At 41.6% G+C, this 144,179-nt stretch overlaps 2 protein-coding genes across 3 annotated transcripts; both read left to right on the forward strand.

The window, feature by feature from the left end:
• The first annotated feature begins 2,443 nt into the window (after nt 1-2,443).
• Slc25a30 (solute carrier family 25 member 30) lies at nt 2,444-28,616 on the forward strand. 2 transcript variants are annotated; one of them, XM_042685487.1, is made up of 10 exons: nt 2,444-3,250; nt 13,559-13,677; nt 15,010-15,157; nt 16,469-16,563; nt 18,012-18,097; nt 20,897-20,992; nt 22,069-22,193; nt 23,113-23,251; nt 26,429-26,509; nt 28,287-28,616. In XM_042685487.1, the coding sequence occupies exons 2-10, from the start codon at nt 13,614-13,616 to the stop codon at nt 28,326-28,328; spliced, it is 876 nt and encodes a 291-aa protein (XP_042541421.1). In that variant the 5' UTR covers nt 2,444-3,250; nt 13,559-13,613; the 3' UTR covers nt 28,329-28,616. The 2 variants fall into 2 exon arrangements, with proteins under 2 accessions (XP_042541421.1, XP_042541422.1); XM_042685488.1 differs by lacking the exon at nt 2,444-3,250 and adding an exon at nt 3,667-3,725.
• Nucleotides 28,617-41,659: 13,043 nt separating this feature from the next.
• Cog3 (component of oligomeric golgi complex 3) lies at nt 41,660-102,394 on the forward strand. The gene is made up of 23 exons (XM_042685412.1): nt 41,660-41,951; nt 51,250-51,396; nt 54,167-54,228; nt 55,633-55,798; nt 56,333-56,407; nt 57,691-57,783; nt 59,823-59,948; nt 61,799-61,879; nt 64,725-64,768; nt 66,981-67,107; nt 68,588-68,679; nt 69,852-69,991; nt 70,830-70,990; nt 72,047-72,152; nt 75,643-75,767; nt 80,404-80,493; nt 81,677-81,797; nt 85,387-85,475; nt 85,598-85,732; nt 91,636-91,711; nt 97,894-98,021; nt 98,930-99,028; nt 100,557-102,394. The coding sequence occupies exons 1-23, from the start codon at nt 41,760-41,762 to the stop codon at nt 100,584-100,586; spliced, it is 2,505 nt and encodes an 834-aa protein (XP_042541346.1). The 5' UTR covers nt 41,660-41,759; the 3' UTR covers nt 100,587-102,394.
• Nucleotides 102,395-144,179: the final 41,785 nt, after the last annotated feature.

Here is a 144,179-nt window from a genome sequence, read left to right on the forward strand (position 1 = left end):
CAGGCAACACAAAATGGCCTAAGGACTTAGATGGCCCCACTAGCTAATTTCTCTATCATAGGATCGGTTTGTTTGGAATCTTAATTACATATGCAAAATCCTTTCACAGCAGTAGCTAGATTACTGTTTGAATTTCCGGGAGAAGGTATGTGAATAATATGTGCCAAGAATCTTGGGTCCATCTTGGAATTCTGCCTGTCACCCCACAGGAAGATGACTGGATGATTTAGGTTCTGTCAGTCCCCTGAAGAACCATGCTGCAGTCATTAAGCAGCAAGGCAGCCTCTATGAACTCTGGGGTTTCACATTGCTAAGTGGAGAAAACAAGATGGGATAATGTGTGTTATTTTTCATGTAAAGAAAGGGGAAGTAAAAGCTGTTACTGGTGGCTCATGCCTACAATCCTAGTTATTCACAAAGCTGAGATCTGAGATCTCAGTTGTAGCCAGCCTTGGCAGGAACATCTGTGGAATTCTTATCTCCAATTAACTACCCCCAAAAAGCCAAAAGTAGAGCTGTTTCTCAACTGGCAGAGCACTAGCCTTGAGCACTAAAACTCAGCAACAGCACTCAGGCCCTGAGTTCAAGCCCAGGACTTGCATAAAGAAAAAAAAAGGAAATGTACTATGATATATCTACTATGGTATGCAGTCTCTAATGTGGCAACCAAGGATTCTTGCCTCTTGGTATTCATGCAGTCTTTTGCACTTGAATGTAGAGATGGGGAATCATTATGTAGCTCAGGCTGGCTTTGAACTTCTACCTCCTCCTGAATTATAAGGCATGTACTATCATACTTGATCTCAGTAACCATCACAAAACAAAAACATAGACACAGTAAAGAAGATGGCTACTGATTGATTACTGATGGTCTTTGATAGGAACCAGAGAAACAGTTTCAGGAATAAGAATAGAGTGAGACTTCTCCAAATATAACTCTAATAAGATCTGATTTTGTATTATGTAGACACTTTAGGGTAAGCAGGAGAAAATGAAGGATGAGGTAACAGTATTTAAAAACAAATGTACTCAGTACTTTACTTATGTAACTGCAATCACCATGCTCATCACCTTTTCAATAAAAATAAAAGAAAAAAAAACCCCAAAAACATTTTATATACTCTAAAAATAAAAACCATAAAAAGGTGAAAAATAACTAAGCGCTGGTGGCTCACATCTGTAATCCAAGCTACTTAGGAGGCTGAGACTTGAGGATCAGGATTTAAAGTCAACCTGGGAAGGAAAGTCAATGAGAATCTTATCTCCAATTAACCACCAAAAATGAAGAGGAGCTGTGGCTCAAAGTGGTAGAGCATGATCCTTGAGCATAAGAGCTTAGGGACAGTGCCCAGGGGCTGAGTTCAAACTCTACAACCAGGAAAAAAAGATGAACAATAACTCTAAAATTGTTGTGAACGAAAATAGCAACACTGTAACAAATTGATATCATTACCTTGAATTAATGTGCTTTTTAATTGATACTAAAAAGCAACTTTGGAACACAGCACACTAACTGCACACCATTTAAAAGGATATTATAAAGACATAAAGAAAGGTAAAGAAATCTTGAACATGTAAGTTTGTTTCTGGTGGCATTACTGGTGTGTTAGTTACACTGTTTTGTGTAAATTGCAGGACAGAAAAAAAAAAAGAGTAAATGTATATAGATGCTGGTCAGGACCAGGATTTTCACTACAGGAGATGGAGGATGCAGATGTGAAAAGGGAAGGTTTAAATGGCATTGGATTAAGTAAAAACTATTCATTTTTTGTGTAGATAAATATGAAAGGAAAAGAACAATGTAAAAAGACTTAAGGGATTTTTATAATATAAAATGATAAAGGTAAAATATGCAAGGAAGATGTGGGGAGAACAAGAAGGTTTTGTGCCAGAAAACTCAGATTGATAAGACATTTAAAAGGACACCAAAATCAGGTGAGAGAGTTTCCACTGGCCAATGTGGATAATCTGACCACAGAAGTAGGAATGGAATTTGATTGTGCTAATTGCAATTAAAGTGGATTCAGGAATCTACACCATGATGCAGAATCAAAGAGAGGAGGAAGAAGGGCAAGTGGAGGAGGGAAGGAGAATGAAAATGAGAAAAAAAATGGAACAGGTATTCTTTTTTTTTAGACAGGAAAGACAGTTAAAGAGGAAAAAATAATGAATTGCAAATTCATCGTACTATAATGTTATAGAAAGTTCATCAGTGTATGCTATTCCACTGACTGAAAGTACTGATCTCCATCGCAGAAGGCAGTTTTGCGGGACAGAAAGGAGCCAGAAGTACCCGGATCTGGTGGGGGTACTGACGTCACTGACGGTCTGGGCCCCCGGAAGTAAAGCGAAGTAACGGAAAAACACGGCTTTCCAAACTTTCCAAAGTTTAATTAAAACTTATTAACTTGAATCTAATTACGAGGGGACAATTCCAGAAAGCGATGCGATCTGCAAGACGTCTGGCCTGCACTTCAAACACGACGAAAGTGGAAGTCACTTTATAAAGCCATCATGCATCAGGCTAATCCTTCGTCGATCCGGCATCGAATATAGGTGTGAATGTACGTGACATTTTGCAATAGCAAAGGAAATACACATGTGAATATTGTATCAGACATGATTGAAAATATATTCAATTTCTGGCACGTGGCATGACAATCTACCAACCTAGCATTATACTGTATTATTCATCTGGTTCAGGGAGACAATACAGTGATAAAGGAAGGCAAACGTTGCGGAATGATTGCTTTCGGTGGCTGGATAAACCGGATGCTCTTCACAGTACGTTTCCTTCAGTTTTTCAGTTGATTAACACATTTTTAAACCAAATAACTGGGGTATAAAAAAATATGAACGAATTTACTTCCTTTGGGTGGTGGAGGCTCACGTGGACAGAGAACCACCCACTTCAGAAGGCTCCTTTCCCGAGGTCTCCCCACGTTTCCTCCAAGTGGTGGAATAGCAGGTGCCTCTCAGCCAAGAGTGGTTTCCGGGTTCCCCAGCCTGGCCCCACCCCTCCGCGGACCACTCGCTGCAGGCGTGTATGTGAGGCGGGGCTGATGCTGACGATGACCAATGGGAGCCGAGACGGGCGTGGTCTCTCGCGTGGGCGTGGCCGGGGCGGGGCTACGCGCAGGCTCCCAGGCCAGCTCCTCGGCTTCCCAACCTTTTTTCGTTTCCCGCATCAGTCCCCATTCCGGCCGTGGCTGATCCTGAGTGGAAAGCGGTGGAAGGCAGCCGTCGCGGGGTAAGTTCCTGGCTGGCGCTTCCTTCCGCTCGCTCCCTTTCACGACGGTGCCTGGCGGGGTGGGGTGTGATTGGGACCTGGATCTCCGGGGAAGCGTGTTCGGGGCTGCCGGTGCCCTCGGTTGGCTCCGTGCGGTGCAGCGCGAGGTTCCCGGGGCTGGGTTCTTCTCTCCCGGTTGCTGCTGCCTTGGGTCGGGCCGGTTCTGCGGGAGCTGCTGTTGATGGTTGCGGGGTAGCTCCTCTCATGCCGACGTGGAGCCGGTTCTGGCTGCGCGGTGTTTGCACCCCGGCTGCAGCCGTTAGTCCCTCCTCCGGGGATGTCCGCCCACTCGTGGGCTCGTGCACCGCGCAGTCCCCGCACCCGGGGCAGCCGCAGCACCGCGAGCGTCCTGCGCCGGGGAGGACGGGAATTGCTCGCGGAGCAAGCCAGGTTGGCTCCTCTTTGCCAGAATCGTCTGAATGAATTTGCTCGGCAGGTTAGTGTAGCCCTGGATGTTAAGGTCTTTGTGCGTAATGTCTTCCCAAATAAGCTGCCGCATTGCTTCTGCGCGAGAACGGCACAGCGGAGTCGGAACTGCCCTGCAGATGATGCACGCCTCCAGCCTGGGCAGGGCAGCGCGCTAGCCTTGTAAATGGCCTTGGCGTAGCTGTTGCTGCTGCCAACTCTTGGGCTCCCAGTTCGTTCACGTGAAGTGAGACAGAATTTTCTAAGATTTCTTTTCTTTTTAAATACCAGTAAGGGGCTTGAACTGAGGGAGGGCCTGTGCGCCCTCTCTTAGCTGTTTTGTTAAAGGCTGACACTCCATCCACTTGAACCACAGCTCTGCTTTCGGCTTTGTGCTGGCTAATTGGGAGATAAGAATCTCACAGGAGCCCTCTGCCGGTGGCTCACGCCTGTAATCCAAGCTACTCAGGAGGCTGAGATCTAAGGATCGCAGTTCAAAGCCAGCCCAGGCACGAAAGACCGGGAGACTTATCTCCAATAAACCACTGGAAGTGGCGCTGTGGCTCAAGTGGTAGAGCGCTCGCCTTGAGCTGAAGAGCTGAGGGACAGCGCCCAGGCCCAGAGTTCAAGCCTCACAACCGACCAAAAAAAAAAAAAATCTCACAGGGTTTTTTTTTTGTTGTTGTTGTTTTGTTTTGTTTTTCTGCTCAGGCTGGTTTTGAACCAGGATCTCAGTTTCTTATGTAGTTAGGATTACAGGAGTGAGCCACCAGCACCCAGCTAAAATTTCTTTCAAACCTTACGTTTTGTAAGACCGTGCTGATTTTTTCAACCTTTGTTTTGCACTTTAAAAAAAGAATAGGAAATAGGAAATGAAAGTGCAATAAGATGAATGAGAGCACAGGGAGACAGGTTAGCGTTTATAACTCCTGAAAAGAGAACACCAAGGAAAACTGAAAGAATTTCTGGAGAGTTATGTAAGAGAAACTTGGAAAGCTTTCAGAAGTTCCAGCAGCTAGTACTGTACTCAATTAATTACCTCTCCTTATAGCTGTACACCAAAGGCCAGATAATAATAATATTACATAACCATAGGAGACAATATGTCATAGAGACGATGAGTAACTGGACCATTTTTTTTTTTTTTTTGGTCACAGTCCTAAGGTTTGAACTCAGGGCCTAGGCATTGTCCCTGACCATTTGTGCTCCAGGCTAGCACTCTTCTTCTTGAGCCATAGCTGCAATTCTGGCTGTTTGTTGGTTAATTGTAGATAAGAATCTCAGGGACTTGCCTGCCGGAGCCTGGCTTGGAACTGGAACAGCTGTCCTCAGATCTCAGCATCTTAAGTAGCTAGGTTTACGGACTTGAGTATGTGTGTATGAGTATTGAGTATGGTACTCATGCTCTTGCTCAGCTTTTTCTTCTTAATGCTGGAGCTTGAGCCACATTTTAACTTTACTCTGGGCATGGGCGCTGTCCCTCAGCTCTTCAGCTCAAGGCTAAGTGCTCTACCACTTGAGCCATAGTGCCACTTCTGGCTTTTTTCTTTTTGCTTATGTGGTACTGAGGAATCGAACCCAGGGCCTCAGGCATGCAAGGCAAGTGCTCTACCCCTGATCCACCTTCCCAGCCCCATTAACTTTTTTTTTCCTGGATAATTGGGGATAACTGATTAACTGGAGATGCTGGTTAAATGACTGTCTTTGATCTTGGATCCTCAGATCTCTGTCTCCTGAGTAGCTAGGGTTATAGTTGTGAGCCACTAGCACCCAGCTTAACCATACATCTTGAGTGTGAGGAGAATCTTTGAAACTCTTAATTTGTATAGGTATTTCTGTTCATAAGGAACTTAAAGATAAGTTCTTTAAGTTCTGCATCACTCCAGAAAAATTCCACGTTTATCCTCCCATGTGTTTTTGTGGTGCTGGGAATTGAACCCGGGCTTCCTCTATACTAGACAATTGCCCTTCCTCTGAGCTATACTCCCAAACCTCAATATTTTTTTTGTGTGTGAATGCCATTATTAGGGCTTGAACTCAGGGACTGGGCTCTATTCCATTAGTTTTTTCATTCAGTGGTGAGCCACAGCTCTACTTTTGGCCTTTTTGGTGGTTAATTGGAGATAAGAGTCTTAGACTTTATACTCTGGGCTGACTTCGAACTGTGATCCTCAGATTTTTAACTCCTGAGTAGGTAGCTAGGCTATCCTCAGATTTTTTTTTTAGCCAGCCTTTGGAAGACAGTATTTGACTACAAAGTAGTGCATAGAGAAAATACTTGGATACACTTCAGAGAAGCATTGATTTGAATGCCCTGTAGCACTAAGGAAGGGCACTTTACTTCTTCTCAGAGACTTGTTGCTTCTGTTGGGAAGTGTGGATAGATAATGACATAGGGTTGTGAGGATTAAATCAAGTCCTTTGTGTGGAAAATGTATAACAATGTCTGACATCAAGTATTTAGTAATAATCACTGGTACTAGAATTGTGTTCTTGCTGATGGCTGGTGGCTCATACCTGTAATTCTAGCTACTCAGGAGGCTGAGACCTGGAAGAACACCATTTGAAGCCACTTACTTCTGGCAGAAAAGTCCAAGAGACTCCATTTCTAATTAACTGGCAAAAGGCTGAGCTGAAAATGTTTCTCAAGTGGTAGAGTGCCATCCATGAGTAAGAAGGCCAAGCATGTGCAAAGCCCTGAATTTAAGCTGTAGTACTACCAACACACACACACCACCACCAACTACAACAACATCAATAACAACAAACTACCTAAAATTGTGTTTAAAATAAAGCAAAGAGGGCTGGGAAGGTGGCTCAGCAGTAGAGCGCTTGCCTTGCATGCCTGAGGCTCTGGGCTCAATTCCTCAGCACCACATAAGCAAAAAGAAAAAAGCCGGAAGTGGCGCTGTGGCTCAAGTGGTAGAGCGCTAACCTTGAGCTGAAGAGCTGAGGGACAGCGCCCAGGCCCAGAGTTCAGACCCCATGACCAGACCCAAAAAAATAAAATAAAATAAAATAAAAATAAAGCAAAGAAAAGCAAATCAGATGTAGTCTGACTTAGAGTGTGATCAAAACAGGAAGCCAGTGGGAAGTAGATATCTTTTTCTGACCCTAGATTTCTGTTCACTTTTCTTTTTCTTTTTCTTTTTATTGTGAACATACTGTACAGAGGGGTTACAATTACATGGGCAAGATAATGAGTACATTTCTTATCAAGCATTGCAGCCTCCTCCTTTGTTTCCCCTTCACATCCCTTCCCAGCCTCCCCCCCCACCTAATCCTCCCCCCATCCCCCCCCCACCTAATCCCCCCCCTACCTAATCCCCCCCCCACCAAAGTTGTAAAGTTCGATTTCGACATGACAACTTGTACTTCTCATTGTTGCAAAGGGTCCACCTTAAACGACTTGTTTTTCCCCATCTCCTCCACAAATTATACCGACATCAAATATAGTGAAAGCAGGGGTTATACTGTGGGGGAGGGACATACAAAGCAACAATGACCCTAGATTTCTGTCAGTTGTAATCCCTTCCCTCATCTCGTGCTGAGATGCTGCCCAAACACTGTTGGTTGCAAAGAACATAGTCTCTGACTATTATTCTTAGTATTTCAGTAGAAAAATTTCCAAAACTTAGAAGTTAAGGAATGTGTGGGAGGAAATCTCTGAGAGTTGGCTTACTGACCAGAAATTGCAGCCCCAAAGGATAGAAGCTGTCCTTTGCCAGTATAGTTTAGCAAACACCAACTCACCTATTTTAGCCTTTGTTAGAACCTCTTTACCTTTGCAGTTTGTCCACCACCCTAGGCTTTCTGGTTCTTAGTGTAAGCCTTTTTTTTTCTTTTTCTCAACAAACATTAACTGAGGAAGACCCAGTAGTCTTAGTACTCAAGGATCTAATCTTAGCTTTTGGAAAGGAAAGAGATGAATCAGGAATAAGTTTTAAACCTCCTAGATTTTCTTTTTTTTGCAGTACTAGTATTTAAACTCACAGCCTGATGCTTGATAGGCTGGTGAAATTCCACTTGAGCCATGCCTCCAGCCAAACTTTTTTTTTGAGATGACATCTAGTGAACCTCATTCCTTCAGCCTCCCAAGTAGCTAATGTGAGCCACCAGCACCCAGCTACTAGCTAACTTTTTAAAGTTGTTATTATCTTCAAGTAGTTGTACAAAGAGATGTCAGCTCATTATGTCAGTTTATGAGTGAGTGTAATACATCTTGATTGATGCCACCTAGCTAACTTTTAAACACTGAATTGAGTAGAATAGATTTTATTTGGCGTGTGTGTGTGTGTGTGTGTGTGTGTGTGTGTGTGTGTGTGTGTGTGTGTGTGTTATTGTATGTGTGGTACTGAGGATTTAATTTAGGGTGAGGCAAATGAGCAGTTTACACAGATATACCAGTAGATACTCATTTGTAGATGTTTTATTCTTGCAGTATATCTGAAAGCTAATGAATAAAACCACGAGAAGGCAATTGAACAGTTGCTCCAGTTGAGTGTACGTATACTTACTCAAAATTTGATAACAAGACTTATGGTGGAAGAGGTAGCCTAAAAATAGTGACAGAAGATGGGCACTGGGAGTTCATGCCTGTAATCCTAGCTACTCAGGAGGCTGAGATCTGAGAATCATGGTTTGGAGCCAGCCAGGGCAGGAAAGTCCATGAAACTCTTATCTCCAGTAAACTACTCAGAGAAAGCCAGAACTGGTGCTGTGCTTAAGTAATACAGTGCTAGCTTTGGGCAAAAAGAAGCTCAGGGACAGCGCCCAGGCTCTGAGTTCAAGCCCTAGGACTGGCAAAAGAAAATAGTAGTGACAGAAAACTAAAAAAAAATTAATGAAATGGCATGAAGTTAAAAGTTAATGCCATGAGGATATAGTGCTAAACAGTTAACTTTTTAAAAATTTTTTAATATATTTTTATTGTGAAAATACTGTACAAAGGGGTTACAATTACATGGGTAAGATAATGAGCACATTTCTTATCAAGCATTGTAGCCTCCTGCTTTGTTTACCCTCTCGTGCCTTCATATCTTCCCCCTCACCCCCCTAGACCTCCCCCACAAAAGTTGTAAAGTTTGTTTTTCTTTTCTTTTTTTTTTTGGGGGGGGGGTCTGGTGGTGAGGCCTGAACTCTGGGCCTGGGCGCTGTCCCTAAGCTCTTCAGCTCAAGGCTAGCACTCTACCACTTGAGCCACAGTGCCACATCCAGCTTTTTTCTTTTTGCTTATGTGGTGCTAAGGAATCGAACCCAGGGCCTGATGCATGCAAGGCAAGCGCTCTACCACTGAGCCACCTTCCCAGCCCGTAAAGTTCGTACTTGTACATCTCATTGTTGCAATGGGTCCTCCTGTATCTCTGTTTTTACAATTTGTTTTTTCCCTTCCCCTCCACATATACCAACATCATATATAGTGAAAGCAGAGGTTGTACCATGGGGGAGGGACATACAAGGTAACAAAGACATAATCTTATAAATATGTTAGAAACAATCGCATGAAAGATCTCTCTCTCTCTCTCTCTCTTTTTTTTTTTTTTTGGTCAGCCGTGGGGCTTGAGCTCTAGGCCTGGGAGCTGTCCCTGAACAATTCAGCTCAAGGCTCATGCTCTACCACTTGAGCCATCGCGTCACTTCTAGTTTTCTGGTGCTTTTTTTTTTTTTTTTAGTTGTGATTAAGTGATTACATAATTTCCCAAATTTCACAGTATTATGGAATAATGATGCTCATTTAAAGTCACAAGTTCATTCTAACTTTCCTGGAGCAAATTGTCTATCATGGTCTATAACATATAACGGTGTACACATATACACCATACATGTGATCAGCAGCATGGGGATATTTGGTAGTGGTTTGACCAGATGAGTGAAAGTTCTTTGTTTCTTAAGTCCTGTTAATTTTGTCGTATCACCTAACATTTTGGATTTAACATCCACTTATCAGGGAGACCATGTACCATTTGTCTCTTTGCTCTTGGCTTACCTCACTCAACATGATTTCTTCTAGCTCCATCCATTTCCCTGCAAATGCCATTATTTTGTCATTTCTAATGGCTGCATAATATTCTATTGTGTATAGATACCACAGTTTTTGGGTCCATTCATCTGTGGTGAGGCATCTGGGTTGTTTCCATATCCTAGCTATTGTGAACAGTGCTAAAGAGTTAACTTTTAAATGGATCGGTTATCATTCCACAAACTTTTGCTGACATTTTACATGCTGCGTGTGCAGTGTGTGTTCCCACATGGTAATTGTGAAAAATAGGCACTTTTTTTTTTTTTTTTTTGGGTCCGGTCGTGGGGCCTGAACTCTGGGCCTGGGTGCTGTCCCTCAGCTCTTCAGCTCAAGGCTAGCAGTCTACCACTTGAGCCATAGCGCCAATTCCGGCATTTTTCTTTTTGCTTATGTGGTGCTGAGGAATCGAACCCAGGGCCTCAGGCATGCAAGGCAAGCGCTCTACCACTGAGCCACCTTCCCAGCCCCGGGACTTCTAAATAAGATGAATAACCAGGCATATTTGTACATGCCTGAATTCCAGCATGCAGGAAACTGAGGCAGAAGGACCACCAGTTCATTCACCATTAATCATAGGTTAAAATTACTTAAAACAGGAATTTTAAGTGATCACAGTATTCCCTGGTATAAATGGACCATCATTTAATTTACTTCAGTAATGCCAGGACCCCCTGGAATAAGAATAACATGGAAGGGAGCAGGCATGCTGGGAACAGCTGCTTCATAGTTTCCTTTGGGACTAATGAATGGTTTGGGCACTAGGCAAAATGGTGGTTGCATACTTTGTGACTATGCTGAGTGTCTCTTAGGTCACTTCTGTGTGCTTTGTTTCATGTTATGGAATTTCATCTGAAAAAGAGAAAAGGTATGGGAAACCAGGGGCCAGTGGCTCATGCCTGTAATCTTAGCTATTCAAGAATCTAAGACCTGAAGATCAAAGTTTGGGGCTAGTCTTGGCAGACAAATCTGAGAGACTGTTATCTCCAGTTACCCAGCAAAAAAAAAAAAAAGCTGAAAATGGAGGTGTGGGTCAAGTGGTAGAGCACCAGACTTTAGCAATAATGCTGAGCATACTTGTTCAAGCCCAGTTCCTGCACACATTAAAAAAAAAAAGAAAAGAAAAGCTTGAGAAAAAGTCATGAACACTAAATTTGTGTTCATTGCTGTACAGTATATCATTTGTTGGGAAAAAAATAAATGATTGTCCTTCTGAATATTTTAAGGTTTTTCCCTTAAATTAGGCTTTTTTGTTGTTGTTATTTATGAAATACATCCTGTCAACTATAACCTTTTCATTTCTCCTTAATTGAAATGAATGGAATATTTTTAATCACCACAACCTCCGTGTGGGTTCTTTATGTTTCCTATGTTTTCACTGGTTTGTGACAGTGTGTAGCCTGAGGCTGCAAGTATAAAGAACACAGTGCTTAGAGTCTGAACTTGAGGTAGTCAGTCTCACCCTGCTCGCACCAGCTGTGTCGCCCGAGGCTAGGCACCTGATGCGCCTGGATTTATGATCTGTTTGTGGGAAGAGTACAACTTGGCTACCTAGGCTGTGCTTGGTTTTTCGGGGTGGGGGTGGCAGGAGTGGAGGCGAGGGCTCTAAAAGCAGTTCTATGGGACAAGGTTGGCTACAGAACTTCCATGAGCTACTGTTATGTAATCTGTGTTTGGCTCTTCAGTTCAGAAGTCAGCAAAACAAAAATGAGTTGAGGAAGTTACTACTGGATAGTAAATGATTAGAACTTATTAATATCTATTCTTAGAGACATTATCATTATCTTATTAACATGATCATGTTCATTGTTATCTTACCTGTGAATTCAGTAAAGGCCAACACTGAGTTAAAGTACAGGCATTCAAGGTTTCCAGCGACATTAGGGAGATCAGAGGAGTTTTGAGACAGGTGCTGAAATACGTAAAGCATGCAATGACCTTCAGTTTTTATGTCTGGGAAGCCTTCTCCCCGACATGTTTGTAACTACTCTGAATTTGGTTAATCACCACAAATGAGGAATAATGTATTTGATTTCCAAAGGGTCCAATTTTGGACTCTCGTGTTTCCTCTTAGTTTGAAACAGTCTTGAGCTTGTTGGAGCTGACTAGGTAGGTACCAGCTGACTAGCTGGTAGGTTCTAGACAGGTAGACTTGGGAAATTACTAAACACATGCAAAATAAAAAACACTGGGGACGTAAGCCAGGCTTAGAGGGCTCATGCCTGTAGTCCTAGCTATTCAGGAAGCTGAGATCTGAGGATCATGATTCAGTCATCCTGGGCAGAAAAGTCTGTGAGACGTTTACTTCCGATTAACCATCAGAAAGCTGGAAGTGGAGTTGTAACTCAAATGATTCAAGACTTGAGTGAAAAAGCTCAGGGACAGTGCCCAGTTCAACAGCTTGCAGACCCTCTCATGATTGTACAGGAGCTGGGGCACAAGGGTGAATGTGTAGTACAGTGAACAAGGAAGGACAGCAAGTTAGAAGGCAGCATTTATTTAGTGTATTTAGCATATATGCTATCTAACTCCCACCAGAGGCATTCAAGCTAGGTATTCCACTTATCTAAGTGCCCTGCTGTTAACTGGTTGCATTGTTAACTGGAGTTGGTGATGCTGATTGTGTCCAGGAAGGAAACCCCTGGCCTTAGAGGCTAGCAGGAACTTTTATAGGAAGGAGTGTGTGGCTCTGACTGGACTCTGTCTCTTGACATGCCAAGCTGCCTCCCAGCTTGTAACGTAATATGGTTCAGAGTGAGCTGACATTTACAGAGTGTACACTACAAGTAGATTGTGGCCATTTTAAGTAATTGTCCTTTATCATATGACGCAGGTCCTTCTCCTGCTTCGGTGCACCCCAGAGGATGTGATGCCTTCCTTTAGGGACTCACTGAGACAGTGGTAAATGAATAGCAAGTATTGATTACATGAAAAATTATAGATCTCAGATAAAATAAACTATCCAGAAACAGCCTTGAATGCATATTTGAGAATCAGCATCAACCTGGCAGATTATATTTTGATTCCTGAATGAAAATTAAGGCCACTGATGAAGTAAGATTAAAATTTACTGATCTAGGGGCTGGGAAGGTGGCTCAGTGGTAGAGTGCTTGCCTTGCAAGCCGGAGGCCCTGGGTTCGATTCCTCAGCACCACATAAGCAAAAAGAAAAAAGCCGGAAGTGGTGCTGTGGCTTGAGTGGTAGAGTGCTAGCCTTGAGCTGAAGAGCTGAGGGACAGCACCCAGGCCCAGAGTTCAAGCCCCACGACCGGACCCCAAAAAAAAAAAAAAAATTACTGATCTAGGTCAGATGCTGGTGACTTACACCTATAATCCTAGCTACTCAGGAGGCTGAGAGCTAGGGATCAGGTTTGAAGACAGCCCGGGAAGAAAATCTTATGAGACTCTTACCTCTAAATATCCAACAAAAAGCCAGAGTAGAGCTATGGCTCAAGAGGTAGAGCATCAGCCTTGAGCAAAATAGCTAAAGAACAGTACCCAGGTCTTGAATTCAAGCCCTAGTACTGGCACAAGAAAGGGAGGTAGGAAGGAAGGAAGGAAAGAAGGAAGGAAGGGAGAGAGGGAGGGAGGGAGGAAGGAAGGAAGGAAAGAAGGAAGGAAGGAAGGAAGGAAGGAAGGAAAGGAAGGGAGGGGAAAGAAATTGCTGTTCTGGGGCTTAGGGGATGGGGGTACTTGGCTTATATTAAGGTGAGACTCACCTTGGGGACTGATGTGGGAGTCTCCAGTGATAGCCCCTGTTAGCACTCCCTAACTAATACCCAGGTAAAGACTAGAGAAGGCACCTATATGAGAAGTTACAACTTTGAATCATCTTCTTTTTGTGTCTAGGAACACTCTTTTGGAGGTGATGTTTGCATAATTGAAAGGTGAAGGGACAGCGAAAATGTCAGCCCTCAACTGGAAGCCCTTTGTTTATGGAGGGCTGGCCTCCATCACGGCCGAATGCGGTAAGGAGCCCGGGACCCTAAAGTTGCCTGTGTGACAGCGTTTGAAACCTAAGGTTGATAGTTTGGTGCTTTGTTTCATTTTGTCATGACAGGGTTTCTAAGTAGTCCAGGCTGATTGGGAACTCAGGATTGTTTTACTTCAGGCTCTCAAGTGCTAGGATTACGGGCATGAACAAATGCACAATATGAGCTTGTGCAAACATTAACCTCAAAATTCAGAAACACTTTCTGTGGTATGTTTTAAAGACCTGATAGTCATTTTGGCTACTTATTAGCAGCTTAGGGTTGAAAGTTCAGTGAGAGAAAAGTTGAGCCTGTTGGTCTGTTCTATGAATGCTGTTTGGATTACGTCTGACCCTGTTTTCCTTATCCCTCCCCCACTGTGCCAATATTAATCCATTTGACTGTCAAAAAGTTTGGGAAGCTCAGGGTTGCCCAGAGCCAGATTAGATGAACTGTACTTGTTCAGTCACTTTCTAACCTTGTGATTGTTTGTATTCTGCTGCTGACGTCTTCATCTGTGGAGTTTCATATCTGACCCTAGTTGTCCCTGTGTTTATGCTCTAAATCATTCATTCAACACATCCTGATTGGGCCAGGTACAATAGCTCATGCCTGTAATCCTAGCTACTCGGAAAGGCTGAGATCTGAGGATCGAGGTCTGAATCCAGCCTGGGCAGATCTACCTCTTGCCAATTAACCAGCAGATCTCTGATTGCCAATTAACCAGCAAAAAACACAAGTAGAGCTGTGGCGCAAATGGTAGAGTGCCAGTCTTCAGTGAAAAAGATAAGGAACAGTGCCCAGGCCCTGAGTTTAAGACCCAGTATGTATGTGCGTGTGTGTGTGTGTGTGCACAGCATATATAAGGTCCTGTGTTTGACCCCCAGTCCTGCAAGCAAGGAGAGAAGGAGGGAAGAAAGATAAAAAGATACATTTATGCTTTTTGTTTAGTTTTAGTCCTGGGGCTTGAACTAAGGGCCTGAGCACTGTCCCTTAGTTTCCTTTTTGCTGAAGCTTTTTGAGTGACAAAACTGTGGTACATTAGCTATAGCTCTACTTCCAGCTTTTTGCTGCCTAATTGGGGATAAGTCTTAAGGATTTTCCTGCCTGAGCTGGCTTTGAACCGCAATCCTTAGATCTCAGCCTCCTGAGTAGCTAGGATTACAGAGGTAAGCCACCAGCACTCCACTATTAATCTTTTTTTTAAAACAGAAAACAGACTGCACAGTGTGTGCCATTTCTTACTGTTTCTGCCTCCATTTTATAGTGAATAGCTCCTTAGTAATGCATCCTTATGGATACTTAGTGAAATTTCTTTAACATTTAAAGGCACATTTCCAATTGATTTAACCAAGACACGACTTCAGATTCAAGGCCAGACCAATGATGCCAACTTTCGAGAAATTAGGTACCGAGGGATGCTGCATGCATTGGTGCGGATTGGCCGGGAAGAAGGGTTGAAGGCCTTGTACTCAGGGTAAGTGAAGAGTATACGATTCTGTTTGTTGACCCTGTCCAGTGGAGATGACAGAGTTAGACTTCTTAAAGAAACAGCAGGGATTTGAGACATATTGGAAAGCAATAACTAAGCATGGTAGAGTCTAACATTTAAATTTCATCTCTATTTTTTGTATATGTTATAGAGCGATTGTTTGGGTAAAACAATCTGTTCATTATATTCATGTGCAGACAACCGTGCAAAAATGGCATTTGTTTTAAACAGCCTGCTAATCAGTTTTTTACTATTGGAAAGAAGAGCCCTTGCTTTTAGTTATTCTGAGTGATTGAGGTTTTGTCATAATGAAAATGACATAGTGTAGCACTGAATTGCTTTTCTTCATTCAGCCTTGAGTGGACACTGCTCTCTTGGCTTGTTTTTTTTCCTGATTTTTTTTTTTCTGGTACTAGGCTTGAATTCTCTTGTGGCTTTTTTTTATCTAAGGCTAGCTCTCTACCACTTGAGAAATAGCTCCATGTCTGGCTTTCTTTAGTTAATTGGAGATGGGAGTTTCATAGACTTTCCTGCTGAGGCTAGCTTTAAACCATCCTCAGATCTCAGAGTCCTGAGTGGCTAGGATTACAGGCGTGAGCCAAATAGCGTCCTGCTTCCTGACCCTGTCTTGAACTTATTTCAGTGCTGTGATATAAAAACTTTTAGGAAAAGGAAATACTAGACAGTGGTGCCTAAGGTATTTGAGATGAGCTCCAGAGCAACAGCGTAGGATTATTTGTGGTACTTGAGCTATACCTGGCTGAGGCCTGTTTTCCCAAGTGTTTTGTGCTGAGAAGGGATGTTCCTGAGAATCCATTTAAGGGTTCTTGAGTTGGGTGTGGTGGCTCACACCGGTCACCTCAGCTTCTCAGAAGCAGAGGTAGGGAGGATCGAGATTCAGGCTTGCCTGGGCAAAAAAAAAAAAAATGTGAGCCCTTGGACAGGTAGGAAAAACTGGGAGAGAACAGGAGAAGGGATGATATTGTCCAAAAAGAAATGGCTCTTTTTCCTGATTTTTGTAACTGTACATCACCCTCAGTATATCACCTTTATAATAACAATAAAATAGAAAAAAAAAGTGAGACCCTATCCAAGAAATTGCTAAAGCAAAAAGGACATGGGGAAAGGCTCAAGTGATAGATCACGTGTCTATCAAGTATGAGGCCCTAAGTTCAGAACTTGTATCACCACAAAAAAAAGCCCCTGCGAAACTAGTGTTGTTGGATCCTGTTGCTCTCCTTGAGGATTTGAGTGACTTTTGGATGTTCTTTGTCCCCCTGTGTGGTGGCTTGACAGGATTGCCCCTGCCATGCTCCGCCAGGCCTCCTATGGCACCATCAAGATTGGCACTTATCAGAGCTTGAAGAGATTGTTCGTGGAACGCCCAGAAGGTAAGTGGGAATCTGTCTTCTATCTGGGGACAGCTGGTGGACTGTTGATTTTTGTGGTTGTTGTTGTTGTTTGCACCAATCCTGGAGCTTGAACCTCAGGGTTTGAATGCTATCTCTGAGCTTTTGTGCTCAAGTCAAGCGTTCTACTACTTGAACTACAACTCTACTCCCATCTTTTTTGTGGTTGTTGTTAATTGGAGATACAGAATCTCGTGAGCTTTCCTGCTTGGCTGGCTTTGAAGCACAGTCCTCAGATTTCAGCCTGGTGGGTAGCTAGGATTACAGGCCTGAGCCACCGGGGCCTGGCTTGTTGATCTTTTCATTTCAGTATTTTTGAAGGGGATTTCTTCATCTTAACATTTTATCATGGCAAAGGAGAATGTCTGGGTGTAAAGTTTCAACAAATTGGGCTTATAGAAAATCAGGTATCAGCCAATAGTACTCAAGGAACCATCTCTACAAACATTTTAATTATTTGTCTTTATGTGCCTAGACTAGGGGATATGTTATTACCATGTAATCTAACATAATTTTTTTAATCCTGTGTATTGTCACCTGTTTTTTAGGAAAGCATTAAATACTTTCTTAGTGTTAAGAGCTCTGTATTCTTTCACTGGTGCCTGTACTGGGGCTTGAACTTAGGGCCTCTTGCTGTCACTCACTTTTTCCCTCTCATGGGTGGCGCTTTGCTACTTGAGCTATGCTTCCAGTTCCAAGAGCTCTGAGTTCTAATAGACTGTGGCTGGTTGGTTCTGGGGCTTTGTTTTAATTCATAAAACTGCTTTTCTCTGTCTCTCCCTGTCTCCTTCAAATGAGTGGGATTACCAGTCCCTGTTACACAGAGAGATGAACAAGAGCCTTGAAAGTACTTCGATGATGTCAAACTAAATACATATCATATGCTTTAGAAACTTCCTGTGCCTAATAAATCCTCATGTTATCTCCTGGGAATTTCTCTTACTCTCCTAAGAATTCTGCCTCATTTCACTAATGAAGCTCTGAAGCCACATAAAATTAAATCGGTACATAGTCCCTCACTTTTTTTGGTTGGTCGTGGGGCTTAAACTCTGGGCATGGGCGCTGTCCCGTAGCTCTTTAGCTCAAGGCTAGTGCTCTACCACTTAAGCTACAGCGCCACTTCCTGCTTTTTCTGTTTATGTGGTGCTGAAGAATCAAACACAGGACCTCATGCATGTGAGGCAAGCACTCTACCACTGAGCCAACTTCCCAGCTCCCATAGTCCCTCACTCTGCATGATGATTCCAATTGATTTTTAGATATTAAGAAATTTGACCAAGCAAAATCCCTTTAGTCAGCCGTACTCCTTTTTAAATTGCTTGATTCAAGAGCACACCTGTCTTCATTCTAAGGTGAATGAGGTGTTAATGAGGCACACGGAAAGAACTCCATGTGTATGAAAAAACCAAATACTTTGTCTTTGTTTACAGATGAAACTCTACTGATCAACGTCATATGTGGAATTCTTTCTGGAGTCATATCTTCAGCCATTGCCAATCCAACCGATGTACTAAAAGTAAGCTGTGCTAGCTATATCTTAGGGACATAGCTCACATTTTCTTTCCTTTTCCCTTTCTCTTTCTTTTCCTTTACTTTTTTTTCTTTTTACTTTTCTCTTTATTTTCTTCAAGACAGGGCCTCATTCACCCAGGCTGGCCTTGAACTTGCAGTCTTTTTGCTCTATCTCTCAAGTACTAGGATTATAGACTTGTGGGACCATGCTAGTCCCACATTCAACATTTTCTAATTGGGAGCAGCATTCAGATAATGAAATATAATGTAGGTGAATCTGTTCATAATTTATGTCATACAGTCTAAGTCTTAAATACTCACTAAGTGGATTTCCCATTGATACAGATAGGTCTAAAGTAGAATTCATTTTGGAGACAAGATTTTTAGTGATTGTACAAAAAAGAAAAATTTAGGGTGTGGATGTATTAGAGTTCCTTGTTCCCTTGCTTATTGCTTCATAAAGCCAGATGGGATAGCAACACCATGACAGGTATGCCTGGAGTCTCAGCTACCTGGGAAATGGAGTTGGGAGGACTGTGGTTCTACGCAAACCAAGGCAAAAATTACAAGACTGCATCTCAACAAACATGCCAGACATGGTGGTACACATCTGTGATCCCAGATGTGCAGGAGGCTTGGTTGGATGATCATAGTCCAGTGTAAAAATGCCAAGACCCTATCTGAACAATATGTAAAGTGAAAAGAGCTGTAGGTGTGGCTCAAGTGGTAGAACACCTGCCTGGCAAGCATGAAACCCTGAGTTCAAACCCCAGTATTGGCCCCTGCCACAACAGAACATGGGTTACCAGGGGTGGGGATACAGACCTGTAATCCCAGCTACAGGGGAGTCAGAGGCAGGAAGATTGTGAGTTGGAGTCCAACCCAGGCAAAGTTAGTAAGTCTCTGTCGCAGTAACAAAATATTAACAAAAGGGCTGGGGTATGATGAACATATTGAGAATACTAGCAATACAACCTCTTTTAATCCTTTTTGGAATAAGACTAGGGACTAACTACATGAAGTCTACATGAGCTATTTCCTGAACCCTTTTAGAGTACCCCTCCCCCCTCCACGATTTAACTAGTAAGCTATGCTTCTGCTTTGCTCTGCATGCTGGGCCTCCCACATGAGTGGGAGGAGGGCCTTGTCCTCAGAGGTCCTCCGGTCTCATCATCTAGCCTCAAAAGTAGATGAACATGTTGAGTTGTTCTCCATGTATGAGGCCACAGATTTATTTTACACTGGGGTAAAAGAAATAAAGGGGAAAAAAACCTGTACTTCTATTAATTTCTTAAATATATCTCAGGGCTTATAAGAAAGCAATTCCTGTATTTTAGTTTCTTTTCTGCTATTAGAGTGGCACCAAACAGTTTCCTTGTGGTGCTAGATATTTTTTTTTATCTTATTTTATTTATTTTATTTTATTTATTTATTTATATTTTTGGTCCGCGTGCTGTCCCTCAGCTCTTCAGCTCAAGGCTAGCGCTCTACCACTTGAGCCACAGAGCCACTTCTGGCTTTTTTCTTTTTGCTTATGTGGTGCTGGGGAATCAAACCCAGGGCCTCATGCATGCTAGGCAAGCGCTCTACCACTGAGCCACCTTCCCAGCCCTAGACTTTTTTTTTTAAAGTAGTGTGAAACCCTTTTCATTTTTAGGAAAGCAAGGCACTGAGACCTGTGGCTCATGACTATAATCCTACCTACACAGGAGGCTGAGGTCTGGGAATCACAGTTCCAAGTCAGCAGCGGCAGACACATCTGTGTGACTCTTATCTCCAAATAACCATCAAAAAGCTGGAAGTAGAGGTGTGGCAACTGGTAGAGCATCAGCTGTTGAGTGGAAAAAGCCAGGGGACAGTGTGAGGCCCTAAGTTAAAACCCCAGTATTGGGGGGGAAAAAAAAGGTAAAGAGCTACATCAACCATGTATCTGGTAGAATATTGGCCACATGGCCCTTGTGGCTGTTGTGAGGGTCATTAGTAAGTTCAAGTGCATCAGAGTGTAACAGCATCATGTGGCCATCCTTTGGCCAGCTCACTTGCATACCTTTTGGTCCAATGGGTTGGAAATACTTATGGCTAGGAGCAGGTTCAGAACCATGTTTGCTCATGCTTGATGCATAACTAATTAATCACATCAAGCCTTCAGAATTGTCATCACTTTTGATTCCTGTTTGGTAACCTAAAGTCAAATTATATTATTTTCTGTCTTACCCAAAAGTCTTTATTTTTCCCTTTTCCTTTTGTTAGTTTTGAGGCTTGAACTCAGTGCCCAGGCACTGACCCTAAGCTTTTTATGCTCAAGGCTAGCTCTTGACACTTGAGCCATAGTTCCACTTCTGGACTTTTGGTAGTTACATTGGAGATAAGAGTCTCAGAAACTTTTCTTCCCAGGCTGGCTTTGAACCTCGATTCTTAGGTCTTTGCCTCCTGAGTAGCTAGGATTACAGATATGAGCTACTAGTGCTTGCTCACGCTCCCTGATTTTTTTTTTTTAATTTAATAAAGGCGTATATAGGATTCTACTAGGTACTTTGTAGAAATTTTAGGGTTCCTAAGAACTAATCCTTATAGGCTTTTTAATCTCCTGAGGACATTTTATTCAGATACACTATTTTTTTTTTTTTGGTCGATCCTGGGGCTTGAACTCTGGGCCTGAGTGCTGTCCCTCAGCTCTTCAGCTCAAGGCTAGTGCTCTACCACTTGAGCCACAGCAGTAGCTAGAATGATTTTCAGAAGTGGTTGTTGTTGGTGGTGAATGTACTGGTTTCCTTCTCAATGTTGGTCTTTAAATAATCTCTAGATCCGAATGCAAGCACAAAGCAACAATCTCCAAGGAGGGATGATAGGTAACTTCATTCACATTTATCAGCAAGAGGGAACAAGAGGTCTGTGGAAGGTAAGCTACAAAACAGATCCAACTCATTCACTTCTTTTAACTTTCTTCTTGTTTAAAACTTTTCATATTTCTTTTCTTTTCTTTTTTTTTTTGTCGTCCATGGGACTTGAACTTGGAGCCTGGGTGCCATCCCTGAGTCCTTTGCTTGAGGTAGCACTCCACCACTTTCTTAGCATCATTTCTTGTTTTCTGGTGGTTACTTGGAGATAAGAATCTCATTTCCTGCCTGGGCTGGCTTTGAACCATGATCCTTAGATCGTAGTTTCTGAGTATCTAGGATTACAGGCATGAGCCATTGGTGCCTGGCTTAAAATTAGTCATATTTCTATTAATTTTAGCTACTGGTGTCTGGCTGTTGTTTAAATCTTTAAATGTTTTTGGGTTCCAGTTTCATTGATTGGTCAATATGGTTTTGGCACTATAAATGAAGTTAGTTTTTTGTTTGTTTGTTTTTGTCAGTCATGGGCTTGAACTCTGGGCCTGGGCGCTGTCCCTCAGCTTTTCAGCTCAAGGCTAGCATTTTACCACTTGAGCCACAACACCACTCCTGGCTTTTTCTGTTTATGTAGTGCTGAGGAATTGAACCTAGGGCCTCATGCATGCTAGGCAAGCACTCTCACTGAGCCACCTTCCCAGCCCGTGAAGTCAGCATTAGAACTTAGAGCTTTTGAGCTTTTTGAGTGTTCCCTTTTATTTTTTTTACTGTGTCACTCTACATTTCTACCTACTAACAGGAACATGTAAAACTTGGTTGTAGGTGGGCACTGATGGTTCACTCCTGTAATTGTAACTACTCAAGAGGCTGCAATCTGAGGATCATGTTTCAAAGCCAGCCCGGACAGAAAAGTCTGTGAGACTCTTAGCTCCAATTAACCATCAGAAAACTGGAAGTGGTGCTGTGGCTCAAGTGGTAGAGCACTCGCCTAGAGCTGACGAGCTCAGGAACCCAGGCCCAGAATTCAAGCCCCATGATGACAAACAAACAAAAATATTGGTTGTAATTTGTGGAGTGGAACCTTTGAACACTTGTGCTCTGTAGAGCAGTGTCTGAATCCTCTCATCCATGTTTTTACTAGGGTGTGTCCCTCACGGCGCAGAGGGCTGCTATCGTTGTTGGTGTGGAACTTCCAGTCTATGACTTCACCAAGAAGCATCTGATGCTCTCGGGTCTCATGGGAGACACAGTCTATACTCACTTCCTGTATGTTTATATGGTTTTAAAAAAAATTGTTGTGGGCTGGGAAGGTGGCTCAGTGGTAGAGCGCTTGCCTTGCATGCATGAGGCCCTGGGTTCGATTCCTCAGCACCACATAAGCAAAAACAAAAAAGCCAGAAGTGGCGCTGTGGCTCAAGTGGTAGAGTGCTAGCCTTGAGCTGAAGAGCTGAGGGACAGCGCCCAGGCCCAGAGTTCAGGCCCCACAACTGGACCAAAAAAATAAAAAATAAAAAATAAAATAAAATAAATTGTTGTTATTAAATAGTTGTACAAAGGCATTATATTTCTGTAAGCCAGAAATGAGTACGGTGGATAATGTCACCTTTTCCTTGCTTTCCCCCATTTTTCTCCTACCCTCCCTACCCACAGGTTGGCATGAGGTTAGGGTGGAAAGAGAGTATAACTTTATAAAAATATTATGGGAGTTTATTATAAAAGTATTTACATATTTGAAAATTTACATCAGCGATCAGACAAAATAATCAACACCTAGTGAGTTCTGTTGTAAAACAGAGAGTTTAGTAGAACCTGCCACGTGTGGAGACCAGAATCGTGGAGAGATCTTTGTGTTTGATCTGTAGGAACAATATTAACTTGATATGGGTAGCATTACTCTGACCCACTACCAACTCCTACTCAAGTAACGAAATGGAATAGATCACCTTTGGAGACTGCTCCTTCGTGTTTCACTGCCTTTTTTTTTTTTTTTTTACTTTCTATTTCAAAGGTGTTCTTAGCTGTAACTGGAGTTTATAAGCCAAATGGTCAGTGTTACATTTAAGAAGTTTGTATTCCATATTAATTTCACATGTTTTGGCAAGGAGGCTAACTTCTGCCTTTGACAGGAGTAGTTGGAGTTGAGCAGTGGTTGACTTTTTGCCTTTTTCCAATCCTGTCTTCATAGCTCGAGCTTCACCTGCGGTCTCGTGGGGGCCCTGGCCTCAAACCCCGTGGATGTTGTGAGAACACGAATGATGAATCAGAGAGTTCTTCGAGATGGCACTTGCTCTGGCTACACAGGTACCCTGGATTGCTTGTTACAGGTGAGGATGGGCATGTCTATGCAGAGTTGTAAATTGTATACATGTGTATATTGTGACTTCAGTGATTCAGTTATTACAGCTAAAACTAAGATGAAGCTGAGAGCCTCTGACTCATACCTGTTATTCTAACTACCCACGTGGCTGACATCTGAGAATCATGGTTCTAAGCCAGCCTGGGCAGACAAATCCAGAGTCTTATTTCCAATTAACTAGCAAAAAACCAGAAGTGACTAAATGGATTACAGAAACGAATCAAGTATTCTCTAAGAGAAAAAAGCCAGAACTGAAGGTCTGTAGCCTCAAGAAGTAGAGCCCCAGCTATGAGCAAAACAAGTTCAAAAGCCGGGCGCTGGTGGCTCACGCCAGTAATCCTAGCTACTCAGGAGGCTGAGATCTGAGGATCGCGGTTCAAAGCCAGCCCAGGCAGGAGAGACCGTGAGACTCCTATCTCCAATAAACCACCAGAAAACCAGAAGTGGTGCTGTAGCTCAAGTGGTAGAGCACTCGCCTTGAGCTGAAGAGCTGAGGGACAGTGCCCAGGCCCAGAGTTCAAGCCCCACGGCTGACAAAAAAAAAAAAACAACAAGTTCAAGCCCTAGTACAATCAACCAAACAAAACAACCGCTGAGTGATACTCTAAAGCTCTTACATAGACATGTGCCACCTTATTTTGGCTACATTGAGGTTAGCTTTGTTTGTTTGTTTGAACTATAGGCACAGGCCACCACCACTAGCTGAGGTTAACTTTGACAAAAGTTACAAAAATATAGTTGAATAGAGAGAAATAAAAGCTTATTTTCTGAATACCTTCTCTGTGCTCTGAAGGGCAATAAAATAGTATTGTTTTCTGTAAACACAGAACTGTATCTAAAACCCACTTTCTGCCTGTGGAGTGAGACTAGAAGAGTCCCTATCCAGACACTTCTCTCAAAGGAGTGCATCAGTCTTCTGTAACTCTCAGTTCTGAAACCTGGGCTTTGGGCTTCCTGTTTGTGGGTGGATGAATGTTGTCCACTGTCTTCCCATTGGATTGCCAGCAGCCAAGAACTAGGAACCACCTCTTCCAGTTCTCTGGCATGATGCTAGCACACCATATATCCAAGTAGTGCATTAATGAAGCAAAAAAAAAAGTGTTTTTTTTTTAACATGAGAAACAAGTTGACTTGAATGTCATGAAAGAAAAATGGTGACCAACTAAAGCCAAGAACATAGTGTTGCTGTTGCTCCTACCACATCACTTAGTTGAATGAAGGGAGGTTCATTTTGACATGAGACATGACCATACATGACCATATAATACAGACTCAACTCCTTCATTACTCTTCCTTATCTCTCTTCCCCTATCTTGTCTCCTTTATCTATCCAATAATTTAGAAAGTAGACATGTCTGAATGATATCTTTCAGGGGGCAGATACTAGGGTTTGAACTTAAAGCCTTGGACAGGCAAGTACTCTACCACTAAGCCACATTCCCTTTTCTCTGAATGAAATCTTTACTATCATTGAATCTTTATTTCTGACCTGTTAAGAAACCCCAGTAGCATGGAAGCCAATGAGCCTATTGAGATTAAATCTACTTTCCTGTTCATTCAGCTTCATGTGGGGTTCATTCTATCTTTTTATTTATTTGTGCTGGTACTGGGTGCTTAAACTCTGGGCCTCATACTCTTTCTTGGCTTGAATCACACTTGCACTTTTAACTTTTTGCTGGTTAATTGGAGATAAGAGTAGCTTGGATTTGCCCAGGCTGATTCTGAACTATGATCCTCAGATCTTAGCCTCCTGAGGAGCTAGGATTATAGATGTGAGTCACTGATGCTTGGTTTTGTTTTTTGTTTTTTTGTTTTTTTATAAAGTGTAGTTCCTACAAGGGAACTTCACCATGGTAATCTTACTTTCACATGAGTCAATCAGATTACTGGGCACTGGTAGCTTATGCCTATAATCCTAGCTAACTCAGGAGGCTGAGATCTGAGGATCACGGTTCAAAGCCAGCCTGGGCAAGAAAGTCTGTGAGACTCTTATCTCCAATTAACCACCAGAAGACTGGAAGTATCACTGTGGCTCAAGTGGTAGAATGCTAGCCTTGAGAGAAAAAGCTCAGGGACAGTGTCTAGGCCCTGAATTCAAGCCCCATGATTGAAAAAAAAAAAAGTTTAAAAAAAAGAATTAAAAAAAAGAATAATTTAATGAGCTTAACCTCATCAGTTGCTTTTTTTCTATGTTGTTCAGTAGCTTCCTTCCTTCCTTCCTTCCTTCCTTCCTTCCTTCCTTTCTTTTTCTTTCTTTCTTCCTTTCTTCCTTCCTTCCTTCCTTCCTTCCTTCCTTTCTTCCTTCCTTCCTTCCTTCCTTCCTTCCTCCCTTCCTTTCTTTCTTCCTTCCTTCCTTCCTTCCTTTCTTTCTTTCTTCCTTTCTTTCTTCCTTCCTTCCTTTCTTTCTTTCTTCCTTTCTTCCTTTCTTTCTTCCTTCCTTCCTTCCTTCCTTCCTTCCTTCCTTCCTTCCTTCCTCCCTTCCTTCCTTTCTTCCTTCCTTCCTTCCTTCCTTTCTTTCTTCCTTTCTTTCTTCCTTCCTTCCTTTCTTTCTTTCTTCCTTCCTTCCTTCCTTCCTTCTTTTGCCAGTCCTGGGGCAGTCCCTGATCCTCTCTGTACTCAAGGCTAGTGCTCTACCACTTGATCCACAGCACCATTTCCAGCTTTTTCTGTTCATGTGGTGCTGAGGAATTGAACCCAGGGCCTCATGCACGCTAGGCAGGCACTCTACCACTGAGCCATATTCCCAGCCCTGTTTAGTAACTTTTAGTGAGTTTCCTAATGTCATCTTCACACATAGACACCAAACATCAATATTATAGAGGGCGCTCTACCACTTGAGCCACAGTGCTCAAACTTCTGGTTTTCAGGTGGTTAATTGGAGATAAGAGTCTTATGGACTTTCTTGCTTGGGCTGGCTTTGAACTGCAGTCCTCAGATCTCAGCCTCTTAAGTAGCTAGGATTATAGGCGAGAGCCACCGGTGCCCAGAGAGGGCAAATATTGCTGAGTAGTCCTTCCACTCAATCACTGAGCCAAAACTCATGCCATGGTTCAATTTTTATGAAAATAGTCTGACAACTATTAAGCATTCAATATAATTGGGAAATTGGACACTCAATCTTTTTCTCTTGTTTGCTTTTTAACAGACATGGAAGAACGAAGGATTTTTTGCCCTGTATAAAGGGTTCTGGCCTAATTGGCTGAGGCTTGGTCCCTGGAATATCATTGTATCCTTTCCTGTTGTAGTGGATTTGAAAAACATAATGTAGCAAAGAATATTGCTTATACAAACTAGCAAATTATTAACTTAAAAGTAAATTCTTTCCTATTTGAGTTCTTTAAGACATAACTATTCTGTTTCTGTTTCAGGAAATATAAAGTCTGGGTACTAGACACTGATCTTAGTTTAACAATATAAATTATTAAAATGACTTATCTTTCAGCTGGGCATTGAGGGCTCACATTTGTAATCCTAGCTATTCAGGAAGTTGAGAAAGGCTTGGTTCAAGGCCAGCTTGGGCAGAATGTTTATGAGACCTTATCTTGAAAAGTAATGGCAAAGCCGGGCGCTGGTGGCTCACGCCTGTAATCCTAGCTACTCAGGAGGCTGAGATCTGAGGATCGCGGTTCAAAGCCAGCCCGGGCAGGAGAGACCGTGAGACTCCTATCTCCAATAAACCACCAGAAAACCGGAAGTGGTGCTGTAGCTCAAGTGGTAGAGCGCTCACATTGAGCTGAGGAGCTGATGGACAGCGCCCAGGCCCAGAGTTCAAGCCCCACGGCCGACAAAAAAAAAAAAAAAGTAATGGCAAAAAGCAAGGCTGGATATATGGCTCAAGTGGTAGAACACCACTATAGCAAGTGAGAGGTTCTGAGGTTAAACCTCAGTACTACCAGATACTACTACTACTAATAGTAATTAAATAGTTATTGAAATGTAATAAGGCAATAAATATCTCATTGGATCCTGCTGAAGAGCTAAAAGTATTCATAATTTCAGAGCAACAAGGATTGGTATTTCTAGCTGCTCTGGGGAAGGATGTGGTTAATAACAAGACCCAAGAATATTTCCTGTAGAGACTGCCTGAAGATAACCACACAGGAATTGGCTGTGGGGATGTTTGGCTGGCCTAAACTCTTCCTTGGAAAGCCAGAGGCAGCAAAGGCAGAATTAAGGAAGAGGAATGTTGGGGTGTGTGTGTGTGTGCGTGCGTGCGTGCGTGCGTGCGTGCGTGCGTGCGTGCGTGCGTGTGTGTGTGTGTGTGTGCTCTGTTACAGAGGCTTGAATTCAGGACCTGGGCACTGTCCCTGAGATCCTTTTGCTCAAGGCTAGCCACAGCTGTACTTCAAGCTTTTATGATAGTTAGTTGGAGCTAAGAGTCCTGATGGACTTTCCTGCTGGGCTGGCTTTGAACTGCAATCCTCAGATCTCAGCCTCCTGAGTAGCTAAGATTGCAGGTGTGAGCCACTAGCACCTCCAAAGCAAGGCTTACCAAGGAAGCTTTCTAAGACTTGTTGCAGTGGCACAGAAACCAGTCAGATCTCAGCTGTGGTCTTTCTGTTCCAAACTGACCTTGGACACATTTATGGGTTGTTAGCTTGAGGAGTTTTATTTATTTATTTATTTTGGGGGGGGTCCGGTCGTGGGGCCTGAACTCTGAGCCTGAGTGCTGTCCCTCAGCTCTTCAGCTCAAGGCTAGCACTCTACCACTTGAGCCACAGCACCACTTCCGGCTTTTTTCTTTTTGCTTATGTGGTGCTGAGGAATCGATCCCAGGGCCTCAGGCATGCAAGGCAAGCGCTCTACCACTGAGCCACCTTCCCAGCCCTTTTTTTTTTTTTTTTGTCGGTCGTGGGGCTTGAACTCTGGGCCTGGGCGCTGTCCCTCAGCTCTTCAGCTCAAGGCGAGCGCTCTACCACTTGAGCTACAGGGCCACTTGCTTGAGGAGTTTTAGGATGGGGCTTCTATGTTTGATAAGGTCCAGCCTTAACCCATAACTCCAGTTCTTTGTGACTTATGAGCAGCTGAAGAAACTGGACTTGTGACACAAGTTCAAGGCTGCCTGAGGCTACCTTCTCAAAGCGCAAACTTCTGCAATAGTTGAGCTTTCTGTATTCCACTCTGCTTCTCACTTGGCTCATCACAGCTCTGGGATGGGAGCCGCAGATGAAGACTGGGTTCTTTCGATTGCTATGTGTCAGCATCAAATGCTCTTCGCCAGTGCTAATGGCCTGAATTGTAACCTCCAGACACCAGTCCTTACCATTGAAGTGCCCTTTGATACCCACAATCATATACACAAGTACATATTTCTTGTTATAGAAAACTTGCAACAACAACAGCAAAAAAGAATACAGGCCCTGTATGTTTTTTCTTTTGGAAGAGGAGCTCCTGATGCTACTTTTCTCTGACTGTTCTGAAAAAGCACTGGAAACCATGTGATACAGCTTCTGAGAGGATGTTGCTGTTTCTGAACTGCAAGAAGCTCTTGCTGCTTGTCAACTGAAGATATTTCAGGCTGTGAAGACCTGGACTTTTTAACCCCAGGTATAGACAGTGCTAGAAGTAGATCCTCAGAGTATTGCACTGCTTTAAAATTTCCGACTTTGTCAGGATCTCTCACTTATAATAAGTGATTTTTAGCCTTTGAAGACTTTACCTTTGTGAGGAATTGTTAAAATATGTTAACACCTTAATCCAGGGTGGTGTGATGTGTTGGCTTTGAAAGTTACCAGTGTATGTTGTTTGGAGTGTGTTGGTGGAAGATGTTTGAAGCTGTTTGACTTCTGTCTCAGGTAATTTTAGGAATTGGCTGTGTGATTCTTTCAAAAAATTCTTTTTGTGCTAGCATGGACTTCAACTCATGGTCTTGAGCTTTTTGTTCAAGGCTGGTGCTCTACTACTTAAGCTACAGCTCTATTTCCAGCTTTTTGGTGATTAATTGGAGATAAGAGTCTCATGGATTTCCCTGCCTGGGCTGACTTTGAACCATGATCCACAGACCTCAGCCTCCTCATCAGCTAGTATTGCGGCTGTGAGCCACCAGTGCCACACCACCTTTTCTTTTCTTTAAAAGAAATGTATTAGCATATATTATTTGTACAGAAGGAGAGTTTCCTTGTGACATTTCTATATATGCTTCCAGTGGACTCCATCAACCTCACACCTTCTATGGCTTTTTAGCCACCTCCTTCTTAAAAACAATTTTAACTGGTTTCACTGTTTTGTTTTTCATATAGGCATATTCTACTGTATCCATCCTCAGTCACCCTCCCCCTATAGCTGGTACCCATCCCCAACATCTCTTTTATTTTCCTGTCATTCCTTTTAGTGTATATTAATTGTATCAAAGGGTTAAAAAACACAATTTCTTCTCCCTCCCTCCCTCCCTCCCTCCCTCCCTCCCTCCCTTCCTAGCTGTGGACTGAAATCAGGGCCTCAAATAAGGAAAGCTCTTCACCACTGAAGCTATAGCCCTAGTCCCAAATGATATCTTTTTATCTAGTTTCTGTTACATGTTTTTTTCCTTCTTGTAATGATACGGCAAATCATTTTTCTTGCTTGTCATTTTCCTTCTTTCTTGTTTTCCTCACATTTTTAAAATGAAAGATGACTTTTAGAGCCCCAAGAGCTTTCTACCTGTAGAAGGCTGGAAACGGATTCGATTTTCTTGGATGCCTTCCAGTCTGCTCTTTGATTATTGTGCTGGGATGGAACCCAGTGCTTTATGCACTGCAGGCAAGCACTGTTGACTTCATCCTAGCCCTGGGCTTGCCTTTGAGAACCACACACTAACTCCAGCTCTAGGGCAGGTTACTTCTACATTATGTGCTATGCAAATTTCCAGTTTGTCTAGTCCCTGGCTTCTTCCTTCTTGGGACAGAAAGGAATAGAAGATTTTCTTGGGGAATCATTCATTTTTTCTCCAAGTCGTTTTCACTTTGTCTTCTTTGCTAATGCTTCATTTGAAAAAGGACTTTATGAAGTAGAATTTTACTTCCACAAGTAAGACAGAGTCTTGAAAAGACTAAGACAAAAATTCAAAAGAGAGAAAGAAGGATCATTGATAGCTTATTGGTGGTGTGGACACTAGATGGCAGTAGAGGCCCTGCGCTCATTCAGGCCTTGCTTCTGGCATTGAACTACATGTTAAAAAGGATTTTTTTTTCTTATCAGAACATTCCATTAAGCAATAGACTTTCTGCTGAGAATCTTTCACTTTTGAGTTCTTTGAATTAAAAGGTTGTTTCATCTGAGCTACTTTTCTAAAATGTTGAAAATATTTTATTTTTTTCAAGTATGTAATTTCTGAAATAGAAACAAATACATCTCAAAGACTGTTATAAAGGGCAAATGTCAGACAAATTACCAGTTTATTATGGACAAAAAAGAAACTCAAAACTTTACTGGAAAACTTCAGCAATTTTAAGACAAAAATATGGTATAGATTTATTATGTGCCTTATAGAACAGGATCTTAATGTGCTTTTTCTGTTTCCTGGAATTAATGCAATGGTTGAAATTTTTAACCAGGAAATAACTTAAGGATTTGGGAAACTTGATCCTCTTTGTTCCTGGGTATCGTTACAGCCCTCTCTTCCTCTGGACAGTGCTCAAATATGACTAAAGGATTTCTAAATTTTGTTATTTTTGTTTTTATTTTGTTTTGTGTATATGTGCGTGCTGATACTGGGACTTGAACCCAGGGCCTGGACACTGTTCTCTTAAGCTTTATTGCTCAAAGCTAGTACTCTACCACTTGAGCCACTGCTTCACTTCCAGCATTTAGCTGGTTAATTGCAGATGAAGAGTCTTATGGACATTTTTTCCTGGTCTGGCTTTGAGCTATGATTTTCTGATCTCAGCCATCTGAGTAGCTAGGATTACAGGGCTGAGTCACCAATGTCCAGTAGTGTTTCGTGTTTTTTTTTTTTTTTTAACTTTTATGACTAAGTTGAAGGAAATGTTTTGCTTCTTGGTTTCTTTATGGATTTGTGAACTCATGATGCTAAGCATTGCTGATCTGTACTACTAAAGAGTGGCTCCTATTCATCTTTAACCATGTGCTAGAAGTAGTCTATGTTATGTAGAATATACCTTCTTTATAAACCTTTATACTTTATGCTCTTTATTTAAGCATTGTAGGAATATGTAGTGTAAACCTCATTTCATTTATTTAATAAAATGGAGTAATATATAAAAATGAAATGACTGTGGTTATTTCTTTTCTTTAGTTGAAGACTGAGATTTGAACTTGGTACCTGATACTTTTACTCATTGGCTAGTGCTCTACCAACTGAGCCACAACTCCAATCTAGACACTGTTCTCTTAAGGGTTATTTCCCCTCAACCCTCCCCCACCCCCTGCACATACTCCCCTTCCCACCCCCAGATAATAGGGTCATTTAGACAAAGGCAAACCCAGAGAGTCCAGAAGGCTGGGTGGATGCATAAAGAACTTGGTGGGATCATCTTCCTCACTGCCTGGTACTAGTGAGACACCCCCCCCCCCCAGCCCCATCCCCACCCTCAGCCCCCTCTCCCCCACCCTACTTTGTCATATACCCTGCCACTCAGTGGAGGCCTGTGAACTTGACTCTGAAGTACATTGGCAAGGTAGCACATTAACAACTCCAATGCAATGGTGGCAGTGCTGTAAATTGTCACGTCCTTTCAGTCCTCCTTCCAAATGGAGGCAATAGCTGGGATCCTTGGTCAGCCACGTAGGGACAGCTGTGAAGTAGCTGGGCATCCACAGGAGTAGTTCTGGAAATGATAGCAGGAATCTCTCTGATTACCCCACTGTCAAATGGATCCCTGGCTCCTTCTCCTTCCCTTTCTCTTTCTGACCTGGAACATTCCAGCTCACTCATTCCCAAGACATTTTCCTATTTCCAGGGAATTAATCTAAGATGCTGCTAGGTGAGGAGCCTAAAGAAGCAAAGGCATGACTGGAATGTGGAAGTTCGGGCATCTGGAGCAGATAGTAGAGAAGTTACCATTGGTGCCTTTACAGCAACAAAAGTAGGATACAGTGCACTGTTCTCAAATTAGAGCCTGTCAGAACGTTTGTAAATGTGTTGCATTTCAATCTATTGTTTCTGGTTTTTTACTTGAGTTGTGCCAGAAGGGTTTTGATTCAACAAGTCAGATTATGAATACAATGCATCTTGATCAATGTCAACTCTTTCATCCTTCTTCTTAGTCTTCTCTTAAAAACTACAGTTAATGCAGCTAGGCACCAGTGGCTTATGGCTTGTAATGCTAGCTACTCAGGAGGCTGAGAACTGAGGATCTCGGTTCAAAGCCAGCCTGGGCAGGAAAGTCTGTGAGACTCTCCAATTAACCAGCAAAAAGCTAGAAGTAAGACTGTGTCACAAGTGATAGAGAACTAGTCTTCAGTACAAAAAGGTCAGGGACAGTGCCAGGCTCTGAGTTCTAGCATGAGTACTGGCATGCTTGCACCCACACACGCGAGCACACACACACACACACACACACACATATACACATACTACATGAATGCATATTCTGAATCACTAATGTAACAATAGTTTAGGATTATCCTAGGATTTCAGCTTCTACCCTTTTTCTTTATGCATATAAGACTTTTAATCAAGCGACTGAAAAAGAATAGGTTATTCTAATATATAAATGTTCTGCAGATAAACTACTGGGATTAAATGCTTCCTGTATGATTCAAATGGTAGAGGACCAATATGTGGCTAGGATGACCTAACCCCATTGAACCCCAAAGAAGCTGTGTAGCTGTGGCCCTGATCATCTTTATATTGCCTGCAGTGATTTTTATATTTACCTCCAGCAAAACAAAACAATGTCTTCCATCTCATTAATGATATCTGTTTCAATGTTTCTGGTAATACATTGTTATATGTTATACTTCTGTTGGCATGTAACTTGCAAATCTACTTTTATATAATCATAAACTTATGCAAAATTTTATTCTTGTTCATACTTAGGCAATGCAATGTAATTATTCATGTCAATATTGAGCATCAGCATTTTTTTTTTTTGTCGGTCATGGGGCTTGAACTCTGGGCCTGGGGCTGTCCCTCAGCTCTTCAGCTCAAGGCGAGCGCTCTACCACTTGAGCTACAGCGCCACTTCCAGTTTTCTGATGGTTTATTGGAGATAGGAGTCTCACAGTCTCTCCTGCCCGGGCTGGCTTTGAACCGCGATCCTCAGATCTCAGCCTCCTGAGTAGCTAGGATTACAGGCGTGAGCCACCAGCGCCCGGCTTAGCATTTTTTTTAACCAGGGCTTGAACTCAGGATCTTATATTCTCCATCAGTTCTCTTGCTCATGGCTGATGCTCCACCTACCACGGAGCCACACCTCCAATCTAGATTTTTGCTGGTTAATTAGAAATTAAATTAGAATCTTGTAAACTTTTCTGCTGGCTTCTAACTACCATCCTTCCTGAGAGGTTTGGATTACTTGTATGAGGCACTGGCATCTGGCTGAGATCTGCAATTTTCTTTTTCCAGTCCTGGGGCTTGAACTCAGGGCCTAGCCTCTGTCCCTGAGCCTTTCTGTGCTCAAGGCTAGCACTCAACCACTTGAGCCACAGTACCACTTCTACCTTTTTCTGTTTATATCGTACTGAGGAATTGAACTCAGGGCTTCATGCATGCTAAGCAAGCACTCTACCATTAAGACACATTCCCAGCCCCTAGAGCTGCAATTTTTAAGAGAACTTTGTGTATCATCACTTAACTTGGAGATATGCTACAGTATAGAGAGCACTGGTTCCTGCCAGGATATCTAAGCTCTTACAATGAGAAACACAACATCTTTGGTTTGTAGGATAGGTTTGGCCTGGCCATTAAATTTTCTTTCAGCTCTAAATTCTGTTCTTAAAAGGTCAGAGCCCTCATGTAGGAACATGTCAAGCAGTGATTTGTGTTGTTGCTACTTTGAGATGACTTGTTAGATGACTTCTCAGATGACTGTCAATACTACTGAAGGAAGCTTCTAGATGCCCTGGTTCAGGGAGGAGCTGGATGAGGCCTTCCATAACTGTTACTGGCTCTGGCCCATAGTAATGTTTCTTTATGAGATATATGAGAAGGAAAACTTAGAATCACCCAAGGGATTCTCAGTCACTTGGCTCCTTATTTGGAGCCCTTTCCCTCCTACCCACCCGCCCCCCGCCCCCACCCCTGCCCCTCCACACCTCGAGAAATGCCTATGGCTGTGCAGACTGAATCCTTCTGGGTATATCATGGAAAAATGGTTGGGGAGCACTTGAGCATGCTGTCCTTGGAAATTCTCAATATGGTTCTGAAAGATCTTGTACAATGGAAATGAAGTCCTCCGAACTTTGGAAGACCAAAGAAAAGAGAAAAATCTAAAGGACTTGGAGTTTCTCCTTTTTCTTTTTTTCTCTCTTCCTCTCTATCTCCTTCTATCTCTACTTTTTCTCCCTCATTTTCCCATCTTCAGTCATTGAAATTTAGGTTTGTAAGCCCTCACATGCTTGATTTTACCTCATAGCCCCTGATGAAGCAAGTTCTGGGATTACTTTATTTGATGCACATTTCACACTCAGAGACAGAGTTTAAATTGCCCACAAGCATGTGTGGAAGGCACCAAGGTGCCCATTCTTGGGTGGTAGTGAGGCAGGACAGATTAAGGGAAATGAGGCCTGGTAAACAGCAGCCAAGAATTAAAAAACAAACACAAATAACAACAACTTGGCTTAGAGCAAATGCAGGAGACTGATCTTCACCCATCAACTTCCCTTAAAATTAAGGAACTAAAGTCATGTTACGGGGAAATGCATCTGGATAGTCTAGGGAAAATAAAGTGAATGGCAGCCAGGAATTTAGAAACAATATATTTAGAAACATGGCACTATCTCCTTTGTTGTAACCCTTGTACTCCTTCATAAGAGCAGTATCAACACAAGGTGGGAAAAGCAAGGACAGTTTTCTCCACCTGACCTTGCCTGCTGGCTCCAAACAGGGTGTTCTAAAATCTGAGAAAGGACATCACACACAAAAAAGCCATGTATCCTGGAGACGCAAATACTTGGAAAAATGGCTTCTCGGGATACAACATGCTCATCCCAAAGGATAAACATGTGTGGCAGATGCATTCTACCTCAAAGATAAATATATTACAGAATGCACTCTTTCCTAAAAGGGGTGCCTAAACACAATGGTCATATAGTTAAAGTACAGGTCCGTCTCAGAGATCCTGAGCCCAAGTGCTAACAGTGTAACACCAAGAGTGTTAGGAACAAAGATAAACACCTATTTTTGCATGACTTTAAGTCAGACCCTGCTGTCATCATATAATACCCTGATGTCAAAGCGCCCAGGGTGTCTCTCTCTCCCTTTGATAGCATACACACTATGTTTAGAGTGTGCCCCTGCCTTCCTGCTTGTCTGCTTGTCTGTTCGCTCACTTAATCAATTAAGCTTTTCCAAGTTTTCTTACCATTATGATATCCAGAAATTCTTATTCTGAGGGCAAAGTCAAGGGCCCTAAGTGAAGAGTCTCTACTTTTAAAGGGAAACTTCACAAGCCCTCACCAGCACTGGGTGAGGTGACAGTGGGCTGTGGGACAGGCAAATGTTGGGAACTGTCTGAGCCACTGGTCCTGCCTGAAAAATCCTGAAAAATCCAAACTGTACCCCTCAACTAGAATTAAAAAAGGAAAAGAGCCAGGTGCTGGTGGCTCACACCTGTAATCCTAGCTACTCAGGAGGCTGAGATCTGAGGATTGCCGTTCAAAACCAGCCCAGGCAGGAAAGTTTGTGAGACTCTTATCTACAATTAACCCCCAGAAAACCAGAAGTGGCTCAAGTGGTAGAGCACTCACTTTGAGCTGAAGAGCTCAGGGACAGTGCCCAGAGTTCAAGCTCCACTACTGACAAAAAAAAAAAAAAACCCAAAGAAAGGAAAATAGATCTTGGGTGGGAAGGGGCCTGGCATGCCCATTTGTGCTCTCTGGTGGCACCTGGACCAAGGCTGCCTGGACCCAACCTTCCATGGTAGCCACTGGCGAGGTTTAGCTACCCATGTGCTGTGAACCTGGTCCTGCACTCCTCACCATAACCAGGTGAGGATATGCTGGGCAGGGTGGCAGGTCTTGCATGGGAGAGCTCAGGGATCTGGGGCAGTCATGGAGTCAGTGGTTGGCCAAAAGGCCTCTGTACACCTAGAGACCACCAACACCTCCCTTCCTCTGTTCCTGCTGAGAGGGAGGGGGACCTTCTTTTTGTATGTGGGGTTAGGAGCATCCCGTTTTAGACATTAGGTTAGAATAGATTTAGCACTAGTTCATATGAATGACTTACACACATAGCCCTTTTGCACCCTGGCAGCATCAGTGAAATCACCAAATAGGGACTCTGGCCCTGAACTCCTCAGTGCAGTCAGCTCTTTTCTCTCTTCTTGTTGTCAGTATGACTGTATGTATCCCAGGCTGCGGAAACTGAAATGCAAATGGCACTGTTAAGAAACCTCTTTTTCTTGGGGCTGGGAAGGTGGTTCAGTGGTAGAGCGCTTGCCTTGCATGCATGAGGCCTTGGGTTCGATTCTCTAGCACCACATAAGCAAAAGAAAAAAAGCTGGAACTGGCACTCTGGCTCAAGTGGTAGAGTGCTAGCCTTGAGCTGAAGAGCTGAGGGACAGCGCCCAGGCCCAGAGTTCAGGCCCTACGACTGGACCCCCCCCCCCCAAAAAAAAAAAAAAGAAAAAGAAACCTCTTTCCCTCACCATTCTGAAAGACTCCTCAAAGCCACTGGAAAGCTGACTTTAATGGACTGACCCAGTTTGTTTGCTTAAGCCTTATTATCTTCCCTTACCTCCCCTCCCCAGCCCAACTTCTCACTACCCCACCTCTCCCCTTCCCTCCTCTTCCTGTCCTACTTCCTTCCTTTCTTTTCTGTGCTGGGGTTGAACTCAAGGCTGCCTCCCCCTTACTTATCAAGTGTTTTATCACTTTGGGCCATCCCCCCAGCACCCCTCAGTTCTTTTGCTTTATTTTTCAGATAAGGTCTTGTGCTAACTTTCCAATCTTGGCCTTGGATCCATCCGCTTACATCTAGCTGAGATTTCAGGCATGGAAATTGGTGTCTGGCTTCTCCTTTTATGCAAGTCTAGTCTAGCAATAGCACAAAAGCACATTTTGTAGATCTTTGTGGATTAAAATAATTTCCTAGGGCAGAAATCACATAGTATAAAGACCATACTCAGTGCTTTCTACTCCAGTAGAAAGCACACATTGCCCAGGCATGCTGGCCATGGAATAGACAAGTGACCACTCATGCCTAGTGCCCCTGAGCCAACCAGTTTGCCGCCTAGCCCTCTCCCCAAGGGCAACTCAGAGCACAGGAATTTACTGTGTGCATTTGGGTAGGTGTTAATAGGGTACTAAGTGTGGACATAAATATGTATGGTTGTAGGACATATTCAAGTTTTCAGCAGAATTGGAACTAAAATTTACTTTGATCTTCAACCTAATATTCATTTTTAAGCAATTCTTAAAAATTTTTTTTTCATTTAAATTTTTGAATTGTATTTGTAAAGGTGATGTGCAGAGGGATTACAGTTATATAAATCAGGTAATAAGTACATTCTTTTCTTTTTTTTTGTCGGTTGTGGGACTTGAATTCTGGACCTGGGCACTGTCTCTCAGCTCTTCAGCTGGAGGCTAGCACTCTACCACTTGAGCCCCAGTGCCACTTCCTGTTTTCAAGTGCTTTATTGATATAAGAGTCTTACGGTGGGGGAGGGAAGGGATAGTAAGAGAAAAACAAAGGAGGGGGTATCAATGCTTAATAGAGAATGTACTCATTACCTTACTAATGTAACTGTCACTCTTCTGAACAGCATCTTTACAAGAAAATAATTTAAAGAAAAAAAAAAAGAGTCTCAGGGCCTTTCCTGCCTGGGCTGGCTTTGCACTGTGATCCTCAGCTCTCAGCCTCCCGAGTTAGCTAGGATTACAGGCATGAGCCACTGGTGCCCAGCAAGTACTTTTTTTTTTTTGTCACTGTCATCCCTACTCCCCCCTCTCCAAGTTTTCCCCTTCCATTCCTCCCACAAGTTGTATAGTTCATTTTCAACAGACTGTCTAGTGTGTATCACTGCTGCATTTGTTTACCCTTTGTCCCACCATTTTTGTGCCTCCCCCTATACACCCCAACACAAATAAATGGACAAACAAGATGAAAAGAAAACAAAAACAGCAACACCCCCAAACCTCTTGTCTCTATTTCTTGGAGTTCATTTTGATAAATATTATTTTGTATGGTCAGATGCACATAGGTATCATGTTCCTCTCCTAAGGAATTCCTTTTAAAATACACATCCTAAAATGACTTTGTCCCACTGTTTTCTAATTTCTCTGCTAGAAGATAACTACTGAGGGGCTGGGAAGGTAGCTCAGCGGTAGAGTGCATGCCTTGCAAGCATGAGGCCCTGGGTTCGATTCCTCAGCACTACATAAACAGAAAAAGCCGGAAGTGGTGCTGTGGCTCCAGTGGTAGAGCGCTAGCCTTGAGCTGAAGAGCTGAGGGACAATGCCCAGACCCAGAGTTCAGGCCCCATGACCGGCAAAAAAAAAAAAAAAAAAAAAAGAAGATAACTACTGATAACCATGTGCTATGAATCTTTTGAGATCTTTCTTTGGGGTGGCTTTTTAAAATAAAAAAAATGTGATGACATTTACATTGTTCACCAACTTCCTTTTTAATATACAGTTGCATCTGCTTTATTTTACCTACTTTAATGTGCACACTTCAATTTAAATTTTGTATTTAATAGATGAGGGAGATGATGGGGTTTGAAGTCCTTGTTTCCTGCTCAAGACATGACAGAAGAGAGGAAAACCCACTAGACATCAGCAGAGGGAACCAGGTGGGACCAGGCTAGTCCAGGCTGCTACGGGAGTCATCAGGATACTATGCAAAGAGCACTGCTATGGGAGAAGTGTCCTCAAAGTTCTCAAGCACGGGGAGGGGAGGAGAAATCTCATCAGAAACAGTAGTGCTTGGTGCCCTGGCTGATACGTCATCCATGCCTAGGCCTGCTTGGTCATGGCTAGATATGGATGGAATGAATCGGAGTGTCTTCAAGGGAAACACTGAAGCAAGCAACATGCTTCACACAGCATGTAGTGAGCATATAATTCGAAATACACAATAAATTTTCTCTTATGTCAATACTTATACATTTTCTTCCTTCAATTGCTGAGGAATAATGCATTGTGCGTGCAAATGCATGCTACACATATATATGAGGTGCACTTTGATCAGTATTGGTATAGTGTATACATCAGGATAACATTTCTATCGCTTCTGAAAGTATCCTTTTGTGCCTATGTAATCCATACAGTAATATAAGCAGAACATACATTACTTCGTTGTTGGGCAATGGGCTCTTTTTTATTTTTCTTTGTACTGAGTTTGAATGCAGGACATTAAGCATGCTAGTCAGGGGCTCTACCACTTGAGCAATGCCTCTTGCCATTTCTTCTTTCTTTATCTTTAAAATTTATTATTATTATTATCATTACTATTATTATTCTTTTTTTGGGGGTCCAGTCGTGGAGCCTGAACTCTGAGCCTGGGCGCTGTCCCTAGTTCTTCAGCTCAAGACTAGTGCTCTACCACTTGAGCCACAGCACCACTTCTGGCTTTTTTCTTCTCTTGCTTATGTGGTGCTGAGGAATCAAACCCAGGGCCTCATGCATGCAAAGCAAGCACTCTACCACTGAGCCACCTTCCCAGTCCTACTATTATTATTCTGATGCCAGTCCTGGGGCTTGAGGGCCTAGGTGCTGTTCCTGGGATTTTTTTTTTTTTTTTTTTTTTTTTTTTTGCTTAAGCTAGTGCTCCACCATTTGATCCACAGTTCCACTTCTGGCTTTTTGGTGGTTAATTGGAGATAAGAGTCTCATGATCTTTCCTGTTCAGGCTGCCTTTGAATGTCAATCCTTGGATCTCAGCCTCCTCAATAGCTAGGATTACAAGCATGAGCCACCATGCATGGCTTCTTTAGCTTCTTTATGAAGTCATTTTTTCAATAGTTTTCTTTTGTTTTGTTTTTATGTCTGGGTGGTAATGAACTGCATCTTTTTATTTACATTACTGTATAGCTGGCACATCATTGTGCCCATTTAAAAAAAAATTGGTTGTGATGGGCCCTCACACACATTTTGTCTAGAAAGATATCAAACCATGATCCTTCTTATTTCTACCTCTGGTGTGGCTAGGATTTACAGTCATGAATCACCATGCTTAGCAAATTTCCTTTCCTTTGAATGATTGCATAGTATAGGATGTGTGACAGATTAATGCTGTGACTTTCTTTTTTTTGCTGCTGCTTCTTTCATGGAGAGGTGGATCAAAGTCCCTCCCTTGGATCTGGCTCCTAGTGACTTCATCGTCACTCGATTCATGCTAGAGGGAGCAGGAGGAACTAGAGGCTCAGAGACCCTGTGAAGATGTTGCATTCCCCAGCTGTCCAGAGGTCAGAGTCATTTCAGCCATGGCACCTCAGTGTGAGAGGAGACAGGCCTCGCCCCTTGGGGATTCCTGTCCCACAAAATGATGCAAAGTTATACTGAATGGTGGTTCCGACATAATTCTTGGGTTCACTGTGTTTGTGCGGTCACAGATATCAGGAACTACGAATCACTGCTCCAGTTCTTTTTTTTTTTTGGGTCCAGTCGTGGGGCCTGAACTCTGGGCCTGGGCGCTGTCCCTCAGCTCTTTAGCTCAAGGCTAACACTCTACCACTTGAGCCACAGCGCCACTTCCGGCTTTTTGCTTCTGTGGTGCTGAGGAATCGAACCCAGGGCCTCAAGCATGCAAGGCAAGCGCTCTACCACTGAGCCACCTTCCCAGCCCTTTGGTCCAGTTCTTCAACGTTGGAGTTTTAGATTGTTAACAGCTATTTGCTACTACTATCTGATATACGTCTGAAAAAAATTCTCTAGAGTGTTCCCACAAACTAGTTTTCTGGGAGGAAAGTTCTTGGATGTTGGAGATGTCATGCTCTTGGTTTTGACCTAAGCGGTGGACGGCCAACGTGACACTCACTCCTGCGAGCAGAAGCCACCGACCCGCAAAGCCCTCTGCGGGCCGAACGGACTTCCTGCAAGTTGTCAATCACCCGAGCAACACGTAACAATAAAGTTATTGTTGTTGTGGGAGAGACTTCCGGTAGGGGCATTTCTATTTCCGTCTGAGTCAGTCTCCTGGACCTTCTTCTTCGGTATCTCAACCGGAAATATTTGTACCCCGTTTAAAGCCACGTCTGTTCTGGTTTAGGTCCCACCCCCCACGCCGTAGGAGCGTTTCCGGGGTCAGGCCACTCCGGCCCGCCCCGCCCCGCAGCTGCCGCGGTGCTGGAAGCCTCGGGTCTCCCGGAAGTGGCCTGGGTCTCTCGGTCGGGGTCGCCTCCGCCGTGCTGCAGCTGCCGCGGGCCGCGAGGGCGATGGCCGGGGCGGGAGCGATGGCGGAGGCGGCGCTGCTCCCGCCGCCCGAGGCTGCGGCCGAGCGCGACACTCGGGAAAAGCTGGCCCTGTGGGACGGGAGACCCGACAGTACGGCGCCGCTGACCGACCGGCAGACGGACTCGGTGCTGGAGCTGAAGGCAGCGGCGGAAAACCCGCCGGTGCCGGCCCAGGTGAGGGCATGGGTGGAGCGGGCTGGGGACGAGCGGCCCCGCGCCAGGTCTCCGTCCACTCGCCGGCCACCGTGGCGGGTTCGCGGCGGGAAGGAGGTGGCGGGAGCTCGGGCCGCGGGCCTCGTGTCCCCCGCTGTCAGCCTCGCCCCGTGGGCCCCGCGACCCCACCTTCCCCGCGGAGCATGGCGCTGGCGTCCGGGGCCAGCGTCCGGACGCGCCCGGCTCTCCCGGCGGCGTGGGACGGCGTGGGGCGGTTGGCCCGCAGCCTGGCTTCAGGCATCCTGCTCCGGGTCTCCTTCCCGTCTGCTGCCCGCAGCGCCTCCCAGCAAGGGGCTCGGCAGCCGCGGAGCTGGGCGGCCGCACGCTCGGGTCGGGAGGACCTGGCGGGGTGGGTGGGGGCCAGATCTCGGTCCTGCGTGGCGCTTCCTCCCGTGGGATGTCGAGCGCTCGTGATAGTCACAGTGTGGGTTCTGGGAGGTCGTTGAGTTAACCCGTGGCAACGCGGTTAAAGTTAAGTTTTCTTTGCAAGTGGAACCAGGACATTATTAACTGGTTGTTTGATGTCCTCCTTTTCAGCCGCTGGGATGCGAGGCATGTTTCTTGCACATGTAATTCAGTTCAACTAGTGAAAAAGGCAAAAAGTATGTTTTACGAGTTGTTGGATGTTTAATAACCTTTCTAGCTTTGAGGGCCAGGTGCAGGAGCGTTATTTTATTGGGGGGGGGGGTCCGGTCGTGGGGCCTGAACTCTGGGTCTGGGCACTGTTCCTCAGCTCTTCAGCTCAAGGCTAGTGCTTTACCACTTGAGGCTTAGCACCACTTCCGGCTTTTTTTTTTTTTTTTGCTTATGTGGTGCTGAGGAATCGAACCCAGGGCCTCATGCATTCAAGGCAAGCGCTCTACCACTGAGCCACCTTCCCAGCCCACGAGCATTATTTTATAAGCAAGGGTAGTGTTGGGATTGGAAACCTTTTTTTTATACGATCTAGAATTTAGGTCCAAGTGCAGATTGGAATTTAGCCTTCACTTTTGTCTGCCCTCACCCTTCAGAGGTTTGGTTTGATTTGAAAGTTCTCGCCTTTACTGTTGTGTGTCTTCACCTTTACTGCTGTGTGCACTGTCATAAAAACAGGTATTCGTCCTTGCGTGTGACTGTTTATCTCTAGGATATTGAGCAGGAAGTAGACCTTAAGTAGATAAATAAGGAAGCAAGCGAACATTTCTAAATCTTCCTCTGTCATTTAAGGTCTTTTGTGTTCTGGAAATAGAAGTTTTTTGTCTTATTTGTGGTGTTGGGGATGGAACCCAGGACCCTGTGCATGTTAGGCAAGTACCTTAACGTTGAGCTACATTTCAGTCTGTTTATAATCGGTTTTGTTCATTGCTGTAGCAGGATGCCCTGGTATTTGTAGCACATGGGGAAAGGGACTTATTCTACAAGAACATTTGTGTTTATTACGTTGGGTTATTTAAGTTTTTATTCTGAGTGAAGTAAACTTATTAATCATATACATGCTCACTCTTAGCTAAGAATTTGAGATAGTAGAAAGATGAGCAACTAGCTTCATAGAGGGATATAATTATGAGGATTATGCAGATGTACTGAAAAGAACAAGAAGGCACATTTACAGATCCGTGAGATAAGAAAAAAATAAGAGAAGAGAAGGGAAGATCTACAAGAGGAGGAAACGCTTTAGTAAGGAAGTTTAGAGTGAAAATTGGTGAGGGCTGGAAACTTGGCTTAGCGGTAGAGTGCTTGCTAGCATGTATGAAGCCCTGGGTTTGATTCCTCAGTACCATATAAACAGGAAAAGCCAGAAGTGGTGCTGACTCAAGTGGAGAGTGTTATCCTTGAGCAAAAGAAGCTCAAGGACAGTACCCAGGGACTGAGTTCAAGCCCCAAGACTGGCAAAGAAGAAGAAGAACGAAAAAAGGAAACTGGTGATGGAGGGCAAGAAGCCAGCCTTGAAAGGATTAAAGAAGTAGCATTCTAGCTAGAGGAAAAAGATTTGCAAGGTCACGGATAGGAATGTGCTTCAACAAGTTCAAGTCTTCAGTGAGGGGCTTCTGGTTCATGCAGCTTTGGTATTGTATTCCTGTGAGAAGGAAATATCTTGTTATTTTCTGACTCTGGAGTCTGAGGGGAATGTTCCCATTGCTATTCAGCTCTTTGCAGTGCTCATTTCCTTCAGTAAAGTATTTGTGTCTGATGGGGAAGATTTTGGAATTATTTTTCTATCCCTTTTGCCACACTTTTGATGTGGAAAGAAGAATGCCTCAGTTTTCATTGTGCTCAAGCAGTATATTTCCAAAGACAACACTTTTCTGTAGTGTTTCACATAATATAACATAGTGTTTACATAACATAAATTACTTCCTGAACAGTTGGAACTGGGCAGGTTAGTAAAATAGCAAGTGGGCAGCTTCAGGCTCAGTAAATATCAACTTTAGAAAAGAGCTTTCTCAGCAGGCGCCAGTGGCTCATGCCTGTAATCCTAGCTACTCAAGAGGCTGAGATCTGAGGATTGCTGTTCAAAGCCAGCCTGGGAAGCAAAATCCGTGAGACTCTTATCTCCAATAAAGCCACTAGAAAACTGGAAATGGCACTGTGGTTCAAGTGGTAGAGTGCTATCCTTGAGCAGAAAAGTTCAGGGAAAGTGTCTAGAGTTTAAGCCCTACAACTGACAAAAAAAAAAAAAAGAAAAAAAAAGAAAATAACTTTCTCATTTATAAAGAACCAGTCCTTATCTTGTAAAGCTGTGCTTTTTTTCCTTAAGAAGTTAAACTTTTTTTTTTTAATATCAAAGACTTTCTAGCTTCTTGTATACAGGGATTTTTTTTTTCCCCTGCTGAGTTTAGTAATTCTTTCTTAAAGTTTCAATTATTTATTTTTTTTCCTCTTCAAATGGTTGTACAAGGGAGCAGTATATCTTTTTTTTTTTTTTTTTTTTTTTTGCTGATCGTGGGCCTGAACTCCTTTGCTGATCGTGGGCCAACAACTCCTTTCCTCACCAGTTACATCAAGTAACTGAGAAAGCTATTTTCTAAAGTTTATAGCATTATGATATTTAGTAATTCTTTTTTTTTTTTGGGTCCAGTTGTGAGGCTGAACTCTGGGACTGGGCACTGTCCCTCAGCTCTTCAACTCAAGGCTAGCACTCTACCACTTGAGCCACAGCGCCACTTCTGGCTTTTTTTTCTTTTTCTTTTTGCTTATGTGGTGCTGAGGAATCGAACCCAGGGCCTCATGCATTGCAAAGCAAGCACTCTACCACTGAGCCACCTTCCCAGCCCTATATTTAGTAATTCTTGATGAAATGCTAAAATAATGTGCCTTGAAATAATTTACTCATAGCTTTTTTTTTTTTTTTTGTAGGTGGTGTGACTGTAGATGCAATATTTAGCTTCTGGAAGTCTTTGTTGTCTCCTGTATAAAATGGGGACCTATTTGATGGGGAGTTGTGAGAATTAAATGTAATTGAGTATGTAAAATACACATGCCCAGTAATTTCCTATATTACACTGCTCATGTGTTTTCCTTCAGATGATGTAGGCCTTTAAGGCCTACGTGAGAGTGCCATGATCCTGATCCCAGACTGGTATAGGTGTCAGACCAAAGCGGAGGTGCCATGAAGAGGTTCTGAGACTCCTATCTATACCTCTTCAGTGACTTGCTTAGCTGAAGTAATACCAGGTTTCAATTAGGAAATGAATTGATCACATAGATTATAAAAGTGATTTTCTCCTGTTCAGAATTCTGCAAGAAGTAAAGCTTGGGAGAGGAAGATATGTTTGTCTTTGCTTGGACCTGCTGACCTGTGGAGCTTTGCCTGGATGGTTTCTTGTAATTACTATCTAGTGTGCGCATAAGCTCTACAATACTTCTCCAGCACTACTAAGCAAGGTCTGTGTTCTTGTCTGTCTATTAGTAACTGGTTATTCCACTGGAAGTCAGGAGAGTGGGAGTGAGCTAGAGGTATTGAGTCACCCATTCAGAACTGAATGAGCCATTAGAACAAGGCAAGTTTGTGATACCACCACACTTCCTCTTGAATTGTCACTTTATTCCAGGTCTTTTGAGAAAAGATAGTGGGGCAGATGTACCTAATAGTGAAACCAGGTTTTTAGACTGCTTAGCCCTGTATGCCAGATAGAGATCTGGTGAATATCACAAAAAGGTGATGTTACATGGCAGCCAAAGAAGATAGCACTCAGACCATCTTCAGACATCTTCACCTGTCTTGAGTGATACAGACATTTGTGTTAAATAGGGAGAATTTTTCATTACGGGCAGAGGGTATGCATTATTAAAGTAGACCCAAGCAAAGCCACAGGTATGTTTAGAGGCAGTCAGAAGTGGCTTTAGGTGGTCCCACAGTCCACTGTCTCACCATTGCCCAGGTGGGATTCAGAAGTTGAAGGAAGCAGAAACAAGTCATTCATTGCTACAGCAGGTGGTCTACCCTGAGCTTTTGACTGCTCTCTTTGGGGCAGCGTTACCATTTGCCACAGATGATAAGAAGATAGGCTTTGCTAGTCACAAATTGCTTCAATCTGTGGTAAATCCTGTTCTTCTTGGAGGTGATTGCAAAGAGATTGCAGAGAGAATGGCTCACATCAAAGGGCAGAAATGCAAAGTTGGGGACTGGGTACCCAGGTTTTATCCTGCTTTTAGTTAATTCATGGGCTTCCCCAAAGCAGCTTTTAAGTTGTTTCTTAAATGGGACCATTTTCTTCCTCATGTTCTCTCTCTCTCTCTCTCTCTCTCTCTCTCTCTCTCTCTCTCTCTCTCTCTCTCTCTCTCGACCAGTCCTGGGGCTTGATCTCAGGGCCTGAGCTCTGTCCCTGAGCTTCTTTTGCTCAAGGCTAGCTCCACCATTTGAGCCACAGCTCCACTTCTAGCTTCTTGGGTGTATGTGTATGTGGTACTGTGGAATAGAACCCAGGGCTTCATGCATGGTAGTCAAGCACTCTACCACTGAGCCATGTTCCCAGCCCCCATTTTCAAGCATCTTATTTTGTTACTTTAAAATATCATTTTTTTGAAATGTTTGCATGATAGCTTCTTTTTTGTGCTTGATTTGAGGGAAATGGTTTTGTATTTGGAAGAGTAAGGGATCAGGAAGCCTTCTCCTGTTTCTGGTATTTACATTTTTTATGATAGAAAGGTAATTAGTATTTGTACTTGAAGTAATCAAATCAAATATTTGATAAATTCAAATAACATAACATTACTTATAACATCTAGATTGCAGAATATGAAGATTGGATTATCTATAACAGCCTCTCAAGTATCCTGAGAGGGGAGGGGGAGGTGTGTGTGTGTGTGTGTGTGTGTGTGTGTGTGTGTGTGTGTGTGTGTGTGTGTGTGTGTGTGTGTGTGTGTGTGTGTGTGTGTGTGTGTGTGTGTGTGTGTGTGTGTGTGTGTGTGTGTGTGTGTGTGTGTGTGTTCTGGGGCTTGAACTCACGGCTGGCTATCCCTTAACATTTTTTGCTCAAGGTTAGTACTCTACCATTTGAGCCACAGCTCCACTTCTGGCTTTTTGCTGGTTAATTGGAAATAAGAGTTTCACAGACATTTCTACCTGGGCTTCCAACTGTGATCCTCAGATCTCAGATTCCTGACTATAGGTATGAACTATCAGTGCCTGCTAGAGATTGCATTTTCCCCTCTCCCCAAAGTGAATCTTCTGTGCTCTCAAGTTGGCTGCCTTCTTTTTTCAGTGGCCTATGCTTTCTGTTGGTGCCCTATTTTCCCCTCTTCCTAGACTGTACTGCATTACACCCTCACTCATGGGCATCCAGTGAAAGTCCATCTTCCTCAGATGCCATAGTTACTTTAAGCTGCATACTTATACTGAAACCTCAGTTCAGATGGACTTAAGAATATTTATGATGTTGTAGATTATTTAGCTTACTTTTTGTTAGGCTGCAACCAACACTCTTAGCTCACTTCATCCTTTAGGAATATTTGTCAAATGTGAGCCTGATATGTAATCCTTTTCCCGTCTAGATATTGCATAACAATGTTGATATAATTTTGTAATTTAATTTTGCTATGGCTTTTTTTTTTTTTTTGGCCAGTTATGGGGCCTGAACTCTGGGCATGAGTGCTGTTTCTCAGCTCTTCAGCTCAAAGCTAGTGCTCCACCACTTGAGCCATAGCGCCACTTCCAGCTCTTTCTGCTTATGTGGTTCTGAGGAATTGAACCTAGGGCTTTATGTATGCACTGCAAGCACTGTACCACTGAGCCACCTTCCCATCCCATGCTATGACTTCTTATAGAACTAAATTTTACCTTTTTTTTTTTTTTTTTTGAACTCAGGGCCTGGGTGCTGTCCCTGAGCTTCTTTTTACTCAAGTCTAGCACTTTACCACTTGGGCCATAGCACTACTTGTAGTTTTTGAGTGGGACTTTTCTGTCCAGGCTGGCTTTGAACCATGATCCTCAGATGTTAGCCTTCTGAGTAGCTATAGTAGGATCACAGGCGTGAGCCACCGGTGCCCGGCTAAAATTTACTAAAAATGCACTATTGTAAAGGTAATTTAGTGACTAGTCTACTCCCGATAAACAGTACACATTTAGATTTATAAATTTATTAATTAAATTGCTGAAAACAGGATTAATAAAAACATTACTGGTAGCAGTAGCTCAAATTTATTGATCTATTATTACTATGCAGCAGGTTTTAGGCTTAGTGCTTTACATACTGCATTGCCTGTGGTGGACAATATTCCTTCCTTACAAAGACAGTCCTTGTTGGTAATTGGGGTGGTTCCATAGGGCAAGAGTAGATCCTGTTTAACATCACACAGCTCCCTCTGTCCTCCAGAACCCTCAGTGACAGCACACAGTTGCTATGACACTTTATACTCAACATAGATTCTCACTGGGTTTGAGAAATTTAATTCTTGCTGGGGCACAATCCTTTTATACTCAGGGATTATATTACCATTTGGGAAGAGTTTGTACAAATAAGTGATGCCCTAATAAGACATATTTACCTACATCCTCCAGTGGAGAGAATGTCAAGGACCTCCCTGATTACATTCTGTCTACAGCTTTCTATCACTTCCAAGAAGCCAGTTTTCTCACAACTTTTTTTTTTCTGCCTTGCCCTTCACAGTAATTTCATGATACAGATACTGTATCTGTATCAGAGAAAGGGAAGACATTGAGGTTCTTAGAAGCATTAAGTAATTTTCCCATTTTGACACAGCTTGTAAGAGCAGTTTGCAAATCAGGCTGCCTCTAAGTGTACTTTACCATGCTTTAGGTATACCCTCATTAGAATCCATATTAAAGGGTCATGTTTCTATATTAGTAATGCATTTTGCATCTAGTTTTTTTAAGCTTTGAAGAGAAAATATTTCCTTCAGATGAAACATCTGTGTTTAGAAAAACAGATAGGAAGTAATTTCTTAAGGTCTTGGATTATGACAGAGCTGGAATTGAATCTAAAAAAGAAGCCAGTTCTCAGGTGGACCTGTTGCAACAATGAGAAGTACAAAATGTCATGTCAAAACCAGCTTTACAATGTCGGAGGGGGGGGAGGGGGGGTATGATTGGGTGGGGGGGGAGGGGGGAGGCTGGGAAGGGAGGTGAAGGGTAAACAAAGGAGGAGGCTGCAATGCTTGGTAAGAAATGTATGCATTATCCTGACCATGTAATTGTAACCCCTCTGTACAGTATGTTCTCAAATAAAATAAAATAAAATTTAAAAAAAAAAAAAAAAAAAAAAAAAGAAGCCAGTTCTACTTTCTTCAGCATTTCCCTCCCTCCCTCCCTCCCTCCCTCCCTCCCTCCCTCCCTCCCTCCCTCCCTCCCTCCCTCCCTTCCTTCCTTCCTTTCTTTTGTCAGTTGTGGGGCTTGAACTCTGGGCCTGGGCACTGTTTTTCAGCTCAAGGCTAGTGCTCTAGCCACAGTGCCACTTCTGTTTTTTTCTGGTGGTTTATTGGTGATAAGAGTCATGGACTTTCCTGCCTGGACTGGCTTTGAACCACAGTCCTCAGATCTCAGCCTCTTGAGTAGCTAGGATTACAGGCATGGGCCACTGGTGCCTGGCTGCTTTGTCCTTTCTATTAAGTCTAAAAGCAGCTTGTATATAGGACTTTATTCAGGTAAGTTAATACCTGAGCTATGTGGGCCAGCCTGATCATGATCCTCTTGAGCATTTGTTTGGCAGTTCTTGCAGAGAAGCACAGCTACTTGTATACCTCTGACTGAAAAGTAGTCCTTCTTTATGTCTGTCCTCTTCGACTTGAGTGCACAGTGGGAGCGGTGAGGGAGAGGGGAGACACCCTCCTAGCCATCCAGATCAGCTCAGTAACCCTCATGGTCAGTGGAGCGACAAATACCACAGTCAGATTGCCTTCAGATCTCACAATATTCTTATTTATGCTTTGTATAGCTGGAATGACACACATGCTTGAGATGGGGATGGGATGTGAGGGGGAAATACAAACTTCCCATTCTGGCCTTGAACTCTGGCCTTGATCAGATCTTTCTGATCTCCATCTCTTAGGTAGCTTAAGATTACAGGTATAAGCCACCATGTTCAGTTTCTAACTATGTTTAGTAGTGGAGAACTGGAAAGCACTAAGAGGTAATGTTGGAAAACTGAGGTCTTGTCCTTGGAGCTCTCCTGAAATTGATAGGAACCTATGAAATCCTTTCCATTCTGGTATAATTTCAAAATCTGTAGTGAGAGTGTAGGTGAGATGTATTGGTGGACAGAACTGATAGGAAAAAGTAGATTTTATTGGCTAACATTTGGGTGTGGTTGGTCAGGCTTTTGTGTTAAATCTTGGAAGAGCAAGCTACTTTTAACAGCTTTTTCTGTTCACAAAAGATTCAAGTGAGAAAATGTGTGGATGAGTACAGATTTACTAGCTAACTCAGAATCACACCTTACTAATCACACAATGGGATATTGGTGGTCCTTTCCCTGAGATTTTTATTTTGCTCTAGGCTGATGCTCTGTGAGCCACAGCTCTACTTCCAGCTTTTTGGTGGTTAATCAGAGGTAAGAGTCTCATTAACTTTCTTGCCCCAGGCTGGCTTTGAGCCTCTAACCTGAACCCAGATCTCAAATCTCAGCCCCTAGCTAGGTTTTTAGGCTTGAGCCACCAGTATCTGACTATGTTTACACTTTGAGAGTAGCATTTAACATGTGTTAGTATAAATGGCATTTATTAATCTCATATCCTTTTATCTTTAAAAGCAACTGAGATGCAAAACATCTTGAGTTAAATTCAGAGAACTTTGAAGTTGCTTAAATATCTTTCTTTTTTCAAGCTTCCAATGGATGACTTGTGCAGTTTAACATCCCAATTGCTGTCCACTGAGCCAGCTGCAGTAGTGCCTGAGTCTACAGAAGATATTCTCTTGAAAGGCTTCACTTCCTTAGAAATGGGAGATGAAAGAATTGAGACTGCACAGCAGGTAAATGAATGTACCTTTGTTTTTTTGGCCTGATCTGGGACTTGAACTCAGGGCCTGGGCATTGTCTTTGAGCCTCTTTGTTCTACGGGCTAGTGCTCTGCCACTTGAGCCACAGCACCATTTTGGACTTTTTCTGAGTAGTTTATTGGAGATAAGAGTCTCCCAGACTTTCCTGCCCTATCTGGCTTTGAACTGCAATCTTAGCTCCCTGACTAGCTAGGATTACAGGCACAAGCCACCATGTACCTGGCTAAAATTTATTTTTTAAATTGTTATTTATATAAAGGTGATGTACAGAGGGGTTACCAATTGCATAAATTGGGTAATGAGTGCATTTTTTTTTTTTTTTTAACCAGTCCTGGGGCTTGAACTCAGGGTCTGGGTACTGACCCTGAACTTCTTTTTCTTAAGATAAGCACTCTCTACCACTTGATCTACAGTACCACTTCTGGCCTTTTCTGTTTATGTGGTACTGAGTGCATGCTAGGCAAGCACTCTACCACTAAGCCACATTCCCAGCCTGAGTGCATTTCTTTTTAGACAATGTCAGGCCTTCCTTCGCCTCTCCCAAGTTTTTCCTTTCTATCCCTACTCACAAATTGTATAGTTCATTTTCAACACAATGAATGTCTAGTGACTACCACTGCTGCATTTATTCACCCTATGTCTTCTATTTCTATGCTCCTCTCTTGCCTTCCCAAAGATAGGTAGAGGAACAAACAGTACAAACAGAAGAGAAAACATCAAAGAAAAACTTCTTGTTTCCATTTCCTGGAGTTCTTTTTAATATGTATTAATTATTCTATATGATCAGGTGCACATGGTCATAGTGACTATTTGTTTTAAGTCAATCTGATGCACAGTCATATTGGCAGTAAAAGTTAAGATATTCTAATGTGTATATTGTAAGATTGGTTGATTGTGTGTGTGTGTGTGTGTGTGTGTGTGTGTGTGTGTGTGTGTGTGTGTGTTAGAGAGAGAGAGAGACTGAGGTTTTTAAACTCAGGACTTCAATCTTCCTAAGCAAATTCTCTGCCATTTGAGCAAACCCCCAAACCCCTGCCCCTTTTGCCTTCTTACTTATTATGTAGAATCTTGATCTGTGGATTCATCTAGAATAACTCATGTGCCTAATCTTATGTAACATAAGATCTTTATGAGAATTAAATGGGCTGATGCTTGTAGATGTGATGTGTGGCAGGCAACACACACTAAGTGCTCTCTAAATGATAGTCAAGCTACATGCAGACCTTCGTATCCTTGGCACTGACTTTTGTTTTTTTAAAATTATGCATTTATTTTTATTGTACAGAGGGGTTTCAGTTCAACTTGTCAGTTTATACTTGACATTGACTTCTACTTCACAATTGGACACGGAATCTTACCATGTCTGAAATGAAAATGAAATCTCCTATATTAAATTTGCATGACTCTCTAAAAGGTTAAAAAAGATGAATTGAGTTACCATTTTTTATGTGTCAGCTAGGTGAATTTTGACAAGTGTATACTGGTATAACTGCCACTATCAAGTAATAATACATTTTTATCATCACCTAAACCTCCTTTATGCTTGCCTAAGTTAAACCCCTCCCAAGTAATGGGATTACAAGTATGTCTCACCATGCTCAACTCTGCATATTTTAAATCATGGATATTTTCCATAACACTGGTGTGGTAGGGCTAGATTCAGACTAATGTTAAAGGCCATGTTCTTTGTTCTTTTTGTATAAGAAGGTATCATTGTGACATTTCCACACTAAACAATGGGCTGGGATCAACCTCACCTCCTCTCTTAATTTCCCTTAATCCTTTCCCCACCTTTAAAAACAATTTCAGCCATAGTCATTCTTATTCACAATCTTTTTAGCCCTTCCTCTTTTGTTGGTATCCAGCTTCCATCAGTGCTTGTTTTACTTTTCTGTCATTCTTTTTTTTAAAGTGTGTGTTCTACCAAAGGGTTTTTACTGTGTGTCAGATGTGGATATATTACATTGTGCGAATCTAGAATGCTGCTTTTTCCCTGTCCTCTCTGTTAATCAGTAGCTGTCATTGAGATTCCTTATACCATCCTCATACATAATTGCAGTGTATTTCAAAATCAATTCACCCTCCATCTTTCTTTTCTTTCCTCGAGTGCCCCTCAATTTCTTAACATTCCATGTTCTTAAATGTCTGTAATATTATTTTTGAGTTTATATTTTTATATTTCTTATTAGATAATAATGATATTTGTCTAAAGCTCTATTCTATTCATATTGGTGGCAAGCTAGTAAGTAGTATTAGCTTGTTACTTGGGGAAAACATTTTTTTTTTTTTTGGGTCTGGTCGTGGGGCCTGAACTCTGGGCCTGGGCACTGTCCCTCAGCTCTTCAGCTCAAGGCTAGCACTCTACCACTTGAGCCACAGCGCCACTTCCGGCTTTTTTCTTTTTGCTTATGGTGCTGAGGAATCGAACCCAGGGCCTCATGCATGCAAGGCAAGCGCTCTACCACTGAGCCACCTTCCCAGCCCCAAACATTTATTTTTTTATATATTGTTTCTTTAATGCTGTTCCTTACTTGTCTCTGGAAATGACCAATATTTTTAAAATTCTTTTCTTAGAATATAGTATTATGCATGTATTATATATGCTTAAACCCAATTCTTGGTGAGTGAACCTAAACAATACAATTTAGGTAGTATTTACCATTTGATTCATAGTTTAGCATGTAGTCACTTTCCATCTTACCTTTTTTAATTTGGTTGATAACAGTACTCTTTTTTTTTCCAGTTTTTCTCGTGGTTTGCAAAGCTACAAACTCAGATGGATCAGGATGAAGGAACTAAATATAGGTATGTGTGGCTCTTATATTTGTTAACTATTTAAATTTTAGTCATCTCAACATTTCTTACTCTGTATCTTTAAATAAAGTTGCAAAGAATTTTTTTTTTTTTTTTTTTGGGTCCAGTTGTGGGCCTGAACTCTGGGCCTGGGCGCTGTCCCTAAGCTCTTCAGCTCAAAGGCTAGCACTCTCCCACTTGAGCCACAGCGCCACTTCCGGCTTTTTTTTTTCCTGCTTATGTGGTGCTGAGGAATCTAACCCAGGGACTCATGCATGCAAGGCAAGCGCTCTACCACTGAGCCACTTTCCCAGCCCGCAAAGAAGCTTTTAACAGCTATATTTTTCTTTGAGTAGCCAGAGAAAGGATTTTGTTCGTTATAATTGCCATTAGAAGTTATGATATTGTTTTTTCTTTTTAAAGGACTGAGTTCAGGTAGGTGTTTTAAAGGCATCCTGACAAGTGTGTTGGCTTTCTTTTTTTTTGGGGGGGGGCAGGGGGTCCGGTCGTGGGGCCTGTACTTTGGGCCTGGGCGCTGTCCCTTAGCTCTTCAGCTCAAGGCCAGCGCCCTGCCACTTGAGCCACAGCTCCACTTCCTGCTTTTTTCTTTTTGCTTATGTGGTGCTGAGGAATCGAACCCAGGGCCTCAGGCATGCAAGGCAAGCGCTCTACCACTGAGCCACCTTCCCAGCCCTGTGTGTTGGCTTTCTAAAGAGAAGCATCTGCAAAAGACTAAGGATAGCATCCAGATTGAGAACTATGTATTCCATTGTGTGTCCTGATAACATGGGAAAAAGTGACCCTGTACAGTTTCTGGCTGATTTTGGGACTGTAGGTTCTACATTCATTCTCAACATTTATTGATACTTTTTATTGTGTAGACACTGTTAGGCTCTTTGATATGTGATCTCAAATGAGATATAGTATCTATGTGAGGAAAGGTATTAATAATTCCAGTTTTATAGATGTGCAAACTAAGGCCTGGAAATAGTAAGGGAACAGGTTCATTGTTTGGATTTAGACAGAGCTGGAATTTGAGCCGTCATTTTCTAACTCAAATCCGGAATTCTCTCTACAACATTTCAAAAATGGCAGTTATGTGTAGGGTTGACCTTACTTGCTGCCTTCGGATGTCTTTGTGTTCCTGTCTTTGAAAGTTGAGCCAGTGATTATTCCTTTGCATGGGAAAAATCAGGTTAAGGCTTTAAAATAACTTCTTTTTATTGCTTACAGTATTGAAACAATTTGTGAGGTAGGTTTGCTTTATTTCTGAATAGAATCAGCCTTTGTTAAGTAGATCACATTTTCCTCCTGGAATTCAAGCATTTTGGGAAAAACGAGACTTTGTTGTTTATTGACTGTGGTTTCACTAGGGGAAAAGATTATTGCCAATCCCCTTTTGGTTCTGTTTTCTAGACAGATGAGGGATTACTTGTCTGGGTTTCAGGAGCAGTGTGATGCCATACTGACTGAAGTGAACAGTGCCCTGCAGCACCTGGAGTCACTGCAGGAGCAGTATCTTTTTGTGTCCAATAAAACAGGAACTCTCCATGAGGCCTGTGAACAGCTCCTAAAAGAACAGGTAACTGGGAATAGGGGAGAGGGCCAGTGATTATATTGAACATTGTATTTTTGAGTAGATGAATATAATTTAATAATTTCCTTACTTTAGCCAAGTATATGCTGAACATTATTACTTAAGTGCATGAGATCTGTGCTAAGCATTCAGGTTGCTACGAGGTCAGCTTGCTTTCATTAATAATAAGCCTATGTGAACAGGCACAGACAAACTTTTCTGTTTTTAATGTTAGGTTTCAGTGTAGTTTTGGAGTGTAGTGGATGATGTACTGATTTGCTCTGCTCACTCTATCATTGACATTTTTCAGACACTCTGGGTGACTAGCAGATCAGCTGATCAGTGTTAAACCTAAACTCATGACTTGGAGTGAGAGCATTAAAGTTACTATATTTATCTCAGGATTGCTTCTATATCTACTTCTGTGTGCTTTTAAAAATCTAAATGTCTAACAAATCTATTAAAAGTAATTTTGGGATGAGAATGTTGATTCTTATATATTCTTATAATAATTCATTTTTCTTTTTTAAAAAACACAAGTCGGAACTTGTTGATCTGGCTGAAAACATCCAACAAAAACTTTCCTATTTTAATGAATTGGAAACTATTAACACAGTAAGTAATTTTTACTTTTTTACAAAATTAGTGATTTTTATTTTGTATTACCTCTTTTTAGTTCAGTCTTCTAACTTTTAAATTGGCTTGAGTGATAATTTTAACTTACTCAGAGATATTTGTAACCAAAGGACATATATTACCTGTTTCAAAATATTTCAATATTATTTAAAAATAGTTTTGCTTAAGTTGTGTTACTTTTTTTTTTGGGTCGGGTCGTGGGGCCTGAACTCTGGGCCTGGGCGCTGTCCCTCAGCTCTTCAGCTCAAGGCTAGTGCTCTACCACTTGAGCCACAGCACCACTTCGGGCTTTTTTCTTTTTGCTTATGTGGTGCTGAGGAATTGAACCCAGGGCCTCATGCTTGCAAGGCAAGCTCTCTACCACTGAGCCACCTTCCCAGCCCTAAGTTATGTTACTATTAAAATATCTTTGTTGGTTATCTTTTCCAGCAATCTTGTCTGTAAGCTGTGAACATTATGAGAAGAAATACTCAATTTTTAATCTTTCTGTGATTATGAGTTATGACATTAAAAAATTCTCATGTTTTAATTTGAAGAAATGTATCATGATAAAGTATCTAGAATTCTAACTAATAGCCAATATAGGCTGCTGTAAATTATATTTCTATATCTTTCTGACTCATAAATTACAGTAATTATAATTAAAGTATGTCATTAAAATGATGAGTACACAGTGTAATAAATGCAATAATAAAACTAGCATCCAGTTAGTGTTGAGTGCAGTGGAGATGTAGTCATTGGTATGCTACTTGTGAATCAAGATAAATAATTGACTAATAATAATTTGACTTCTTTTTGTGGTTCTGGGGATTGAACTCAGACCCTTGTTTTAGGCAGGGGCTTTATGGTGGAGCCACTTCCTTCCCACTCCTAGCCGCATACTTGACTTTCATATGTGAATGCTAAGCATAATATGAGCCCTACAAGTATTCAAAAGTAGAATCATCATAAACATTAAATTGTAAAAAGTAGGGATAAGTATTTGATGTATTGTTTCAACTTTCGTGCAGTTTGTAATAAAAATATTTGCTAGTTTATACAGGATTCTATTAAAGTTTAATAGGTATTAACTGAATTAAAGCCGTATTGTTTTTTATTTTTGTTTATTGTACATGGACTCTTGAAGATAATTTTAATGAGTTTTAAAATGTGTTGTTAAAAATACAAGTACACTATATTAGCTCTAAAAGGAAATATGTTAATTCTAATTCATAATTTTCAACTTTTACTTTTTTTGTCAATAACTTTTTTTCCACTTGAAGAAACTGAATTCTCCTACGTTGTCTGTGAATAGTGAAGGATTTATACCTATGCTGGCCAAATTAGATGATTGTATAATGTATATCTCATCTCATGTAAGTTTTATTTATTTTTTGGTGGTATTGGGGTTTGAACTCAGGGCTTTGTGCTCACTAGGCTTGTGCTATAACACTTGAGCCATACCTCCAGTACAATGTGATTTTAAGAAATCTTAGCATTCCTGTTACACAACTTCTACTATAAAAGAAAAATTTTTTTCTGTGGGAAAAATGGTTACTCCTTCTATCCATGGCTTCTGCATCTGTGGATTCAGCCACACAGGCTGAACTTTGAATGGAAGACTTAGGAAAAAAATGAACTAAATAGCATACGCTGTTTGTTACTGTTCCGTGAAAATACAGTGTGCCAACTGTTCATAACATTCACATGGTATTAGATGTTGTACATAATTTACAGATGTTTATCTAAAGTTTATGTAAAGTATATGAGTGGATACACATAGATTATTTGGAAATACTATACAATTTTATGTAAGAGACTTGAGAATTCACAGATTTTGATATCCCTGAGGGTCCTACAACCAACCCTCTATGCGGGTTGAGTGTATGTAATATTTGTCACATGCGGAACAATAGTAGCAATAAGGTCTTCGTTGTTTTCAGGAGTAGTATAAAAAGTGCCTTCAAAGAGACTCAGTAGAGAGCTCCAGTAGTATAATTCTTTAGAAAGACTAAGTCAAAGCCCAACAAAATAAGCACCAGGAAATGGGTACTTGCAAGAGGTGGGGGTGGGGCCAAGGGGAGAGGGGTGGATGAAGGGAAAAAGGGGAGGAGAATGCAGTCAAGAATTATTGTACATTCTACAAAATTAAGAAAAATAAGGGAAAGCATGGGATTGAAAGGGGGTAAATGTTGAAGGGGTTACACAGACCAAGATGCATTGGTATTCATGAATTGCTTTATTAAATGGCAAAAAATTCAACATGTATCCTACACCATTAAGAAAAGTGAGGGAAAGGATGGGTTGGGAGGAATGAGTTGGAATGTTGAAAGGGGTGACATTGAACAAGATGCACTGTATTCATAAACTGCTTTGTTGAGTGGTAACTCTTATACAGCTACTTAAAGATAATAAAAATATAAAAAAAATAAAAAAAGTACTTTCTGCTTCTGAGGTCTCCCCTACAGTAGAAAGGGTCCTTTCTGGTTGAGTCATTTTTGTCCTACCTGAAAGTGTAAACTGTTTTTAAACTGGGGATATCTGAATATGCAAGATAATTTCTTTACAAATAGAAATTGTTTCTTGGGAGGAGAAAAAGGGACATGATCTTTGATTTTAATAACGCTTTTTGTCTCCCAAGGACTTATTGGTCTACTTATGTCTCCTAACTCCTACCCTTATTTGGTAGGGCCTTATATATCAGTCTCAAAGTCTGTGGGTTACTGAAAATATATTTTGGTCACAACTGCAAATAACGATGTTGGAACAGAGGATTGGCTGAGACCAAGTTGTTATAGTTTTTCAGTCAGCTCATGATCTACATAAACTTTATTTATTTATTATTATTTATTTATTATTATTTATTTATCTACTTATTTTACATAGTTGTACACAGAGTTTCAGTTCTACAAGTCAGATCACTCTTTACCAATATCTCCTTTCCATTGTACTCCCCTGTCTTTTCCAGTTCCATTCATACCCTCAAGTTAGGTATTTCAGCTTTTGCATAATGTACATTGAATATAATGACTGTACTTGCTTACTCTTCCACCCTCCATTTCTGTGCTGCTTCCTCTCCAGTCTGCTTGTGCCCCACTCCCTCAGCATCCAACATGTTTCAGGATCCTGATACTCATTTTGTGTAAACCTTTATTTTGAACTTCATATATTGTTTTACGTAAAGGACAGCATGTTTTTATTTTAAGCTTGCTTTTTAAAATTTTAAAATTGTTATTATAAAGGTGATGGATAGAGGGGTTACAGTTATATAAGTCAGGTAAAGAGTATATTTCATTTTGGACAATGTCACCTCATCCCTTATTCTCCCAGTTTTACCTCCCCATCCCCATTTAAGCTTATTTTTTTTTTGGTTAAAGTTTATTTCTTCTTTGTAAATCTTTTTTTTTTTTTACAGCCTAATTTTAAAGATTACCCTGTATACTTACTGAAGTTTAAACAATGTCTTTCTAAAGCTTTGCACCTCATGAAGACATACACTGTGAATACACTACAGACCCTCACAAATCAGTTACTAAAAAGGGTGAGTTAATCTCAAGAGTAGCTGTTTTTCGATTCATTTATCATTTACAGTTTTCATTAGAAATTAGTACTTTGCAATTCCAAAATACCTTTTATTAAGATTATATGTTATATATATATTTTATTAAGATTATAATAGGAGAAAGGGTCATATTATATATGTCCATTATAGTCTTAGTTTCAAATATTATATAACAGTATAAAAAGTACCTAGTGATATTTGATTAAAAAAAAAATTGAGGAAGTAACCCTGTGGCTCAAAAGTGGTAGAGAGGTAGCCTTGAGCACAAAGGCACAGGGACAGCGCCCAGGCCCTGAGTTCAAGCCCCACAACTGACAAAAGAAAAAAAAAATCAGATTTTAGCCGGGTGCTGGTAGTTCACACATATAATCCTAGCTACTCAAGAGTCTCAAGATGGCAGTTCGAAGTCAGCTCAGGCAGAAAAGTCTGTGAGAGTCTTTTCTCCAATAAAACTGCTCAGGTAAAGCTGGAAGTGGTGCTGTGGCTCAAGTTGTAGTGCACTAGCCTTGAGTACAGAGGCTTAGGGACAGTCCTGATCTCTGTCCCCAAGTTCAAGCCCCAAGACCAGAACAAAAAAAATTGAGCTACAAGCTATTTGTCATTTCTTGTCTAAATTGCTTGTGAAAATATTGGGAGAAGATACTCCAGAATAATAAAAGTGGCTCAGTTTGAATGGTGAATAATTTATTTATAGTGCTGGGGACTGAACTGAAGTTGCTTTACCATTGAACTACATCCCCAGCCATTCCTTACTTTTTTAACCCTAATTTTTTTTTTTTTTTTTGTATTTTTTTCTTTTTTGGAACTAGAGATTGAACCCAGAGCATTGCACTTGCTAGGCAAGCGCTTAGCCACTGAGCTACATCTCAGGCTTTTTGCCTGTGATTATGTTTAGGAGCAGAAATAAGCAAAGAAGAAAACAAACTAGTTACAAGTTACAGTATATGCTAAGTAGAAAATTAACAACCTCTTATGTAGGTTAGAAAATAAGAGTAGCATTAGCTAGGATAGTCATTGAGTATAGTTCTTTTCTAAGAAAAACTATATAAAGGATATGTTTTATTTATTTTGTTGGTCATGGGGCTTGACCACAGGGCTTGGGGTCTGTCCTTCAGCTCTTCAGCTCAAGGGTAGCACTATTATTTGAGCCACAGTGCCACTGGTTTTCTGGTGGTTAATTGGAGATAAGAGTCTCATGGACTTTCTTGCTTGGGCTAGCTTTGAACTGTGATTCTCAGATCTCAACCTTCTGAGTAGCTAGGATTACAGCTGTGAGCTACTGGCACCGGGCTCTTTCATTTTTTAACATCACTTTATAATGAACCTGTAAAGTGTTTTTGATCCTATAATTCAAAGCCAGTAATTTTGGCTTGCATTTTTCTATACTTATTGTTCTTATCTGACATGACAGCTGATCTATATATCAGCAAGTTTAAGAAACTAATGTCCATTAAATAAGTATTTGCTCTGTTAGTGCTTTACTATTGAACTTCACTAAAGATTTGTGAGTGCATTATGCTAATAGATGGGTATACTGTATCTCAGAGATTAAGTAATTTGTCTAATCTTACATGCAATAAATAACAGTATGAATTCTAATTTAAGTCTGTTTACTGCCAAAATTCAAGTAATATACAATAAATCTTAAATATAAAGAGAGAGAGAGATGACAGTTCTTAACTATTTCTCATCTGTAGCAATAAAATTGTATAATCTCTGTGAGATTTTTTTTTCTCAGCTTTTAGTATAGAGGCCATATACTAGATAATACGTAATATTACATTTTCTGAGTATTTGTTTGCTAATTATCCTTTTTTATGTTTCTTTAGGATCCTTCATCTGTACATAATGCAGACAATGCTTTTACACTATTTTATGTGAAATTTCGAGCTGCTGCCCCCAAAGTCAGAGTAAGTCCATTGGCATAAATAGAATATTATCATGAAATATTCTCAGTCAGCCCTTTGGAGGTCCTTTGCTAATCTCAGAGATAAGAACAGGAATGAAAAGAAGGCATTATCCTTTCACATTTCAGCAGTGTATCATAGAGGTGTGTCCTGGGGAGCTGGAAGTTCACAGAGGAGGAAACACCTTGTTCTTCCTGTGATGCTTAGGAAGGTTTCTAGATGCAAGTGGCAATTGAACTTCCGAATCTTTGATTTATATAGGACTCAAGAGGGTTGATAAAGGTATTTTATACAGAAAACGTTACAGGGAAGTCTGCAGAGCCAGAAAAGAAATGTATTTGGGAAGAATCCATGTATTTATTTGTTGTGACAGGAATGCAGGATGTTAGTAGGTGTGATGAAAGGAAGGCAGGAAAGGTGACAGCAATTAGATCCAAGTCTGGGTCTGTAAAATATAAAAACAACTAGATTGTCTTAACTATCTTCTGTGTTTAAGATCCTAAGGGAGGTGTCTACCCATCCCATCTTTTTTTGGTACCAGTCCTAGGACTTGACCTCAGGGGCTAAGCACTATCTGCCTAGCTTTTTTACTCAAGGTTAGTGCCTTGCCACTTGATCCGCAGCTCTACTTCTGGCCTTTTAGTGGTTAATTGGAGTTGAGGCTCAGGAGCTTTCTTGCCTTGCCTGGCTTTGAACCACAATTCTCAGATCTCCGCCTCTTGAGTAGCTAGGATAACAGGCGGAAGCTACTAGTACCCAGCTTGGAAAAACATCTTAAGTGAAATATAGAAATAGTAAGCAGATATTCCCCCCCCTCAAAAAAAAAAAAAGGTAGAAAAACATTGTTGGAAAAAAATTACAGAGAAAAAGTTGAGGATTTAAAACTTAATTTTCTAAATTCTGAATAGTAAAAGCAAAGGCTAAAATGGAGATGTTTGTAAAATTAACATTTTTAATATGTTGTACTTATAAATCAGTACAAGAAGATGAATACCTAATATTAAGTGACCAAATTACAGAATATGTGAGAAATGCATTCAAGTTAAGGTTTAGCTTTTTTTCTTTCATCTATCAGAAATAGGCAAATGAAAGTGTGGTACAGTAGTGCTTTCAAAGATTTGATGAGAAGCAGTACTGCTGATGGTGATATGAATGAATTACTTCCTAAACTATATTTTAGCAGTATACGTGAAAGCCTGTAAAGTACATCTCTCCTTTGATCCAGTGTATTGGGATCTTCACTGGAGAGGTAAATGTTCTTATTATACCGGCCTTCTAATAGAAGGAAGTGTGATCTCGAGAGGTGAACTAGAGCTTGCCAGGGCTTAAATAGTAATGATGGAGCTTGAACTCCTTGGTTTCACTCCATGCACTTAACCAGTCATGAGGATTCTTTAGAAACACCTTAAAGTTCTAAACTGTAGAATTGTTGACTTATGGTCCATTACTCAATATGATAAGATGTAGCCATTGGGCTGGGACGGTGGCTCAGTGGTAGAGCACTTGCCTTGCATGCATGAGGCCCTGGGTTCGACTCCTCAGACCAGATAAGCAGAAAAAAAAAGCCAGAAGTGCTGTGGTAGAGTTCTAACCTTGAGCTGAAGAGCTGAGGGACAGTGCCCATGCCCAGAGTTCAGGCCCCATGACTGGATCCCCAAAAAACCCCAAAAACTAGATAATATGTAGCCATCTTCACATACTGATTTACATGTTATGTATAGTGATTGAGTTTTATTAGCAACCAAAAACTTGATTACAGCTTTCTATACATATTACTGTAATGTGGAAAATTATTTAACGATGGCAATATTACTTCTTAAAGGATAAGAATATAAAACTAAATATATAGTATAATTCTAGTTTTTAAAACTAAATTTAGAACTATAGGTATAAAATATTAAGTGTGATAACTTTAATATAGGTGATAACTTTAATAATAGGTTATTATTATGGCTTTAAATTTTTTTTGGGGTGGGAGGTAGGTTGTGGGGCTTGAACTCAGAGCTTGGGCTCTGTCTCTGAGCTCTTTGCTCAAGATGAGCATGTACCACTTTTTTTTTTTGGGTCTGGTCATGGGGCTTGAACTCTGGGCCTGAGCGCTGTCCCTCAGCTCTTCAGCTCAAGGCTAGCGCTCTACCACTTGAGCCACCACTTCCAGCTTTTATTTTTCTGCTTATGTGGTGCTGAGGAATTGAACTCAGGGCTCATGCATGCAAGACAAGCATTCTACCACTGAGCCACCTTCCCAGCCCCGAGCATGTACCACTTTGAGCCACAGCTCTGCTTCTGGTTTTTGAAGGATTATTTGGAGATAAAGAGTCTCAGAAGGACTTTTCTCCCTGGGCTGGCTTTGAACCATGATCTTCAGATTACAGGCATGAACCATTGGCGCCTGGAGTGTTTTTTTTTTTTTTTTTTTGCTTGTTTTGTTTTTTGTAAGTCTTGAGGCTTGAACTCTGGGCCTGGGTGCTGTCCCTGAGCTATTCAGCTCGAGGTGAGAACTATACCACTTGAGCCACAGCGCCATTTCCAGTTTTCTGGTAGTTAATTGGAGATAAGAGTCTCATAGACTTTCCTGCCTGGGCTGGCTTTGAACCACAATCCTTAGATCTCAGCTTCCTGAGTAGCTAGGATTACAGGCGTGAGCCACCAGCTCCTTGCCCTGGTATGGTTTTAAACTTTTTAATGTTTATATGAGTAGCTAAGATTACAGGTGTGAACCACCAGTACCTGGCCCTGATGTGGGTTTAAACTTTTTAATATTTATTTTTTAAAGTGAATGTGGTACAATTATAGTCAGAAAGTAATGAAAAGTACAATTGAAATAGGTTTGTATTTTTCTTTACAGACTCTTATTGAACAGATAGAACAACGATCTGAAAAAATACCTGAGTGAGTACCCAGAAGTTCTTTGGCTTCCACATTACGTTGTACTTTTGCAAATATGTTCCCAATATTTTCTGAGCAATTGCCTTCAAACTTGTTCTTGTGTCTTATAAACCGTTTTGGGGAGCAAGGTTTCAGACTTGACTTAGCAAGTTTAAATGGTGGCATTATTTCCCAAAGCAGAGTTTCCTTTCATTTGGACAGATATGAGGCCTTCTATTTTGTGTGTGTATGTTTGCATGTGTCAGTACTGGGCTTGAGCATAAGGCTGTGCACTAGTTTGGTGTTTTTTTGCTCAAGGCTGGTGCTCTGCCACTAGATCCACAACTTCACTTCTGTCCTTTTCTGGTTAGAGATGAGTCTCTTGGACTTTTCTTTTTGGGTCCAGTCGTGGGGCCTGAACTCTGGGCCTGGGCACTGTCCCTCAGCTTTTCAGCTCAAGGCTAGCACTCTACCACTTGAGCCACAGTGCCACTTCCGGCTTTTTTTCTTTTTGCTTATGTGGTGCTGACGAATCGAACCCAGGGCCTCATGCATGCAAGGCAAGCACTCTACCACTGAGCTACCTTCCCAGCCCCTTGGACTTTTTTTGTTGGTCGTGGGGCCTGAACTCTGGGTCTGGTTGCTGTCCCTCAGCTCTCCAGCTGAAGGCTGGCACTCTACCACTTGAGCCACAGTGCCACTTCTGGCTTTTTTTTCCTTTTTTCTTATGTGGTGCTGAGGAATCGAACCCAGGGCCTCATGCATGTGAGGCAAGCACTCTACCACTGAACCACTTTTCTAGCCCCAAAACTTTCAGGTTCTTTTTTTTTTTTTTTTTTCTTTTGGTCGGTTGTGGAGCTTGAACTCTGGTCCCGGACGCTGTCCCTCTGCTCTGTCAGTTCCAGGGAAGCGCTCTACCATTGAGCCACAGTGCCATTGCGGGCTTTTTCTGCTTATGTGGTGCTGTGGAATCGAACCCAGGGCCTCATGCATACAAGGCAAGCACTCTACCACTGAACCATCTTTCTAGCCCCTCTCTTGGACTTTTTTACCCAGGCTGGCTTCAAACCTTGATTCTTAGATCTTAGTCTTCTGAGTAGCTAGGACTACAGGCATGAGCCACTAGCACCTGGCAAGGTCTCTATTTGTGCAAAATAAAATAAAATAAATATATATATACATACACATATATACACATTTTATATATATATATATATATATATATATATATATACATATATATATATAGAAACTAAAGAAAAATAAGTAGAGCTAATTTTGCTCTTTTTAAATTACACTTCACTTGTTGGGCACTGGTGGCTCATACCTGTAATCCTATCTACACCAGGAGGCTGAGATCTGAGGATTGCAGTTCAAAGCCAGCCCAGGCAGGAAAGTCTCTGTAAAGTCTCAGAAAACCGGATATGGAGCTATGACTCAAAGTGATATAAGGTTAGCCTTGAGCACTGTCTGGGACAGTGTCCAGACTCTGAGTTCAAGCCCCACAACCAACCAAAAACAGAAACATTATAATTCACTGAAGATTTTTTTTTTTTTTTTTTTGGGTCCGGTCGTGGGGCCTGAACTCTGGGCCTGGGCGCTGTCCCTCAGCTCTTCAGCTCAAGCTAGCGCTCTACCACTTGAGCCACAGCGCCACTTCCGGCTTTTTTCTTTTTGCTTATGTGGTGCTGAGGAATCAAACCCAGGGCCTCATGCATGCAAGTCAAGTGCTCTACCACTGAGCCACCTTCCCAACCCTTCACTGAAGATTTTAAAATAAAATCTTTTCAGTGTCTCTCAAAACAAGTCATGCCGTCACTTCATTATGGTGCTTTACGTCTATATTTCTAACCACTTAATGTGGGCTATAAGAGGTGACCATTGTTACTTTTGAAGCTCGGCAACTTATACTTTTTGCCAGTACTAGGCCTTGAACTCAGAACCTTGTACTCTCACTTGGCTTTCTTGCTATGGCTAGCACTCTACCACTTGAGTCATTCCTCCAATTCAGTTTTTGCTCATTAATTGGAAATAGAGCCTTTGGACTCACCTCCTCTCCCCCCACTTTTTTTTACCTGGATTGGCTTCAGATCATCTTCCTGATCCTTGCCTAGCTAGGATTCCAAGTATGAGCCACTGGATGCCTGGCCCTATTCTGGGATTTAAAATCAGATTTAATTTACATATCTAAAATCAAAAGTTCCCACCAGAATCTTATTTTTTTGTCTTCCACCAGATACCAGCACCTGCTAAATGATATCCACCAGTGTTACCTTGATCAACGGGAACTTCTTTTGGGTCCTAGTATTGCCTGTACTGTCACAGAATTAACTAGCCAGAACAACAGAGATCATTGTGCCTTGGTAAGTTTCTACCTAGTTTTGTTTAATGCTAAGTGTTCCTCAGAGCTATGTTTATATCTTAACGGATTTGCCTATCTCTTATAATAATATTGGTTGTCCTTTGATATTTCTGAGAAGTTGCCTCCAAACTTAATTTTGTACCACGTAATTTATTTTGGGAACATGCCTTTAGTTTCCATATCTGTTTTTCAGATATGGCAGACTGGTTTAATAATTAGCCTTACTTAATTTTGCAAAGTGTTCTCAATTTATTTTATTTTATTTTAATTAATTTTTGTGCCAGTTCTGGGGCTTGAACTCACAGACTGGGTAGTACCCCTGAGCATTTGTACTCAAAGCTAGTGCTTTGCCACTTGAGCCCTTGTTCTACTTCTGGAATTGGAAAGAAGAGTCTCTGGGACTTTCCTGTCTGGGCTAGTTTTGAACTCTGATCATCAGATCTCAGCCTCCTGAGTAGCTAAACTTAGTGTATTTTTTGATAGGGAAATACCTGTTAGTGTGTTTTTAATTCATACTATAGGAAAATACATAAAGGAGAGTTTTCTTTTTCGGTCATGGGGCTTGAACTCTGGGCCTGGGCGCTGTCACTCAACTCTTCAGCTCAAGGCGAGTGCTCTACCACTTGAGCCACAGTGCCACTTCGGTTTTCTGAGTGGTTTATTGGAGATAAGAGTCTCATGGACTTTCCTGCCTGGGATGGCTTTGAACCATGATCCTCAGATCTCAGACTCCTGAGAAGCTAGGACTTCAGGAGTAAGCCACCGGTGCCCAGCAGGAGTCTTTTTGTATGTACCCTTCTTTTGACTGGAAAATTAATTTGTGTTCATTATTTAAAGTTTAGAAAATAGAGCACTAAGAAAATAAAGGGCTGGAGATGTGGCTCAAGGGTGCCTTTCTGGCAAGTACAAGGCCTTACGTTCAAATTTGAATATCTCCTTTTTATCCCTACCAAAAAAGGAAGATTATCTATTACTCCATTTTGTACTTATCCTTTAAAAATAAGGCATTTTCTGTTGTTGGTTGTTTTTTAAATACCTGTGCGTGTATACACATTTCTGAGTTATTACAACAAAACTTTTTTTTGTTTGTTTTTGTTTTTGTTTTTTTTTGATCGGTCATGGGGCTTGAACTCTGGGCCTGGGCGCTGTCCCTCAGCTCTTCAGCTCAAGGCGAGCACTCTACCACTTGAGCTACAGCCCCACTTCCGGTTTTCTGGTGGTTTATTGGAGATAGGAGTCTCACGGTCTCTCCTGCCCGGGCTGGCTTTGAACCGCGATCCTCAGATCTCAGCCTCCTGAGTAGCTAGGATTACAGGCGTGAGCCACCAGCGCCCGGCGCAACTTTTTGTTAATGTATGCTAATAAACATGAGAAAAATAAATGCATGCGCATGATCCCTTTGCAGATAAAATGCAGCCTTTATTTAATAAGTTCCAGAACAGTGTGTGTAACTGTAGGTGGTATATGTTTGTCTCTTGCAGGTTCGCAGTGGCTGTGCCTTTATGGTCCACGTATGCCAGGATGAGCACCAACTTTATAATGAATTTTTTACAAAGCCGACGTCAAAATTAGAGTAGGTGGTACATAGAACTAAACTTTTGTTGAGAAGATTTAATTTATTACTTGTCATAATAGACTAGTAGATTATGGAATATTATTCCAAAATTAACTTCAGTGTTTTAACTTTTCTGTGTATACGAACAGAATATTGTCAGGTGGGACAATGATTATTTTCTTGAAATAAATGTGTAGTTGAAAGGCCAACATCTTTTCTTATTTTCTGTAGTACAGTTGTGGAGACAATAGCAATTGTGCAATGACAGCAAGAATTCTCTCCAGGGAACTAAGTCCCAACAAGTCAGTCATTACTTCTAGTAAATATGTGATTCTAGTAATGAAGGATATTAAAACAGACATTACTGAATAATGCTTTTCTTAATTTTCTCTGAGTGTCTTTCAGAATCACTGTCAGACACTTGATTTCTTCATGTTTGCTATTTTTAACTCATAAGGTTTGAAGATTATGGTTCTTACTATGAGGAAGAGAAAAACGTGTTTTATGGTTTTTGGGCACTCACTTCTGGTGAAATACTGTATACAGAAGAGTACTGTTGACTATATGACAGATATTGACAGCCTAAATTTTTTTTTTCAGATGTTTCAAATTTCTCAGTCTTTGGTATATGTTAGGGTACTTTGACTTTTGTTTATATCTAAACATGTTTGTGTTCCTTTTTTCCCCTTCTGGGGGAAAATACCATTTGATTTGCAATCAATTAAAATGTAAAAGGTAATCAGATCTTGAAAAATAATTTTTCTTTTGAAAAGACATGTAGACCAGGTGCTGGTGGCTCATGCCTATTATCCTTGTTAGTCAGGAGACTAAGATCTGAGGATTGTAGTTACAAGCCAGCCCAGCTCTTATCTCCATTTAATAACAGAAAAAGCCAAAAGTGGAGCTGTAGCTCAAGTCCTAGCCTTGTGCATAAAAGCTCGGGGATAGTGCTCAGCCCCAGAATTCAAGCCTCAGGACCAAAAAAAGAAAAGAAGAATTAATAATTGCTCAAATAAATAAATAGGCTATTGACTTTGAGGTTTTAAAGCAAAAAGTTTATAAAACAAAAGATGCTATTTTTCAGTACATATTTATTAGTTTGTCAAGAAGAAATCAACGAAGTTTTAAAAATATTAGAAAAATCCTGAAAAAAAGATTACTATTCATAATTATATTTTGTTTCATTTTAGTGAGCTTTTGGAGAAATTGTGCGTGTCATTGTATGATGTCTTCAGGCCATTGATCATTCACGTTATTCACTTAGAGACTTTATCAGAACTTTGTGGGATTCTTAAAAATGAAGTTCTTGAGGATCACGTTCAGAATAATGGTAAATACAGAGAAGTCATCATTTTAAAGATACTTTTAATTATATCTGTGGCAATGTGGATTTGAAAAATACTAGATTTTTATTTTCTCTTGTACTCCCTAACTAAATATTTAACATTTTGGAAGAGTTTGGTGGTACTGAAAATTGAACACAGAGCTTTGCTTTTTCCAGGCAACTTAACTTACTACTTTAGTTGTAATCCCTAACACTTTTGTTTGTATTTTGTTTTTGAGATAGGTTCTCCCTAACTTTTCTCAGAGTTGGCATTGAACTCTCAAACATCCTGCCTACCTACTTCATGATCTTTCTTCTTATGTGTCTTGCGTAGCTGGGATGACAAGTGTGTGCCACCATACCTAGTTTCAGACTCATTCACAGTAATGTTAAAAATACTTTTATTCCATCCCAGGAAGAAGGGTTAACAGTTTATTCCTTATGAATTAATTTTTTTTTTTTCAGTACTGAGTTTGAAGCTAGAGCCTTGAACATGCTAGAGAAACATTTTGCCACTGGAGTACAAGCCTGACTCTTGTTTTTGAGGCATAGTGTTGGTATGTTTGCTTGGGCTGGCCTCAGACTATAAATCCTCCTGCTTTTTCCTTCTAAGTAGCTGTTTTTACAGGCATGTACCACTCTGCCCAGCTTAATCCCAGTTTTAAAATTGTGGGAATTAAAAATTTTTTAAAAGTCATCAAGTCATACAGGAATAGCAAGCAGCTACAATCCCTGCAGCAAAAGTGGTTCATGATGTTTCTGAGCAATTTAGTAGTACTTTTGCTTATTTATAAGTAGTTTCATAAAAGAATGGATGCTTGCATTTTTTTTTTTTAATTATTAGCTGAACAACTAGGGGCATTTGCAGCTGGAGTAAAGCAAATGTTGGAAGATGTACAAGAACGGCTTGTGTACCGAACCCATATCTACATTCAGACAGATATCACGGGCTATAAACCAGCTCCTGGAGACTTGGCGTATCCTGATAAGTTAGTCATGATGGAGGTAGAGTTTCCTGACTTCATTGCCTTTCTCTCTCCACATAGTTTTTCTGTCTTATACCAGTTAAAATAAGATTTTTTTTAAAAAACAATCTCACTTAAAGTGTAAAATTAAGATAACCTTGCCATGACACTCATAGGAAATAAAACTAAAAAATAGTGAACATAAATCATTTGTTGTCTGTAAATTACATTTCCTATTCATTTCTTTCCTCTTTACCAGGACATATTCTGTGTGTGTGTGTGTGTTTTATTTTGGATTTTGATCCAGGTCTTCTTGCCAGACCTTATCTTTGTCAAATGCTTAACTTGAGGTACATTTTCCAGCCTTTTATTTATATTTTATTTTTGAGATAAAGGCTTGTTAACTTTGCCCAAGTTGTTCTTAAATTCAGTATCCTCCTACCTCACCTGTTGAGTAGCTGATATTACAGATAAACACTACTATGCCAGCCTTTTTTCTTACTTTATAAATTGAATTACTGCTTCCTGTAAGTTTTCTTTGTAAGTAGCATAGGAGAAGGATTGAAAACATAAGAAGCCACTATCGTTGATATTTACAGTCTGCATTTAAATTTCCTTAGTTGTTCTTCAAATGTCTTTTATAAAGAGAAGAGACTAAAAAGTATATAAAGTGGAATCCACACAAGTTATCTGTGTTGCATTTGTTTTTCTTGTCTATATAATCTCTTTCAATCAAATTAAGATTTAGTTCTTCTACATTGATTTTTATTTTCATACCACTGACTTTTTAGAGGAAAGCAGGCCACCTTTATTATAAAATATACCACATTATACATTTGTCTCCCCTTACTTAGATTCAGGATCAGTCTTTTTGGTGAGAATACTAGCTGTGTGTGCTTTCTACTTTATTACATCAAAGGCACATAATGTCAGGTTGTTCTACTAATTGGTAAGGTGGTGAATTTTTCCCCTTTGTAATTAATAAATACTTAGGGTATGATGCTTTACTTTATGTTAGTTCCTTAACATCTTCCAGTTAGTTCTTACTGCCAAACACTGTTGAAAACTTAATGTTCCCTGTGATTTCTCTATGCAGCAAATTGCACAGAGTTTGAAAGACGAACAAAAGAAGGTACCTTCAGAAGCTTCATTTTCAGATATTCGGTTAGAAGAAGCAGAGTCTAACAGTCTAACAAAGTCTGGTATGTTATGGTGTGTTAACTTCCAGCATTTATTCCTTCAGTTAAAAAAAACATTTATTGAGGACTTGAGTCCCTGGCTTGAAAAACAGCTTATGCTTTTGAGGAGTCAGTGGTTATGGGGGAACTTAGATGAACTCTGAACATTATTCAGTGGTGAGGGAAAAGCTGATTGGATAAACAGGAAGTCCTTAAACCACGTGTGATCTTTGGGGTATGAAAATTAGGAAAAGAAATGAGCTGTTAGTACAAGCAGGTAGGGTCAGTGTGAGATGTGGCATCTGAAAGCTGGAGGCAAAGAAATCAGATTAAGATAGCTAAAGAAATCAGATTAAGATAGCTAGAATAGCTTGTAGGAAGGCGTGCAGGAATGGAAGATTATGACTGCTTTGGGTACATCTAGTGGCTTGGGGTGTTTGGGCCCAGGTTGTATGTGGGGATGGGAAGGAACAGGTAGGGCAGGCCAGCTGTGGTATGTGTTGTATGATGGTGTGAGTTTTGGGTCTAGCTACTATAATGTGTCAGATTGATTACAACATCAGATTTGCATTTTATGAACATATTAGTGACTGGACCGAGGCAAAAGATTAACAGACACGTATGTGGGATAGTTTGGATTTCGCAAGGAGAAAGATTGCCCAGGAGTAATCATTCATGGAGTAATTTTTTTTTTTTTTTTGTCCATCATGGGGCTTGAACACTGGGTCTGGGCGCTGTCCCTTAGCTCTTCAGTTCAAGGCTAGCACTCTACCACTTGAGCCAAGCCACTTCCAGTTTTCTGAGTGGTTTAGTGGAGATAAGTGTCTCATGGCCTTTTTTGCCCTGCTGGCTTTGAACCGTGATACTCAGATCTCAGCCTCCTGAGTAGCTAGGATTACAGGCATGAGTCACCATGCCTGGCTTCATGGAGTAATTTTGATACCACACTAGATACTTTGTGATACTCCTTCTCAAGCCATAGTTGCGCATAATGGTGTATACCTGTAATCTCAGTTATTATAGGAAGCCTAAAATAGGCAGATTGTTCTCCAACTAGAACCTAGGAAGGTTACAAAATAACCAGCACATACACAAAGAATAGAGACTAGAGTTGTGGCTAGTGGTAGAGTACCTGCCTGTCAAGTATGAGGCCCTGAATTTAACCTGCAACCCCAGGATTGCCACAAGAAAAAAAAAAAAGCCAGCTACCAGTGACTCCTGCTTATCCTAGCTACTGAGGAGGCTGAGATCTGAGAATTATGGTTTGAAGCCAGCCTGGGCTTCTTATCTCCCCAAAAGCTGGAATTGAGCTGTGGCTCAAGTGATAGAGTGCTAGCCTTGAGCAAAAGCAGCTCAGGGACAGTGCACAGGCCTTGGGGCCAGGACTAGCACCAAAAAAGTTGTAGGAGATCTGTTACCTTGATAACACTTGAGGAAGTAACTTCCAGATTTTATGTTCTGCCCTGAACTCTGTCAACATTTCACCTGCATTATTCACTGTTCACTTTTTTTTTTTGTCGGTCGTAGGGCTTGAACTCTGGGCCTGGACGCTGTCCCTCAGCTCTTCAGCTCAAGGCAGGCTTTCTACCACTTGAGCCACAGTGCCTTACGGTTTTCTAGTGGTTAATTTGAGATAAGAGTCTCATGGACTTACCTGCCACAGCTGGCTTTGAACCACGATCCTCCCATCTCAGCCTCCTGAGTAGCTAGGATTATAGGCGTGAGCCACCTGCGCCTGCCTAGGCTCTTTATTTTGAAGGACAGATTCTGCAAATAGCAAAATCCTTAACAAAGTATATTCTTCTAAGTATATTCCCCTCTATTTTTGTGGTGATGATATTAGAGTTTTGAATGAAGGGCCTAGTGCTTGTAAGGCAGGTACTCTACTGCTTAATCTAGTCTTTTTTAGCTTTTTTTTTTTTTTGTCCTGTGTTGTATCTGTATCTCCATACTCAGGTTTTTAATGATTGAAATGGACTTTTATGAATCTTTCTTGGTGGTACTACGGTTTGAGATTGGTACTCATGCTTGCAATGAGTACCAAGGATCCCCTTTTACCCTTTGGTATTTTCAAGTTAGAGTTTTATTCAAGGGCTGGTTTGGACTGTAATGTTCCTATTTATGCTTCTATGATTTTGGTGGGTTTTTTTTGCTTGTTTGTTTGTTTTTTTGTCATGCTGGCTTTGAACAGTGATCCTCAGTTCTCAGCTTCCTGAGTAGCTAGGATTACAGACGTGAGCCACTAGCCCTGACTTATGCTTCTATGTTTTGCCGGGGATAATATTGTTACTATGCCTAGCCATTGTGTTTTTCTGCAGCTAGAATTACTTGTAGGCCAACGTAGCTAGTCATTGATTTAGATGGAGTCTTTTGACTTTTTATGCTTGGCTGGCCTTGAGCTGCAGTTCCCCTGATCTCTGCCTCCCAGATAGCTAAGATTATAGGCTTGTACCCTTGTACCTGGCAGTTTGTTTCTGTACTTTTTCTTTAAGAAACTTTATGCAAAGTAGATCTTAAAGTGAGGCCTTGTTATGGAAGAAATAAAAATTCTACGCTTTGCATCCCTTTGAAAGAAAAAAGCTATCCAAGCTATAAAGTAAAAGTGCTGAGATTCAGCATTTCCTTTATTCTCTCCCTACCAGTCCATGCCACACAGCTTCTAGCTATTTGAGCCACATCCAGCCCTTTTTGCTTTATTTTTTGGATAAGGTCTTGTGTTTTTGTCCAGGGTGGACTGTGATTCTCTTACCTATGCCTCCTTGAAGCTAGACCAAAGGTGTGTACCCAGTGCCTTGCTTTTGGTTGGGATAGACTCTTGTTAACTTTTTGGCAGGCTGGCCTTGAACCTCTGTCCTGTTGCTCTCTGCTTCCCAAATAGATGTCATTACAGCCTTTCATCACTATTCCTGGCCTTGGTTTGGCTCCTTGTCATTCTCATACGTCTATGGCTCCCACTTCCTTCTACCTCACTAAATATAGATCGGCCTCCTAGAATCTGGCTGTACTTTGTAATATAAACAGACTGTTTATTGAATCCACAAACATTATTAATCACATTTTACATAAAAAACAAGTGCATTAAGTATATATGTGAGACACACACATTATCTTAAGAGTTTTTATTTTTTTTGTTAAATCTTCCCACTGGTTTAAATTTCTTAGGATATATATATTTTCCAGTCCTGTGGCTTGAACTCAGCGCCTGGACACTGTCCCTAAGCTTCTTTTGCTCAAGGCTAGCACTCTACCACTTGAGCCACAGCACCACTTTCAGCCTTTTCTGTTTATGTAGTACTGAGGAATCAAACCCATGGCTTCATGTATACTAGACAAGCATTTTACCACTAAGCCATGTTCCCAGTCCTAGGATATTCTTGATTAAAGATGAGGATGGAGAAAACATACTTTTTAGCTATTGATAGCTAGAGAGAATATAGTTACTATATAAATTATTTTATGACATACTTCTACATGTCTGAAATGTATATTTTCTTTTTTTCCTCTTGGCTTTTAGCTTCAACAGAATCCCTCAATCCTAGACCACAGACCACGATTTCTCCCGCAGATCTGCATGGAATGTGGTATCCTACAGTTCGAAGAACTCTTGTCTGTCTCTCCAAATTATACAGATGTATAGATGTAAGTGTGTACATTCTTTTACCTCTACTGTGAATTACTTTTTCATCTGGAATATTTAAAAATTTTAATTTATTAAGATCTTGATTCAGTATTTTGTTTGCTATTCTTAGAATCATGGTTTTTAGATAAAACATGGTTTATCTATTAGAAATTCCTTATCTGGGCATTCTATGGATCCCTAGAATCTACTAATGGGCTTTGGAGAGTTTCTGAACACCCTAGAATTATGGGTTGTGTTTATATTCTCATGTCCATATAGAAGGAAGTTTGAGAAGAATATTAGTTTCATTCAGTTCTTAAATTTTTTTTTTATTATCATAAATGTGATGTTCAGCGGGGTTACAGTTGCATAAGTTCTTTTTTTTTTTTGGTCCGATAGTGGGGCCTGAACTCTGGGCCTGGGCGCTGTCCCTCAGCTCTTCAGCTCAAGGCTAGCGCTCTACCACTTGAGCCACAGCGCCACTTCTGGCTTTTTTCTTTTTGCTTATATAGTGCTGAGGAATCGAACCCAGGGCCTCAGGCATGCAAGGCAAGCGCTCTACCACTGAGCCACCTTCCCAGCCCTGCATAAGTTCTTTTTGGACAATATGTTACCCGTTTCCTTGTTCTCTCCCAGTTTTTCCCTCCTATCTTCTTCTTCCTCTCCCCCAAAATAGTATAATTTTTTTTCAACAGAGTGTTCAATGAGTACCATTGCTACAAGTTTCCATCTTTTTTTTTTTTTTTGCTGGTCTTGGGGCTTGAACTCAGGGCCTGGGCTCTGTTCTGAGGCTCTCTCTGCTCAAGGCTAGCACTCTTACCTACTTGAGCCACAGTGCCATTTCTGGCTTTTTGTGGGTAGTTTATTGGTGATATAAGAGTCTCATAGACTTTTCTGGTTTCAACTGTGATCCTCAGATCTCAGCCTCCTGAGTAGCTAGGATTACAGGTGTGAGCCACTGGTGCCTGGCTCCATTAATTCTTAATGAGTCCATGACCACAAATAGGTTTAAGGATAGTGATACATTTGCCTGCTTTAGTTTGTAGATAAGAAAGGTTAAGCAGATACAGAAAGGTTAAGTGATGTAGTCAGTGTCACATGGGTGTAGTATTCATTTGGTATGAAATGTAGATGTAGTTTTATTTTATTTTGTGATGAGGTCCTCTCTGTAGTCCAGGCTGGTCTCAAAGTTGTGATACTTCAGTTTCAAGCCTCCTGAATGCTGAAATTATAGGCAGTGTGCCACCTTTTTTTTTTTTTTTTTTAGCCACCATTCCTCTTTAATGTAGTTTTGCTCTCACTGAATCAACATCCTTGCTCTACCACTTGAGCCATAGCGCCACTTCCGGCTTTTTTTGTTTATGTGGTGCTGAGGAATCGAACCCAGGGCCTCATGCATGCAAGGCAAGCACTTTACCACTGAGCCACCTTCCCAGCCCCCTTAATATTCTTTTCTAAAGGTCAAAAGCTATGTACATATGACCATATAAGATGATGCTAAACGAAATGAACCCCAAGACAGGGACACAAGTGGCTTTTTTCTTTCTTGATACTGTTTTTAATATACTTAAAATGCACTATGTGGTGATTCTTTTGTTCCTTTCTTTCTTCCTTTTCTTTTTGGGTCAGCCCTGGGTCTTGAACTCTGGGCCTGGGCGCTACCCCTCAGCTCTTCAGCTCAAGGCTAGCGCTCTACCACTTGAACCACAGCACTACTTCTGTTTTTTTCCGTTTATGTGATGCTGAAGAATCGAACCCAGGGCCTTATGCATGTGAGGCAAGCATTCTACCACTGAGCCATATTCCCAGCTCCTCTTTTGTTTCTTTTGTTTTTACTGTATTTGATTCCGGTGTCCTGCATCTTGTATGTACGTTTTTATACTTTTGGGAGGGGAAGGGATATAATGCTTAAATAAGAATACAGGTTGAGCTGGGCGCTGGTGGCTCACGCCTGTAATCCTAGCTACTCAGGAGGCTGAGATCTGAGGATCGCGGTTCAAAGCCAGCCCGGGCAGGAGAGACCGTGAGACTCCTATCTCCAGTAAACCACCAGAAAACCGGAAGTGGCGCTGTAGCTCAAGTGGTAGAGCGCTTGCCTTGAGCTGAAGAGCTGAGGTACAGCGCCCAGGCCCAGAGTTCAAGCCCCAGGACCGACCAAAAAAAAAAAAAAAAAAAAAAGAATACAGGTTGACCCATTGTAACAATGAGATGTACAAGACACTATGTTGAAAATGAACTTTACAATTTTGGGGGGCAGGGGGAAGGAGGTGTTGGGGAGGTGAGAAGGGAAGGGATGGTAGGGGGAGAACAAAGGAGGAGGAAACAATGCTCCATAGGAAATGTACTCAGTACCCTACTCATGTAACTGTAACCCTCTGTACAGTATTTTTACAATAAAAAATATACATAAAAAGATTCTTTTCTAGACATGGAGTAAGTAACTTGCTGAAGTTACTTTTTTTTTTGTCAGTCGTGGGGCTTGAACTCTGAGCCTAGGCACTGTCCCTAAGCTCTTCAGCTCAAGGCAAGTGCTCTACTGCTTGAGCCACAGTGCCACTTCCCGTTTTCTAGAGTCCCACAGACTTTCCCGCCCAGGCTGGCTTTGAACCATGATCCTCAGATCTCAGTCTCCCGAGTAGCTAGGATTACAGGTGTGAGCCATTGATGCCTGGCTGAAAGTTATTATTTTTTAGTTTTTTATTGTGAAAATACCATACAGAGGGGTTACAATTACATGGGCAAGGTAATGAGTACATTTCTTACCAAGCATTGTTGCCTCCTCCTTTGTTTCCCCTTCTCATCCCTTCCCATCTCCTCCCCTTCCACCCCCCTCCCCCCAAAGTTACTTTTTTTAAAGCACCATCTTAAACTGTATATTGATTTCAGGGAACAGAATTTTTTTTTTTTAAGTACTCCAGTCTAATTATAGTTGGCATTCTCTGCAACAGTTCATCTGTCTACAGATTTTCTAGGGATGGTTTGTTTATAAACCAAAGTGGTTTACTTACTGATCAAAAGTGAGGAAGGCAAACTCGGACAGATTATGGCAGAGTAGTAAACCAGTAGCAGTCTTAATCCCTCTTCCCTACATTGGCCTCTAGAGGGAGAAGCAGTACAAAAAGAGAGTAACATCCAGTAGAGACCAGGACTATACCAAATAATAAATGTCTTGTATATCTGCATCCCTGTCAGTTCCATCTCATAGAATACTGATACAAAAGCAAGGGGACTCATTAGAATCATGGCCTGCCCAAAATACCACGCTTTTGGGAAGACAGATAAATGATAAAACTGACTTGAGATTCCTACCTCACATATTTGTAAAGCCTAGTTTTCTTTTTCCACTTGATTATATAAAAATTTTACCACCTCCCTTAGAATTCTTTGTGTTTACATACAATATTGCATCATCTGTTTTGCTGTTATTAGCTAACCTCCCCTCATTGAACAATTGTGCTCTTTCTCTTTCCTACTTTCCTCCTTCCTTCCCTCCCTTTCAACCACCCCCCCCCCCCCCCTTTCTTTGATACTATACTAAAGAGCTGTGTCCTTGAATTTTTTTTTTTTGTCTGGGGCTTGAACTCTGGGCCTGGGTACTGTCCCTCAGCTCTTCAGCTCAAGGCAAGTGCTGTACCCCTTGAGCCACAGTGCCACTTCTAGTTTTCTGGTGGTTTATTGGAGATAAGAGTCTCATGGACTTTCCTGCTTGGGCTGGCTTTGAATGGTGATCCTCAGATCTCAGCCTCCTGAGTAGCTAGGATTATAGGCATGAGCCACCAGTACCTAGCTTGTGCTTGAATATTAAAACACTACTGGTTAATTACTTGGGACAAAGTTTGTGTTTTTGTCCGTCATAGGGCTTGATCTTGGGGCCTAGGTGCTGAGCTCTTTTGCTTTAGGCTCTACCACTTTGCCACAGTACCACTCCAGTTTTCTGGTGGTTAATTGGAGATAAGAATATTACCAGCTGGGGCTGGGAAGGTGGCTCAGTGGTAGAGCGCTTGCCTTGCATGCCTGAGGCCCTGGGTTCGATTCCTTAGCACCACATGAGCAAAAAGAAAAAAGCCGGAAGTGGTGCTGTGGCTCAAGTGGTAGAGTGCTAACCTTGAGCTGAAGAGCTGAGGGACAGCGCCCAGGCCCAGAGTTCAGGCCCCACAACTGGACCCAAAAAAAAAAAAACACTTTCCTGCTCAGGCTGGCTTTGAACCACTGTCCTCAGATTTCAGCCTCCTAAGAAGGTAGGATTACAGGTGTGAGCCACCAGAGCCTGGGCAGCTTGGGATAAAGTTTTGATCAACAGTATTAAGATTGCTAGTTTTAAAGATTTAAAACATATTCCCATAAAGGAGATTATGCTGGGGTCAGAACCCTGATTGCCTGTTAACTTCTGTACTACTCAGCATCTAGCTCAGTGTGTGGCATGGAGTAAGTGCTAGTACATATTTATTGAAGAGGTATGTGGCTATTTGTAGACATGTGGGCCCATTATAAAACCATGTGTTAGTCTAGAATGATTACATAGGAATAGAAAACTCCAGGAAAAATGAGACCAGTAAGAGACCAAGCCAATGATGCAAGCAAGTAACAGGGCCAGGGATTTTCTTTTAACTGTTTTGTGATGTGCCACGTGCTAATGTTTCTTTTTTATTCCACCAGAGGGCTGTGTTTCAAGGATTATCACAGGAAGCATTGTCTGCCTGCATTCAGTCCTTACTGGGAGCATCCGATTCTATCAGCAAAAACAAGGTTTGATGAAGTGTTAGGTGAAATTTTAATACCTATAATAATACTGTACAATATATTCTTTATAGGCATGGAAATTTAAAGCCAGTTCGGCAGTTAGATTTCTTTAACACGATTTAATTTTGAGGTCCTTTGAGAGAAGCTAACATTTCATTTTAGTGCTCAATAAACTACCAAAAGTTGAAATTTTGCTAAAGTATCAAAAACAATACTTACATCAAATAAATTCTGTAGGATGAAGGATTCTTGCTACTACCTTAGCAATTGGGGAGATGGTATTTTGGTTTCCTTGTACTATCAAGGGAAGTATTTTTAAGGAAACAACAATTTAATCATCCCTTTAATATTGTTTTAAATAGTTAAATGGCCTTATCTGGAGGAAATCAACCTGTCACTTCTGAGGACAGGCAACTGTAAGTTCTATGACTGCTTAAGTTCTATGACAACTTAAGTTCTATGACTGCAAGTAGTTCCCATGACTGCACAGCTCAAGGTTTTTAGTCAGGATGGGCCCAGAAATGGGAAGCTACTGGTATGTGCTGCTTTCATGGCCTTGTCAGAAAGTAGAACATGGTCAGAGGTGTTGTTCTGTTTACCTCTTCACTGTGGGGCTTGTTTACAGACACAATTTCATTGTTGCTTGGAGTGTTCAAACCTTGTAACTTCCATATTTTCAAACTTGAGTTCTAGCTTTAAGACTTAGACAAATTAAAAAAAAAAAGTCTTGGGCTGGGAAGGTGGCTTAGTGGTAGAGTGCTTGCCTTGCATACATGAGGCCTTGGGTTTGATTCCCCAGCACCACATAAGCAGAAAAAGCCGAAACTGGCACTGTGGCTTAAGTGGTAGAGCACTAGCCTTGAGCTGAAGAGCTGAGGGACAGTGCCCAGGCCCTGAGTTCAGGCCCCATATCTGACCAAAAAAAAAAAAGACATCAGAAGAATTTGGCATTTTGTTGCTAGAAAAGCTTTCCCTTTGTGTGTGACCATTCTGTTTGCCTGTTTGTGGAATGGAGAATTGAATGAAATTGTGATTTAGGGACTAGATGAGGATGGAAAATAAAGTTATAGATGAATGTTTTAATTAGTATTCATGGTATGACAAAGGATTATTGTTGAATAATAACATGTTTTATATGCTCCTGTTTGATTTAATCCTATGATTTCTATTTTTCTGTCTTATAATTTAGACTCAGATTGATGGGCAACTTTTCTTAATTAAGCATCTTTTGATTCTTCGTGAACAAATTGCTCCATTTCACACTGAATTCACCATTAAGGAAATTTCCCTGGACCTCAAGAAAACTAGAGGTACTTGTTCTGGCTGACACAGTTGGGTATTTGACCTATCCATATGTGTCAGCACAGGTTATAGGTTTATTTTATGTTCATCTGCAATTTTTTTTGCATGCTTTGCTTGCTAAGTGTGTTATTTGTCCATACTAAACTGAGCTGTCAGTATCCTAATTATTTCTAACTAGCTTTATGTTCTTGAGGGGAACTATATTTGAGCATTTTAATTTGTGAGACAGGATTACCTCCCTTAGGTATTATTTTATTATAACCAGTTAAAAAATGAAAAATTAGTCTAATAGTTACTTACTAAATAAGTAATATGTATCAGCTAATTGGAATGGTTTTGAGTTTATTAACTTGCTTATGAAAGTTCCTGAAGCTAGTTAAAACAGGAAAAATGCTGGCTCTTATATAATATTATATGTATATTTTAGCATTCCGAATGCTAAAATGTCTACCTTCCTCTCCTAGATAAAAGGAATACTATGAAGGTGTTATGACACCTTTAGTGATAATTAATTAAAATGATAAAGAATGGTAATATATACTATATGTTAATATGCTTAAATTGGTTTCCTTAAGTTTTAGGGAATTAAACTTAAGGAACTATCATTAGATTAGTTAAGTTGTCATGTAAAGAGGGTTTTCGAAATGGAAATATGTATTAACTTACCATGGGGAAGATGATTTATCCATTCTAATGATTTGTCTCTGAATAAACAAGTGAAGTTTTTTTTTTTTTTTTTTTTGTCGGTCGTGGGGCTTGAACTCTGGGCTTGGGCGCTGTCCCTGCACTCTTCAGCTCAAGGCGAGCGCGCTACCGCTTGAGCCACAGCACCACTTCTGGTTTTCTAGCGGTTTTTGGAGATAAGAGTCTCACGAACTTCCCTGCTGGGGCTGGCTTTGAACTTCGATCCTCAGATTTCAGCCTCCTGAGTATCTAGGATTATAGGTGTGAGCCACTGGTGCCTGGCTAAGTGATGATTTTTTAGGAGATCAAAGTAGTTACTTTCTGAGATACTGATCTTAAACAATTAAGGATATACTATGAACATCACTCATTTCCTTTCATTCCTTACACATTTCTGTAAATGTTAATTATTTCCAAGAGATTGAAGCTCTTTTGCCCTAAGCCAGTTCATTTATGTGATAAATTAACTTCTGTCTTATGTACTAGAGCAATTGAGACCCAAATTATTTTCTGTGGGCTGTGTTTCAGAGCAACTCAAATATATAATTTCCAAAGATAGCAGGAATTTAGTTCCCTAATTACTGTGTTTATTATGAGTGGAATTTTTAAAAACAAATATTTTGAGAGTATACTTAATTCAGTGAGCTTTATTGTGACTTTCTGATATGTCATATTAAAACAGCTTGCTGTTTCCCCCCTGTTCTTCCTATCTACCACACAGGATAAGCCCATGTGTCTTAGTCATATTCTTTGCCATTTTTTTCCTAGCAGAAGTCAGGTTTCTTTTGCCTTTAAGGAATGCATAATTTTTTTTTTTAAAGCTTATTTGTATCTGACACTTCCATCTCTCACCTCTTCAGATTGATTTCCTTCCTTTTTTCTTTTCAGTGTGAGGTCTGGGAATGGTGGGAAATTTCTAATGGGATCTATCAGGGTGGACTTTCATCTTTCTTTTCTTTTCTTGTCTTGTCTTTTTTCGTGTGTGTGTGTGTGTGTGTGTGTGTGTGTGTGTGAATCCAGAGTCTTCTGCTTTTGCTTGGCTTTTTCTTTTAAGGCTGATGCTCTGTCACTTGAGGCATACGTGTGTGTGTGTGTGTGTGTGTGTGTGTGTGTGTGTGTGTGTGTGTGTGTGTGTGTGTGTGTGTGTGTGTGTGTGTGTGTGTGTGTGTGTGTATCCAGAGTCTTCTGCTTTTGCTTGGCTTTTTCTTTTAAGGCTGATGCTCTGTCACTTGAGGCATACCTCCACAGCTGGCTTTTTGCTGATTAATTGGAGATAAGAGTCTTTTGATTTGTCTGCCTTTGAACTGTGATCCTCAGATCTTTGTGTGTGTGTGTGTGTGTGTGTGTGTGTGTGTGTATGTGTATGTATGTGTGTGTAGGTGTAGGTTTTGGGGCTTGAACTCAGGGCCTCAAGCTCTTGCTTAGTTGTTGCTGTTTTGGTTGTTGTTGTTGTTCAAGGCTGGCACTCTGGCAGTTGAGTTATGATGTTCAGTTCTGGAAAGTAACCTTTAGTGTTTTGTATGTTTGTTTTTTGGTGCCAATACTGGAGCTTGAACTTAGGGCCTCGTGCTCTCAGTTGGCTTTTTTGCTTGAGGTTGATATTCTACCAGTTGAGCCACACTTCACTTCCATCTTTTTAAATTTTTTATTTTTACTTTTTGTTTTTTTGTTCATCCTGGGGCTTGAACTCAGGGCCTGGGCATTGTCCCTGAGCTCTTTTGCTCAAAGCTAGTGTTCTACTACTTAGAGCCACAGTGCCACTTCTGATTTACTGGTAGTTAATTGGAGGTAAGAGTCTTATAGACCTTCCTGCCTGAGCTGGCTTTGAACTTTGATTCTCAGATCTCAGTCTCTTGCGTTGATATGATTACAGGTGTGAGCCACAGGTGCCAGGCTTTTTTTTTTTTCTAATTTGTAACTTATTGTTGCCACTTGGTTCTTAATGTAGATTTACTGAGGTGTGAGACAATGAGATAGTCTTAAGATTGTGGCAGAGGTTTTTTTCCCCCCTAAATATTATGAAGTTTTTTAAACTCACCATATAGTGATAGGATTCTATTTATTGAAAAAGACATCTTTCAGGTATCTTGCAGAAAACACAACAAAGAGCCATGTGTTAAGGTTTACTCTAAGTACTGAATTTGATAGAGGGTCTTTTTCATTTCATTAAGCCCAAGATCAAGGCACTAAGTATTACTGTGGCGTGGCTTGGCAGTTCTTTGTACAACTACTTAAAGATTAAAAGAAATACAAAATAGGTATTAGAAATATTTAATGCTTTGTTTTCTTTAGTTTGGCAAAGCTAAGCAAAGCAACAGTCTGTTTTAAGCTATCACTTAATACTTGCTATCTTCATGTTTAATCTTCTAACCTCTTGACTAACATTATATCTTATTGCATTTGAACATCAATGAGACCTCAGTTAATACTTTGCATAGATTCTAGTTAGTCTGGAGGTTGAAGGGTAAATATGTCCTCTTGGTGTTTTCTTCTTGGCTGGCACATTAGTTTATTCACTCTGCTTCAAGTGGATAAATTTCTTTGTCAGCCAAGACCTTAACAAAGAAGCTGGGTAAGTATGTGGATAACATAAGCAAAACTATTTTAGATATTTAAAAATATTATCTGAGTATTATCTAAAAGTAAAGCAGTGAAATTTTATAGTGTATCATTTTTCTTATTCTATGAAGGGATAATTGAGATGAATAGCATTTTGTAATTCTAACTTCTGGAAAATAACTGTGTGAGGACTATAGCATCACTAGAGCGCATCTCACCCTTGGCCGGTCCTGGAGGTGACTTGGTGAAGATGAATGCCTTCTGTTTTACAACAGTAGAGAGCTTGCGCATGTTACACAGGGCTTCTCTGTTGAAACTGTACATGTTCACTGGATGAGTAATTTTGTTTCACAGATGCAGCATTTAAAATCCTGAATCCTATGACTGTTCCGAGATTTTTTAGGCTGAATAGCAACAATGCCTTGATAGAGTTCTTGTTGGAGGTGAGAAGGAGTCTGTTTCATTGGTGGTGGGTACTAAGCCACATTCTTTACATGTCCACAATTTCTTGGCATGTAAAAAAAAAAAACAAAACAGGAGGAAATTGTCATCTTTTGTTTTTCAGGGTACTCCTGAGATAAGAGAACATTATCTTGACTCTAAGAAAGATGTAGACCGGCACCTGAAATCTGCCTGTGAACAGTTTATTCAGCAGCAGACCAAGCTATTTGTTGAGCACCTCGAGGAGTTCATGACAAAGGTACAGATGGAGTTATCTCCTTGTGAAGGCATTTACATTCTTCCCTAGCTTTCCTTTTGACTTGCTCCCTGGTGAAAACTCACTGGCATAACCAGACAGTAAGCCCATGCTTTAGTGACTCTGTTTAGGAAATCACTGTTTCCTGCATTGGAAGTTTTTGATTTGTTGACTCTTAGGTATGCTGTAGAGTTTTTAGTTGTGAGGGGGAAGAGTACAAATAATATAGAGGTATTTTTGTGTTATCTACATTATGAGTTATCTGCATGTGGGCAGGGACTCAGCGCTGTCTGGTAACCTCCCCTACTATTGGGCCTGTGTGGCAGCAACCACAGTCTGTATGTCAGAATTTGCTACTACTTAAATGGGAGATTTTTCTTACTCTAAATGCTAATTTCATTTTTCTGGATAATTGAGAATTGAAGGTTTTCTATTGACATGTTAACTGCTAAATATACACATTAAATATAAGGAGATACTATAGCTAGACTTACATCGCTTGAGCAAAAATATATCGACTGGCAAATGCAAGCAAAGAGAAAGATAGATCATGGCTATTTTGACATTCTTGCTTCATTCCAATTATTATTTTTTAAAATTTTATTGTGTTGTAATTCAATCTAATTTTTTTTTTTTTTTGTTGGTTGTGGGGCTTGAAGTCTGGGCCTGGGTGTCCCCGAGCTCTTCAGCTCAAGGCTAGTGCTCTACCACTTGAGCCACAGCGCCACTTCTGATTTTCTGGTGGTTAATTGGATAAGAGTCTCATGGACTTTCCTGCCTGGGCTGGAACCGTGACCCTTAGATCTCACTCTCCTGAGTAGGATTTGCAGGTGTGAGCCACTGCTGCCTGGCCTGATCTAATCATTTAAAAAATAAAATAAATGCCATTACTCAGGCTTTAAAGATGTTTTAAAGTCTTCAAGTTAACTTTCATTAAGTCTCTTTTGTTTACATCAGACTAATATTAGAGGTTATCATATAAAAAAATAAAGTTATGGTAGCATTTTCTCTCAAATTGGATACATCTTAACTGGTTAACTGATTAGACAGGATGTGTCTGGAACAACAAAGACACAACTGTACAGGTTGTTCATTAAGAGCTTGATGCTGGTTATCAGCTAGTGTGCCTGCAGCCTGTGGTATAGACGGAAGATGCCAGTTACAAATAAGAAAAACAAGCTAGCCACCAGTACCTCACATCTGTAATCCTAGCTACTTAGGCTGAGATCTGAGCATTGCAATTTAAAGTCAGTGTCGGAAAGTTATGAATCTTGAACTCAGGGACTGGGTGCTGTCTCTGACCCTTTTCATTCAAGGCTAGTGCTACGTTAGCCACAGTACCACTTCTGTGGGTTTGAGTAGTTTATTGGAGGTTAGAGTATCATAGATTTTCCTGCTTGGCTGGCTTTGAACCCTAGGTTTTGACTTTTTAAAAAAGAGTGTAAGTACTGTTTATAATAAACAGATAAATGACCATTTTTACTAAAATTATCCTCATAGAAAAGTAGTTTGTAGATAGTAATATGATTTGGGGGAGAACATTCACCTAATACTGGTGGGAAGTATTGTAGGTGAATATTGTATAATGTCAGAGCAGAATGAATCTTGTGAAGTCACCAATTTGATTGTAAGGAAATCTACGATTGAAGGGTTATTCTAGAACAGCAGAATTTTTCTAAAAATAAAGTGAATCACAATTCACTAATAGAGTTGTCCAAATTGATCTTAGTGTGCGTTTGGTAAGTCTGGCATAACTCTGGTTATACGTTTTAAATGTCCCTAGTCACTAAGAACACTAAAAGGAAACAGATTTCTGTAGAAAATCTTCTAATTTGGAATTATATAATGGTTCTCCAGGGATGTGCAGTACATATATAGAAGGGATCCCTAGACAGCAGTTCATGGAATTTTTTTTTTCCTGTGTAGCTCAGGTGTAGTCTTAAGTAGGACCATCATTCAAAAATAGTAGTAAGCTTAAGAGAAAGAGCAGAGAATTTGGGCCTGGACTGCCTTCTACTAGCTAGCTGAAATTGAAGGCAAGTCATTTTTTCCCAACCTCTGTTTTCTAATCCTGCAGGGGATAGCAGCAGCATCTATCCTCCCTGCCTTAGTGGGACTACATAACATCATATGTATGAGTACTCTGTTACTATAAACTGCTGCAGAAATGTGATTTTGTGCTAAAGTACCCACATTTCTTTATAGCTAAGCTAAAAGCATTTCTTTCTGATGGGGACTAGTTTGTCAAAAACTCAGAAGACACACACACACACACACACACACAGAGTCATTTTCTTTCTAGCACTTTGATAAGATTTTGTAAGTTTATTCTTAGTATTCCCTCTGAAGTGTTTCTAGTTTCCTCAAAAACTATATATTTAAATGTTTCTCATAAAAGAATTTGACCTATAAACTTAGTTCTTGCTCCCAAGGAGTTAGTTTTGCTCATTCCCTAGTCTTAAAAAAAAAAAGGATAAGGTTAATCTAGTTAATACATGGACAAGCAAAACTGAACACAGTTCTCAGAAGAAGAAATACAAATGACTAATAAATGCATGAAGAAATGTTTAATAAATCCTTAGTCATAAAAGAGTGAAAATCAAAATCACTATTAGATTCTATCACACTCTAATCAGAAAGGCCACCATCAAGAAAACAAACAAATGTCGGAGGGGTTATAAGGGAAAAAGGAATTCTGATAGACTATTGGTAGAAATATAAACTTGTGCAACCACTGTGGAAATCAGCATGGACCTTTCTCAAAAACTAAAGGTAGATTTACTTTATAATCTCATTCCATGATTGAGCATATAACCGAAGGAATATAAGTCAGTATATAAGAATACCTTCATATATCACTGTTCAAAGTAGCCAAATGGAATCACCTGTGGTGCCTGACAATAGGTGAATGGATAAAGAGGATATGGTGCACGTATACCATCGACTATACACAGCCATAAAGAAAGATGGAATATTATTTGCAGGATTGGATAGAATTGTAGAACACCAGTTAGATGCCAGTGGTTTATGCCTATAATCCTAGCTACTTAGGAGGCTGAGAGCTGAGGATTGTGGTTCAAAGCCAGCTGGGGCAGGAATGTTCGTGAGACTCTTTTTTTTTTTTTTTTTGGGTCCGGTCGTGGGGCCTGAACTCTGGACCTGGGTGCTGGCCCTCAGCTCTTCAGCTCAAGGCTACCGCTCTACCACTTGAGCCACAGCGCCACTTCCGGCTTTTTTCTTTTTGCTTATGTGGTGCTGAGGAATCGAACCCAGGGCCTCAGGCATGCAAGGCAAGCGCTCTACCACTGAGCCACCTTCCTAGCCCTTGTGAGACTCTTATCTCTAATTAAGCACCAGAAAACTGGAAGTGGCGCTGTGACTCAAAGTGGTAGAGTATTATCCTTGAGCTGAAGAGCTCAGGGACAGCGCCCAGGCCCAGAGTTCAGGTTGCATGACCAACAAAAAAAAAAGTCTCACATATTTTTGCTCATATATGTATTTGTGTATGATATGGATATATATGTATTTGTACATTATGTATATATAAACAGACATGTATATATGTATGTACAAATATATGTGTATACATATGGCATGACATTATATATATATATATATATATATACATATATACATGAAGTTAAGAAGGGATGAGGGAAAAAGGAAGATTGAGGGTGAATAATTTCTAAATACAGTGCAACTATTTATGAAGATGGCATAAGGAGCCCCAGTGAAAGCTGGAGATCAATAGTGTATTATGTGGAGCAGGGAAGAGAAATCAATAGAGAAGGAGATTCTGAACCTCTTGGGGTTTCACTGTGGTATTTCAGATGTGCATGTATTATGTGTCTAATACGCATAAAATGGAAACAGTAATAGAAAAGTAAAATGTTCTGATGAAAGAGCACCATCGTGAGGAGGAAGCGCTAATGAGTATGAATGAGAATAAACATTTTCCAAGTAGTTTATCTGCATGTATGAAATGAAAATGAAATTCATTGAAAACTGTTTTAGAGGAGAAGTGGGATAAGAGACAGTGATAGGGAGATAAGATGATCAGGATACATTGTTTACATCTCTGGATATGTCATAGCAAGGTCTCTGTTGTACAACTAATGTATGCTAATTAAAAAAGGAAAAGAGTACAAACGGTGAGGCTAATTGAGGAAAGCTTTCCCTTGAGAACAGTCGTTTCTTCCTCTTCCTCTTGGTTTTATTCTCAGAAGAGATTATCTCTAAAGAGCTAGGAAATTTTTGAGGAAAATACTCCTTGAGGTTTGACTTAGAGATAAGTAAATTATCTAAATAGTAAAAGAGACAACCATACAGATCTATATAAAAAACAAACAGCCTAAAGTATGTCTTTATAAAATGGATTTAAATTCTGAAATAAGTGGAATAGTAGATAGCCACTGGTATTAAAACTGTCAGAAAAATGTCCAGAATATAAATTTAAATGGGAAAAAAGTTTACAGAATACCATGATCCCATTTTTAAAAATGAATACATGTATTTTTATACTAGAAACAATTTGGGATGATACATTCTGAAGTGTGAGTATGTTTTTCTCTGTCACCTAACTGACTTATAGTCATCTGTAATTTGCTTTCAAAAGCTGTCTCTCACAGTGACAAAGATATGGAGAGGAACTGAATGAGAGGAGGCAAGAGCCAATTACGTGAATTCACATGGGTAGCACAGGCAAGTCCAAGAGTGGTGCAGGAGTAGAATTAGAAAGGAGAAACAAAGCAGACATGAGGAAGGCTGGAGAGACCTGAATCAACATTATACCTGTCTAAATACATACTTGATCCTTTTCATAGAAAGCTGAAGAATTGATGCTTAGGTTTTTCTAATGATACTACATGGTAAGTTCCAGTCAATGTCTATCTATTCAAGAAAAATATTTTATGCAGTTTTCTTCTCTCACTTTACCCAGCCACCTCCTACCAACTCCCTAGTCGTACTGTCTCAGAAGCAGGGACTCTTGTATTTGTTCTTTCTGTTCCTGCTATGGAGTGAAAATAGATGAGAAGAAGATGATCTTCAAGGGCTGTGTCTAGTCAAGACATTTGTCATTGGTCAAGAGTGCTTTTGATAGTATTTGAAAATAATGTGCATGTGTATATATGTATGTATGTGTTTTGCTTTTTGAGACAGGGCTTTCTCTGTAGCCCAGGCTGGCCTTCAACTGTCAATCCTACTCAGCCTCTCAAATGCAGGGATTGTAGGTGTGCGTCACTACCCTATGCTCTTTGTTTTAATGACATTTTTCCTGCCTGTGTTACATTTTAAAAAAAAATCTTGGAGTATGTACTGGAGTTTTTGTCCAGCTCTGGGTGACATATTTCTAATAAAGTATAGTAATAGTTTGTTATATTAATGTAACAGTGTACTTAAGAAAGATTTTCCTGGGTCTGGGAAGGTGGCTCAGTGGTAGAGCTCTTGCCTTGCATGCTTGAGGCCCTGGGTTCAAATCCTCAGCACAACATAAGCAGAAAAAAAAGCTGGAAGTGGCGCTGTGGCTCAAGTGGTAGAGTGCTAGCCTTGAGCTGAAGAGCTGAGGGACAGCTCCCAGACCCAGAGTTCAGGCCCCATGACTGGACCCCTCCCCCCCCCCCCCCAAAAAAAAAAAAAAAAAAAAAAAAGACTTTCCTAGCCTGAAATGCTTCTGGCAGAATGCCTTTGTAGGACTTTAGCATGTTTATTAACAGGATAATATGTATGTCGAATCACAGGAGAAGTCTTGCTAAAATTTTTTACTAGCCGTAAAAGATTGTAAGACATGTTGCATTTTTGTACACTTGATTATTAGTATGTTTTAATAGGTTGAATCTGTATTATGTATCCTTAACATTTCACTTGTCACTGGTGAATGAAGCTTTTCTTTTTATTTCTTCTACAAGGTTTCAGCATTAAAAACAATGGCCAGTCAAGGAGGCCCCAAGTATACCCTTTCCCAGCAGCCTTGGGCACAACCAGGTATTCAGATTTTATTCTTTCTGGTTGATTTTTTAAGATTGCTATTAATTTGCATTTATGTTCCTTGCTGTGACAGCTTGGAGTCTTCTTACTCTGGGATGCTAGATTGGAGTTGATAGAATCCATTTGGAGCTGGCAGGTTTTTCTGGGCTAGCACTACTCATGCTTCAGCAAGCTTTCCAAGAAAGGAAGAATTGAAAACAAAATTTAAGTAATTAAAAATAAAATGTGGTTTAGATTAAAGAAACATTTTTGAGTCATTTGGTTTCTGTAAAACACTGTTCATTGGGATAGAATACTGTATTTGACAGTGAAATTATGAGAGACTATACCTGTTTTCAAGTAAGTGAAGAAATGTTGGGTCACTTTCCTTCTACATTTTCTTTAACTTATATTGCCTGCTGACATTTTGGAGTGTTTGCAAAAAAAAAAAAATTATAAAACTGAATTATTGGTAAGACTCAGCAGGCAGTATCATTACCTGGTTATTTTTGGTACATTTTGTGGCATTTTATGTAGCCATCCAACCAGAATAAATCATTTGTCCATCTCCTAACCTTTATTAAATTTAGAAATGGTGACAACATGATGAAAGAATGGTATTAGGTTTTCCTTGTTTTCTTTTCTTTTCTTTTTGAGAAAGGATCATGTTCTGTAGCCAGGCTGGCCTCAAACTCCATAATCTTCCTACTGCAGTCTCTTGTGATTATAGGTGTGTACTTCAATTGGCTTAAGAAAGGTGTTTTAATTATGGATAAACCATGTTCACATTGGAGGGTAGCTTTTGCTATGAGCTATGAGTGTTGTTCTGGCTTTCATCCATGAAAACTGGCTGCTTCAGACATCTAATCAACTTTCTAATATGGCTACTGTTCCATATTGAGTGAATGGTACTGTCTGATAGATATTTCCTTGGGCTAAAGGACTGAAGTCATCTTAAACCTTCAGAATTTTCACTTACAAATGTCTGGGTTAATGTGAATGTGAACTAGTAGCTGTGTATGTATCTCTTAGAAAGATGTGTAAATGTAGAAAAGTCTCATTGAAAGGAAGACAAGAGTTGGTTTTTGTTTCGTTTGTTTTTTGCTGAGTTGAACTCAGTGTGGTGCTGTCCCTGAGCCTCTTTGTGCTCAAGGCTAGTTTTCTACCACTAAAGCCATAGTGCCACTCCCAGCTTTTTCTGAGTAGTTTAATGGAGATAAGAGTCTCAGATTTTTTCCAGCCTTGGCTGGCTTTGATCCTTAGATCTCAGCCTCTTGAACAGCTAAGATTATGGGAATGAGCCACCAGTGCACAGCTAAAACAAGAGTTTTATTTCAAATATTTCTTGTGTATACTTTCAGAATATCAATGCAGATTTGTACTTTGCTTTTATGGGAAGTAAACTTTGTGCTTTGTGATGTGTTTTTGTTCTTTTGTTTATTGTATGGAGACAGTGAATATTCTACCTTCTTTTTGCACATGTGTATGAGATTAACATCTTGGACACTGATGCTGTACTGCATTGTGTCAAGAGACAGAAAACCAGCATCTTTTACTGAGAGTAGTGGACCTGCTAGTCCTAGGTTGCTGCTGTGTTAACCACCTATCCTGATTCTTCAGTCTGGAAGCAGATTTGTCAGTTCTTAATGATTCCTCACAGTCTAGAAGAACTTGTCAGTTCTTATTGCAGCAAGGCTCTTAGAAAAATTCTCATCATCTTTAAATTCATTGGTGTATTTGGCTTAAGATTTTGGTTGCTTATGTAGGACTTATTTAAAAATAGGATCAGATTTGTATTTTGAATGTTTATGTAAATGAAACTGTTTAAGGGCAGTAAATCTTCCTTAAAATAGATAAAAGAAGCATACAGGCACAGGCATATTTAGTACATTTATGCCCAGGAACTTGATGCCTAATTAATGTATTGTTCTTTCCCTTTTGAAAAGATTCTTTCAAAATAAGGACTGTCATCTTCTCAGGTAGAGAGTCCTAATAAAGCTCAAAGTGCTTAGGGATTGCTCACTTCAGCATCATTAAAATTGTTAGTAAAGTGGGAGCCGATAAAAGAGTAGTGACAGGCCAGATTGGACTAGGCCTTGCTGTGTTGTTATTTAACTCATTTGGTTCTTTAAAGTGAGATCTCAGAGAATGCAGTGCCAGTTCAGTCTGTCTTGTAGTTTGCCTTCTGCTACTTTAGTCACATGGAGATTTTTTTTTTTTTTTTTATGATTTCTAATGCATGAAGTCCACTTAAATGTCAAAGAGATTTGTGGGCCATTTGAGGTGGGAACATGGAGGATAGTGTATGAACTGTCTTAGGACACATGCCTTCCCACTCCTCCCTCCTCCCTAGGTCTTGGGGATTGTTATGATAGATTCCCAGGAAAGTGAATTATACATTAGGATGCCAATTTGTTAATTCAGTCGAGGGCATATATATATCCTTCTTAGTGGGCCTTGTGTTCACTAGCCAGTACACTTTTTGTGATTTTTAAGCTCTCTGAAATGTTTAGTGATACCTGAAGTGTGTTGTTGATGGTGAAAACAGAACCCCGGGGTGTCTTGAGGGGGCTTTCAATGATTTAATGAAAAGTAAGCAGTTCTTGAGCGATTTCTTCTTGGAAGCATTGGCACTTTTTTTTAAACCTTGTTTTTCCACCATCACTCTCCAGTTTTTTTTATATGGCATGAAATTTAAACTGTGAAAGATATAAAATGAAAAATAATTCTCTATCTGCAACCATTATATTATAGTTTCATTTCCCAAATTATGTGCATGTTAGCACACATAGCCTTTAAGAGTTACCTAAATATGCTAATAGCTCACTCTGTAATCTTAGCCACTCAGGAGGTTCAGGTATTCAGATCACTGTGTGAAGCCAAACAAATCTGAGAGACTCCAGTTTCTGATTAACCAGCAAAAAGTAGAGGCATGGCTCTGGTGGTAGAGCCTCAACCTTGAGTGAAAGAGTCCAAGGCTCTGAGTTTAAGACCCAGCATAGGCACAAAAAAAGAAGATAAAATGAGTTACCCAAATGAGGTTGTACTGTTTCTCTTCCCATTTTCCATGCATCTTGTAGCCCTCTCTGACCCACTGCTCTAGCCCTACTACTCTGCTTAATGGGTTCACAGCATGTTGTCAGAGATTCTTTGGGAATTTGATGAGTGGATATTCAGAATATCTTCAGTTCATTTTTAAAAATATATTTAGTGAAAATTCCTTTGCACATAATCTTTGTATTTTTAAAAACTTGTTTAAGATTTTCTGAACTTACAAAGGTTGTACAAGGTTGTTACAGTTTCATATATCCATCTAAGTGTTGGGTGCTTCTTGATCTGTCTGTTCCCTCCTCCCCAGACATGTTTCACATTTTCAACTTCATTTATCACATACGTATATTGAGAATTCGTGCTGTATTTGTCCCTTGTTCCCTTTTTCATCCATCGGTACTCCCATCAGCCCCTTTCCTTTATGATCTTGTTTCAACTCCCTGATACTCATTTTGTTAAACAGTCTTACTAATTGTTTAAATGTTTACTGCTTGAAGTTTTACCCTTGTATATACCAGAGTCAGTTAAATTGTATATATAAACATATGCCTCTGCGTATGCTTCTATGAGAGGTGGTATTATGAGCCTAAGATCTACACATGAGAGAAAATATACACCCTTTGTCTTTCTGGGCCTGGTTTACTTTGCTTAGTATCTTTTCCAGATCCATCTTTTCCTGCAAATAACACCAGAGATATATTCATCATTTCTTCATGCATTTATTGAGTATATGAACTTCTTCCTCTGAGAACTGTTTAGCTTCTTTGCCCTTTGAGTTGCTCCTTTGGGTTTTTGATTCTTGGAGGTTTTAGTTTTTTTGAGCTCCTAGTAAATTCAAGTTATTAGACCCTTTGCAGATATATAGCTAGCAAAGATCTTTTTCCATTCTGTAGGCTGTCCTTAGCTTAGAAATTATAATCCTTTGCTGTGCAGAAGCTTTTAAGTTTAATGCAGTTTCATTTGTCAATTCTTTCGTTTGCTGAGCCCATGGAATTTTTCCTATCTTTTCTTTCCTTTCCTTTCCTTTTTTTTTTTGTTGGTTGTGTGATCTGAACTCTGGGCATGGGCACCGTCCCTCAGCTCTTCAGCTCAAGGCTAGTGCTCTACCACTTGAGCCACAGTGCCACTTCCAGCTTTTTCTGTTTATGTGGTGCTGAGGAATTGAGCCCAGGGCCTCATGCATGCAAGGCAAGCACTCTTATCACTGAGCCACCTTCCCAGCCCTATATCCCATGAGGATATGGAATATTATTCAGGAAGTTCCAGTTAGGAGTTTCCCTTTGTTTTTATAGTGGTTTCAAGGTTTCAGCTCTTAAAGTGAGGTCTTTTTTTTTTTCTAGTCCTGGGGCTTGAACTCGGGGCCAGGGTACTGTCCTTGAGCCTCTCTGCTCGAGGCAAGCATTCTAACACAGCATCACTTCCAGCCTTTTCTGTTTATGTGATACTGAGGAATCGAACCCAGGGCTTCATGTTTGCTGGGCAAAAGCACTCTACCACTAAGCCACATTCCCAGCCCCTGCAGGGAGGTCTTCGATCCAGTTTGAATTGGTATTACCACAAAGTATGAGACAAAGATTAAGTTTTAGTCTTTTGTGTATGGATATCCGTTTTTCCTATACTATTTATGGAGGATACCATCCTTTTTCCAACATACATTTTTGGCTTCTTTTTCAAAGGAGGCTAGGTGCTAGGTGTGTGGGTTCATTCTGGGCCTTCTAGCCTGTTCCATTGGTCTCTGGGTTTCTATTGTTGTTGGCACTGGGGCTTGAACTCAGAGTCTCTAACTTTCTCTCAGCTTTTTTCATCATGGCTGAGGCTCTACTGTTTGAGCCAGGCCTCCACTCCAGCTTTTTGCTTAATTGAGGATAAGAGTCTCTCAGTTTTGTCTGCTTAGACAGGCTTTGAAGTGAGATCCTGAATGTCTAGGAATGTGAGTCACTGATCCTGACCTACCTTAGTATTTTGTGAGTATATAGAATAATTTTTGTCGGTGGAAATGTTAGGTAAATAAGTATATGTACTTGTGGTTTGCCTAGATGTTGTCTAATATCCTCCCAATGAGGTTGAATCATTTGGTATTTCTTGATGGGAGCCTCTGGTGAAGATTCATTGTCTCTTAGTAGCTGCTGGGGATGGTTTCAAGGCCACCCAGCAGATGCCAAAATGCACAGATGCTCTGGTCTCTTATATAAACATGGTGCACTTGCAAAATATCTGAGGAGCATCCTCCTATATACTTTATCTCCATATTACTTGTAATAGTTAATGTAATATAAATGCTGTAGTTATATATATTGATTAGAGGAAAATAACAATAGTCCATATATGCTTGGTACAGTCACACTTTTGTTTTTGGAATATTTAAAATCTGTAGTTGGTTGAATCTGTAAATGTGGAGCCTGAGAATTTTCTTTACACTCTTGTCAACCATGGATATCTACAATCTATTTTGCTAATTTTTTTGTCAATTTGTAAATTTCTCACTGTTTGAATTTACTTTAATTTTGAGCATCTTTGAAATGAGTCATCTTTTCCTTTGCAGCTATCATACAAGTGACTGCTCTGTTCTATGTAGTTCCTTCAGATATTGACTGCACTTGAGTTATGTAATTACTTTACTTCAAAACTTCTGGAATTCTATTCCTTGTCTGTTAATACAATGTAAGAATGTAACAAATGGTTAAAAAAGAATGTAACATGGACATTTCATTCCCTTAAACTTGTGTGACCCAAGCAAACTGGTTGGAGAGTGCCTCCAACTGCATCAGTTCATATGAAGTAATTTTTGCTAGTGTCTCTCTAAAAATAGCATAATATACATATGTATAAATAAGTAAGCCTTATGTCCTATTGCCAGATTTAAAGATACCTATTGTAGGTCCTGAAATGTGTCCTGAAGTGTGCCGAGGGAGGGAGGGAAGAGAACAGTTAAGGGTGGTAGTTTGCTCTCTCAGCCCTAAGGATTAGAGTTCCTGTATGTTGTAGAAACTTGTATGTTTATAGGGCTTGTGATTAAACTGTGCAAACACACAAGAATTATAAAAGAAATTCTTTGGGGAAATAAGGAGCCATTTGCTATTTTTCTCTTTCTTAAGTCATCTTTGTTCTTTTCTCCTTTGTGACTACTAATAAGGGTAATTTCTTTACAGCTAAAGTTGGTGAACTTGGTACAACTGCCTATAAAACATTAAAGACAAAGCTGCCACTGATACTGAAAAGCATGTCACTCTACCTGTCCAACAAAGAGACAGAGTTCATCTTGTTCAAGCCTGTTAAGGTGAGTAGAATGGTAGTTTATTGGAATGTTGGACTGTAACTTTAAGTGGCTTTTCACATCTACCATTTGCTCTTCTCATAGACACTGAAAGTGTTAGGGAGCTACTTAGTGAAGCAGATGAATAATTACTGTGATTCTTGAAAGGCCTTTGAGCCTTGAGCTGTCAGATTATCTCTTTTTTCCCTTCACTGTCACTTTGTCTTAAGTTTTCTATGTTAATTTAAAGTAGAAATTAACAAATCAACAAAAACTCAGCCCCCCTTCACATGGTGTTTGGCCCCCACACTGGGCCACAGCATTTCAGGAATGAGGCCCCATTTTCCTAGTGAGTATTGGAAATAAATTGCTTCCAGAAGCCACCAAGGGATTAAGTCTCAGAGAGAATTTAAGACTTATAACATCCAGTTTATGTTAAGCTCACATCATTACCCAAGGCATTGGCAGATTTTTAAAGTACATTTTGTATGTTTTGAAACATTGGTAGTTTTTTTTGCATAAGAAATTGCTGAAGGAAGGGGCGCTGTGGCAAACGTGGTAGAACACTTGCCTTGAGCTGAAGAGCTGAGGAACAGTGGCCAGGCCCAGAGTTCAAGCCCCATGACTGACAAAAAATAAAATAAAAAAGTCTAATAAACTCTTAAGAAATTGCTGAAGACTTTTAATAAAATCTCTGGGGACATAGGTTTTACAAGAGCTTAGTTTTTCCAGGAAATATTATCTGACAAGTCTTCATCAGGTTGCACTAGCATGTGCAAATTCTGTATCTTTGGAAATCTCATTAAAAATATATTCCCTCCACCTATTTTTGCAAAAATCATGGTGATTTAACCCTCTCAGTGCTTGATGTGTAAGGTGTAGGTGTGTTTTCTGTGACTTATCTCATATGGTCACTTGCCCTTCTTTCTAAGAATAACATTCAGCAAGTCTTCCAGAAGTTCCATACCTTGCTAAAGGAAGAGTTCAGCCCTGAAGACATCGAGGTCATTGCTTGTCCTTCCATGGAACAGGTAATGGACACTGAAGATCTGATATTTTTAGGCTCTATGGTTATTTCATTTGAGTAGATAATTGTGTTTTTAGTTTTCACTTTAAAACCACACTGTGCATTATGTTATTTGAATGAACAAGAATTTGAATTTTGAATTGCTGTTTCCAGTTTTATAGGATGGCTTTTGAGTATTCAGCTGCATTTTAAGTTTCTGATAGTGAAAATTACTATGTTTAAATTGAATGGCCTGTTTGTGAAGGCCCCAAATACTGCCAGTTAATTTACAATTACATTTGAAATACACATAGTAATAGAAGTTATTTTAGAGAGTAGAATAGATACTAGAAGTAGTTCTATTTTTTTCCCTCAAATAAAAAAAACAATATGAAGCCCAGTTGCTAGCTCTCATTTTAAATTTAATGCAGTCAGCGAATATGAATTGAGTACCTGCTATATATTAGCAGTAGCCTGGTGCTTTGAGAATGTTTACTTTTCATTGCTAAGCTTAGTATAGATTAGAAATGTAGTAGACGGTAAGTTTTAGATGGAGAGGTATGGTTGAAGAAAGTGTGATTGAAATGAGTAGATATTGGAAATTCATTTTGTTACAATTTCCAACTTGAAGGGAAAAATGCAGCGGTGGCATAAGGAGCTCCCAAATATCCTTTTCCCAACCTACAATTTGACCAGTTTGCTTTAATCTTCACTTTCCCCCACTTCTTCCTAGCCCCTCTCTCTCTCTCTTTTTTTTTGTCAGTTGTGGGGCCTGAACTCTGGGCCTGGGCGCTGTCCCTCAGCTCTTTAGCTCAAGGAGAGCACTTTACCACTTGAGCCACAGCACCACCTCTAGCTTTTTCTGCTTATGTGAGACTGAGGAATCAGACTCAGGGCCTCATGCATGCAAGGCAAGCACTCTACCACTGAGCCACCTTCCCAGCCACTCCCTAGCCCCTCTTTTAAGTAACATGAGAGTGTGTTGGGTGACACTTCAGAGTATCTAAGAGAGAAAGATGTTTCCTTATCCTCTTCATACTCCTCCTATATAGTTATCAAAGCAGGAATTTGTTAGTCCTGTTGTCTGATCTATAGTTCATATTCAAGTCCAAAGTCCCAGTCACCTTCTTTGTAGATACTTTCTCCAGTCTGGTCCAGTCTCAGTTCACTGGCTGTTGCCAGGGATCACATCTTTGTGGAACATATATTTCTGTCTTTTGTAAGTGCTAGTGTAATGTGTCATTAGTCCCTGGACTTTAAATGACTTTTGGGCCTGGATTCAGTAATGGAGGGTAGCTCCTCATGGGCCTAGTGGCTATAAAAATTTATCTTGATCCCAGCACTTAAGAGGCTGAGGTAGGAGGATTGTGGATTCGACACTAGCTATACCATATAAAAAGACCTTTATCAAAATAAAACCAAGCAAACACCATAAAAATAACTTGATTTCCCCCCCCCCCCCCCCCCCCCTCCTGTTTTCCTATCCTTAGCCAACTTCTCTCTAGGTGATGTTCCACAGCAGAACTAACACAGCCATTCTCATTGCTTTTCAGGTGAACTTTCTGCTCTCCGTGTCTAATTAAGCAGGCCTGTTGGACTGGGCTGGGCTGTGTGTTAGCAGTGTCCTGTGGGCCAGTGCTGAGGAGTCTTGGTGGCCTGCAGGGTGCTGAAGAAGGCTATATGGGAATCTTGAGAACCACCTGGGCATGCTGCTCCATGCTGCCAGCAGAAGGAAACAAAGCGAAGTGAAGAGATTGGTGTTACTCTTTCACAGACACCATATGCCAAAGATTCATTGATGAGTGGTGGTAACCATCCTATGTCAGCAGTCACCAGAGCAGAAGCTTCTATAGTAGCCATGTGGGAAATGTTTCCTCACAAACGTTGTGCAATAAAAAGAGGTTACAATAAGTAGTGCAAAGAACTTTATGGAAATACAGCTAACGGGAAAGCTGTTAATGCTTGAGACACTGCAACACTTTTAACCAATGAGCATTCCACAGTGACTATTTTTGTACTTCCAGAAATCTTACTTCTACACTCTATTTTATGTCATGTTTCTTCTATCATTTTGAAGCTTAGTTGGGAGTACTTATAGTTCCATTTAAGAATGCATCTTCCTTGCTCTCCTGGGAATTCAGGGTGTCATCTTTGTCTGGGAGAGGAAGAGGCAGAGGCCTCATGTAACCCATGCCCCTTGAATGGCTGGGGTGCAGAGCATTCAGAGCAGGGAACTGTAGCCACCACAGACACAGGTGGGATTGGCCTCTTCAGTGCAGATCTTCAGGGTACTGTAGTCTGTAGGTGTGTGTGGGGATTACCAATTAATGTGTCTTGAGTCTGGGACATCAAGGAGAAAGACACTAATGAGCGGCAGGTTTCATGAATGAAGTGTAGTCAGTCGTTTTCTGCATACTACCTTCCGTTACAGTTGTCCTTTAAAAGGCAAACGCTTTCCTGTGTATCTCTTTATCTGCCTGCCCAGTGCTGTGGCAGCCTTGGAATCTCCAGCCCTGCCACAGTAGGATACATTCACCCACAAATGGAAGGATGACAAACACTGCCCATACTGTATCAGGGATCACAAATTATGAGTATCTGCGAATTTTCCTACAAATTTTTCAAATTCAGAATTGGATTGCTTTTTGCCTCTGATGTTACAGTAAATGTAGCCTTTTTTGTTGTTGTTGTTCAAAAAAGAATTCTGAGTCATTGAGAATTCTCATGCAGTGGGGTTCTGGAATGGAGCCAGTGACCTTGTAGTGCAGGTGGTATGAGTAGCATGCTCCTTAGCCTGAACGCAGGCTCTTGCACAGGGCTCCTGAGGCCTGTAGCAGGTCAGTTGCTTTTCAACCAGGTTTGAATTGGTGGTGGACATTGTTTGATAGAGCTTATTACTCTCTATTTTGGGAAGGTAAGAGGGTCCATATTCTTTCTTTGCCATAAATGAATTAGGAAAATTATATTTACTTACATTTACTGTTTTAAATATGTTTAATGAAATAAACTGTAAAATATCCAGTTTCATGTATTATATGTATATTATGGTTTTCCAATAGCCTTTCCAAAGAAATGAAGGCATGATTATTGTACAGTACTGTGACTGATTAGTTTGCTGTACAAAGCCGAATGTGTTCTTCGGGATACAAGTATGTAATGGCACTTGTTCTTGTGGTTTGATCTTTCGTTTCAGAAACATTCAGATACCTTACAAAGTGCTGGGTAGGAAATAGTGATCCAACTTGTTTGCTAAATGAATATTTGTTTAAATCTGTACAGTTTCACGTGTTTACTTATACAGAGTGTACATACTTTGAAATAATTAATTTAAAATGCTTTATATTATTTGGCTAGAAATTGCTGTTTTTAATAAACGAATTTTTTTAAAAAATAGTTTTTTTTGCTTCCAGCTTTGTCCTCATGGATCCAATAAGTATGTGAATTCTTAAACATTTTTTTCTAGTAATGGGATTTGAATTCAGGGTATCTTTCTTGCTTACTTAGCTAGCTTTCTACCACTTGACCATGTGGCTCTTTGCTGATTATTTTGGAGATTACTCCCATCCCCCATATCTATTCTTCTTCGTCTTTCCTCCTCTCTCCTGTCCCCCAGATCTACACATTTAACTTTGTTTTAACATTTCCTTAGCTCCTTTTAAGTTTAGCCACTCCTCTTAAGGTTTTTTTTGTTGTTGTTGTTGCTGGTGGTGGTGGTAGTGGTAGTCATGGGGCTTGAACTCAGGGCCTGGGCACTGTCCCTGAGTTCTTTTGCTCAAGGCTAATGCTCTGCCACTTTAAGCCACAGCACCATGTCTGGTTTTTGAGTGGTTAATTAGAGATGAGTCTCATGGCGACTTTTCTGCCTGGACTGGCTTTGAACTGAGATCTTCAGACAGATCTCAGCCCTTCTGAGTAGCAAGGATTATAAGCGTGAGCCACTGGCTGCATAGCTTTATGGTTTATTTTTTTTTGTTGGTTGTAGGGCTTGAACTCTGGGCCTGGGTTTGGCCCCTTAGCTCTTCAGCTCAAGGTAAGTGCCCTACCACTTGAGCCACAGTGCCACTTCCAGTTTTTGAGTGGTTTATTGGAGATGATAACCTCACAGACTTTCCTGTTCTTGCCCGGGCTGGCTTTGAACTGCAATCCTCAGCCTCCTGAGTAGGATTATAGGTGTGAGCCACCTGAGCCCAACTTGGCTTACTTTTATTATACTGAGTTTTTAAGTTGAATGTGATGGCATGCACTGTAATCTCAGTGGAGGCTGAGGTAGGAAGATCATGAGTTCAAGACCAGCCTGGGCTACATAATATGACCCTGTCTCAAACCAAAAAAACTTGGTTTTGTTTTAAAGAAGCCCTATAAGCCAGGCAAAGGGGGCTTATGCCTATAATCTTTGCTGCTTAGGAGGCTGATCTGAAGATCACAGTTAGAAGCCAGCACAGACAGGAAAGTCCCTGTGAGACTCTTTTCTCCAATTAACTACCAAAAAGCTAGAGTGGGAGCTATGGCTAAAGTGGTAGAGCACCAGCCTTGAGTGAAAAAAAACTAAGGGACAACACCCAAACCCTGAATTCAAGTCCCAGTACTGGTGTGCACACACATGCACATGCACACACCAAGAGCTCTGTAATACAATGAACCATGGTCTGGATGTTTTCCTATTAGTGAATCTAGGGTACTCTACAGTTGCAGGACACACATTCTTTTCAAACACGTAGAGCACTGCCAGGATAGACACTACCATGGTAGACATTGTACTAAGCTAGTAAATAAAATGATATCCACTTCCCTGTGTGTGCATGTGTGTGTGTGTGCTTGCACTTGCATGTGTGTTGCTTTCTAGGCTTGCAGTGAGTGCAGGAGCAAGAGTGGAGACCTCTCTGGTCATTCAGCAGTTTACTGTCTCAGTTCATGTCCCTATGTCCACCCTTTTTGCCCAGCCTGAAGACAATTGAGCTGGGCCTTTTAAGTTTTTCCATCACTAGCTGGTGCTTTTAGGCTCTATGGGAAGCCAGGACACACTGATAGGTATAGGGAAGGGCATGTCCTTCTGCTGTTTCTCCTTATCCCCGGGCTCAGTGGGGGAAGTCTAGTGGCAATCTAGTGAGTTTCTTTGAAATCTCAGTGTGAAGCAGCTAAAGAAGGGAGGCGAGTATGTGTGCCTTGTGTTTGCTGCTCTTATGAGTTCCCCTTTATTAATTTGCTAATTATATTACATTTCCCTGTTTTAGTTAATGATGTGCTTTTGGACTGAACCCTGGCTGATAGAACCTTTTGAGTTTGTATAGCTGGGAGCAGGTTACAGCTGCCAGTTAATTCTCATAAAGAAGATGCCCTCACAGAAAAAGATAATGGTGGGGGACAGCTGGTGGGGGGTAGGGGGGCGTACTTATCCAACATGCCTCTAAATGCCATACTTTAAAAATTTTTTTTTTATTATAAAGGTGATGTACAAAGGGGTTACAGTTACAGAAGAAAGACAATGACTACATTTCTTTTTGGATAATGTCACTCCTTCCCTTACTCTCTCCCAGTATTTCCCTCCCATCCCCATCCACAAGTTGTATAGTTCATTTTTAACAGTGTCTAGTGAGTACAACTGCTGTGTTTATTTACCCTTTGTCCCTCCATTTTTGTGCCCCCTTTGCCTTCTCAAAGGCAGATAAACAAATGAGACAGAAAATAAAAAACCTCTTGTTTCCATATCTGGAATTCATGTCAATAAATATTATATGATCAGATGCACATAGATATTTCGCCTTTTTTTTGTTCCTCTCCTGAGTATCCTCCTTTGGTCTCACTGTGTGTGAATGCCTAAAGATCTGTCTAATTGATTATGTCCCAGTGTAGGTCTAGCTTTTCCATCTGAGAACCGTGCCATTTAGCTTCTGAGCTTGGCTTACCTCACTTAATGTGATTTGTTCTAGGTTGATCCATTCCCTGTAACTGACATTGTGTAAAGCTTCACTGTGTGAAAATCCACGTTTTTAGGATCCACTCATCTATTGTGGAGCATCTGAACTATTTCTACAACTTGGCTATTGTGAATAGTGCAGCAATGAACATGGATGTGCAAGTGTTTTTATGATATCCTGGTTTATAATGTTCTGGGTAGATGCCCAGGAAGTGGTATGTCTGGGCTGTAAGGAAGGTCTCTGTTTAGTTTTTTGAGGAACTTCCAGACTGCTGTCCAGAGTGGTGGTAGTAGTTTACATTTCCACCAACAGTGCAATAGGGTTCCTTTTACCCCCACATTCCTACCAAAATTTGTTGTTTGAGTTCACAGTAGAATCTCAGGGTTGTCCAATTGATTTTGCATTTCCTTTACAAGTACCATACTCCTTTTCTTCTTTTTTCTTTTTGGTCATGGAGTTTGAACTCAGTGCCTGGGTACTGAGTGCCTGTACTTTTTCACTCTACCACTAGGAGCCACTGTGCCACATCTGGTTTTCTGGTGGTTAATTAGAGATGTCTCATTGACTTTTTCCTACCTGGGCTGGCTCAAACCATGATGCTCAGATGTCAGACTCCTGAGTAGCTAGGATTATAGCCACCAGCACTTGGCCAAATGCCAGTCTTGTGTCTCTTCTAGATGTCTTGCTTTCAGCATCTGCACCTTTGCCTCTTCTTGAAATTCCCAGCATGCCTGGTACCCCTAACTCTACTTCATTTTGCAACTCAGCTCAGTACAGTCTTTTGCTTTCCACTGTTCCCTCCAGAAAACAGTTTAATGTCTTTGCTGTGGCTTGCCTCTCTACTTCCCTATCTGGAATCTAGTGCAGACAGCCTGTCCTTCCTTTCTCCTTTCTCATATAACGTGGATGCTTGCTGTCTATGTGTGCATGGCCTCATTACATACACATTGGAAAAGACTCCATTAATTTCAGATTATTTACCTATCATCTACCCTTCAGAAAGTCCTTCAGTATCATCTACTATGTTAGTTCTGATTAACAGTCCAACCTAGTGCCCTTCCATTTCTAGAAATGCCTTTTCCTGCCTAGTTTTCTGGAGAGAAAATACTAAGAGGATTCGTTCTCTCAGGAGAGTGGAGGCCTAAGAGGGGTGCGGTATGTGAGTCAGAGAGGGTGGCTTGAGGTGAATTGTACAGCAAAATTCATGTATTGAAATCTTAGCCCTGACATTTCAGAATATGACCTTATTGGAAATAGGGTATTCGTAGAAGTAGTTACCATGAGATCATATACTGGAGTAGAATGGGCTATTCCAATACAGCTTCCATCTTTGTAAGGGTGATTGGACACCACACTGTGTGCCCATGCACACACTGGCACACACATGGCACTGTGGAATTTCAGGAAGGTGGAGTTTGGGAGAGGTGGAGAGTTCCTGGACAGTTCCTTTCAGCACCTCTAGAGGGAGCTGTCCACACCTTGGCCATAGATTTCTTTCAGAACTATGAGGTTTGTTTGTCATCTAATTTGCATTTTCATCACAACCACCTTCTTAGCAAACTAGCACAGAGGTGCATTTTGTAGTCAGTTGGCCATATTCCATATTTCCTTCCAGGCCTGAGGCTCTGCATGTGACTTTTTTGTGTACCCTGTTGTTCTCTCCAGCATTTGATAGCTGGCATTCAATGGCCGTTACAGTAGATGCTGGAAACTCATTTCTTTCTTTTACATTTTAATATATATTTTTCTTGTAAAGATACTGTACAGAGGGGTTACAATTACATGAACAAGGTAGTGAGTCCATTTCCTATCGAGCATTGTTACTCCCTCCTTTGTTTTTTTCCTACCTTCCCTTTCCTCCCCACCTCCCTGAATTTCCCCTCCTCAGAAAGTTGTAAAGTTTGTTTTCAACATAGTGTCTTGTACATCTTATTGTTACAATGGGTCATCCTGTATCCTTATTTAAGCATTTTGTTTTTCCTTTCCCTCCCCAAATTAGAAAAATGTATATATAAGATGCAGGACACCAGAATCAAATACAGTGACAACAAGGGTTAAACCATGGGGGAAGAACATTCAAAGAAAAAAAATCACATAATACATTATAAGTACATTAACAAGGATAGCAAGAAAGATAAAATCTCTTGTGTCCCTATCTTGGGTTCATTTCACTTAGCATCAGCTTATATGATTATATGACCTCTTTTGCTTGTCCTAGACATATACTAGTTATTGCAGATAAGGGAAACCATGGGACCTATGTTTTTGGGGGTCTGGCTTACTTCAGTTAATATAATTTTTTTCCAAGTCTTGGAAACTCATTTCTGTATGAAATCTCTTTGCTTTTAACTGTTAGCCACAAACTGTTTGATCAAACTAATACCTCTTCATGGCCAGGTATAATTTATAATGAAGAGAATGATTTTAGAGTATGATGAAAGGAGTAACATCAAGGAGAAAAGATTGGTTGATAACTGTGTGAGCCAGTACTTAAGCACAGCTCTGAATGATTTTTTAAAAAAACTTAATCCTTATCATAGCCCTTTGCTCTACGATTGTCCCTTCATTATAGATAAGGAAACTGAGTCACTACCTTGCTCAAGGTCACTTAGCAAGTGGCAGTGTCAAGACCTAAACCCAGAGCTGTCTGGTTTCAGGACATACATGCCTTTTTTGTTTTTGCCGGTCCTGGGGCTTGAACTCAGGGCCTGGGCACTGTCCCTGAGCTGCTTTTGCTCAAGGCTAGCACTCTACTGCTTGAGCTACCTTACCACTTCTGGCCTTTTCCATTTATGTGTTACTGAGGAACTGAACCCAGGGCTTCATGCATGCTAGGCAAGCACTCTACCACTAAGCCACATTGCCAGTCCCATACATGTCTTTGATTCCACAGCAGACTTATTTCAATTATTGTACGTAGTGAGAAGGCCAAAGGGGATAGGGAGGGCAAGCACTGGAGTCGGGTCTGAGAGATGGCCACAGGCTTGGATGACCTAGTTGTGTCTGAGAGCTGTTCAGAAGCTGTCTTTGGTGCATGTGAACTGTTCCAGCCAGCTTTCTGTTGATGTGATTAAATGCCTGAGTTATAATGAAGAAAGATTTATTTTTGGTTCATAGTTTCAGAGCTTTTAGTGCCTGTTTGCTTGACTCTCACTTCTATGGGTCTGTGGCAGGCAGAATGACATAAACAAGTGTGTGGTAGAGAAAGACCATTCACCTCATGGTGGTAAAGAAGCAGAGAGGGTAGGGGGAAGAGTCCCATTATCCCCTTCAAGGGCATACCGCCAATGATCTAACTTCCTCCCACTAGGCTCGGCCTCCTAAAGGGTCCACCACCTCCCAATAGTGCCACAGGCTTCAACACATGGCCTTTAAGATTCAAACCATAATAGTAAGAAAAAGGGATTATATGCACATGGAATATTGCTGTACAACTGGGCACTAACTTAAATTTTTTTGGTCCTTTTTGTACTGGGGTTAGAACCTTGGATATTACACTTTCTAGGTAAGCACTTTGCCACTGAGCTACATTCTAGCCCATGGCACTAACACTTTGATGTTGGCATATAAGGGATGTGACTCTAGTAGTTGTGTGTGTGTCACTTATAGCTCGTTATCTTGCAATGGAGTGCTGTATTTTAGTCGATGTCCTTGTTCTGGGTGATTGTTCATGCATAAAATCATTGTAGGTACTATTTAGGTCAATTACAGATGTAGAAACAAGCATAAAGCTGCTTGCCCAAGGACACACAGCCAACAAGAGGCAGAGCTAAGTCAGTCTGAATCTCGAGGGAGAACAACTACTACACAGCAGTAACTGGGAGGCTCAACAGGGTAGGGGCTGATATGGGTCATTACTGAAATGACAGTTGGCCTCCAAGGCTGTCAGGGACCATCAGGTCCTCTCCATTCACCAGTGAGGTGTGGCAGTTCTATGTGGATGTGACTGCATAACATCTCCACCAGCCTTCCCACACTAGTCCTACCATAGCTTCTCAGTTGATAGCCTGGGTGATGGTGACATTCAGTGAAGGTCTTTGGCAGGCCGTGGGAGCTCATGAGAAGAGAAGGCCACAAAGATCTTACTTGGGTGTTACTGTTCTCTGTAGGGACTGGCTAATTGTCAGGCTGTACTAAGAAGAGGGTTCCACGACTGTTCTGGGGTTAAGATTATCTTGAGAAGTGGGCTATGACAGGATTATACAGAAGGTACCTTGTGGGAGGCTGTCCAACTTAAGCCTGTTGTTTCTAGAAACTACTCCCATGCTTGGCGTCCACTGAAGTTGTGTGTACAAAACTTTCCCACTTCCTTTGCTACACTGAATTGGACCAAAGACACTTCATTCAAACTGAGAAAACCAGAGACCAGGAGGTTCTTCCGAGAGTGATCAGGAGACTTAAGTGAACTGAGATGTGCAGAAAACCCATCTCCAGAATGAGCTGGACACAGCAGGACAGAAGATCCCCCTGAACTTGGCAGGCCTTCTAGGTTCATGGCAATGCATTTGCATCCATGTTTTACCCAGGCTACACACTTCCTGCTTTGTTTACCTACTGTCTTGATCATGGTTACCAGTGACCAAAGGGTCCCAGCGATTAGAAGTTCCCAACTATTTTCACATGGCTTCCTTTGGGCTCCAGGTTGGTTTCTGGGTTGGGAAATAGATGGAGGCTGGGTTCTATTTTCCCCTTGATGTGGCAGGGATAGGTGGATGATGGGGGGTGGGGGCGTGGTCTGATGAGATGAGGGTTGGTGGGAGCCTCTGGGACATTGCTGAAGCAATGTCCAGGAGTTGAGCTGTTTCTACACATGCACTTGGCCAAAGATGAGGCTCTGTGTTATGGGCTTTTGCTTAGATGTTCTGAAGCCAGGAGGAATAGCTTGACTTCTGGAGGCTGGAAAGCTGTGAAGATGTACAGTCAGCAGCATCTTGGTAGAATAAGGGCAGTAGTATTTGGGATGGGCCTTGAGCCTCGGGGTTGACTGTCATTTACAAAAAGAAAGAAACCACACTAAACCAACATGTCACCAGAGTGACATTTTGTTACCAGGTAGGTCAGACCACCAGTCTTCATTGCCAGGTACTAGTGAGTGTTATCCTAGGCAAGTCATTTCACCTTCCTGTTTCCTCCATAAAGTACTATCTGTGTCACACAGCCATGTGACTGTATGGTGTTGAGCATAAGCCAACTTGGTTTATGGTATGTGCATGGGCGATGGTACTGAGTGTGATGATGAGAAAGGCCTAAGAGAATGATACACCCTGACTCACCTAAGAGGTATATGTTTAACAAGGAGCGCCCCCCCCCCCCCCCCGGAGCTTCCCAGATATGACGAAAGGAGAGAAATTCACCAAGTGGTTTCTACTGGCCAGACACTTTTGTAGAAATAGCTATAAGCATGAACATATTCAATACTCCCAGCTCTATTATGGTAAGTTCTATTCTAGGTCCATTTTTCTAGATGCAGAAACCGAGGCATAAAGCTGTTTGCTACAAGGGGCAGAGCTAACCTGTCTGTATCCTGAGGGTGAAAAGTACTTCAAAAGTACTGCCAAAGAACTTCTATATTGCCAGGTACTGATGACTCACACCGGTAATCCTAGCTGCCCATGAAGCTGAGATCTGAGGATCAAGGTTGGAAACCAGCCTGTGCAGGAAAGTCCAATTAGCCCCCCAAAAAGCTAGAAGTGGAGCTGTGGCTCAAGTGGTATAGGTATAGTCTCGAGCGAAAAAGCTAGGAGACAGTGTCCAGGCCCTGAGTTCAGGCCTAAGTACTGTACTGGCACAAAACCAAAAACAAAAACTAAAAAATAGCAAGCCTTCCACACAGCAGTGACTAGAAGTGCAAGCAGGTATTGGCATGTTTGTTACTAAAATGGCAACCGGCCTTGGAAGCTGTTATATCAAGCATGACCACCAAGTCTTTTCTGCTCAGAAGCAGGTTATATTAGCTCCCTAAAACCATTTTTTCAGTGGTAGCATTTTGACAGGTCCCAAAGTATAAGCTAATCCTAAAGATTTAAGTAGGTCTTTGGGGGTTTTCCCAGAGCTCCTGAGATTTCCCCAGTCCCAAGATATTTAGAAGATGTTGAATAAGACCTGGGCAATAATTGGTGACTGCTCTAAAATCAGATTTAAAATTTTTTCCTCTTTGGATACATGATCTTCATTAGTAACATCTTGGCTTGCCTTATGAACGTTTCCAAATCAGGAATGGTCAAAAATTTCAGGATTCTACTTATTTTTTCAAGAAGGATCTGGATCTTCCGAACTGCTTGGCCAGGTTCTACCTCCAGAACTGCTTTCGCCTTCATCTCCCCCAGCACATCGGAGTCTACGAACTGTAGGAATCATAGAAGGCCAGGTGAAGCTCCATGCTGCCTGGACACCCAATTCCTACAGCCCGGTGCCCATGATTCAGGAATGTCCACCATGAAGGGAAAATCTGTTCCCTCATCCCTGCAACTGATGCCTTCCTGATGCTCTCTCAAACACATCCAACTGGCCTGTGCCTGTGGCCACATGGACTGTGGTAATGTTGGGCTTAGGTTACATGCCAGCCTGACTGCAAACCAGAGAGGAACAATTCCTTGTACCCTGGTGTGGCCTGCCTACTAAAGCCTGAGCTCTTTGTGGAATGTGAGGCTTCTGCCTAAGGGTTGTCTACTCGAGGGCTGGGCCACAGGCCTATCAGGGATAGGGACATCCCTTAGCATCTCACTTCTACCTCAGGCTCCCTGAAGTTAAGTGTCTGGGTTCTATTGGGATGAGGCCTTGCCCCAGTGGGACCATCTGTATGTTACCTTCTGACCTGTGTGTGGCCCAGAGAGGCTGATGGTCTTGGAGAGAGAAATCATAAAGGATAATACCACTAGGCTCTGTTTCTATGAGGTTTGGATGAGGTTTTCATGAAATGACTTCACACTCTTAGTGATGCCCTAACACCAGATCTGGTGCCCTGAGCATGTGGGCAAAGGCTAGCTACTGAGCTGTCCTTCAGCTTAGAAGGCAGAAGCTACACTGCAAACCTCCCACTACCAAGTCTTGCTTGGGCTTTGGGAACTGCAAGACCACAGGTGATTAAAATGACCAACCAGTGAATTGGCCTCAGATGTGTAAATCTCAATACAGAGACATAAGACAGGTAGCATACTACTTCCATATGCCAACAATCTCGTGGTAGTAGACACTAATGATAGGCTGAAGTTCAGAAAAACAATGAAAATATATGACTATAAGAATGTCAGCAGGGGGCTGGGAAGGTGGCTCAGTGGTAGAGTGCTTGCCTTGCATGCATGAGGCCCTGGGTTCGATTTCTCAGCACCACATAAGCAAAAAGAAAAAAGCCGGAGGTGGTGCTGTGGCTCAAGTGGTAGAGCACTAGCCTTGAGCTGAAGAGCTGAGGGACAGCGCCCAGGCCCAGAGTTCAGGCCCCACGACTGGACCCGCCCCCCCCCCCCCAAAAAAAAGAATGATCAGCAGAAATGGTATTATTTACCAGGAAATGGGTGTATCTGGAGGTCATCATGTTGAATAAAATAAGCTAAATTCAAAAAGCCAAATATCATATGTTCTGACTCATTTGTGGAGTATAAACCCAAAACGATGATGGTGGTAATGGGCTGTCTAGGGTGGAATCAGAGAGAGGGGGAGGGAGAGGGGAAAGGAGGGGCTACTGAGAGGTGAAAAGGATTTTCAAATGAATGCAACATAATGAAACCCAAATGCTGTTTAAAAAAGGAGGGAGGACGGAGGAGGGAGGAGGGAGGGAAGGAGTGAATATATAGAGGGGTGAATTTGTTCACGGTACATTGTGTGCATGTGTAGAAATATCACAATGAAGAAAAATTGTTGTGCAAGGTATCCTCCAAACCTTGTGTCCCTCTTAAAGAGACAGTAAGATCAGACAACTGGCAGATATCACCCAGAAGTGAGGGGTGCATGTGAGAGATCATGCCCAGTCATTGCCCAGTCTGAGATGACCCTGTGGTTATCTCCCCATCCTCCTTCTTTTCTCTCTGACGTTCACATTTGTATGACTTCATCCATGTTACTCTGTGGCCACAGCTTCTTTCATTCACTCCAGCCTCTCAGGGCCTCACCATCCCTCAGCTCTTGCCACCTATCCTGGGCTCCATTATCCCTTTCCTGGGACTGTCGTAGGGAGATGTACTACATACAGTACAGAGCCAGGGACCCAGGCCCCTGTGCGCCCTCCAGCCCCAGCTGTCTCCTCTTCACTGGTGTAGCAGGACCGTGAATGGACAACTTAGCAGAGTAGCCCTGTCCCCCCCCAGTTATAGAGGGTAGCTTCTTGGGGAAGTAAAGGGTGGACAAGGATTTTGCAACGTCACGATTTAATCTGCAAAATGGCAGCACTACCAGTAAAGAAACATGGGGTTACCAGCTGGCCAGACCTGCTTGGAACTTTTTGACTTTTGGCCCTGCAAGTTCCATGTCCTGGAAAACTCCTTGGTTCTAGGTAGGCTGGAGTACCTGGTCACCCTAAAACCTGCCACTTCCCTGCTTTTCCACACAAATAGGATTCATACAAACTAATTTGGCCAGGCCAACTGCCTCCATCTGTTTCACCTTCCAGGAGATTTGTCCATTGGTCTACCTCCCCTGAGGGTGGGTGGGTCTTTATGCCTCTCTAGTTGGGGGTGTAGAAGGAATGGAGTCTTTCATGTTGAATGGGGAAAGAGACCCTGGATCAACACCAGGGTCTGGTTCAGGTCTCTTCCTTGTCAGGCAGGGGCTAAAGAGACCGCCTCTCCCCTACTACAGTCCGAACTCCAGAGAATCCCGACTCACTATCTGTCTTAATCATGCTTTCCTCTATCTTCCCACTCTGGGTAGAGCATATCCAAGTTCCAGGTGGTCATTTGTTCTGGGATAAGTGTGTTTGAGGAGGAGAAAAGACAGACTCCCCCTTGTTCTGGCCCTCCTTCCCAGCAGGACTGTGCTGTCACGTGAGGTCAATACCTGTTGGCCTCCTTATTTATTTGTTTTTTCCATCTGGCTCATAGTGACTCAGGCCATTAGTTTCCTCTGTGCTCAACTTCCTAGTGTTGGTAAGTTACATGGGTGCATGTGTCTATGGTTAAGTATCAGGTGTTGGTACAGGGTGTGGCCCAGAGGTCTATGGCATGGCCAATACATACTATATACAGAGGGGAGGGGAAAGTAGAGGCCTTACCTTGTACTTGGTGCCCAGATGTAAACAAATGTGCTTCTTTTTGTGGACAAAGCCAAAGATGATCATATCCTGCCTCCTTATCTCTACTTGAATGTAGTGGTTGAGTTTCAAGGTGATAGGTCGAACAGGTGGTGCATGGGAGTGCATGCCTATGTCCCACCAGTTCCAGGCCTTCTGGTGCTTGCCTTCTAGGAAGTAGTATCCCAGATTGAAACTCAAGGTGGACCTAGACAGAGAAAGTGGGACAGACAACTACACTGCTGAGTCCTGGAGCCGTGGTCTCAACCATGCTCCATCAGAGTGGGGCTCCCCTCCCTTACACATTTCCCTTTCCTCCTGAACCCACAGAAAGGCCTCCAGTGTCTTGGAAGATGGAAGAGATTCCAACAAGGAAGGCGAACCAGAGACCAGGTGCTGTCTTCAGCTCTAGCCCTAGCCTCACTCAGCCTTTCAGAGCCTGGCCCCTCAATCAGTTCCATACTCTGTCTCTGGATCTTGGTGCTCTGGAAGGTGGATAGATGGATCTCTCTGCTATCTGTCCCCTCTATGCCTTTCTATCTGTCTTTGTTTGGACTTTCAACTCATCATTTTCCTTTAGCCCTGGCTCTCACCAGCAGCCCCTAGACTTGGTGTCATTGGGCCTGTCATGTCTCAGGGGAATGGAATGAAGGAAGGAATGATGCAGAGACCTAGGCTAATTAGGAGAGATAGGTTTAGGGGAACCTAGATTACTCAGTCTACCAGATCACACAGGCTTGGGCTGTCTGGGACTGGGAAGTTTTGGCTCAGAGGCCTGCTGTAGTAGGGTTGGCTCCCTCCTGCTGGATGGAGCCTTGTCACTCTCCAGTCTCAAATCTTCCCAGCACTTTCTGTTGTCTGAATGTAGTGTAGCCTCTTAATCTCCTTCCCCATTGGGTCCTCACCTGTTTTACTTCATTCCTCTTTATCTAAACAAGAGGCTATATGTACAATGATGAATTAAACACCTGGACTTTGAAGCCAAGACTCTCTCAGACCAAAGCCTGCTCTACCACCAGCAAGTTGTGTGATCTTGGATCAGTTACTTTACCTCTAGCCTTATAACAAAATGTTTAGAAATTGCCTTTTGGACTGTGGATTCTGAGTATCTTCAAGACCCTTGCCGACCTTCCATCGAGACCCCTGCAACAGAGAGGCCCTGGGGCTTTGGAGGGAATTCTCCCAATATTTGACTTGCAAGAGGTGCTTAGGAGGGCAAGTCAGCAGTCTGTGGTCTCTGAGTCCATCATTGCTCTCACACGCCTGGAAAGGCTGTTTTGCCATGACAATCTTTAGAAGTTGCTCCTAGTATTCCTCCTGTTTCTAACATTCATGACTCAAGAGCCCAGGAAGGAGGAAAGCAGGGGTGGGAAGGGGCTGAAGATCAAACTTCCTCCGCCAGTGATTATGAGTACTCAGGACCGAAGCTTACCAGACCTTCCCATATCTATCGTAGAATGTTGCATGGCCAATGTTGTTGATGAGGGCCCGGATAATTGCATTTTTACTGTCTTCTAGAACAATGTATGTGAATATTGCAACATCTGTACAGGAGATGAGCATGGCTAGATTTCCTGAAGGATAGCTGGAAGATGGTTAAGGCATAACATTAACTTGGGACATTCTTTTTGTTCCCTCAAAGGACACAGTCCTCAGTCAAGTCCCATACTCCAGCCCCCAATCACACACTTGTATGCATCAATATGAACATCCTCACTACTCCAGAGGATACTAGATCTGGCCTGTCCCATCAGGAAAGAGAACTTTGAAGGCATTCTTATTGGGATAGAGAAGTAATAGGCCATCACCTTGATGCATCTGGGAAGAAAAGAGACGGATTAGAATACACTAAATATGTGTGGAAAAGTGACAATAATGTAAGCTAATAAAAAAATAAAAAGTAATATATAAAACCTAAAGAAAGGGGCTGGGAAGTTGGCTCAGTGGTAAAGTGCTCGCCTTGCATGCTTAAGGCCCTGGGTTCGATTCCTCAGCACCTCATAAGCAGAAAAAAAAAAAAAGCCAGAAGTGGCACTGTGGCTCAAGTGGTAGAGTGCTAGCCTTGAGCTGAAGAGCTGAGGGACAGAGCCCAGGCCAAGAGTTCAGGCCCCACAACCGGACCCAAAAAAAAACAAACAAAAACACCTAAAGAAAGCCACTTCTTTGCCCAAGTATGTTCAGTCAGTTTTGTTTGAATCTATTAATTAATAATTATTGAGTTTGTTTCTTTGGGTTTGGTTTTTGAATTTTCTTTTTTCCATACACTTTTTGTTGTTGTTGTTGTTGTTGATCATGGGGATTGAACTCTAGGACTGGGCACTGTCCCTCAGCTCTTCAGCTCAAGGCAAGTACTTCTAATACCTGTAGAAGTACACTGTAGAAGTACAGCGTCACTTCCGGTTTTCTAGTGGTTTATTGGAAATAAGAGTCTCACAGACGTCCTTGCCTGGGCTGGCTTTGAACCTCGATCCTCAGATCTCAGCCTCCTGAGTAGCTAGGATTACAGGCATGAGCCACCTGTACCTCACTCTCCATACACTTTTATATTAGCATCAATTAGTTGTACAAAAGGGTTTCATTACAACGTGCCCACATGTGCATATCATGGACCTTGATCAGACTCACCTCCATCCCTTTTCCTTGTCTCCCTTCTCCCACCTCTTCAGAGTTTTTTTTTTTTTGGGTCTGGTCATGGGGCCTGAACTCTGGGCCTGGGCGCTGTCCCTCAGCTCTTCAGCTCAAGGCTAGCGCTCTACCACTTGAGCCACAGCGCCACTTCCGGCTTTTTTCTTTTTGCTTATGTGGTGCTGAGGAATCGAACCCAGGGCCTCAGGCATGCAAGGCAAGCACTCTACCACTGAGCCACCTTCCCAGCACCTCTTCAGAGTTTTAATTTCAGTAATGACCACTAACATTGTATTGCTGTCCCATGTCCTTTTCTCCCTTTTTAGAGAATCTAGAACATCTATTCTTTCCTGGATTTGTGCTACCTTTCTTTCTTTTAAAGCTGTTGTCATTGCATAAACAGCTTATTCACATTAGCCTAACCTCCTCTACCTTAGGAGCCGCTCTGTTATCCTGATGTAAAGCATGGCCTTTCCCCCAAATCTGCTGACACAGGTCTTATCAGGTGATGCAGGCAGCTGCAAACATAAATCCGAGTCCCATCACAATGAAATCCCCCCCGCCCCCTTCTCTCAAGTACCTCATGTCCCACCCAAATCTCATATTTTGGGGCTTTTAGTCCCCTCTAGCTGCAACTCTCAGTCTGTGAGTTAGCCTGTCAGGTTTCTGACATTAAATTTCTTTTCCTTTCTATGTAACCATGTGTCCAAGTGATTTTTCTTGGGAAAGCCTTTCAGTTCACATGGCTAGAGAAAGAAGTTCTTCATTGGCTTGTCAGGTGAGTCAGATGAGCAATGAGGTAAGTCAGAGGTCCTACACCTGGGAAGAGAGCAGCCTGGGGCAGCCTCCTGAGTAGCTAGGATTGCAGGCATGAGCCACCAGCACCTGGTGGCTCAGATTGGCTTTCTTTGATTAATAATACATATTTAATCGTCAAGGTATGCGTTTTTTCTCAGCTTAGTAGCTCATTTCTTTTTAGTATTGAATAGTATTCTATTGTATGGATATACAACAGTTTCTTCATTTATGCACTGTGTATTGGATTCTAATATATTAAAGGAGGAGGCTATTACATGTATTTATTCTACTCTCTTTTATAGGCTTATAGGCCTAGTAGACAAAAGAATCTTAATAACTCCTTGTAAAATCCTGATCAACCTGCCAATAACCCACATTGGGTTAGGCCTCCACACATTGGATATTTTTCTTGTTTGTGTTCTGGTGTGTGTGTCTCACCTGAGCCAAGAGCAAAAGAAAAAGGAAAGAAACACATTGTGCAAAGCGAGAGCTCCCCACCCTGCTGTCTTTACCTTCGCCATCTTCTGCATCCACTCTGTATCTAGTTCTAGTTTATTCTGAAGCTCAGTATTCCTTTTTTCCATCTCCAACTTCTCCTTGCGTTTTGTTTCAGCCTCCAGGGTTGTTTCATACGATACAATATATGAATAAGTGGTGAACTCGAGAGCTGCCAATGATTGAATGATTGTGTTCAGTTCAGTGACTGGATTGGATAGGACTTTTAGGGAAGATGGATCTCTCAAGGTACCAAAGCAGCTTGAAGGTTTGGGGAATTATTTTCCAAGTGAAAAGGCTGCCAAGTAGGAGGAAGAGCAAGGCCTTTGAAGCAAGAAAGGCAGGGGCTATGATTCCAGTTTAGTCTGGAATTTTTCATTCAGGTATGGGGATCTGAGGGATGAGGGGACCATGTCCTAACTCCAAAGCAGAGAGTGGAATACTCATTGAACAAGAGGTGTGGCTGCTAAATAAAGGCTCAGCTGAGGGGTCAGTTAGAGAGCTAAATCCATCCTTGCCATATGTTTTGTTCAAAACATAAACGTAAATTAATATGTCATTTAAAATGTAGGGCAAGGCTTGGTGCCCTTAAAAAGGTTTAATGTCTGGGGCTCAAACCTCATCCAGATTTTATTAGTACCTGTCATCTTCAGTTTTGGACATTTTTGCATAGGCTGAGTGAAAAATCATAGAATCTTTCAAAATTTTCAGGCCTGTGAATGTGATCTCAGTGGTAGAGGCAAGAGGATTCAAGGCCAGCCTGGGCTATATGGAGACCTATCTTAAAAAACGTTGTTGTTGTTGTTGTACACACACATTCATCAATCTTTTGGTTCACATTTAACTCAAAGCACTTTTTTTTCCCTCTCAAAGTTATCTCCCTTCTTTCCTCCCCATCCTCCCCCTTTATCCTCCATTTCCCCTTCTCCCTCCCTCCTTTCCTCCCTCCCTCCCCCTCCCTCCCTTCCTTTTTCCCTCCCTTCCTCCCTCCCCTCCTTTCCTTCCTTCCTTTGGGGTTTAAACTCACAGCCTTTTGTTTACTTGTGCTCTACCTACCACTTAAACCACACCCAATCCCTTCTTTCTTTAGTTGACTTTTCGAATAGTGTCTCTCATTTTTGCCTGGGATGGCCTTGGATTGAAATCCTCCTACCACAGCCTCCCAAGTATCTGGTATGCAACACCATGCTTGATTCCAAAAACTATTTTCTTATTGAAATTAATTTAAAAAAGCATACAATTTAGTTTTTCATAGCAATACTTCCTTTGTGTGTGTGTGTGTGTGTTAGTACTTGAGCTCAGTGGCTTTGTGTTTCCTAAACAGGCTATGAGCCATATATCCAGCTTCTTTTACTTTGGTTATTTTTGAGATAGGGTCTCACTTTGTGTCAGGGTCAGCTTAGATACTGTTTATGCTTTCCTGTTCAGCTAAGATGACAGGCACATACTACCACATTTAGCTATTGGTTGGGATGGGGGTCTTGCTAATTTTCCCCCTGGGTTGGCCTAGAACACAATCCTCCTAATCTTTTTTTCCCGAGAATGGCTAGGATTACAGGTGTGAATCACCAATGCCTAACTGCAAGGTTTTATTTTTTTAAGGGGTGATATTGGGATTTGAATTCAGGGCCTTGCAATTGCTAGTCAGTTGCTCTACAATTTGAGCCACACCTCCCACCCTGTGACACTGTTTTATATTCAATTTTTGTCCATTATTATAATAACAAGTAATTTTTTTCAATGTTAGGGATGGAACCCAGGGTCCCTTGCATGCTAGGTATTCTCCATGTCCTGCCTATTCTCAGCCTCACCCCTACCATGGGACAAGCCCCCTGAGGTTCCATTTCCTGCCTATTCTCAGCCTCACCCCTACCATGGGACAAGCCCCCTGAGGTTCCATTTCCTGCCTATTCTCAGCCTCACCCCTACCATGGGACAAGCCCCCTGACATTGTATCTAGGCTCGGTCTGTTTTGTATGAAATTGTGTCTCCTGCAGCAAGGATTTTCCTAGCCCTGAAGGGACTTGAGTGAGCAGTCCTTAGCAGCTAGATGCCCACAAGAGAGCAGCCATGGAGGGGGGATGGATAGTAGGGACCAATGCTTACCATCTTGGTTCACCGACACTGAGACGGAGTCTCTGTACTCAAGATGTTTCTTCATCCTAAAAGGAATGTGAATCATCTTTAAAAGTCAAGGCTTCATTCATGCTTATGTGTGGCTAGTGCCTGCAGTCTTTTATGTGGAGGAAGCTGAATGGATGTTTCCGCCATCTTACCTAGATTCCCTTCCAGCTAGTGCTCAGGGATAAAGGGATGGTATGCAATGTCCATTCAGTGTCCCCCACCAGGGATCTAACTGATCTTTACTCTGGGCATATAGGCTGACTTCAAACACTTCCTAATGAATGCACCAAGTCACATCAGGCCAGGAAAAGAAGGTGTGTGTGTGTGTGTGTGTGTGTGTGTGTGTGTGTGCGCGCGCGTGTGCCAAGGAGAATTAAGCTGGTGGAGTTTGACTTCCTATGCCTTGTCCATATCACTAGCATGTTTATGTTCCAAAATAGCTTGGGAAAACTGCATCATCTAAGAACCAGACAGACTCATCTGAAACCCCTTTGCGTCAAACAGGAAATTTACAAGTAGGCTCACTCAGAAAGCTTATCCTGAAAGTGACACTGGTTTCTAGACTTTCAAAATGATCAAGCCCTTTATCCTTTTCATGTCAATATACCAAGTGAGTCATTCTGGCCTTTCAATGCTTGGATTGTTTTATTCCTCGGTAATAACCGTCTCCAGGGCAGCTGTGTTTCCTGGCTCTCAGATCAGAGTCCCTTAGAAAGGAAAGGCACCAGTAAGTGAGTGTTTCAGCCATGATTGCATTTGAGAAAGAGAACTTTGCTATGATAGATTGTAAATGTCTAGCCCACATTCCTTCAAGAGAGCACAATAATTTAATTAAGAGCAACTTCTGGGGTGAACATCTTTTGCTGGAAAGGGCTATACTATTTCACCTAGCAGCGATCAGTGGATTGCTATTTATACCCAACGAGCCAGAGGTGTGGTTCAAGTGGTAGAGCACCAGCCATGACCAAAAATGCAAAGAGAGAACTCAGGGCCCTGAATGCAAGCCCCAGTAGTGGTATATACACTTTCACAGGAAGCATTTGGGACCCAGAGAATGAGATTTCACGGTCCCTTTTATTTTTTCCAAGCATGGGGAATTGAAACTATCACTCTTATGAAAAAGTACAGACCAGTTGGGCAGCAATGGCTCACCCCTCTAATCCTAGCTACTGAGCAAGGTGAGATACGAGGGTCCTGCTTCAAAGCCAGGTAGGCCAGAAAAGTCCGTGAGACTCTTATCTCCAATTAAAAGTTGAAATGGAGATGTGGCTCAAGTGGTAGAGCACCAGCTTTGAATGAAAAAGCTAAGGAATAGTGCCCAAGCCCTGACTTCAAGTTCCAGTATCAACACACACACACACACACACACACACACACACACACACACACACACACACTCTCCCTCTCTCTCTCTCTCTGTTTCTGTCTCTGTCTGTCTCTCTCTCTCATTCACACACACACACACACTCTGTTTCTGTCTCTCTCTCTCCTTCACACACACACACACACACACACACACACAAGTAAGGACCAAGGGACAGGGTAGGATAAGGGGCTTGTCCTTCCAAATGACAGACAGATATCCAAAGCAATAAGAGTTAGCCAGAAGCACCCAAGGCCTTTTGGGAAGGATTTAGGGTTCTCCCTTGGTGTTTTGCCCACTATTGCAAGTGTGTATAATCCCTACCTGTTTGCCCTCCGTGGCAGAGGCTGTGCCCTGAAAGCGGGCACTCAGAAAGGAGCTGTCGAGTAGGATCTGGAGCTAGGGATCTTCTGTGATAGCTGAGATGGGAAGGAAGGGGAGGAGAGAGTCTTCCGGTGGCAAGGTTGGCTTACCAGGATGTCACTTGGTGTTTGTTTGGCTGATATGCATTATGTTTTGCTCTTGGGAGTTCTTTGAATTGTGTGTGTGTGTGTGTGTGTGTGTGTGTGTGTATGTTTGGCCTTCCTCTTCCCTGGAGAAGCTGGGTAGGGATCTGTTGCCCATGACTACCAAGCTCACAGTGGAAGTTGCTGGCAGGTTACTGGATCTCTTGCTGACTTGGTAAATGTCTGAACTCACCACAGTGATTATGTCCCCCACAGTCTGTGTTAGTGCCATTGCTGGAGAATCTGCTGCACACCCATACAGATCCTTCATCCCCTCAAGTTTCTGATACCATATCCTGTACCACAGGCTAAATATATAAATGTGGTCTAAAATACTTGGGACCTGATGTCTTGCCAGCTAGAAAGGCTTGGTCCCAGGAATAGCTTTGCAATAAACTTGTAATTCTCTGATTCATGGCCTGGCACTCTGGCCCCTCAACTCAGTGAAATGCCCAAAAGCACCAGCCTGCCGAGCAGAAAGCTAGGGAGCTTGTCCCTAGATACTCTTGTCCTTCTTTTGAACAGAATCTGAACCTTGTTCCCTATACTTTTGTACAAGTTTGGCCTTCTTCCAAGACTTTTCTTGCCCTAGATCTCCAGCCTCTGCTGCAGGCCTCCTTTGTTTCCTCCCGTTGGCTCCTGCGTTTCTGATGTCCTTGCTCTTGGTTTTAGCCTTGGTCTGATAGCTGGGTGATTCTGACTCCTAGGTCTCATCTCTGCCCTTGAGCCTGGCCTGGGCCAGGGGACATGGCTCAGGGGACATGCATGGCTCTGTTCCTTCTCGGTTGTTGGTTGCATGTTGCCGACACTGATCTTCCCGAGCTCATGGCCCCAGCTTTTGTTACTTACTGCTTTTTCTGCTTCTTTTTGCTTTCACTCTCTATCTGCTTATTCAGAGAACTGTCAGTGAAATCGTCCACTTCACTGGGAGATACCATTTCACTGACTTGAAACGTCGTATAAGGGATGCTTGAAAACTGCAAAAGAACCACAATAGGAAATATCAGCAAGTGGAAAATGATTTAATATGACTTTTCCAAGACATGCTATGTCTGGTTTGGAAGTTAAATGCTGCCTCTGCCCCCAAAGGTTCATGGGTTAAAGGCTTGGTCCTAGAGTAGTGTTATTACAGGTGTGGAACCTTTAAAAGGTGGGACTTAGTGGGAGGTCCTTAGATCATAGGAGACATGCTCTCCAAGGTGATAGTGGGCTCACTGTCTTCCCCTTTCTGCTTCCTGGCTCCAGATGGAACAGCTTGCTCTCACATGTGTTCCAACTATGATGTGCCACTCTCACCAGGGGCCCAAACCAATGGGACATGAACTTCAACAACGATGAGCTCAAATGAACTTCTCTTTATTTCATGAGTATCTTGATACCAAACAGGCTAACTCACTATTGTGAGATGCCAATGTCTGTGTCCAGGTGTCAGCTCAGTAGCCCTAGGATCCAGCGTGGTACAGAAATCAGAGGGAAAGGACTTTCTCTGTACCATCTCTGTACCATCCTTTGTCATGTGGCCTGTAGGGCAGTATCTCTTGTGTTTGGAGTTTCACATCAGGTTTCATGACTGGCTTTAAGGAACAACTTGCCTTTACCTCTTACCTGTGGGGGCTCAATTCCAGTCTATGATAGTTACCCAAGAAAGAAGACATGCTAGCATCCTCTATCACTTTTATTTTCCATGCTGGATTCCATACAACTCACCTAAAACCACCCTTGCCAATGGCAGACTAAAAACTCCTAGGCTTTTATAGGAAAACCAAATAATTTCTGTTATGTTTGGAGGACAGGAGGTATTGATTACTTGGCAGTAGCAATAAAATAATTTCCTAGGGTCTCCTATATTTCCAAGGCTTCAACTATATGCAAAAGATTCTGTCACCTATTGAATTATGTTCTCCTCTCCTAGTTTCATTATGTTAAAGTTTTGATCCCTAGGATCTTAGACAGTGACCTTGTATGGTCTTTACTGAGGGAAAGTTAAAATGAAGCCGCTGGATTGGGCCTTTATCCAACATGACTGGTGTCCTTATAAAAGAGGAAGCACATGGAGGGAAGATGGGGAGGTGCGATACACGGAGAGGATGCCATGCACAACCCAAGGAGAGAGGCTGGAGCAGATCCTTCCCTCACAATCCTCGGTAGACACCAAGACTACCAACACTTTGACTTTGAACTTTTAGCCTCCAGAACTGAATCAATATACTTCTGTTGTTTAAGCCACTCCATTTCTAGCACTTGGTCACAGTGTCCCGAGCAAACTAACACAGGTTCCAAGTCGAAATCTTCAGCCAAGAACTTCCTGCAAGGATCCAGAGGGTCTACTCTTGATTTCCAGTGGCCTGCATCTGGATGTCTGCAGGTATTTCAAACATGCCCCACATGGAACTTTGTTATCCTACAAATGTGTCCACCATCTTCACCTTCCCAGTGGACTGAGGGGAACCCTGTCCTGTGGCATGGCATGGGCTTGGAACTCAGATGTCCTCATTTGCTCATCTGTACTGCTACTTCCTCAGTCCTTAGTCTCCCTCTCCCATCCATCATCAATGAGGTTACCAAGGTGACCTTTAAAGATGCAAAATTGTTCCTGTCACTCATGAAAAACAATTCCATCAATATTGTGGGGGACTTCAGCTGGATCCTCATTCCTTATTGTTTCCCCCCAAAAGTCCAAATTTTATATATATATATATATATATATATTTAAAACCACAAACGAATTATAGAATATTTTTGATAAACATCAAACATTCTGTTAGCCATAAAACAATACTTAATCAGAGAAAAAAGTGATTAATATGACTATTCAAGAAGAAAAAAAAAGACTAGAAAATACCATAAAAATTGGGGATACATAATACAAACTGAGAAAAAAGTTACATCCTCGATATTAGATAAAAGAATACATTCTTTCATGTTTAAAAAGTTCTTGCTGGATCACAGTTTGAAGCCAGACAAAACAGGAAAGTTTATGAAACTCTTATCTTCAATTAATCACCAAAAAGCTGGAAGTGGAGCTATGGCTCAACTGGTACAGCACCAGCCTAGAGAAAAAAATGCTAAGAGACAGTAAGTACCCAAACCCCTGAGTTCAAGCCCCAATACCAACACACACACACACACACACACTATCTTACAAATCAAAAGGAGAAATACAATTAAACGATGCTATTGGATACAATGGAATACTATGAATTGCTAAAATAGGTAATAAGGGGAAAGTAAGCTATAAAATAGAATGCATATTATGAGACTAGTTGTATGTTTGTACATGTGTGACCATTTCCAGAAGTTATATAAAGAGCCATGCAGTTATTTCTGGATGGTAAGGTGGTAGAGCCGATTCATTTTAAAGGCTTTTTACTTTTAGCATTTTGATATTTAAAATGTCTGAGCGTCAAGACTCAAAAACTAGGTTGACTCAAGATATGAACGTAAAAATATAAAGACAAATCTAGATGGGTCACACCTCTGCCTAAAATCCTTTTGTGACAAAGCCCTGGGCTGGTGAGCTGCTGGGCTGAGAGCTTCCTGCTCAGGCCACTAGTCCCATGGAACTTTCTAGAATGCTGCCAAACATGTAGCTATGTGAGGAAGTGTCATCTATGAGTGCCGCCTGCTCCAATATTTGAAGGCAAGTGTCTCAAATCTCTATCCAACTTACTTTCTCACTGTACTGCTCACTCTCCTTCCTGTCTACAGGCTCACTCATTAAGATGCTCCAGAAGCTTCTTTGAGGGGCAGAGTCCAAGGCTTTCCATTTTTGGAAGATGCATCAAAAGGAAGGCCATGTCAAAGGGGAACAGAAAAAGGAACAAGAAAGAATAAAAGAAAGGAAGGAAGAGATTAATTTATGATATTAACCTTATTGTTTTTTTGAAAGAAAATATCAATGAGACCAAATAAATTTGTCAGATTACCTACACTTCCAACTTCTGCGGGGGGATCCTAACAAAATAGGAATAAAAGAGTCCATTTCAGCTGCTGACTGAAAGCAGCAAGGGTATGTTTCTTCTTTAACATTTTTTATATAGTCTTAAGCAGTTGTAAACAGGAGTTTCGGTTCAACATGTCAGTGTAAGTACCATGCATCTTGATCAGTGTCAAGTGTGACAGGGTGCTGCAGATAGGGATGTTGACCAAGCAGACAAACTGCAAGGTCACATACGCCTGGAGGGGAGCATGCAGGAAGGCAGCAGGTGAACTCATAGAGTAGAGGGAGGGCAGGGGCCAGCTCTGGCAAGGACTTCACAGGCTGTAGGAAGGACTTTGGATTTCATTCTTAAGGGAGGTTTATTCTAGTGTGATGTTTTTTCCTGTCAGAAATTCAAAGAATATGGACTAGGTATGGTGATACACACTTCTAATCCTAACTACTTCACAGGTAGAGACAGGAGGATGGAGGTTCAGGTCAACCCAAGCAAAAAGTTAGCAAGCCCTCTGTTTCAACCAAGTATGGTTGTTGTCCCAGCTAGTCAGAAGGTGGAGGTAGCCAGATCATGGTGTGAGACCAGACCAGACAAAATCACTAGCCCGTATCTGAAAAATCACTAAAGCAGAAATGCCTGTGTGTGTGTTGTGGGGAGTGGTTAAGGGGGGGTTGTAGTAGTAAGAGTACATGGTCCTGAATTCAAACTCTAGGGACAAAGAAAGCCCAAGAAGTATGTCTCCCACCAGTTTTGTTAAAACTTCCCAGCTTCTAGAATTGACTATGGTTCATAATTGCTAATCAAAGAAGTGAGGACTCCCATGCCAACAAGGTAGATAATGCTTTTGGCCCTGCAGCGGCTGGCCACTCTCTGAATGAGGAGAAGGGCTTGACACCTCCAGGGCCATAGTGGGAACTGTGGCCTGTCTTTTCCCACTCCTGAGACCAGAGCTTAGAGAAAGTCAGTGTCATAAGAGAATTAAGCCCCCAGAGAAAAATGATAGTGACCGATTGCTTCAGCCTCAGAATGGCACCAGCCTGGGAACCGACCAGGCTGGAAGAAGGCTGACTTATTTCATTCTATTCTTGTTATGCCTTGGGGGTGGGGAGGGGACATGGAGATCTATCTGAATCTATCTCTTTCTGTATCTATATCTTTCTATGTCTATCTTTATCTCTATCTATATAGCTATATATATCTTTCCATAGAGTTTGAGATAGATATAGCTCAGCTATATATATATGTGACATACATATGCAAACATGCACACATATGTACACATGGTAAATATATACATGTGATATATATAATATGCCACATATACTACATATACACCTACACAGATATGAGTGGTATATACATGAGCTATATGTCATGCATACATATATGTTTAATGTACATATCTCATGTATATATATATATTTTTTTACATGTAGACTTGTGGCAAAGATTCTTTGCATAGCCAAACTTTAGTGAGGCTCTTGAGGCTCTTAGGTCCATCTATATAATTCCTCATAAAACCTAGTTTTTGTAAAATCTCTGCAAAATTACTTTAACAAGAACGCTCTAACCTTGAGGCCTGATCATTCAGTATCTGACCAACAACCACCTCCTTCTCCATTATCAGGTGACATCTAGTCACCTTCAGCAAGAAACCTGTGAGGTATCTTTCACGGGGCTTTTGTTTTGTGAAGAAATGTAGTACATGTTGGGTGTGCCATCATGAAGATTCTCTCCTACCTTTCCTCTGCATAAGAGTCAACAAATTCCCCTTAATAAATCTTTGAGGACGCTATTTGTAAAAACTCCAAGTGTTTGTGTGTGTTTGTGTGTGTGTGTGTGTGTGTGTGTGAGAGAGAGAGAGAGAGAGAGAGAGAGAGAGAGACAGAGACAGAGACAGAGACAGACAGACAGACAGACAGATGGACAGACAGACACAGAGAGAGATAAAGGTCCCATTTTGTAGGAGCTCTAAATGTATGTGTGAGAGAGAGAGAAAGAGAGGGAGAATTAGAGAGAAGACAGAGACAGACAGAGAAAGAATGTATCCCATTTCCAGACCTCAGGAGCTCAACAGCAGACTAGGATTTCTTTAGATGTGGGGTCTCCGTATTGGAGGTTTTGACTAGGGAGATAGACCTCTAGTCCTGTCTCAGGTTTCTTTTCTTTTTTTTTTTTTTTTTGGGGTCCGGTTGTGGGGCCTGAACTCTGGGCCTGGGCACTGTCCCTCAGCTCTTCAGCTCAAGGCTAGCGCTCTACCACTTGAGCCACAGCACCACTTCCGGCTTTTTTCTTTTTGCTTATGTGGTGCTGAGGAATCGAACCCAGGGCCTCGAGCATGCAAGGCAAGCACTCTACCACTGAGCCACCTTCCCAGCCCCCTGTCTCAGGTTTCTATAGTGTTTGCAGACAGTACGTCTTCTGGACTTGACATCTCACTTTACTTCCACATTTCCTTGCATGATAAAGTCCCAGATCTACCCCACCCTAGCCTTTCCTCCAAAAGAGTGATATCCCCATAAGCTGGGCATGTTATCCAGTTAAGGGAGGGGCAGGGCTCACCTGTTATTTATATTTGGTTGTGTTAACTTTTCTCTTGTATTGTGGCTTATGGAGCCTTTTGGTTGAGTGAAGTACGTGGAATCAAACAGGACTTCCTCTCCCTGTGCCTCTCCATCCTGTTGCTTGAAGATGGAACACTAACAGAGGGGGATCTAATAGAGATCACCAGCTTATCTTTCCTAGCTAACTCTGACCTGCCCATCAAAATCTTTTGGAATTCCATTGTGTTATCTCTATCATCCAATAGATTTGGGTCATCTGTGAGTATAAGCATTTGTTCTACACCTGGGCAGAGCTCTATATCTCCTGGAAACTTAGTTTAGTTTGTGCTGCTCTTTACTTAATTTTGTGGCTCTTTTTCTCATCTGAAGCTAACTTTTACAGTAGAGTAAGAATTAAGCTTGAGGAAGTGGACTGCCCCTGAATCATTAATCAATATTACATTAATAGTAGTTCGTATGCCTTAAAACTCAGGGCTGGGTACTGTTACTGAGCATTTTTGCTCAAGGCTAGTACTCTGCCACTAGAGCCACAGCTCCACTTTTGGCCTTTTGGTGGATAACTGGGGATGAGTCTCATGGACTTTCCTGCCACAGATGGCTTTGAACTGCACACATCTCAGCCTTCTGAATAGGTATGATTATAGACATGAGCCAGTTGTACCCAGCAAAGCCACTAGAGCCTGGCATCTTCTTTTTGGTATATGATTGGGCTCCCGTCTTTTGTTATTGCCTGTATTATTAATGCCATTGTCAATCTAATTATTATTTTTTGGTAGGGATGTTTATCCTGAGATTTGGCTTTCCTGACAGAGTTCTTCACAATCAGAGCCATTTTCCTACATCCATTATTGGCAACATCCTCATCTTTGGTAATTTCAAGATTCTAGTCCACAGAAGGAGAACCTATACATATACCCCAGTTTTCACTTTGGGGAGCTTTCTGGTTCTCTTTTTTCCCTCTTGCCAGGTTGTTGAAAGGATCACTTCCTCCTCTTTTGTTAGCCACCCACATTTCTAGGCATAGAGTTTCTGGATTACCTATTTCTATCTCCAGTCCCCTTCCCTGAAGGTTGTTTCTCTGGAGCAGTATCTATCCTGTTACTTGTACATTTTGGATCTTGAATTGGATGGAGGATCCAACACTAATTTCCAAAGTATGGAACTAATATTTATAGTTGCTTACTACACACCAGGCACTAACTCTTCAAGATTTCTGTGAGCATGGATGTAAAGATGGGTTTTACAATTTCTGGCTTTCTTTGTTTATGATCCTGCTCTGTGCTTGGATAGATAGACACCTAGAGCCATAAATAGTCTTTGGTCTTCTGACACGCCTCCTCATATGGATCATGAGGCATTTCTGTACCTTTACCATCTTTCCCATGTCAAGTCTACCAGCCTTTGGAGTAATAGGTTTCAAGGATTTATCTGAGTAGTTTTGCCTCTATATTGAATTCTAAGTCCAGTGTGTAGAAAGGGTTGTGTCATATAAAACACTGTTCCTGACCCACTGGGGCTAAATGAAAGATATTATTTTGAAAAAAAAATACCTTGGAACTAGGAGCTTGGCTCCCATAAAATTCATTCCAAGCTAAAGGTTTTCAGTTCTTCATGGCTAGATTCCTAGAATCTTCCAGAGCTCTTGTGAAGAATGTGATTTTTTTTTAGGCTGACTCCCACAGAGATTTGAATCAGGACCAGGAATTGGTCTATATAAATATTCCTGGTGATGGGGACCAGTCATGCAGCACCTCTCTCTCACCTCTGCTGCCTCTGCTAGTCCTTCTCCTTGAGCTCCCAGTCCTGTGCCTTGCTTTTGTTTTTTTTTTTTTTTTTTTTTTATTTTTATTGTAAAGCTACTATACAGAGGGTTACAGTTACATGAGTGAGGTTATGAGTACACTTCCTCTTGAACATTGTTACCCCCTCCATTGTTTTCCCCCTACCATCCCCTCCCTCCCTCCCTTCCCCGAGGTTCTTTTTTTTTTTTTTTTTTTTTGATTGTGATTAAATGATTACATAATTTCAAAGTCACAAGTTCATTCTAACTTCCCTGGAGCAAATTGTCTACCACAGTCTGTAATATATAACAGTGTTCACATGTTATACACCATATTTGTGATCAGCAGCATGAGGATATTTAGTAGTGGTTCAACCAGATGAGCGGGAGTTCTTTGTTTCTTAAGTCCTGTTAGTTTTGTCATATCACCTAACCTTTTGGATTTAGCATCCACTTATGAGGGAGACCATGTACCGTTTGTCTCTTCGTTCTTGGCTTACCTCGCTCAACATGATTCCTTCTAGCTCCATCCATTTCCCTGCAAATGCCATTATTTTGTCATTTCTAATGGCTGCATAATATTCCATTGTGTATAGATACCACAATTTTTGGATCCATTCATCTGTGGTGGGGCACCTAGGTTGTTTCCATATCCTAGCTATTGCGAACAGTGCTGCAATAAACATGGAGGTGCACGTGTCCTTGTATATTGGTTCCTGTTGTTCAGGGTAGATGCCTAGAAGTGGTATGACTGGGTCGTAAGGGAGGTCAATCTTTAGCTTTCTAAGGACCCTCCAGACTGCTTTCCAAAGTGGTTGTATAAGTGTACATTCCCACCAGCAGTGTAATAGGGTTCCTCTTTCTCCACATCCCCTCCAGCATTTGTCGTTGGCTGATTTGTGGATGTGGGACATTCTGACTGGGGTAAGGTGGTATCTCAGGGTTGTCTTTATTTGCATTTCCTTCACCACCAGGGATGATGAACATTTCCTCATGTGTTTCTTTGCCATTTTTATTTCTTCATTTGAGAAGTCCCTCTTTAGTTCCCTTGCCCATTTAGTAATTGGTTTGTTAGGTTTGGGAGGGATTAGTTTCTTGAGTTCCCTGTATATACAGGATGTTAACCCCTTGTCTGATATATTGCTGGTAAATATTTTTTCCCAATTAGTTGGTTGTCTTTCTAGCTTAGTTGCGATAGATTTAGCTGTGCAGAAGCTTTTTATTTTAAGGTAGTCCCATTTGTCGAGTCTCTCTCCAACTTGTTGTGACCCTGGGACTCTGTTCAGGAAGTTCCTTCCTGTGCCTATTAGTTCAAGTGTCTCTCCTACTCTGTCCTGCAGTAGTTTCAGAGATTCAGGTTTAATGTTAAGGTCTTTAATCCATTTTGAGTTGATGTTGGTGCATGGTGATAGGCTGGGGTCCACTTTTAGTTTTCTGCATGTGGCTGCCCAGTTTTCCCAGCACCAGCGGTTGAAGAGGCTGTGTTTCTTCCATTGTATGTCTTTGGCTCCTTTGTCGAATATCAGCTGGCTGTAGGCCTGTGGATTTATATCTGGATCTTCTATTCTGTTCCATTGGTCTTCGGGTCTGTTTTTGTGCCAGTACCATGCTGTCTTTGTGATTATAGCTCTGTAGTAGAGTTTGAAGTTCGGCATGGATAGCCCTCCCATATTGTCTTTATCCCCTAGAATTGTTTTGGCTATTCTAGGTCTTTTGTTGTTCCATATAAATTTTTGGACTGTTTTCTGTATTTCAGTGATGTACGTCATTGGGATTTTAATAGGAATTGCATTGAATTTGTATATTAGTTTTGGAAGTATCACCATCTTTACTATATTAAGTCGGCCTATCCAGGAGCATGGGAGGTCTTTCCATTTCCTAGTGTCTTCTGCAATTTCTTTCTTTAACTTTTTATAGTTCTCATTAAATAGTTCTTTTACATCTTTGGTTAGGTTAATTCCTAAATATTTTATTTTTTGGGAGGTTATTGTGAATGGGGTTGCTCCCTTTATTTCCCTCTCTTCCTGTGCGTTATCAGTGTATAGGAAGGCAACTGATTTTTGTGGGTTTATTTTGTATCCTGCTATTTTGCCGAAGTGACTTATGATTTCTAAAAGTTTGGGGATGGAGTTTTTGGGATCGTGGAGGTATAGTATCATGTCGTCTGCAAAAAGGGATAGTTTCACTTCTTCTTTCCCTATGCGGATCCCTTTAATGTCTTTTTCTTGCCTTATTGCCCTGGCTAAGGGTTCTAGGACTATGTTGAAGAGGAGTGGAGACAGTGGACATCCTTGCCTTGTTCCTGTTTTTAGGAGGATTGGTTGTAGCTTTTCCCCATTAAGTATAATATTGGCTATTGGTCTGTCATAAATGGCTTTTATTGTTTTTAGAAATGTTCCTTCTATTCCTATTTTCTCCAGAGCTTTTAGCATGAATGAATGTTGAATTTTATCAAAGGCCTTTTCTGCATCTGTGGCGATAATCATGTGATTCTTGACCTTGGCTCTGTTGATATGCTGGATTACATTTATTGACTTACGTATGTTAAACCATCCCTGTGTCTCTGGGATGAAGCCTACCTGATCATAGTGTATTATTTTTTTTATGTGTTTCTGGATTCTGTTAGCTAGAATCTTGTTAAGGATCTTTGCATCTGTGTTCATCAAGGAGATTGGCCTGTAATTCTCCTTTTTGGTTGGGTCTTTGCCTGGTTTGGGGATGAGTGTGATATTGGCTTCGTAGAATGAGTTTGGGATAGCTCCCTCCTTCTCTGTTTCTCTGAAGAGCTTGAGGAGTATGGGTATTAGTTCTTCTTTAAAGGTCTTATAGAATTCTGCTGTGAATCCATCTGGTCCTGGGCTTTTTTTTGTTGGAAGACTTTTGATAGCTTCCTGTATCTCATTATAGGATATTGGCTTATTTAATTGGTTAACTTCTTCTTTGCTCAGTTTGGGTAACTTGTATTTCTCTAAAAATGCATCCATTTCCGCCAGATTTTCTTCCTTTAGAGAGTATAGCTTTTGAAAGTAGTCTGTTAGAATTGTTTGGATATCTTGGGTACGTGTTGTGATGTTTCCCATGGCATCCCTAATCCTATTAATATGGGTTTCCTCTCTTCTTTTTTTAATTAATCTTGCCAACGGGCCATCAATTTTGTTTATTTTTTCAAAGAACCAGCTTTTTGTTTGGTTTATTTTGGTTATGGTTTTCTGATTTTCTAATTGGTTAATCTCTGCTCTCAATTTGGTTATCTGGCTTCGTCTAGTAGCTTTAGGTCCCATTTTTTCTTGTTTTTCTAGCTGTTTTAGTTGCAACATGAGATTATTTACTTGGTCTGTCTCCATTCTCTTGATGTGGGCACTGAGGGCAATAAATTTGCCCCTCAGGACTGCTTTTGCTGTGTCCCACAAGTTTCTTTGTGAGGTGTTTTCATTTTCATTGAGTTGTAGGAAATGCTTTATTTCTTCTCTGATCTCTTCTGTTACCCAGGCCTTGTTAAGGAGTGTGCTGTTCAATTTCCATGTATTAGAGAAATTTCTGCGGTATGCTTTGTTATTGAGAGCTAGCTTGATTCCACTGTGGTCAGATAGGATACAGGGGATTATGTCGATCCCTTTGTATTTGCTTAAGTTCCTTGAATGAACTATGATATGGTCTATTTTGGAGAAAGTTCCATGAGCTGCTGAGAAGAATGTGTACTGTGTTGTTTTAGGGTGAAATACTCGGTAGATGTCAGTTAATTCCGCTTGAAGTATGGCCTCACTTAATTCGGTAGCTTCTTTGCCAATCCTCTGGTTGGTAGACCTGTCCTTTGGTGAGAGTGGCGTGTTAAAGTCTCCTAGTATTATCGTATTGGGATCTATTTTATTCTGTAAGTTTGAGAGCATTTGTTTAACATATCTGGGTGCACCGATATTTGGGGCATATAAGTTGATGATGGTTATATCCTCCTCTTGGATTGTTCCCTTTATTAATATGTAGTGTCCGTCCTTGTCTTTCTGTACTGATTTTAATGAAAAGTTTATTTTGTCAGATATCAGGATAGCTACACCTGCTTTCTTATTGGGGGCATTTGATTGGTAGATCCTTTTCCACCCCTTCACTCTGAGTTTGTTTGTATGTTTGGCTGAGAGGTGGGTCTCCTGAAGGCAACAGATGGATGGGTCTTGTTTTCTGATCCAGTCCTCAGTTCGTTTTCTTTTAATTGGCGAATTCAGCCCATTTATATTAAGAGAAAGTATAGAGAGATGCATTGTTGTCCCTGCCATTTCGTTTTCCTAAGTTTTTCTTCTTTCCTTTCCTCCTGTGCTTGCTCAGTTAGACTTTGAGTAATGCCTGTTTGGGGCAGGTCCCAGTTCCTGGTTGCTTTCTTCAGGTTGTGTCCCCCCTCTTAGAATTCTTTGTAATGCTGGCTTAATGTTTATGTATTCATTTAGTTTTTCTTTGCTATTAAAAGTTTTCAGTTCTCCATCGAATGTGAATGCTAGCTTTGCCGGGTATATCAGTCTGGGTTGGCAGTTATTGGCTCTCAGGGCTCGTATGGTGCTTTCCCAGGCTTTTCTTGCATTCATTGTTTGTGTGGAGAGATCTGCAGTGATTCTAATTTTTTTCCCGTTGTAGTATAGCTCCTTCTTCATTTTTGCTGCATGCAGGATTGTTTCCTTATTATTCAGATCCATCATTGTTACTATTATGTGCCTAGAAGTGTTTCTCCTGGGATCTTGCTTGTTGGGTGTTCGATAAGCTTTTGTGATGTAGTTAAGATGGTCGTTTTTGAGGTGGGGAAAATTTTCATTGACTATCTTGTTAAATAGGTGTTGCATTCCCTTGCTCTGGAATTCCTCACCTTCGTCCACTCCGATTATGTGAAGGTTAAATTTTTTAGCATTATCTGCTTGCTCTTGAATTTCCCTTTGGTTTAATTTGAGTGATTTTTCCATATCTGTCACTTTTTGGTCCAGTTGGTGTATTCTGTCTTCTGTATCTGACACTCTACCTTCCATTTCATTCACTCTGTTGACCGTGGCTTCTATTGTGGTTTGCATGGTGGAAATGGATCCCTTTATGGATTCAATGTTGGTTCTCAGAGTACTGATCTCACCTCTCAATGAGGTGAGATCAGTATGCATTACCTCTAATTTGGCGTTTATCTCACTTCTTACTGAGGTTTGTGCAGCTTCTATTTTTGCATCCAATTTTTGTTTGATATCCTGTATATCTTTTGATAGTTCATCCTTGTGCTTTTTCAATTTCTGATCCATTTCTCGCTTTATTTCTTGAGTCATTGCCTCCAGCAACCCTTGGATGTAGTTTTTGTCTTCCATTCCTGCTTTGCTCCCACTGGGGCTCTCCCCTGCGTGGCTGCTGGCTTTTGAGGTGAGCTTGCTGTCCTGGGTAGTGGTAAACCTTGTGATTTTTCTCTGTGATTTTCGCATGGGGGTTCAGGAGACTGCTCTTCAATCTTGTTTTGGTGTGTCTGTCTTTGCTTGGTTGCTGATTCTGTATTGGTAGAGAGAGTCTGTGCCTGATCTGGATTCTGTTGGGAGCCTATTTCCAGCTGCTATTCACTTAGGATTCTCAGCTCTCTGCTGTAGCAATTCCCGCCTTTGAAAGGGTTGAGCAGCCTGGACTGCTTGTGTTTGCTCCTGCGGGTGCTCTTGGGAAGATCAGATGCTCTGGATGCACTCTCCCAAATACTGGAGTCTGCTATGGGCTCCTGATGTGTTTTTGTTTGTTTGTTTTGGGCTGGTTGTGGGCTTGAACTCTAGGTTTGGGTGCTGTCCCTCAGCTCTTCAGCTCAGGGCTGGCACCCTACCATTTGAGCCACAGCCCCACTTCTGACCCTTTTTGCTTTGTTCAGGTACCGGTCCCCTGGCCTGGTTCCGGCCCCAGCCTGGAGCGCGCTCGTTAGGCCTGTGCTAATGTGTATACCACCTTGGTTATGCAGCCTGGAGGACACAGTTCAAATTTCTTCTACTGTTGGTAGTCTTGACCCAGGGGCACTGTTCCTGGCTTGAGCATTTAAGCTCCCTTCCAGGGGCGCTCTTGCTCTGGCCTGGCCAGCAGAGTGTGCTCTACCGGCTGGTGGAGCTCTCGAACAGTTCCCAGTTTTAGTGGGTCCTGTGGTCCGGGTGTTGGGGTAGGGAGTCTAGGTCAGGGTCTGGGGATTCCCTCCAGCTCTGGTCTCCCTTGATGGATTCCCTGTCCCCTGATGGGTACTCACCCTGTAGGTCGTCAGTTGTTGTTGCAGTCCGAGTTCAGTTGGGGTGGTTGCGGGCTGGGTTGGGCGGCCCCCCGCCGGGTCGTTGCGATCGCGATTGGGCGGGTGGTCTGCGGACAGGTCCCTTCGTGGCGCTGCTGGTGCCGGGCGGCTTTGGCGGGATGGAGCCTCTCCGCTCCGGTGGAGAGTGATGGGTGGGGTGGGATCCTCCTGGAGACTCCCGGCTGGTAGGTTTCTCTGTTCCTGGCGATCCGCTGTTCTGCAATCCGGTACCTGGTGATCTGCAAGCAGCCCCCTGTGTCTCTGTGGCTCCGGCAGCCCCGGCCGGGCCGGCTGGCCGGCGGCTTGGCGCACTGCCGCGCGGCCAGTAAAGGTTGGGGGAGGGGTCTTCGCTCCTCTCTGTTCTGAAATTCTTCTTTTCCTCTCTTTCTTTTTTTTTTGTTATTTTCCACCTCTGGTTTTTCTCTGAGTGTTCGTCTTTTTGTTGTTGTCGGTCTCTTGGGGAGATTAAAGGTTGGAACTCGAACTCTCTTTTTGGTTGGAGAGAGCTGTGGCGTTTCCCTACTGCCCCGTCGCCATCTTGGTCCCCCCTCTGTGCCTTGCTTTTGCTGTGCTAACTGCTTCCCTAGGAGGTAGGTGGGTGAAAGCAGATTCTTGTCTGCATCTGGGGAATTCTTGGTGATTTATTGTAGAGGGTTGGCCTGTCTCTTCCTACATGAGGTGCTTCCCCGAGTCCCTCTCCTTTCCTTGTTGACTTGGCTTTGAGCTTCTTGACTTTAAAAAAAATTTTTTTTTTGGGGTCCAGTCGTGGGGCCTGAACTCTGGGCCTGGGCACTGTCCCTCAGCTCTTCAGCTCAAGGCTAGCACTCAACCACTTGAACCACAGCGTGACTTCTGGCTTTTTTCTTTTTGCTTCTGTGGTGCTGAGGAATCAAACCCAGGGCCTCAGGCATGCAAGGCAAGCGCTCTACCACTGAGCCACCTTCCCAGCCCCAAGCTTCTTCACTTTTTTGGAGCTCCTTGCTTCTGGTTTCCTCTGGCCATGTCTCTCTGACACCTTGTGGAGGAGATGAGCTCTTTCACTAACTCCTTTAGCCTATGTCAGCTCGTGTTTGAAGCTCCTTTCCTAGAAGGTGGAAACTCCTCTCAGTGCTCCCTGCTCAGCTGCAATTTTTGCATGTGGGCTCTGACAGAGCAGACAATCAGAGCTTGTTCAAATTCTGTATAGAGTTCTGTATACGGGATGTGTGGCAGAAGGCAGGACTAGCTTTTCTGCCTTCTCCTTCTTTTAGCCTGGCCACAGGATCTGACTTCCTCGCCTAGAAGCCCACCTCTGTCAAAAGAACATATTTGCCTCTGACTTTCTTTACCTAGCTTGGCTATGTTCCTGGCACTTGGCAGTGACCCAGGACCCTTGAGCTGCCGAGTCTGTCCATCCCTTGTCACATTGCAATCCTTGCCCCATTTCACAGGCAAGACATAATCATGTATCTATTACCATCAAAACTCTCCAGAAAGATAGGATTTGAACCCATCAGCAAAAAGGCAAAGACACACCACCAATGGCTTTTAGGGAATACGTGTCTTTTCTCTTTATTTCCATCTCTGTTATATTGTCTATAGTGGATGAGAGGAAAAGCTTTTTGTCCTCTATGGGTCCCTAGGACCCATAAACTGACAGCAGACAGACTAAATAGATAGAACACAAATTTTATGGTGCTTGGAGGAAATGCAGTTTGTGCACCTCTCTTCCATAGAAGGCAGAAGGGCGAAGGCAGGCCAATTTCAGGGGAATAGTAAATGATTTTTAGGGGTTCTTAGTGGGCTTGGGGAACATACAGGGTTTCTTCCTGAAGTATGAGTTTGGTTAACAAGGATTCAGGGAAGGGCCAGAGATAATTGTTTTCTTCTTGGAGGATCTGGACTTTAAGCCAACAAGGAGGTATCGGGTGTAGACTCTTCTTGCATTGGCTGCTAAGTTCATTCAACTTAAAAAAGTATAGCAGACCAGGGTGTCATTTTTCAGGGTTACAGTGGCTGGACTTTTTCACATTTATCCCTCTATAGAACTGCAGGAGCCTGGGTGTGGTATGGAGCCTGATCTGGAGGCTCCAATATAGTCTATATATTTGGTTCCAATTGCCAGTGTCATGGGAGGCTGGACTTACTAACAACTCAACATGTGTTGGCTTTAAGAAACTCAATATGGAAAGACAAATAGCTGAGAAGTATGCTCATATAGACCAACTATACTTGGTATTCACAACTTAAATATAGATAAGATGATTTGTGTAACTACCAAAGGGATGGTAGATAAAAAAAATACAGCTCACTAAAGAATGATACCATACATCTCTCTGGGGTGAGTACTAAGTGCTATGTATAGTCTGGAGTCTTTCCTTCTCATCTTTTTCCAATCTACCTTCTCTTCTCCCTCATTTTCTCAAGGTTGATAGGAAACGTAGTCAGCAAATAACTTTCAGAGTCTTGCTTATGGTGATTTAGTCAAATGCTCACATTTCTTAGCCATCATTGACTTCGAAATGGTTTCAGTTTTTGGAGTTCCATGAGAGTACACGTGTGGACAAGAGCTCCAAATAAAAACCCATTTTGCTGATGAATACTCATAATCTGGCTCATGTGTGCCTGACTTCTACTTCTTTATCCTTTCTTTTAGGATTTCTGGCTATTTTATTTGACCACATTTGAGGTTCAAAATGTAGCAAGCAGCGAGAGGAGCAGAAGGGGATGTAACAAAAAATCCAATTTATTACTACTATGACTATAGATGTGGAGCAGAAGGGGATGTAACAAAAAATCCAATTTATTACTACTATGACTATAGATGTGGATAAATCAGTGAATTGGTGATGGATTGATCACACTGAGGCTGGACTTACGTGATTAATAATGGTGAAAAATGCTGTTTAGCCATTCATCTCTAGTACCCTAGAGGGAGGAGGCTTTGGTTTTATTGGGTACAAAATTAAGTCCCTAAATGTAATCTTGTCAAAGTTTGTACTGCATGGCTCCTAGTTGTTGCTACAAAGGTTCACTGAATTGATTTTCTTTTTGGTGGTGGTGGGGGTCTGGCTCTGAGACTGGGCTTGTTTCAAATGCATGCTGAGATGTTATTGGAGGGAGTCCAGTCCCCTTCATTGTTCTCCCCATGAGCTTCTAGATATGACCTAGAACCTAGGGAACCAGTATGTAATCTGGGAAAGAAATGACCTACGTTCCAGGGGGTGGGGGGTGGGGGTGGGGGAACAGAGCCTGTGTTCATAGAACAAGGATAGGAAGACTCACAAAAATAAGGAAGAGATAGGCAAGACTGAGGAAAATACCTGTGTGCCAACACTTTGCTGAGGACTGTTTTTCTGAGGCGAGATGGGTGGTGGAGTTAACTTGCTACTCAAATATGATTTAGGATGGCTGGCCCATCTGTCAGTATAAGAGGTAGTACTCACACCCTCATTCCCTTTCTCCCCCTGTCCCATGAACAACTATAAAGCCACTGAGGGTCTTAGCCATGAAATCTAGGCAGGATGCAGTCTTTCTTACCAGACTTCTTGTAGGCCCATGTTGTCTGACTGGCCTGGTGTCTTAGGGAGTGAGTTTGTGTCATCCCAGAGGGGTGAATATCCAGGGAAGAATCAATGTCAGAAAAGTCCAGGTCAGAAAGAGAAGAGACTTGAGAAAGCAGTTTAGAACGGAACATTGATCCCTGAGAGGTGCTGGCTCCTGAGAAGCTGTCAGAGTAGAGCACAGGAGCTGGTTAGTTTCTGGACAGAAGCCAGGTTAGGGAACCAGGCCTATGGCATGCTGGGAGTTTGAGGGAGTTCCTATAGACTTCAGCTAGTCTCAGCTGCAAGACTAGAAGAGACGGAGTTGCGGACAATGGGGAATAAGCATTTGTGATGCTGGGTAACAGAGTCACAAATTGCCAAATGCCACTTTACTAAAAAAATGAACAATATGTGGTTGCTCTCAAAGTCGACTGGGCCAGACTTCTATCACTGACTGTGAGATATTCTTGGACATTGCTCCTCTTTCCTGACTCACAACCCTGATCTTCCCAGTGGCTTGCTCTGTTTCATCATTACAATAGACAGAATAGAAAGACCACTGATGGGGATGCCACCAAGGTTTAAAGTGTGAAGGTGGGTGACCCACCATGAAGACCTCCTCAATCACACACTCGTGTCTCCAGAGCTGGGCATACTAAAGGCAATTACTTGCTTTTCCATCGATATTTCATCAGTTGTCTAGGTTGCGTCAAGCCCCCTGTCTCGGGATTTTACCTGAATGAGAATTTAGACCTTGGAAATATACTTGACCATATTCTTTCCCTGGATAGGCTGCAAGCTGTCTGTGGTCATCCAATAAAACACCACCAGTATAAGCATTAGTTCTGAGCCCTTTGCTGTCTGTCCCCAGATGAAACTTTCCACACCTAGATGGATCTGCCCGTTCAACTCTGGAATATCTTCCCCTGTGAACAACTATGTGGCAGAAATGAACAAGGTTGTGGTTTCTAGAGGTCTATCACTCAGTTCCCCCCCCCCCCGCCCCGTTTCTTGGGGGAACTGCTCCCTGAACTCTAGTTTACCCCCTTCTCATCTTGGAACTTCAAAGGTTTCTGAAACATCAGCCCTAAGTATAAGTTTCCACCTGTCTTATCCCCAAAAGAAAAAAATATTACCTTGGTGTGATTTTCGAAGGATGCATCCTGAATTCTATTGGAAGAAAAAAAAAAAACACAGAAAAACATTATTGGCAAAGAAAAAAGAAGTTCCTTTTATTCAGAAAAGCCTTGCTAAGGCTGTGATGCTAAGATTGAAGTAGAAAAGGTCTGGATTATAGAAAATTTCTATTTTTACCTCCATGTTTTCTCTCCGTAACTATTCTGAGGCTTATTTTTAATTTTTTAAAATGAATGTTATTGGTATTATAAAGGTGTTGTATAGAGGGGTTACCGTTACCCAAGGCAGGTAATGAGCTCATTTCGTTTTGGACAATCTCCCTGCTTCTCTTGCTGTCCTCCCAGTTTTTCCCTCCCATCCCACCCACAAGTTGTATAGTTCATTTTCAACACAGTGTCTAGTGAGTACCATTGTTGTGTCGGTTCACCCTTTGTCCCTCCATTTCCTCCCCTACCTCCCCTTCAAAGACAGATAAATGAACAAACAAGACAAAAAGAAAAGAAAACAAAAACAACAACAAAGAAAAATCCTCTCGTTTCCACTTCCTGATATTCTGAGTTTTAAATGGCATAAAATTGGAGAGGAGGTCGGGTGCTGGTGGCTCACGCCTGTAATCCTAGCTACTCAAGAGGCTGAGATCTGAGGATAGTGGTTCAAAGCCAGCCTGGGGGGGCGGGGAAGGTGGCTCAGTGGTAGAGCGCTTGCCTTGCATGCATGATGCCCTGGGTTTAATTCCTCAGCACCACAGAAGCAAAAAGAAAAAAGCCGGAAGTGGTGCTGTGGCTCAAGTGGAAGAGCGCTAGCCTTGAGCTGAAAAACTGAGGGACAACGCCCAGGCCCAGAGTTCAGGCCCCACAACCAGACCCCTCCCTCCCCCCCACCCCCAAAAAAAAGCCAGCCGGGGCAGGAAAGTCTCTGAGACTCTTATCTCCAATTAAATTTTCAGAAAATGGGAAGTGTTGCTGTGGCTCAAGTGGTAGAGTGCTAGCCTTGAGTTAAAGAGCTGAGGGACAGCGCCCAGGCACAGAGTTCAAGCCCCACAACCGACAAAAAAAAAAACCCCACAAACAAACAAAAAACAAAACTGGAGAGGACTCAAGAAGGTAACTTTCAAGAAATTGTGGTTCCTGAGTATCCAAGTACTCTCTGCTTATTTCTTAGAAAATCACTAATACATCTTTCTGTCATAAGCTGAAGGACATCTGTTTAGCAGAGGTGGCTGACGGGCAGGCAGAATAAATATATTGAGATTTATTTTTTAATTTTAAGGAAGCTGCTTATGTCACTTAACCACCTGAATGACTGCCTTGAGTGGCACTATATAAGGAATTTCATGTACAGTTGGAAGAAAATACTCCATCAATTCCAGTAATAAAGAGCAACCCAGGGAAAGCAGGCAAGAAATAACTTGAATTTAAAAGTTAAATATTTAACACATTTTTCTGTCATTTCACACGTGGGATTGAATCTTATTAAGACTATCACCTGGTTGTGAAAGTGGTATCTAAAACTTAAGTATCAAGATTAAATGGTGAAACTACAATAGTCACTTAGGAAGGCAAACTCCAAACTTGTGTACACAGCATGTTTTAAATAGCTAAAACAAAACTACCAAACAAAATCCACATGGATCAAGTATCCATATAAGAAGGGCAGGAAGGGGCTGGGAAGGTGGCTCAGTGGTAGAGCGCTTGCCTTGCATGCATGAGGCCCTGGGTTCGATTCCTCAGCACCACATAAGCAAAAAGAAAAAAGCCAGAAGTGGCGCTGTGGCTCAAGTGGTAGAGCGCTAGCCTTGAGCTGAAGAGCTGAGGGACAGCGCCCAGGCCCAGAGTTCAGGCCCCACGACCGGACCCAAAAAAAAAAAAAAAAAAAAAAAAAGAAGGGCAGGAAGACCAAATTAAAAATAATTTCTAACTTGTCTGTTTGATTTTCATGTGAAGAGGTTGGGGGAGATTTTTTTACCTTTCACTTTTTCAGCTTTCTCATTTTTAAGTAAATATGTTCTTTTCTTTTAAAATCGAAATATGCACAAACATACTAAAAAGCAGAAAGAAAGGATGAATGAATGGAGAGAGAAAAGGATAAGAGTGATGAGGAAAGGCTTATGTTATGGTTCTGGTTTATGTTATGGTTCATGATCTTGAATTCTTTACCGGTTCTGTAACACAAAGCTCTTCATTTATGAAATAGGAGGGTGTGTGTGTGAATAATGGTTGGAAGGAATTAAAGCAAGTAGCAATTGTGAAATGCATACTAACAACTATGGATAGTATTCAGTGATATTTTGGGATAAGCTACATGCAGAAGTGATTACAGTGCTGGCTGGAGGTGCCTGGTCCTGGGCTTTTCCATCCCCTCATCAGTTGCCGACTCCAGGTCATAAACTGACAGCCTTCCTGTATGAAACGTCAGCTGTCTTTCCATGCCTTGTAAGAATATCTTTGGCCAGGCACCAGTGGCTCACGCCTATAATCCTACTCAGGAGGCTGAGATCTGAGGATCTTGGTTCAAAGCCTGCCTGGGCAGGAAAGTTTGTGAGACTCTTATCTCCAATTTACAGAAAACCAGAAGTGGTGCTGTGGATCAAGTGGTAGAGTGCTTGCCTTGAGCTGAAGACCTCAGGAACAATGCTCAGGCCCAGAGTTCAAGCCCCACAACTGACAAAAATAAGAAAAATCTTTGGAATATTCCTTCTTGGATACTTGGAACTTGTACATTTCCAAGTGGCAATGGGAGTTGGGATGCCAACTCTCAAATGGGAATGGAAATCCAGTTATGGTAAGAGCTGCCTAGGAAGAGCTAGCAGGGGGAAAGAAAAATCAAATCCAGCATATTTTTAATGAAAATACTAGTAGGTAAAAACTGTATGAATCCAAGTCATTCTACTGTTGAGGTCTCTGTAGCATTACTTACTACAGAGCAGAA

The sequence above is a fragment of the Dipodomys spectabilis genome, unplaced genomic scaffold (assembly GCF_019054845.1).
Source record: "Dipodomys spectabilis isolate Male_0828 unplaced genomic scaffold, ASM1905484v1 ptg000095l, whole genome shotgun sequence".
NCBI lineage: Eukaryota > Metazoa > Chordata > Mammalia > Rodentia > Heteromyidae > Dipodomys > Dipodomys spectabilis.

Bases quoted from the DNA above. Each gene is read 5' to 3' on its own strand.
- Slc25a30 (XM_042685487.1), top strand. From the start codon at position 13,614: ATGTCAGCCCTCAACTGGAAGCCCTTTGTTTATGGAGGGCTGGCCTCC. The intron at 15,158-16,468 runs GTAAGTGAAGAG...GTGGCTTGACAG, and splicing joins TTGAAGGCCTTGTACTCAGG to GATTGCCCCTGCCATGCTCC. The intron at 16,564-18,011 runs GTAAGTGGGAAT...CTTTGTTTACAG, and splicing joins GTTCGTGGAACGCCCAGAAG to ATGAAACTCTACTGATCAAC.
- Cog3 (XM_042685412.1), top strand. From the start codon at position 41,760: ATGGCCGGGGCGGGAGCGATGGCGGAGGCGGCGCTGCTCCCGCCGCCC. The intron at 55,799-56,332 runs GTAACTGGGAAT...AAAAAACACAAG, and splicing joins AACAGCTCCTAAAAGAACAG to TCGGAACTTGTTGATCTGGC. The intron at 80,494-81,676 runs GTTTGATGAAGT...CTTATAATTTAG, and splicing joins ATTCTATCAGCAAAAACAAG to ACTCAGATTGATGGGCAACT.